This window comes from Coenobita brevimanus, chromosome 76, assembly GCF_032717465.1.
Source record: "Coenobita brevimanus isolate Jiangsu-jjx chromosome 76, ASM3271746v2, whole genome shotgun sequence".
In the NCBI taxonomy this organism is placed as follows: domain Eukaryota; kingdom Metazoa; phylum Arthropoda; class Malacostraca; order Decapoda; family Coenobitidae; genus Coenobita; species Coenobita brevimanus.
This window is the reverse complement of record NC_137029.1, coordinates 6,442,751-6,586,929: the sequence shown is the minus strand read 5'-3', so window position 1 is coordinate 6,586,929 and position 144,179 is coordinate 6,442,751. Positions and strand designations below refer to the sequence as shown.

Below are 144,179 nucleotides of genomic sequence, written 5' to 3'. Positions count from 1 at the left end.
TTTAGGAAACGCCTCTCCTAGTTGGGGGTTTGAAGGGTATCCTCATTAAACTCATCAGGAAAAATACTGTATGTGTTATCTGATTTCTACTACACGACACGCCTATGCGAGTGTTAATAAGAATATAATAAAAACTTCGTTGATTTTATTCGCTGAGGTTTGATCAGGTTAGACAGATCCTAGTGCTGATGCTGGCAGTGGTGTTGACGGGACTGCCTTACTGAATATTCAGTTAACCTGGTGACATAGAGAGGAACACACACACACACACACACACACACACACACACACACACACACACACACACACACACACACACACACACACACACACACACACACACACACACACACACACATAATGCTAGATAGAGGAGTGCGTTAATTCTACGTCATCCAGTGTAACATTCATGTAACTGTCCTCGGATGCACTGTGTAAATCCGCATGTGCTGGCATCATAACAACACCGAACAGACAAGCAGTTGATAGACAACATACAAAGCGGTAGAAGTTGTATGTATAAAAAAATAGAGAAAAATGAAGAAATAAAGAACTTGACGAAAGAGTGGAAGGTGTGTGAGTCCTCCCAGTAGAATTATATGTCTTATCAGTTTTAAAATGGAGGGGCCAACACCACCCTAGACTAGCCAGTAAAAATGGGAGTTTGTTTATTCATTGAGATTTTCGCAGGGACAATAAATATTTTGTCATATTATCGTGGTCATGGTAAGTTATGCAATACCTCTGTGTTTACAATGTGGCCACAGACAAATCGCCTCCTTGTCGCCCTGTCTCTTATCATTTCACTGCCTATTTCACTTCATAGTAAAATTCCCTTTTGTCTTTTTAAAATCGAAGATGCATAATGAAAATACCAGTTCATATTAGTGTGACATATACAGAAATAAACTAATAAGAAAGATGCGCCGGGGAACCTCCAAAGTCCACGAGAATACGCCCTATAAAAATGGTAAAAAAATGGATGGTTCAAAACAGACCCGAACAGAGAGGGAACATGTACAATTGAGTGCCGCGTGAGAATAATAAAAACTGTCAGGTCCAGGCTCAACAACACCACCCTTGTAACGGAGAAGCGTAAGATTAAAAACGAAAATGAAAAGGATTACTCTGTTGGGTACCATGACTTTTTCTTTTATTTTTGTTGCCGCGGGACGAGAGGGCTGGGTAAATAAAGGAGGCGGATGAAGAAGAAGGGTTTAATTTTGTATCTTTTTACTGAGCCAGAGTCATTAATTAGATAATCGGTTTTTGGTCCCATATTCCTCAAAGGGACGCCACCCATTAGTCATATTCATACTCGGGGTCCCGATTTTAATGGGATAAATATGGTGAAGAGGGAGGCAGTCAATGTCCACCACTCTTAACAATCGGAGAAATAAAGTCTGATTCTTTCAACTGACGGATCAGAGCGAGGGAAACCATTATAAGTGATGCAACAGAAGACCCGTAACACTAGTGTACATATACTTCAATGACACCCTAATTATGATATTAAATTAATGCCCATCATCGCCTTAGGAAAGCCAGCACAATCCTCTTTCATCACTTAAACACTACAGTTGATTGCTGTTTCAAAAGTATGAGTCCTTCAACTTCAGGGTGACCTAATAAACTCTTTACTGTATTCGTCATCTCTATATTTTGTTTCAAGATTTAATACACAACTCAAAAACTGATGGTGAAGAACACGACATAGCTGTACAGTCAACTTCACATAATGGTACACGACAAATTTATATAAAAATGTTGCTGTTAAATTCTCTTTCTCACGCAAACTAAATATATCCCAGATAGAACTTTGTTGTAAGTTTGAGAAAAAAAAGGGAAGGGGGCCCAAAACTTCAGGCTCGGAACGATTAATTGATTTCTCAGCACGACACATTTTCTTTGTAAAATGTCAGCAAAATCCTTGTTTAAATATTTATAGGAACTTGGAAGAACGCCATCACCTGCGAATTTCTCCATCACCACAGAACTATTAGACCCTCCCTCACCCCTGCACCATCACCGCACTCAGCACCAGCACACCACCACCAGACATACTCCACCACATCACCACACAACCACGTCACCACAAAACCACGAGATCTAGTTCACTTCATCATTACCATACCCAGAACCGCTGTACTTTCGTCAAACCTGTAATACACCACACAATTATCATCATACCACCACCACACCACTAGACCTCCAGCACATCATCACAACACCTTAAGGTACACTCGTAGACCACACTCTCATCACTTCAACAGCAGACTTCCACCACACCACCACCACAGCCCCTTCAAACCTCTAGTACACCACCATTAGATCCTCTTCGCCACACTATCATCATAACACAATCATACCACTAAGCAGATCTCCACTCCACTATCACACGATCAAACCAACATCAGACTACCACACCATCATCACACCACTGGACTCCCATACACCACCACAACCCCATCATTCACCTACCACACTCCATCGTGTCCCCACCAGAAGTTCACCCCCACACCACCATCATCAGGTCTCATCGCATCACCACCAAACCTCTAGCACCACAACAGACTACAACCACATCATAACCACACGGCCACTAGACCCCCACCACCACATTAGCAGACCTTCACCACATCACCACCACATCACCATAACATCACCACCACCACCAGAAAAACAGACCACAGCCACATCACCATCACACCACCATCAAACCTCCACCACCACATTAGCAGACCTCCCCACATAACGACCGTACCCCACCGGACCTCCACCACATCACCACCACATTAGCAACACACCTCCTCCACCACACCGGTTGACTTCCACCCCTACCAAATCACCGCCAGACCGCCGCCACCACAAGAACAGACCACAACCACATCATCACATCAACAAACCTCCACCACACAACCACAGGACCTTCACCACATCACCTGCTGATATGTTGCCCGGAAGAATGCTACATCGATCCTAGTTAGGGGTAGGAAAAGTTTAATTATTTGAGATGATTTAAAACATAATTTACGGATCCCCTGCAAGAACCACCGACATGCCACACACACACACACACACACACACACACACACACACACACACACACACACACTCTCTCTCTCTCTCTCTCTCTCTCTCTCTCTCCGCTGGACCTCAGGGAACAGGATGCCATCTGTTTTAGATTTTATTTTTACTACCCCAGACAGTTTTATGGTTTCAGGGGTTCAAATAAGGGGTTCAAAAGTACTAAAAGCCGAAAACGATTAACTGGTTCATTGTCGAGAAAACTGCTCAATTCCAAATAAAACCATATTATTTAATCCACTTGAGAATGATTCATAGGAACCTGAGTGCTAAAACTATCATCAAAATTCCTTAATCAGAACCACTCCAGTATTCCAGCTAAGGCCAGACGATTTATTTCAGAGGGTGGGCATAGGAACTGGGAGCGTTGATAGAGGCTGGAGTGTAAAAATGGGAGAGTTGATAGAGGCTGGAGTAAAAATCAGAGAACAACCACAAGCAGGGCGTGTCGAGCGAGGTAGGGCACAGGAAAGAAAGCCGGACTGACAGTGGAGTAGGGAGCCGCAACACGCCCAACAAGAGTAATGCTGCCATACAAAATCCTAGGCAGCGAGGGGTAATTGGATTAGTGGATTCCTTGATGTGATTCCCAACACTCTCCTGCTCCCCTACGGACTCTCCTCGTCAGAAAAGAAAAGAAAAAGTTACACGTACAGAGTTATATCACACCCTGTAGCTAGAGAGAGAGAGAGAGAGAGAGAGAGAGAGAGAGAGGACTCAGCTTCAATCTTCACCCCACCCCCTCTTGTTGCAGCTGAGACAGTCTGAGACAAAAGTTCACATGCTGTTCCACCCCATTTACTTGTCATTCGTCACTGCAGGTTTACAATCCGAGAATGAGAGAGTCTTGGTAGGTTTCTCTGTCTGTAGATCATTTTCCTCGATATGATACGTCTGGGGAAAAAATAAAAATGTCCCAGACTTTAATAATGTTAGTAAGGTCACTATTAATTCATTGGAGGATGATGGTGTTGCTTTATTCCTCTTCCAGCGCTAAGAGGGATTTCACGGACAGAAAATTCTAATTCCAATTTCTATATTCTGAAAATACTGTTAATCTTGTTTTTGTAACCAAGTCAGATTTGCATATAAATGACAGTCATTAAAAATAAAAGCTATTGTTTCGTCGAACCAGAACCTAGTATTTACTGGCATAGTTTTTACTTAAAAACAGACACAGAAGGCAACAAATTATATTCATTTCATTTTGTCCACTCTCTCTCTCTCTCTCTCTCTCTCTCTCTCTCTCACACACACACACACACACACACACACACACACACACACACACACACACACACACACACACACACATTCCAGGGCGATGGCGCCTGAGAGCAAGAGAAAACAACCTTTATTCAATTACATTCACTCTCTCGCCTGTGACTGTCTTGCGTAATGGCCATCGCAACGCTAATTACTCTAGTCACTTCATTTTTTTAGCACAGTCAGTCATTCCCCAGTAAAGTGCTTCATTCCAGTGTTTTCCCGTACCTTACACGCCTCTCACCTTCGTGGATGCTGAGACTTCTATGATTCAGACCCTCTTTCACACCATCTTTCCACCACCAACCTCATCCTCACTTTCTGTACTTTCGATATGAATGTTTTCTTTATTTTTCATCACTCATTTCTATCTATCTATCTGTCTATCCATTTACTTACTTATGTCTATATATCTATTTATCTATCTATCTATCTATCTACATGTGCGTGTGTGTGTGTGTGTGTAAAGTTATAGCTTCACGTTTTTGTAACCTACTCGCTGCTCTTTATATTCAAGAAATGCTACCCGTATGAAAGTATATTTTCTTCGTGCTCGGAAAACAAAACTAAATGCTGGAGACAAAAACCTGTTGTGACGGGCAGGAAGCAAAAATGTCAAGGACCGTGATCTGAGCAGCGAGGCAAAGGAAGAAGGAGCACGGAGGCTGGGAAAAATGTGTAAGTAAAGGAAAGGGACTGGAAGGTAGTGGCTGCACACGCACGCACGCAAGTAGGAAGAAGGGAGGGGAGCCGAGGAATATGGAACAGAGGTAACTGGTGGAGAGAATGATTGGAGAAGAGGATGGGAAGATATATAGATAAAACATGGAAGCGTTAATAATTGTTGAGTGCTGTGGGAAAGGTGTAAGGAAGAATTACTGAAATAAAGGTAAAGAATACTTGTATATTAGACTGCCGGGTACGTGAGGAAGGAGGTGGGTTTACACGTTCAGTACATAATAGAATGATTGTTGAGAGAAACGGTTACTCTTTGCGTGATGTACCGCTGAATAGAGTGGACCAAATTGGTGATGTAGCTTGGTTAATTCTGTGCAGGAATAATAAAGAGAAGTAAACATGCACGAAATGTGGAAGGAACAGTGTCAAAGTGAAGGAAGGTGGCTGGTAGTATGAAGGCCTTGATGCTAAACTGAGGTCTGAGTGTGAAGGCTTCAGGAGGGTTTCATGAGGTGTTCTACACTGGGTTTATTCTAAGTTGATCCTAATTTTCATCCTTTTGTAGCTTATTTCGCGTAGCTCAGTGGCAGACTAGGACAATACTACGGTTTTACACACTTTTCATTGCACTTCTTTGCGATTAGCAGCATATTCTAGTGTTATTCTGTTATTACAGCTCAGCATTCAGGGTGGAGAGAAAAGTTTAGGCCAAGTTAGAGTAAAAAAAGAGTATAACGACCAAATTATTTCACGGTATGGCAGTAGGACAAAAAGTCAAGAGGAGGGACAGAGGAAATGAAATTATTGAGGAATGTACATGGATGTATAAATGATAAAAAAATAATGCGATTAATGAGATATTACAGTAGGTCCTGTTGATAATAAGATTCAAAGACAGTGTGCTTCGATGATATGATCACAGGGAGGGAAAGGGTGTAAGTAGGGTGACGAAAAGAGTGTATGGAAGTGAATTTGTAAAAACACAGTAAGGCAAGAGAATGGTAGGTAAATATTCAAAATGACTGTGAAAGGAAGTGCATCATAGAAACTGATGAGGCTATGGAAGTAAGAGGGAAGGGTTCGAGTTGACTGGATGAATTATATACGGAGAAGGATGTAAAAAGGGTTTGGTACTCTTGACTTGATAATTGAAGGATTGTCTCTGGCCGGTAACGTGAAATGCGTCTGTAAAGAAAACATACAAAATTTATGTAAATGCTTAGGTCTGCGTTGTAGGGCCAGGACTGCAGGGTTTTCGCCTACTTTTTCGCTCCTTGTTTGTGGAACATTATCCCATCGCATCCTTATATGAGAAATATAAGTCAGAATTCTAATGAAGGTGATGATGATGGCCACGATGAAGATGATGATGATGATGATAGGATAATGATAATGCTGATGATGATGTTATACCATAATGTCTCTTCCCCGACATTTCTATAATTTCTGTCAGTGGCCTTCGTTTTCTCTGACTGTTGGTTCTCCGACATGTGTTGCTCTTCCGTCTTCGCCCGCCTCCGCCACCTGCGACAATAAATCTTTATTATATAGCCGAAGTTTGCACTAACTTCTTGGTTTTGATAAGTGGGCCACTATTTCCTGGTTGCATTTATTTACCTTCTCCAGGCGCTTCTTCCAATAGACAACTTAAGTTCGCAAAATAAGATGCATTGGTTCACAAAGTTAAGGACCCCTGCGGATGTGTCGTTTGTCTTTGTAAATTTTTCTCTCATAAATCAAGTCTTGCTGCTGACTTACAGCAGCTGGCCCTCTGGCGTCTCTGCCTCTTCCACAGTGTTACTCGACTGATTTTCTGTTTGTTAGTTCAGCGAAACAAAGGATGGGATACAGTATGTTACAACCTTCGCTTTTATCCATAAGTAAACGTGATGAATCGTGCTGCTCGATACGAATATGTGATCTAGCGGAGGCAGCGCTAGCCACATTTCTCTCTCTCTCTCCCTCTCTCTCTCTCTCTCTCTCTATCTGAGTGTGTGTGTGTGTGTGTGTGTGTGTGTGTGTGTGTGTGTGTGTGTGTGTGTGTGTGTGTGTGTGCGTGTGTACGTGTGTGTGCGTGCATGCGTGTGTGTGTGTGTGTGTGTGTGTGTGTGTGTGTGTGTGTGTGTGTGTGACCCATTGTGACAGGTGGAAAGGTTGGGTGGGAGAGAGACACAAGGTAGAGCTTGAAGTCTTTATTTTCTCAAACGTTTGGGGCTACACAGAACCCACCATCACAGAGTCCGACCAAGAAGTGACAGAACTGAGATAGTTATACCCCTGGGAATTCCCTCTTTCTTCTTGTGTCGCGGCCTGAATGACTACTTCAAGGAAAATTTCGTCCTCCTACCCCGCCCCTGATAGCGACATTAGTGCTGGCCTTGCTGTATACCTGTATGGAATGAAAAAATAACCATAGGGAAGGAGGGAGATAATTTTCAGTCATTATAATGCGTGTTTGAGTGTTTGTGTTTGTGTGTGTGTGTGTGTGTGTGTGTGTGTGTGTGTGTGTGTGTGTCGTTTTTCTTTTCTTCCTTTATTTTTCTGGTGCCAACCCGAGAAGGTTAGTTATCACAAACCTAAGGTGCACAGCTCCCTCGGGCACAGACCCTTGCTACACACACACACACACACACACACACACACACACACACACACACACACACACACACACACACACACACACACACACACACACACACACACAGAAACACACACCACCTCCAGTATCAGCCACTAAGTATGATTCACCGTCCACCCTTCCATTCCCTTCGTTTTGGTGTTCACTGATGTGGTGGGAGCTGGTGGGGTATTGGTCAGCACATTTAGCTCACTACTAGAAAAACTCGAGTCTGATTTTTAGGTCACTCAGACTCTTGTACGAAGTTTATTTTCATCCTTGATTTTATAGTAATGTAATTGGGGACCTAGATGTAACTTCGACTACTGTGGGATTTATTCAGAGAGGAGATTGGGACTTTGGTAAAATATTGTCTGCCTTAATTATTTTCGTGCTATCGCAGTACATGTATCAAAATCCTAAGCCTTCATCTCAGTGCTGTGGGCTCAACACGATTTATTGTTCAGGGTAATATCAGACGATTTTGTTTAGATGCGTGAAAATCTAGAAATCAGAGAATGTTTTGATTAAGCATGAGAGAAGAAAGACAGAAATGCCTGGAGGTTCCTTTGCTGAAGCCACCAGCACAGAATGAAACGTTACGCAATAGACAGACCGACAGATATATAGATAGAAAGATACATGGATAGACAGATAGATAGATACATACAATGACTAAGTTTATGCCCAGGAGGAAGTATCTCTCCCAGTGGAAAATCTGAGGACTTTCTGTGATGGTGTTCTGAGCGAAGTTGGGGTGAGTCACATCAAACTCCAGCTACATCTTCCCCACTGATGTCTCATGTGGCCGCTCAAACCCCAAGGGCGACACTCACTGCTATATCAACTTCACTACCACACCAACATCACTGCCACATCAATCTCACTGCCACATCATCCTTAGTGCCACACCAAATTTCAACATTATCTTCCTCTGCCATAACAAAATCACTTCCATATAAAATACACTGCCACATCAACGCCATTGCCACGTCCTTCTCACTCCAATATCTTCACTGCCACATCCACCTCACTGCCACGTCAACCGCACTACCACATCAGCCTCACTGTCACATCAGTCTCACTGCTACATCAATCTCACTGCCATCTCAGTCTCATTCCCTCATTAATTTCCAGCACCATCTTCCCACCGATAACTCTCTTGTGGCCTTTCTTACCCCAGGGGGTTGGTATGTGGGGGTCTACTGCCACACTTCACTCCCTGCAAATTTCTATCTATCTATCTTTCTATATTCTGTATATATATATATATATATATATATATATATATATATATATATATATATATATATATATATATATATATATATATAGTACACACTTTTCACTCCTAGGCACTTTCTGCATCCGCCCTTCTTCAGATACAAGTAAGAATCTCATCATCCTCCCTTCAAGAACGACTCAGCTACTTTCTATATCCTTCCATTCCTGATAACATTGCAAAATATAAGTCCTCGTTTTCCTTCCACTCACAGACACTTTTTATCCTCTCACTCATCTATCGATGCAACACAATGTTCTCTGTATCCAGCCAGCTTCGAGGAAACACACATTTCACCATCGATTCGTGCATATTTTGTGTATTCATCAATCAACAAAAACAGCTCATCTGTTTTCTAGATCCATCGTAAAAGAGAACTCAAATACATTTTTACCTACTGGTCTTCTAAAACTCTACAAACACCTATCTTGGAGCACGTACCTGTCTACAGATACTCACCCTTCTTCAAAAGAGAGCAGATTTTTAAAGTAACACAAATACTTTCCCAGTACTGCCTCCAAAAACTGCATATATACTCTACATTCTGCATCCTTCATCAAAATTAATCCTTTCTGTATCTACCCTTCTTTCGAAAACTATGCAAATTATAATACCCTTCGCTAACAAGATACCTGAAACTTCATATAAAAGCGCCAGTGAAAATTACGCTTTTAAAGACTGAAATCACACACACACACACACACACACACACACACACACACACACACACACACACACACACACACACACACACACACACACACACACAAACAGTACGGTACTTTCGCACACGCACTCAGTCCCCATCATGAACCATCCCACAAACGAGCTCGACCACACATGCCCGCCTCACACGCAAACATTCAGCACACACACACACACACACACACACACACACACACACACACACACACACACACACACACACACACACACACACACACACACACACACACACACGGTTGTATATAGAAGTCTGACTGGGACACGTGGAGAAAGTGCTGCTGGGTGGAAATTCTTATATAACTGAGGGGGTAGGAGCAAAATATCTTGAGTTTTAGGCAATTTTCTGTGGATCATGACTGGACACAGGATTGAAATAGGAATGTAGATGTAACTACAACTGATACAGTGTAACTATTATCTGCTTTATTTATGAACTTAGGTAAGTAACTATAAAATTCCAATGTGATACCGAGCCTAGGAAAGAATAATCTCAGTTTTCCATAACAGTAAACTTTAGACTCAGTAGCTTGAGACTCATCTTTAAGCATCAGTAACTTGTTCACATTTGTACAAACGGCAAGAGAGAGAGAGAGAGAGAGAGAGAGAGAGAGAGAGAGAGAGAGAGAGAGAGAGAGAGAGAGAGAGAGAGAGAGAGAGAGAGAGAGAGAGAGAGAGAGAGAGAGAGAGAGAGAGAGAGAGAGGATTATTTGAAGTGGGGTTATCAGGAGGAAAGGGATAGGCTCTCAAAGGGTGATAATTCCCAGCAGTGATGTATGTGATTTAATAGTGGCCTTTTGTACAGGTACTCATAGTTAAAGTAAAAAAATTAAGAAAGTACTGTGCTGACAATATTATAAGAAATGTGACTGTAAGAATAAGAGATAAGTATTAAATTATAGTGAAGACCCGTCAGTTTGTCGTATAAAAGCATCAGTAGAGAGATATGGACAAAAATTCCAATCATTCTGAACAAAAATAGGGCTGTCACATCTACTGCAATAGGCCGCCACTAAAAGCAAAATAGCTATCAGAATAAACGCTGATAAATTTATATGGCTAATTATGTTTACCGAATACATTAAAAGACGACGTTCAAATTGTATGTATCTTTTATTTTCATCCTGGACTCTCCTTCCGTTGAAAATTTAGTATCATGCGGTAAACCTGAAACTTAAATAAAAATAATGACAAGTAAGCATTCAACATAAACAGCAAACAGAGATATAAATTAGTTATGTGAGTTTCTAGCGTTATTTCTTCATGAATGATATGCATAACAGCTGTAATTATTAAAGGTTCAGTATATTCGTTCACAGCTACCGTCTACAGAGAAAACAGACGTAGACAATTAGTTGATCCCGTATCATATATTCCTTCAGCCGTAAGACGTCCATTAATTTAGTGGAGTGTGATTAATGCCAGACGCTTTTTATTGAAATCAGGGCAGATCACACGAGATGAAAAGGTTAATACGAGTCAGAGCTAATGAGCAAACATATTTAATCTCTGGCCAACATTTGTAATAATAATGATAATAGTAATAATAATAATAATAATAATAATAATAACAATAATAAGAGTAAACTTGAACCTTGTCTGGACATGTGATTATATACAAATTGCTGACTTAATCTAAACGATCACAGGTTAAATTCTTCATGAAATACTGTAGTTCCTCCCTCTCTCTCTCCCAAACCCCCTCCCTCCCTCTCTCTCTCTCTCTCTCTCTCTCTCTCTCTCTCTCTGATCCAGTATTAATAATGATGAAAGGAGGAACTCATTAACTTCTCCTAATCACTCAGGCAAATCTCCACGGACGTGAAAAAAGAAGAAAATTCTTTGATGATAATGATGATCAGAAGGGGTGGTGTGTTTACACGGAAAATGCCATCCTGTAAATGTGTGTGTGTGTGTGTGTGTGTGTGTGTGTGTGTGTGTGTGTGTGTGTGTGTGTGTGTGTGTGTGTGTGTGTGTGTGTGTGTGTGTGTGTGTGTGTGTGTGTGTGTGTGTGTGTGTGTGTGTGTGTGTGTGAACGCTATTATGATCGGGACAGCTCTAGTTTTCTTATTCCAGGTGACTCCAGACGATTTTTTTCCAGCTGAGAATGAGTCTGGAAATATTAATAAGCCAGGTATTTCTATTTAGCTGAGAGAGAGAGAGAGAGAGAGAGAGAGAGAGAGAGAGAGAGAGAGAGAGAGAGAGAGAGAGAGAGAGAGAGAGAGTCCTGAGAGCTTGAGTGTTCAGTGTACAATGCATTTACACTTACACATAACGCCACTACAACAACAATTACCACTACCACCACCACCACCACCACAGTTACCATGTCTGTAGCTAACATGACGATCACTAATACTTCCATGACTACAGGGTATTGTGTCGCAGCCAATACAGCTACTGCCAAAACCATCACCACCATCACCACTACCATCACCACCATCACCACTACCATAACCATCACCACCATTATCACTACCATAACCATCACTACCACTACTACAACCATAACCACCACCACTACTACAACCATTACCACCACCACTTCCACAATCATCACCACAGCCACTACTATAACCATCACCACCATCACCACTCTCGCTACAAATATCACAACTATCATCACTTCTGTCACAACCACCACCACTACCACAACCTTCACCACAACCACCACAAATATTGCAACTATCACTACCTCCATCACAACCATCACCACCACCGCCATTACCCTATCCAGCATCATCACCACCACTACCATCACTCTCACCATTCTCACCACAAATATTACGGATGTCACCTCTTCTACCACCACCACCACCACCACCACTACTACTACCACCACCACCACCACCACCACACCTACCATATAAACATCCTTCACTGATGCATTGTTATGGTATCAATAGTCAATACTGTTGCAAAGAAAGATTCACGATCAACTATTAAATTGATAAAGATGAATTTTTACTGAGAGAGGACAACATTAACCCTTTTTAGCTCGAGGACACCTTCTTCTTCCTCCTCCTCCTTCTCTTCCTCCTCCTCCTCCTCTTCTTCTTCTTCTTCTCCTCTTTTCATTATCCTGTTATGTTCTCACTATTAAATTCGACTGTGGATTGAGTTTTCGGACTGAAGAGGTTTGATACGGTATAGCCTTCATTAACACTTCCATTGTAAAAGATCTCTAAACTGAATACAATCATTTAAGGATAGAAAAATAAAAGTAATAATAATAATAATAATAATAATAATAATAATAATAAATACATTCAGTAATAAAATTCACCTGAAACAATTAGGTTACAGAGAGCATCAGTGACTCTAAATTTAGTGGGTAGGCAGATTGTGTCACTCTAAACTTTTTACTCTGACTTGGTCCAAATTTGCCATCTCTCCACCTTCCAGCCTGAGTTTTAACAAGAGATTACCACTAGAATATAATGAAAGAGACGAAGAAGCTATGGAAATAATGTAAAGCCGTATTATTGTTTTGTTCTGTCAGTGAGTCACGTGGAAGAAGCTGCAAAAGGGCAAAAATATGGACCAAGTTAAGGTAAAAGGACTATAACCTTATCCTTATGGTTGGTTCCTTTGGGTAGTTAAATTCAGGCAAACACCAGAAAAAAAATTGTTACAGAGAGAAATCTTTGGAACAGAAGGCAGCAAAATGTATGTAAATTAACCACTCTCTCTCTCTCTCTCTGCTACTGCCACACTAGGTTCTATTCAGGCAAACACCAGACGATTCCTTTCAGTCGAGATAATGTAACATAAAATTAACAGTGGAATATGTTGCTAGTCGTGAAGAAGTGCTATGGAAAGGATGTAGAACCGTAGTATTGCTTTATTTTGCCACTGAGCCGTAGCGAAAGACAAGAATATGATGCTAGTCGCGAAGAAGTGCTGTGAAATGAAATGAGGATTGCAGTTGGAGAAACAATCTATGGTCAAAATCCTTCCAACCAGATGAGGCCTTTTATATACTTTTTCCTTGCTTAGTCGTGATGATAATATTAAATTTTGGAGAGACATTTCAAGCTGGAGGGTTCATAGAGAGCCTTCATGAACCTCTTCCACTGATAAGAACCACTGATGTGATAACTACAATAGCCTGATAGTAGCCGCGTGAAGTTAAAAGCCGCCATAGACCTGAAATGGCTAAGCTTGTTTCTAGACTGAGTTGTGTCGATGTGGAACTCTCAGACGTATCTACTCTCGATTCCCCGTCGTTGCTTGGGTATGGTTTGACAGGTAGACAGAGACAAGAGAAGATTTTGTACACCTTTCCCTAATCTTCCCGCCGAAAACAGTTCTGACCCGCTGTAACTTTCACAACGTAACTTAGCTCTATTTGTGAAGCTAGAAAAATAGACAGAGGAAGATTCGACAGCCCCCTTTTTGCCCTTCCTGCAAATCAAAACCAGAGTTATGACAGGGGGTTGATCGTAAGTGTATATGTGTATCCCGGTTCAGATATTATAGAGATTCCTTTCGGTTGCGTGAGGGGGAATGAAAGGTGAAATGCTGCTAATATTCTGCCTCTAGTTTCCTATTTGTGCTCGTTGTTTGAACACTAATTGCTTCAACTGTGTAATTAATATACCCTGATAGACAAGATAATGGCATGAGAGGCTTCGTGATATATTTTCTTTAGCTGTTTATTCTGCATGTTAATGTCAGTTTGTATGTTATTGATGCAAACTATGTCGAAATCAGTACGAAGTAAATAACGTACAAGAGAATGTCATGGTGTAATAAGCAGAATAAATCGCTTATTAAGAGGTACCACGAAGCCTCTTACTCCATTCAGAATACGACTCGATATGCATACAAAGGAAGAACATTTGCAGGGCGGATCCAGCGTTTGTTGAGAGAGAGAGAGAGAGAGAGAGAGAGAGAGAGAGAGAGAGAGAGAGAGAGAGAGAGAGAGAGAGAGAGAGGGGGAGGGGGAGTCAATATAACCCATCGACCGCATTCATCCCGTTAAGATTTACTGTAAGAGAAAAACAATTTACTTGACAGCTATAAAGTAAAAACCTTCAGTAACAGAGTTTAATTAATGCGATACAAATTTTTCTAGCCTGTATTGTCCTCTTTCCATTTAATAATTCTGTATTACATGTTGCAGGAAAAATTTGGCCCTCTAATGAGAAAGGAGAGAGGGGTGAAGTCTCCCTCGACCTCTCCCCTCCTCCAGATCCACCCCTGAATATAGTACTAAAACGCATATTAATTTTACTGATAAAGATTGAGAAGTACAAGTGAATTATGTACGCTTAATGAAAAAAAAAAAAAAAAAGTAATTCACCGTTTCAGATATTTTTGAGCAGTCGACATTGGATTTTTATTGACATAGATAGATATAATTTTTGTCTACTCTGGAGCCGTATTTCATATGGATGACTAATAGTATGAATTTTTGCTCTCTCTCTCTCTCTGTCTCTCTGGTACAACAGTTATGCCCAAAATGAACTGAGTATTTGCATGTCCCAGTAAGATAGTCAGTGATGGATCTCCTCTAACTTTGTCCCCTGAGTGTTAAGCAGAAAATTACAATGTGCTAGGGTCCTCCCCCACCCACCTAATGCCGTTGGATAGGAAGCCCTTGCGTGGAAAACTCTAATTTGGTGGGGAAAATTCAGAAAAAAAGAGAGAGAGGAAAAAAAGTAATATATTGAGGCTCTTAACATTTTTACCACAGGGACTTTTTTTTTATATTTATTTTTTATCAGGTGATTATATGAACCCATTAAGTTTCGGACCGTTCTTTTTTTTATTTATTCTTGCTATCTCCATTTTTTTTAAATTTAAGTATACATAGATTTTTATAAACTAGAGGTAAGTCTTAATTAACCTCTTCAGTACGAGTTCTTTCCTAAAATCAGTGGAATCGTATGGTAGTAATAAGAGCAAGTCGTATAAGACGCCATCCGATTCAAGGGGTTTTATTTAGGAAGCATCTCGATTATATTTCTTTTACACTAACTTGTCTTAGATTTTCGTCCTTTTGCAGCTTATATCACGTAGCTCACTAGCAGAGAGAGACGATACTACAGCTCTACGTCCTTTTCATGGCACTTCTTTGTGATTGGCACCATATTCTAGTGTCTATGTATTGTTACAACTTAACTTTTCAGATGGAAAGATGCCAACTTTAGGCCGAGCTAGAGTAAAAGGAGGATAGTGAAGTTGTTAATGAAAGCTGTATCCTACTTCCTTCCGGCTCGTTATGTCTCGCCGAAAGGGAATACAAGTCGTCTGGATATGGCAAGAAGAATGTAGACGTCCTCACAAACTGCAGGATAAACAGACACAGTGACTTTAGGAAAAAATTTGCCCAGTTTCCACATATTTTAGGTTTTCGGCATTTTTTTCATGTAGGACAGCATTGAATCCCAGAGTGATTACTAAAACGTGAAAGATGTAAAGTTGGTAGGTCTCGGTACTGGCACTTCCATTACATAAAAACAGCTTCCAACTCCATGCTTCCGGTGACCTCCATTTTAGTCTATTTTTTTTTTTTTTTTAAGATAGTTTTATTCAAGTTTGGATCACCTTTTTCTAACTGGATGTGTTAGATAATACCTTCATTGACCTCTGAAGTTAATGAAGTTGCCTTTCTACTGTACATCCCGATTATCTAGATGCCACTGAGTAAACTCGTCCCTCATTAGCATTAAGTAAATAAAAGAAAATGCGGCAAATCAATAACCTTTCTTTTATTCTCTTTCTCTCAGTGAAACTATTAAGACTAAAGCTATCCCAGAGATTATTAGTTAAGTAAATATTGTGTGCATAAGAAATTACATTATTTTTATCAGTATTTTGAGCCATACATGTCACTCTGCGCCAGTTTCAGCTCCAACTTGAGGGGAGGATACAGGCAACTCCACCGCCAATTCTGTTTGTCATTTAATTGCCTTTATGAACTCACTGACCCTTCCATTTGCTAGCTGTATGTGCTAACCAATGTACTATCAGCTCACCCAGGAGCAATGTGATAATGCTTGTGGTCAGAGGAAGGGAAGGCAACACAACTCTCTCACCTCCATTTCACTCCGACCCTCTCTCCCTCACGCCTCCACCCCTCCCACCCTTCCACAGTACCCTCGCCCTCCTTCTCAGCCCTGACTTTCCCTCTCTTCCATCCGACCCTATCTCTCTACAACCCATCCTTTCCCTTCCTTCCACCCCGACCCTCCTTCTCTTCCACCCAACCCTCTCCCTCCCTTCCACGCCGACCCACCCTTTAATCCTCTTCCTCCCCTCCATTCAACCCCCTGCCTCCTTGTCATCCCACTCTTTCTCCTTCTCTTCACCCCTTCCCTTCCTCTCCGTCACGCTCCTCTCACCATTTCCTTCCCTTTCATCACGACCACTCTTCTCTTCCATCCCATCCCATCCCTCCCTTCCATCCAGCTTTTCTCCCTGCCACCCCACTCTCTCTTCCTCTCCACTCCGTCCCCTCCTCTCCACCACACTCCTCCCTCCCTCTCCATCACCTCACACAATGGGATCACAATCCACTCCGTCTCCCCACAAGCCAATACCACTGAGCCTGATACAATGACGAGTGAGCAATAGCGTGTTATGTAGTGGGTGTTGGAACCATATATCATCCCACAATTCCCCCGCCACATAATGTTATCACTCGTTCACAAACTTTTTTTTTTTCCCTCACTGGCCTCTCTTGGTATGTTTTCTGTTACAATTATTGAGAGACAAGAAAATGAAACAGGTAGCTCTCACACCTGTTGTTACGTCCGACACCCATGCAAGCGTTCTATATACATCGTTGCTTGTCCACACACACACACACACACACACACACACACACACACACACACACACACACACACACACACACACACACACACACACACACACACACACACACACACACACACACACACACACACACTGCATATAATACAAGAAGAAACTCTACATGTGTTATGTTGATTGTTTCTAATCGATCCCCTTGCTACATAGTATTTCCGTTTCTATTACTGACATACACTAGTGAAGGGAAGAGAAAAATGGCAAAATTCAACATAAAACTAAGAGGAAGAGAAACAACTTCTAAGCAAGCCTGGAGGACTTCACGTGTCCAGGTGCCTTGAAGAGTCAAAACTGGACAAGGTGAGAGGTATGTACTTATAACGTCCAAGCTATACCCTTTTCGCTGTAGTTTGACCTAAAATTGGCATCTCTCCATCTTGCATAGTGAATTGTAGCAAGAGATTAACAATAGAATATGATGCTAGTCGTGAAGATTGGCTATGGAGACGATGTTGAGCCACAGTATTGTCTTGTTCCACCTTTCAGCTACGTGGAATAAACTGCAAAAGGAAATACAATAATCTAGGGCAAGTTAGGGTAAAAGGACCATAGTAAATGCATAATATTCCCAAGCCTGTGTTTCCATAGTGCTCTGTTTATGCACCTGTCATGATAAACCCATCCAGGTGATAGCATAAATTACTGTGATGGTGGAGGCGACACTGATAAGATTAACACTGTGTCTCGTTGTCTAGTCGTCCGTAAACTGAATTAGCCTAAACTTTAGATAGTATTGAACATTATACGGACGCCCGTGCCAGATGGAGTCTTTATTCTGATGTTGATAATGGTGCAATCTAATGTTTTTTTTTTTCTCTTTAGTCTTTGTGTGTGTGTGTGTGTGTGTGTGTGTGTGTGTGTGTGTGTGTGTGTGTGTTTTGATACTCTCTACTTATATATTGTGTTTTTATGTTTGGTCTTTGTGTTTTTTTTTTTCATATAATCTTCTTTAATGTGATTGCAGGTTTTTATACAACACTGCCTTTAAAAGCAGGGGGCGTTGGAGCAGACAAGTGCCTTATCATGGGCTGAGGCAGTAATGTATATTCTTAGATTTCTCCTGCAGAGGCGATGAAGGATGTGCCACTGGTAATATCGTGGGACCTCCCGCTTCACGTGCAATCACCATAACCACCAGAAAAAGAAGTAAATAAAGAAAAAAGAAAATTGAAAGAAAAAACTGACCATAACCATTAGGAAAAGAAGAAAAAGAAACAAAAATTGGCCATAACCACCACAAAGAACAAAAAGAAAATTGAAAAGAAAAGACCATAACAACCACAAACAAGAAAAAAAAAAATGACAAGAAAAAAATTGTCTTCATCCTCACTAGTAGCACCACAAATAGATAGCATTTTTTTGTGATGGAGTTTAATTCTGGGAACTTTTTTCGGTATACCTGTACAATTAGTTGATGATATACATGCATACGATTGCTGTGGGCTGGGAGGGAAATGGGGACTTAAACATCAAATTATCAACACGATTATCACCAAATACTCACCACTCAGGATGATATCTCTTGGTCTTCACTATGACTTGCCCAGATGTCAGGAAGGCCGTGAAATGAGCTCTGTCAGGCAAATTCTAAGGTTCGTGATGGTCTCTAGGTTGTATGTCGTATAATGCACTGCCTCAGGAAAACACACACACACACACACACACACACACACACACACACACACACACACACACACACACACACAATGAAACTAAGCATAATTATCTCAGCTGACCTTGACTAAATCTCACGCTGGGCATCTAATAAGGACGACAGGAGGTGAGTAATGACAAAGGAGAGGAGAGATGGTGGATATTAGCATCGCAATGTGGAGATGGTAGAATGGGTGTGAGGAGGTGTGTGTAAGTTTAAGGATGGGAGAGTGTGTGTGAGAGAAAGTGTGAAAGTGGGGTTGGTAGGGTGTGTGTGTGAGTGAGTGTGTGTGAGTGAGTGTGTGTGTGTGTGTGTGTGTGTGTGTGTGTGTGTGTGTGTGTGTGTGTGTGTGTGTGTGTGTGTGTGTGTGTGAGAGAGAGAGAGAGAGAGAGAGAGAGAGAGAGAGAGAGAGAGAGAGAGAGAGAGAGAGAGAGAGACAGACAGACAGACAGACAGACAGAAAGACAGAGATAGAGACAGAAAGAGGGACAGAGACAGAGACAGAGACAGAGAGAAAGAGACACCCAAACAGAGACAGACAAAGACAGAGAGTAATGAGGCAAGAAAATGTTAAAAAAGAACTGGAGGATTGAGGCGACAATGGGTGGGAAACACAAGAAGGCCGGACAGACACAACACTCATGATTTCCCCTATTTTACTCTTACGTTTAACCCACGAAAATCCTCCTGTAATTAAGGAGAAAGGACACAGGAAGAGGAAGAGACATTAATACCATTGCGTGTAAGTCAGGAAGGAATCAATTAAATCCACTTTCATCAGAGAGAGGGCAGGTGCAGTAGTAGTTTTTTTTTATATGTTTTAAGTTACCTTCAGAACACCTTCAGTAACTCATCCTCGCTGATTCCAGACGATTTTGTCAACAGTAAGGGAGGAGCTTAGTACTAAAGGAGTTAATGAGGACTGCATCGGCTCCCTCCAGTTAAAGTCATGAATCAGTTGAATAAAATCGTCTGGAGAGATAGAAATGGATAAAAGAGACGACGTCGTACTGAATGTGTTAAAGACTCATTTTATTATTATTATTGTTATTATTATTATTATTATTATTACTATTATTATCATTATTATTCTTAGTAGTAATAGTAATAATAACGATAATAATAATAGCAGTTGTAGTAGTAGTAATAGCAGTAGCAGTAGCATTTTTTTTTTTGCTGAGCTTGCTTATCTATTGGTACTCCTGAAACGTAGAATAGATATCTATCTTGACTTATCAGGAACGTGAACTAATTAAATGGAGGAATTACTCTCTCTCTCTCTCTCTCTCTCTGTATCCATCCGTCTCTGTATGTGTGTAGTTTGTATGTATGTATATATATATGTATGTATGTACGATGTATGTATGTGTGTTGTATGTACGTATATAAGTATGTATATATGTACGTATCTTTCTATCTCTGTCTGTCTCTGTCTTTCCATTCATCCATCCATCCTTCCATCCATCCATCTCCCTATCCGTCCTTCCATCTGTCTGTCTATCTATTTATTTACTTATCTCTGTAACTGTCTCTATCAGTCTGTTTCTTTATCTATCAGTCTACCTACCTATTTATGTCTATCTCTCTGTCCACTTTCCTTACACCTTACCCCGCTGCTTCCGCCCTTCCTTCCTCCTCCGCACCTTCCCTACCTTTCTTCTCACACTCTGCCTCACATCCTTATACAGTAAAACTCCACTTACCTCTTCATTCATACCTAAAGAGGGTCCAAGTCGGGCCAAATCCGTTGCATCTCCTGAATAAATAACGTTTCCATATAAGGGTATATTTTTTTCAGCTAGATTGACTTATTTTATTGGTACACAGTAAAGCTCGTTCTTATCATCGGTCACTATAGCACATTCATTTTAACTTGGCCCAAATTTTCGTCCTTTTGTAGCTCGTTTCATGTAGTTCAGTGGTAAAAAAATTAAAATGCTAAGGATTTTTCATCACTTTTCATACACTTCATCGTGACTAGCATCGCATTTTAGTGTTCATCTACCGTTATAACTCAGCACTCAGTATGGAGGGATGATAATTTTGGGGCAAGGTAAAGTGAACAGAGTATAGTGGCAATTGAGTCTAAGAGGGGTAGAGTGATGCATGGAAGGGGACCAGCAAGTATCCCGCTTTTTACATACAGGGCAGTGAGGCAGGTATGAATCTCTACGGATCCTTTTAAGTAATTGCTTGGATGTGTGTGTGTGTGTGTGTGTGTGTGTGTGTGTGTGTGAACAGATAATATGATAAGGATATAAAACAGAGGACGAGAATGAAGATAACTAATTAAATCGTATGACACTAGAAGGAAAATATTCTAAAAACCCTTCCTCAGGCAAAGGGTTAATACTCGGGCCGCTATGGCTCACTTTAAGCTGAATAAAATCGTTCGGCGTTAACTAGCATCGAGTGAAGAGTTGTTCCGACCGTGAGAGGGTTAGAGAGGTGGGTTGTCACGGTCAGACCTCACTAGGGACCGCGGATGAATAATGAATATCCTGTAATGTGCCAGAGAATTTATAACATGAATATCACAATGTATAATTTTCTAAAGTGCGATCCCCTGTTTACGATCAATGCCCCGTAGTAACTAAGATAATTTTTTACAGGAAGGACTAGACCACGGAAGATTTTTGCACTCCTCTCCTTGATCTTCCTGCAGAGAGAAATTACAACCTACTGTTATTTCCGTGTCATAACTTTAGATTAATTTATGAAGTTAGAACAAGACAGAGAGGAAAATTCTACAGCCTCCTTGTTCCTCCTGCATATAAAAACCTTACTTACGACAGGTAATTGGTCGTAAATGCGTTTTTGTATCCCGATCCAGGGAATTTGCCGAAAGTACTATAATATTTCCGTGTCATTCTGGTCTGTTATTACAGTCTGTTTTCTTCGCTTAGTTTTCTTTAAGCTTTGGCCATGTGGAGAGGAAGGAGAGCGAGAGACCAACGAGGAGAGTATATGTGAGTGAGGTGGAGAGGGGAAGAGGAATGGGGAGACCGATGATGAGATGAAGGGATGGAGTGGAGAGTTATATGAGAAAGGGGTGTGTGAGCTGGAAGGAGAGCAGTGAAATGACAGGGGATTGGGCGACCTGGAGGCATTTTGTTTGTGGGATTAGGGTGTCTGGCAGTAGATAAAAAAAAAAGAAAAGAAAAAAAGAAAACGGTATGTAGCATGCTCAGTTGACAATTGGCTACACTGATATTTTACACTAAATAAACGGTAAACTAACAGCTATTACTAACCATCATGTGTTATTTAGCTGATGTAACCCTTGACTTTTAAAACAGAAAAAATATGCACATAATTTATACTCACATTTTATATTAGGAAGCTTTACAACATTCTGTATTAGATGAATGTATGGATATTGGCCAGGTAGAAAAAAATACATGATAATTTTACTCAGCACTCACTAAAAGAAAGCTGGAAAAAATAAAAATAAAAATACTCCGAGTAAGTCAAAACACAGGAAAGGTTTACTGGGATTGTTTTATATAGTTTGGCTGCTAGGATTTCCCTCAGCTACATACAATCACTTGAACTCGTATTCTCGTCGGTTAAGGAAACTCCCTAAAACCTCTTTCTTAGCGATTTATTTTTGGATATGGATGGTTAATATCTTTTTAAAGGTTGTTTATGCAGCGTATGCCGATATTGGAAGGATTTATGTAATTGATGGGTACAGTAACGTGTAATAAATAAATTGCTTAGGAAAAGCTGTCACGTAGCTTCCTCAGCGCACGAGAATATGGGCCTTGGTGTTAGCGAGAATAGAATGCTAGAGCTATTCCGACCGTGAAAGAGTTAAGCAATATAGACTAGAAAAATGATTGGCAAGATGGGTGGTTCGAAGGGCGTTAATGTGGATGTGTACGTCTGTGAGGTGATATTAAAATTCCGAGGGCTTGAGTAGTGAGTGAATGAAAGTGTGGCCCATTCAGCTTGACAGCGTTTGGTAAGTTTCTCCATTTTTTATTTTTTATTTTCTATCTTTTTTTTCTTTCACTGTTTTTCCCCTGGCTATCTGAACCGTACCTCACCCCATCTACGAGTGGAAAAAGAGTTTGAATGGTGGTGATGATGATGATGATGATGATACAGCGGTTTCAGCCCTACTTCGACCCTCTCCAGGCATGTGGGTATAATTCCTCCACTTGAAAACTTATAAAATCAAGACACCTTAAGCAATACATTCTCTTTTCTTTCGTTTCAGATCGCCCTCGCCGCAACGACAGAGGGCGGGGGTGAAGCAGTGGACAGCGTTGACACACCTGGTAGTGGTCACCTTCGCAGCACTGTTTATAGCATTAACAGCGGCGAGGAGACCAGGTATAATCATCAGCCAAGGTTTATGCACTGCTCAGTCCTCTCAAACAAGTACTGGCACTCATAAATGTGTGTGTGTGTGTGTGTGTGTGTGTGTGTGTGTGTGTGTGTGTGTGTGTGTGTGTGTGTGTGAGTCCAGTACTCGCCACTTTCTAAAAGGCGAATCTGTGCATAGCAACGTGACGACACACACACACACACACACACACACACACATAAACACACACGGCAGAACTGTTCATGTGTGCACTGTCCTGTACGAAGAGACCCGTCGTCCATAAAAGGTGGAGACTGGATTCATTCACACCCACACAGACCCTCATTAACTTTTCTGTGTACCAATACATTCGTGCGACATACAGTAGTTTCAGGTCTTCACTCATAACATACGAGTACAATCAGGGACAAAGGTTTGGCTCTTACTACTAAGCGTCTACGTAACACTTGGGAATTTTCGTCACTCTCCTCCCCGACGCATCACGTAAGGAGAAAATCATTTATAAGCATATCAGGCCTTTCTGTCTGTCTGTCTCTCTCTCAAATAAATAAATTAACAAAAAATAAATAAATAAAGGAGTACTAGCCATCAGAAGAAAGGGAGAAGCAAATGTAGTGGAATATTAGAAAACTTTTGTCCCAGCCTGTACACTCGTGGTTTTTAGTTTCCAATCTTCACCCACCTGACAACTAGTTACTGTCACTGTCAAAAGTTAGCCCACGATCCTCTGTCAACATTGTTTCTTCCCTCCCTCACTTCTCATTCCTCCCGAAGGCTATAGAGTTCCCCTTCTTCTCATATTATTAATGTTGTGTGCTTTATATTTCTATCACGTAAGAAATTCATGAGGTACAATTGACAGCAGAAGTTGGTCCTTTTCATCCAGCGTGATAGAAGTGAGCTGGTTGATCTGGTAAAACTGTGGATGAAAGAACTGTCTGGTATGGTTCAAATGGCTATTGTATATTATATTATTGGAGAAAAATAAATAACATATGAAAGATCTTATTAATGTGCAGCAGGTGGAGTGCTAATATTACAAAGGTATGCATGATAATGGTGCAGGATAACTACTGAGTAGAGACCTTGACACACAGATTATTTCTGTAATGAAGTTGCAAGCGAGTGTTATTTAAAACATTACTGAATCCATATATCACAAGGCACAAGGTTACAAGAAAACTTTGATAGTAGTTCATGTCCCAAATTAATTATTACTAAGTAGCTCATATCGACACATCTGTTAAGGATTTCAGGTATAGAATGTCTCACGATATATTTTCTCAGTAGTAATTTTGTAATGTCCACTTCACGTCCAGTAACTTGCAAGGCAGCGGGGGAAAATGTGTGTGTGTGTGTGTGTGTGTGTGTGTGTGTGTGTGTGTGTGTGTGTGTGTGTGTGTGTGCGTGTAGGGGCGTGACAGGAGTACAAAGATAGGAATACTGTGGGTAAGGGAATGAGGTAGAGATGTTAGGACCTGCTATTGTGAAAAACATGATATAAAGTAAGAAATATACTGTGCAAGGAAGACTGGTGTAGAGACGATTAAGGAAGAAGAAGGCTTAGGATTAACGTCTACTGTCTGCACCAGTCATAAGTGTGTGATAAAAGAGTAATTATAATATATGTATAAATGTTATGGTAGTGTGTGTGTGTAATGGCGCCAGCAGTATTCGGGGGTGAGAGTTAGAACCTAATAAGTAACACTGGATTACGTTGGTTTATAAGTATGATGACAGAGTGTGAAGTGTATATGTCTTTTACTGTGCTGATTTACTGTGCTGAGTGATACAGGTCTGAGTTTCGTATAAAGTTCTGTCTGCTGCTGCCCGTGAGAGAGGCAATATATAGCTCAGAGGAGGCCAAGTTTAAATATTCTGATCTAGCCACAACAGGGCTGCACTGTGCATTCCTACATCACACAACTAGCTATACACTAACGTATATACATTATACTTGCGTTTGAAACATAATAATTTAAAAGTCAGTTACATGGGGGAAATTCCGCCACGTAGCAGCCAGTGACGCCCAGGAACGTGTTACAATTTGCTTGGTTTTGACAGTGGACATAATGAACATGTCGTGTGATAATTCCCTTGTATCATAACACAATATACCCTTTGTAATCTGACATTTCAATCATCCTGTTGTGTTAATAATAGAACGATTCGAGTATTGTGCGGGTTAATACAATGCCATCATAATGATGACCTTACTTCCAGTCATTAACAATATTGCATAGACTTCACGAGTAACCAGTTGTATTGGGGTAGATAAAGCATGCAAGGGAATAAAACAAAACAGGGAGGTGGGAGTAGGATGGGATGAGATAGGGGAAAGCTGGAGAGAGAGCGTGTGGTGGAGACAGGGGGGAAAGGTGAGGGGCGAGAAGGAGGGGGAGGGACAAAACGGGGCTGGAGAGGGAGAGGACATGGAGCACTGATGTAGTGTTGGTTAAATAAATGTTGCCATATATAAATGATAATGCGTCATGTCTCTTCACCGACACAATGACGACTAGCCTAATTACTATCAGTGACAAAGATATTCATGAATAACCACATATTTTGAAGCAGACAAAACGAAACTCATGTAACAGCTTTAGTCTACCTTCCATGCCAAACACTGAGACAAGCACTTTTTAACATTAACATTATATACGTAGATGACGACAGAGAGTGACGGAGAAGAAGAGAGATAGAAGAATAGAAAATAAGAGGATACTAGATATAAGAGAGACAAAACTATAATCGCTAACCATGAACTGTCAATATTTATTTATTTATTTATTTCTTAGTGCATGACTGCCATCGAAATCAACACCGTCTTGTAACTTCATCTTTCAGAGGTGTGAAGGTTCTATAATATCTCCTATAATATTCGTTAGCAACATCCTAGAAATAATCCCGTGTGTCCAAATCTTGACTCAAGAGTCTTCATATACCAGAGCCTGACGAGTACAGTTCTTAACATTATCCCACCGGCTGCTCATAAATAATATTTTAGAACTGATTGGATGATGGATGGATGGATGGATGGGGTATACGAATAAATGTTTCTATTGAAGGTACTATGTTTTCTATGTTAAGTTTCACTGGCGTTATAATTATATATGTAGCACCTCCGTTCTTTATGTAACGTCTCATGTATGGCAGTCGAGCTTACCGCTTGTTAGTTACAATGAGTTACAATGACGACACAGTAGAGAGCTACAGTATACACTGGATTACTGAAATTAGGTTCCCCTTTGAGTGTGCTAACTGTAATTGATGAGTTACAGTTCATGCTGACTTACAGTGCTGCAGACAAACGCGCACCAGTCATATAAATCATTTTTGTCAGAACACGCGTGCACGACATGCTTCATTATTCCACGAAAGACTCTCCTTCTTAAACTGGTGATAACAGACATTTATCATATTTTCTGAAGGTGGTTTTCTGTGGTATGTAGCTGTAAATTGTCTTCAGCTCTGATTAATGGACTTAAAGTAGTTTCAGTAAAGCAATGAACCACCCATTGAAATGTCTTCACCTGTTGCATCATTGTACTGTAACTGACAGACACATTCATTGTCTGCCATATGTGAACAGTGTTGTGATTCTTTACAAACCCATCCCCATCAGGAGCCGAAAGAGCCACAACAGCTTCCTGGCGCGGCGGGAGAAAGTGCGACACCCAGGCGACGACCACTGCCTCCTGGCTCACCTGCACCACGGTCGCCATAGACCCTACAAACCAGACCCTAGGCGTCGCAAAAGAGGAAGGAGATCCCACAGGTGTTCTCCGGTACTGCAGGAGAGTCGACTGGGAGACGCTAACGGTGAGAGGGACACTAGGACACAGCTAGAGGAGGTCACCCAGAGGACAACAGATAGCTTGGACGCACTAGATCCAAGCAGAGGAGGGGGCACGGTGATTTCTCGAGTGTCAGATGGTATAGAGGGGATGGAGAGAGGGGGAAGACTCTACACGCCAGAGTTTAGGCATCGCAACAGAGGTAGGAGGTCACATAGACGCTCCTCGGTGCTGGTGGAGGACGCAAGGCACGAGACTCAATTCGACAAGACCGAGGGTGATAAGGACGATTTGACACAACACGAGGTCTTCACCCAGAGTTCCACAAGACCAGCAGAGGGAGCAGACGCGCCAAACCCAACCCCTGGAGGCGACGTAGGGATGTCCGTGGAGGCGGGAGACGCGGAGGGGATGGAGAGAAACGGGGAGAGTGAGACTAATACCGTGCCTCCAATCCTAAATGCGGAGGACCTAGCGAAAGCCGGCCAGCCTCTGTGTCGAACAGTTGTGAGTATTCGTGAGTTTGTTTAGGACTTAGGACGGTATACTGGTGTGGTTAGGAAGCTTACTGACACCTCTTCCCTACCGATTTATTTCTGATTCTTCTCCATTATTGTATTCTTGTGTGTTATTCATTCAATCTCTGTCGATATTGAAGCCATGAGAAGCAAACCAGAAGATATTAATGAGTAGGTAGTGAGACCCTAACGAGGAGAGTGTATGTGAGTGAGGTGGAGGGTAGAAGAGAGAAAGGGAGACAGAGGATGAGGTGGAGGGATGGAGTGGAGAGGTATATGTGAGAGTGGTGTGAGAGTTTGGGGAAGGATAACGTAATGGCAGGGGACAAAGTGACATGGAGACGATTTGTCTGTGGCTAGCCCTTACGGGATTAAGGCGTCTTATTACGGATACATACAGTAGATAGATAGCTTGGAAAATAAATCGCTAAGGATGAGGTGTTAGAGAGGCTCCTTAACCGACGAGAATACGGGCCTGTGTCTTGTACGTTTAATCTTTTCAGCTCAATGACATAGTCTTGATTTTAACCTCAATGTCTTCAGACGATTTTATTCAGTTTAGGAAAGACTTTTGGGCCCGTATTCTCGTCGGTTAAGGGAGCTTCCTAACACTTTTTCCTAAGAGATTTATTTTGTGGAGCGGGCTGGAATGGCTGTGGGAGGTAAGGTAGGCGGGCTGAGTATTTCGAATGAAGATGGGCGTTGTAGGTTGGATCATAAAGGCGGCAGGAGTGGTGAAGATTAATTCGGTTTCTTCCTAAGCGGAGCATCAACATCAATAATAACCTCGGAGTAAGCATATGCCATTATGCCACTCTCATATACTCAGCTTCTCCCGACGCAGGTGACAATTCTTTACTTGCATTTGTAATATTTCTTTTCACTATGTTGGATTTTGTTAGCATGCTTTTCATAGTTCTCCATTTTTGTAGTTCCTCCTTAATTGTTTCTGTATCATATATATCTCTAGCCTATTTTTTTTTTTTTATCATAAACTCTCGTCGAAAAAAAGGTCATGATGATGATGATGCTAATGATGCTAATGATGATAAATTGATAATGATGTTGGTGGTGGTGGTAACTGTATGTGACAATGACAATATGAAAAAGATACTGATGATGATAAGTCCACCAGCTTTTCACCCACACAGGTCAGTCCAAAGTCCGATGATAAATAACAGGTGTTTAGTCATCTCAATTTAATACAGAACTTGCCCCTGTCAGGTTCACCTCCAGACTGAAAGCATGAAGGAGGAGCGTGAAAAAGCAGTCAGCTAGCCTTCTCTCTAGACATTACCTAGTCAGCTGTGAACACTAACGCCTGATGACTATAGCAGAAAATGGCACACAAACTAGGAACATATACACACTTACAATTTACATACTACTACTACATATACACTCATGTATATTGACAGCAGTCTGGAGTCTAGTTTGTAGGAATAATCATGGTAACATAAAGACTGTTGATGATGATGAGGGTAGTGTGACAACGATAAGATGAAGAATATACTGATGATGATACGGAAATTTGATAAGGGTGATGAGCACAACGACCAATGTGACTGTTTTTGGTGACCGGGCAGCGCTGGAAAATGAAAAGCTGTCCGGTCAGATATGGAATGCGATGGTGCCCAATTCACCTCGTTAACTCCATCGGGGACCGGGAAATACGATTAACGAAGCAAAACGTGAATCATATCATTCGTTAATCGTAACTGTATTAAAGATTTATTTCCATTTGCCAGGAGATGCTTCTTTTTCTTTTCTCCAATATTTAACTCTCTCATGGTCGGATCTTTTAAAAATTCATTCCACCTGACGTCAGACGATTTTATTAAGCTGAGTAAATCATAGGAGCCTGAGTGTCCATACTGGTACCATTAACCGTCTTAAGAATGGAATAACTCTAGTATTCTCTTCCACCTGACATCAGACGATTTTATTAAGCTGAAAGTAAATCAAAGGAGCCTGAATGTCCATACTGGTATCATTAACCGTCTTAAGAATGGAATAACTCTAGTACTCTCTTCCATCTAACATCAGACGATTTTATTAAGCTGAGTAAATCATAGGAGCCTGAGTGTCCATACTGGTACCATTAACCGTCTTAAGAATGGAATAACTCTAGTATTCTCTTCCACCTGACATCAGACGATTTTATTAAGCTGAAAGTAAATCAAAGGAGCCTGAATGTCCATACTGGTATCATTAACCGTCTTAAGAATGGAATAACTCTAGTACTCTCTTCCATCTAACATCAGACGATTTTATTAAGCTGAAAGTAAATCATAGGAGGCTGAGTGTCCATACTGGTACCATTAACCGTCTTAAGAATGGAATAATGCTAGTACTCCCTTCCACCTAACATCAGACGATTATATTCAGCTAATAGTGAGACTGTTCAGCTGTTTTTGTCCAACGAAACACTAAAAGGAAGGCATTGACCGGGGAACTGACTAGGCGGTTATGGACATGGTCATGCAATTAGCAAAGTAATAACTTCTTCCTAAATGTATATAATCCAGAACTCCAGTAACATTCCAACTCATTTAAAATCACAACACCTGCAGCTGACAGGCAACAAAAAAGTTTACATTAAATATAATTATGTGCCTCTGAATTCTGGTATCATGCGTGCGTGATTAGTTGGTCTCTGTTTCTATCATTTTTTTTTTTCCTCTCGCTCTCTGGCCCTTACCTCACCCCATCCTAGGGCGGGAAAAAAAACTTTGGTGATGATGATGAATTATTGTAACAGCGTTTAATTTCACACACACACACACACACACACACACACACACACACACACACACACACACACACACACACACACACACACACACACACACACACACACACACACACACAGGCAAAAAAAAAAAAACAACAGGCACAATTATTTCAGAATGACATTCACGCTCAGTTTTAAATACATCACCTTTTTTGTTTGTTTTACTTTTAATAAATGTGTCATCTTAAATAATTTTCTCTGTCTCAGTCTGTCTGTCTGTCTCTCTCTCTCTCAGGAGGCCAAGAAACTACCTAAAATATCGAACACAATGCACTTACTAGTTCATCTTCCAGAATCATACCATCGAGGTAAGATCAGGCATTCAGCTATAATTACGGCATAGAAGAGACCTTAATCGGAACTCGCTGAGATTTGTGGATCCAAACACCTTCAGCTTATAGTACTACAAAAAGTACTGTCATTCTGCTCGTATTTCAAGTGTCTCAATAATCGCCTCATCGCACGAAAACTATTGTTTTACTCGTACTTATAACTTACCCGTTTCATTGATTAGCAGATACACAGCGTTTTTTTTTATTTATATTTTATTTCATTTATTTATTTATTTTTGCATCATCGTGCAGTGTAATGGCATAAACGTCATGCCTAATATGACGCTAAAGTTGCAACGACCTGTAATTAACAAGTAACCGAAAAGCTTATTGCCGAAGTGCAGCGTCTGCAGTGTTGACATGAAGCTTTCGTCAAATGGTCAGAAAGGTACTACTATCAATCACAGATCACCGTTTGAAGTTGAAGGAAGTCTGGCGTTTCTTCCGCTGGAAAAGATTTTTTTTTTTTTACACCGTGGATAAACAGACCAATAATCAATCTTATAATGACATACGTTAGTAAAGGTATCGTAAAAACATCAGAAATATATACACAGTGACATATGAGGGTTAAATGATTTTAAAAACTTCTGAAAAATATACATCACAGTATATTAATTTACCTAAATCGGGATTGCCACACATTTCTGTACACTGGCTACTTTGTGTCATTGGCCTTTGGGTTGCCCATCCTGGCTAAAAGGGAGCCAGAGTAAAGAAACATTCTTTTAATGTGACGCCTGTAGACCCAAGAAGATGCTTAATGTTTTATAACTCTTTCAGATGTACTGCGATATTATCATTATGCAGGATACGAATTTGCGCGAGCCTTTAGGTGTTTCGCGTTTTATTGATGAAAATAACCGGTGTTTCATTGTTTCTGAGGAAGTAATTTATTTTATAAACGACTTCTTAGTGTCTCTTCTTATTAGCAAAAAGTAACAAGATTTTATTGATTAATGTGATATATCTTTGTGTCGCTGCAGTCTTCCATACGTCAGCTCAACCTTGCCCTTACCGGTACCAGGTTTTGTTAACACAGATACTGAACAAAGAATCATGGTGAGATTTGCTTATATGACTTAACAATGATACGTACTAGATTTTCTTTTCTAATTTTGCATTGTATTATTGCTTTCTGCTTGCGATAGCCTGTGTTGCATAAATCAGAATTCAACAAATATTTTTACAAATATTCAATCACCGCTGGGTACAAGTTCCAGGACTCCGGAGAAATGTTCATGAATGTCATTTTTAGAAGGCACAGAATAACAACTGTATGAATGCATGGAAATAGTACATATACAAAGTTGCAAAAGACGAAAAAAATGAAAATGGGTGAAATACAGTTTCTATCAGGGCACTGTTAAATCTTGGGCTGAGAAAACCAGCAAGGAGGATGAGAAAATCCCCAGAGAGATAGATGGCAGATAAAATATTGACACAAATTGGCACATCAGAGGTAAAAAAGGCCAAGAGTGTGCGATGGCTGGACGGATAAAGATTTGTTAGGAGAGGTGGGAGGATGAGAGCCTGGTGGATACAGGGAAGAGAGAGGGAGAGGCAGGGGATGAGGGAACTTGCTGGGTGTAAGGAGAATAGAGGAGAGGAGGGAGAGTGACGCAGCTTGTCGGATGTAAGGATGAGATGGGGGTGGGTGGGAAAGGGATAGAGCTTGGTGGGTATAGGGAAGAGAGGGATGGAGATGGGGGAGTGATAGGGCTTGATGAGTGTAAGGAAGAGAGGGGGAGACGTGGAAGAGTGGTAGAACTTGGTGGGTGTAGAGAAGAGAGGGTGTGTGAGTGGGAGAGCGATAGAGTTTGCTGGGTGTAAGGAAAGAGAGGGGGAGAATTGGAGAGGTGGAAGGGTGACAGAGTCTGGTGGAGACAGGGGGAAAGAGGACTAGAGGTGGGGGTGTGGTAGAGCTTGCTGCGTGTAGGGAAGAGAGGGGGAAAGGTTTGAGCATGATAGATTTACTGGGTATAAGGAAGAGAGAGAGAGAGAGAGAGAGAGAGAGAGAGAGAGAGAGAGAGAGAGAGAGAAGCAGGAAGCAACTGGAAGAGATTGAAGTGGAGAGAGGAGAAAAGAGGCTTGGACTAACTGAGAGGAGACCGAGAAGAGAAGGAAAGAGAAGGAAGAGAGAAGGAGAGGCAGGAGGAGATGGATGAGAGGAGAGAGTGGAAAGAGGAAAAATGTTTCGTAAAAGAGGAAAAAGGAGAAACAAATAAAGGGTGAATGGAGAGAGAGAGAGAGAGAGAGAGAGAGAGAGAGAGAGAGAGAGGTGGAATAGTAATAGAGCCTGTTGGGGATAGTGAAGAGAGAGGGAGAGGTGGGGATAATAAAGCCTTCTGGGTATTGGGATGAGAGGGCTGTAGGTGAGATAATGATGGAACCTGGTGGGCGTAGGGAAGAGAGGAGAGGTGGGAGAATGACAGAGCCTGGTGAATGAAGGGATGAGAGGGGCAGAAGTGGGAGAGTGACAGACCTTGCTGAGAGTAGGAGAGAGAGAGGGATAGGCAGGAGATGATAGACTTGCCGGGTGTAAGGGATGAGAGGGAGAGAGGTGAGGGAATGATAGAGCTTGTTGGGTGTAGGAAAGACGGTAGGAGAGGCCTGGGAATGATAGAGCCTCCTGGATGTAGGGAGGATAGGGGTAGAGAAGGGAGAGTAATAGAGCTTGCTGAGCGTAGGGAAGAGAGAGGGAAAGGTAGGAGAATGATTGATTTTCTGGGAGCAGGAAAGAGAGAGGAAAATGGAGGAGGGAGGGAAAGAAAGGGGAGGAGGATAGGTGGGCACGTAACAGCGCTTGTTGGATATAGGGATGAGAGGGAGAGAGGTGAGAGTGTGACAGAGTTTCCTGGGTGTACTGCAAGGAAGAGAAGGTACGAGGTGGTAATGTGACAGAGATTGCTTGGTGAAGGGACTGTCGAGTGTCAGACAGTTTCCCTAAAAACAGGTAACTATTTCCTGTCCGTTTCTTCCCCTGGTGGTGGTCTGAGAGCCCGAATCGGAGAGCTGGCCGTGCGCAGGTTAAATCCCTTGAGGCGCTGGGGGTATTTTCATTATGTTATATCAGCAGGAGGACTTTGCTGGTCATCTACCCTTAAATGTACTGGAGTATGGCAGCCTATCCTTGGCCACCTACTCCTCGAGGAGGGGGGGGGAGTGGGAGTGACTGATACCATTTTTTCGCATCCCCGACGTTTCCTGGTAATCGCCTAGCCATTATTTCGTCTATCTTTTTAACCTTGCCATCATCAGTCGATTTTATTCAGTGCAGAGATCTCATGTAGTGACTGGGTTACTGGAGACTGTTTTGAACTCTTCCCTAAAGAAAAAACTTGATAATTCAATCAGCTATATTCATTGGTAGGGAAATAATAGATTTAGTCATTAATCCTGATTAACTTTTCACAGTGAGGAACATGAACTTTCACTCACCCACTAATGAACAAGTAGCGAGCGCTGTAAACAAACCATTTGACCTGCACATACTATTACTACTGTTACTGCTACTTCCACGATACTACTACTATTGCTGCAGCTACTTCTGCTGTTACTTTTATTACTACTACTGTTACTATCACGACTACTACTACCACGACACCCCCTCATGCCCTCGACCAGTACTGCCACTACCATTATCACCATCCCCCTCCTACAGATGCACCGCTACCTGCCCCCACGTCTTTTCACCCTGGACGCCTGTGCCCTCTGCTACTACTACATGCAGAACGAGGACCTTTTTCTCACCAAGTGGCGGAGGGAGCCTGCCATCAGTAGGGACGACGAGGGACCACTTGGACGCCACTTCACGATATTTGTTCTGGCCGACCCAAACACCACGCAGACGGTGATGGTGAGTGTTGCTGTGTGTGTGTGTGTGTGTGTGTGTGTGTGTGTGTGGTATTCCTGACAGTTCACACCACTATATAAATGAACTATCCTATTCCTTACCTCACCTTCCCCATCTTCTCTCTCTCTCTCTCTCTCTCTCTCTCTCCTGTCCTGACCACCACACTGTAGCCTACTCATGATGTGACTGCGTGTACCATACCTTTGTCTAAGAAAGCATATTTCAGGACAGAGTTTTAAGATCAGCTCTCTGTTTTCTGTTATTGGAAAATAAAAAAAATAAAAGGTATTTTTGCTTTCTACTGAAAGGAAGGCAACGCAAGAACCAGTAAACTCATGTAATTGTTTTGATTCTTTCACATCATGGACGTAAAATGTAAAGATAATATTCGTTTATTTACTAAAGCATCAAGAGGCCTCCCTTGGAGAGGCCTTGGCCTCGGCCTCGGGGTCTTTTTAAAAAGATCTACCGTGACCTGAGCCTCGGCCTCTATGTTTTCTGAAAGTCACGGCCTCGGGCTTGAGGCCTATGTCAAGACCTCGCACCCATGTCTGGACTGGAAATATTGCGTATATTACTCAGTGATTTATGGTGGAAAAAGTGAATGGCTATTCTTTTTCTTTCTTAACTTGACCTTATATTGACATATTGTCAGCGTGATTGTTCAGGCGAAACAAGATTCTATCGCTAGAATATGATGCTTGTCATGAAAAACAGTGTTATGGGGAAGATGTAGAATCCCTTGAATTATCTTAATTTGCCACTGATCTGCGGTTGGAAAAGGTGCAAAATGTTGAATACCTCAGTCAAGTTAAGGTAAAGGAACTAAAGTGATAGTTAGTGACGCAAGATAGCTGGATTACGGACAGCAGGACGCGAGGGAGTGAGTGGTGAGTGGTGATGCTTGTTGTGCATAAATTTAGGCCGATTCTGAGTGTGTGGCAAGTGAAACTTTCGCCAGAACAAGTTCTGATTGCTGGACAATGGAGCTCTTTTTATTCTGCTTTTGTGCCGAGTCCTCCCGAAAACACAGACACACAGTTAGCCTTCTAGTCGTCATGTGCTTCACGACGAGAGGTCAAGTGTAAATAGAATAGCGTCTGGGGAAGCAAAAATAAAAGTATAGGCCTATGTGTAGAAATGTTCGTCTGAGTCAGATGAAAAATTGAAACATCCAACATATGAAAACATGCACATAAAATTTACTGCTCTCTCTCTCTCTCTCTCTCTCTCTCTCTCTCTCTGATGTCTTGCAGTACAGGTTATAAAAAAATCTAAGAGTAGTTGAGGGTCACTATTTACTGCACGGCGCATTTTTCTTTTTACCCTTTACTTAACGAAAACAGGCCAACACGAGAAATCAACAACTTATCAGACCATTTTTAACCATTATCAATCAGTGACCTGTATTAGGGCACAGACACTGGTTAGCTGACAATGACCGTTTTATTTTTACCTTAAACAATCTGGTGCATTATGGCTAGAATAATTAATGTTTACTCCTACTACATGTGAAATAATGAATGTTTGCTCCTACTACATGTGAAATAATGAATGTTTACTCCTACTGAGAGTGAAATAATGAATGTTTACTCCTGCTACAAGTAAAATGATTAATGTTTACTCTTACTGAGAGTGAAATAATGAATGTTTACTCCCATTACAAGTGAAATAATAAATGTTTACTCCTACTACAAGTGAAATAATGAATGTTTACTCCTACTGAGAGTGAAATAATGAATGTTTACTCCTACTACAAGGGAAATAATGAATGTTTGCTCCTACTACAAGTGAAGTAAGGGATGTTTACTCTTGCTACAAGTAAAATAATGAATGTTTACTCCTATTAGTGAAATAATGAAAGCTTTCTCCTACTACAAGTGAAATTTATGAGTGTTTACTCCTGCTACAAGTGAAGTAACGAATGTTTACTCTTACTAATAGTGAAATAATGAATGTTTCCTCATATCAATAGTGAAATAATGAATGTTTGCTCATACTAAGTGTGAAATAATGAATGTTTACCCCTATTACAAGTGAAATAATTAATGTTTGTTCTTACTAATAGTGAAATAAGGAATGCTTGCTTCTGCTACTAGTGAAATAATGAATGTTTACTCCTGCTAGTAGGGAAATAGAATGTTAACCCTTACTACTAGTGAAATAAGGAGTCTTTACTCATACTAATAGTGAAATAAGGAATGTTTACTCATACTAATAGTGAAATAATAAATGTTTGCTCCTATTAATAGTGAAATAATGAATGTTTATTTCTACTGATAGTGAAATAAGAAATATTTACTCCTGCTATTAGTGGAAAAAGGAATGTTTACTACTAACGGTGACAAGAAAATTAGTTCATGGCCCATACTCTCCTCGGTTACGGAAGCTCCCTAACAACTCTTCCTAAGCTATTTATTTTGCTTATTACACCTTATTGCCCTCTTCTGTGTTACATAAAACCTTTCAGTATCGCCGTACAAAAGATATTAACCAGCCATATCTAAAAACAAATCGCTAAGGAAGAGGTGTTAGGGAGCCTCCGAGGTTGCGACGCTTTCCTCGCAATGCAGGGGACCATTATCAAGGAGCGTCGCCCTCTGTCCCCTGAATCACTGCTAACTCTAATTGGATTGAAAGGTCAGGGAAGAGTAAGAAGAATGGGCCGGGAAAGGCGAAGATTGTGGAAGGAGGAAGTGAGTTGGAAATACGAGTTTGGAGAGAGAAGGACGATGTGTTCCGTTTTACTCTGATTTACGGGCTTTAGTAATACCTCTTCCTCATTAACCACTTCCCTGTTAGATGATGCCGCAATAGTTTGAACAAAATCAGGGTGTGCTAAGAAAAAAATTGAATTATTCGTCACCGTACTAAAGGGTTAATATACTTAGATAACAAACATGAGAATGATACGAACAAAATAATGTTAAGTATATAGATTATAAGTAATATGTTATAGATAAAAAATGATAATATTGGCAATAGCTATACACCATAAACTCAATTTCCGTTTAAATATCATGCAAAAATGGGCCCTGTTTATTTACGGTTGGATTGCAATTGGCTATAATTTTGGGTTGCATAATTGATGATGGGGTGAATGAGTGTTAATTAAGTCTCATTGCACAACGGGACTCTCTGCCACATTAGCATATATAACTCCGTACATTTTTATGCAACTGTAGTTAATCATTTTAGCATAAATTTTTTCGTCCTTTTGCAGTTTATTTGTTATAGTTTAATGATACAATAAGGCAGTCTGATAATTCAACATCCTTTCCATACAGCTTCTTCTTGGATACCATCGTATTCTAGCTTTCTTTTTTAACAACAGAACATTCCAGATGAATAGATAGCAATTTAACGCCAAGCTAAAGTGAACAGAGTGTTATAGATATACAGGATATGAAGAACTGTGGTTTGTTATTGTTCATGATGTTGGCTTGTGGAATTCAATGTAGATCGTAATAAAATCCCTTTGACTCACATTATTACAGTTTCCTACATTGCTTTGATATGTTCAGTGATCAGTGTAGCTCTTTTAATTAGGCCTAGGTAATCCAGGTGAGTTATTTCCACTCTCGATTTGGCCCTATATCATAAATTATTGCACTTAGTATACCGTAAGCCTAGGTATTCAAGTAGTCTTTATAGGCTTATGTAAGACCGTGTAGTCGTTCTTGATCTCTGTCTAGGTCTAGGGAACTGTCTACCACTTTCTCAGTTTCATACAGTATTCTCTAACTTGGTATAAGTAGACATCAGTGGTCATTTTGTTCTTTGCAGACGTCATACCTTCATCTTGCTTTGTTTTTGCATTCCCTTTCGACCTGACCATAGGGAGGTCACTAATGCATAATCTTTTTAATGTGTAAGGTTTGAAGTAGCTAAGAAATCGCTTGGCATTAGGGAGAGTATAACCCCTACGTCTATTCATGTGACATTGTAATACACGAGGTAGCAAAACTAGTCAGGCTTAGACTTTGACTTTTACCTGTTGTATTCCTCATCCACCATTCCCCTACCTCCGACTATCACATTGTGAACCTTGCATTGTTTTTGAGCCCTTTTGCCTATAGGATTTCTCCCAAGTAAATAAAAGTCACTGGGATTTAGCTACAGTAATATATCGTACACAATTTCACTGAGAAGCTTGACGTAATCAATGTTGAAGCCATGAGTGAAAATGTATTAACTCAGTGGTTGATTAAGTGATAGGTTCATTGACTGATTAATTGAATGATTTTGTGTGTGTGTGTGTGTGTGTGTGTGTGTGTGTAAGAGAGAGAGAGAGAGAGAGAGAGAGAGAGAGAGAGAGAGAGAGAGAGAGAGAGAGAGGAAGGGTGGAAGGGAAATGGTAGCAATGGAAGGAAGAGGAAAGTGGATGACGGGGATGGAGCTGGAGACGAGCAAAATGAAGTGGGAGAAAGAAGAAAGAGGGTGATGGGGTGCGGTAATATGGGGAAGAGAAAGGAGGAAGGATGGAAGTAAATTAGGATAGTTCAAGAGGGAATGTGAGGGAGAATGAGAGGAAAGAAGAACGGGGAGGATGAAATGAGAGAAAGTGAAGTGCGGGAGAGGATGAAGAGGGGAAGGGGGAAGTGGAGGAGAGATAGAGGGGAGAAGAGGTATTTAATGTAATAGACTGTAGACTTATCCAGCACCACTACTGCCTCCACACGAGCTGAAACCTTTGTCCACCATATGGCGTGCATCTCATCCTTTTTATCAGGCAGTAAAGAGCAGCTGATACTAGATTTTGCGATTCCAGTTATACAAACAAGTCCTTACTCTTCTTTATTAATACTGTTCCAGACAGAAAATATATCAATTGACAATCGACATGGGTATATATGAAGCAAATCCAAACAAATTCTCATTAGGCTTTGTTGTTTTGGTCACAGGCAGAATGAATATTATTAGAGGAACGAAACGGTTATGTACATACTATAGATTAGCTTGAGGGAAGACGGAGGCATTGAAGGCGAAAAATGTGGTTGGATATGGTAAGTGACTGAGCAGTAGCAGTGATAATAATTGCAACCTCATGATGCTCATCTGAAAGTGAACCCAGTCGACTGCAGGCCAAAATTACCCTTCCTCCGTTGTCCACCATAGGAAACTGACTGAGGGACGTTTGGATAAAGGGACAGCTCCAGCACCTAGTCATATCGGTACCACCACATGAAGGCGTCCCTCTCCAGTATTAAGTGAATGAGTGAATATTGGTAGGTAGAGAAGATGACGAAGCAAAAAAAAAAAAGAAAATGAAAGCTAAAAAGGGATCAATGACGTATGAATGGAAATGCACATGACAAGGATTGCCCAAATTTTGTAATATGGCAACTGATTGAAATATTTCCTTCATTCCTAAGTTATCAATCACATGTTTGTATGGACTGTTTGGTCTATAACACTGGGCAAAGAGTCTGAGAGGAGTGAAGTGTGGATGTATGGTCCAATGTACATTAATTGACATTCTGTTCATAGTTCTCCTTTTGTGCTTGCCTTTCCCTGTTTCTAAGGCCAGAATTCTCGTCGGGAAAGAAGGCGACCAAACACCTCTTCTTTAACGATTTATTCTCCAAATGGCCCACTAATATCTCCTGGTTTGCTTCTTATGTCTTATCAGTATCGACATATATTGCATGAATAAAACACAAGAATGCAGTAACGGAGCAAAATCAGAAATAAATCTATAAGGAAGATTTGATAGTAAGCATCCTAACCGAACTGGAATACCGTCCCAAGTCTTTTCATTTCCACTATGTGTTAGTGGGAAACAGGGGAAGGATGGTTATGATAATGATAATAATGATGATGGTGATGATAATGATGAAAGAATTCATTGACTCTCTGAATGCGAATGATTCTTTTCAGTAGAATAAAATAGTCTAATGGATACCCGATAAAAGTACCCAAGCCAATCGTGAAAGCTAAAAAATCAATTAACTTTTCTCCCCTCACCTTCCGACGCTTAACGAGTTTTGCGAACCAGGATCAGCGTAAAATCAGACTAACTTTGTCTCCAGCACCCTCCCGCCTACACAATTTCCCCTGCACGTGACTTGAGTTGTGCAGCGTCGCTTAAGTCCTGGCCCGTGAGAAAGCCTACTGTTTGGCCAGACCCCTCTTCGCATTTGCTAAGCTCTTGAACCTGTGTGTGTGTGTGCTGGGGGTTGTCTCTTGCTTATCATGTGTTGTTGTCACGTCATCCTCAAACCTCCTTTCCCTGTCCTTCATATGTGGCAGTGTTCGTCATGCCTGTCAATCCTCAAGATAGGCGATGCACTGTAGGCTCATCCGATTCTTTTCCTCGGCTAATACCGATTTACGATGACGTTTCTGTAAGTGCAGACATTTATATATTTAAAATCGATGTTGGAATCATGAATAATGCATCCCCCTTATATTAGTATGCTTCCCTATGACTATTTACCTGTCTGTCTGTGTTTATCTGCCTATCCAAACAGAAACAGACAGATAGATAGATAGGTAGAGAGATTGATTGATTCATACATACATTAAAACTAAGCTTGCATGAAACAAATCTGCTCGAGTTTATGTATCAGTTTATGTTTAGGGCAACTGCCAGAGCGCATCAACTGACCTACCTTAGTAATAATACTGCCACGTCCACAGCCGCCATTAAAGACTCCCGACGCTCATGTAAGGCCATTCAATTTCACACCAGTTTCAACAACGAAATACGTAGACATTTCTGTGATACTGAGTACATAAGAGCATAAGACGAGAGGAAAACTGCAGTAGTCCAGTTGGCCCATGCTAGGCAGCTCCTACATGGCTGACTAAACTAACAGAATAAGGCAAAGATAGCAATGAAGAAGGCTTATAGAATCTTCACAAATGTAATCAACAATTGATTAGATTTATCCACACTAAGAGACAGCAAATGGAGGAGATTCTTTTCTTTATTATCGTGATAAAACAAAGAGGAGGTATTCATGGTATACGTGATCATCTTTCATCATAACGATCAAAATATCAAATTATGAAATCCCCAATAAGGATTGCAAAATCAAACCATCTGTTGATGCATGAGATAGGTTTGTAAAAAAAAAATGTACTTCCCGCTTGAGGATAAGTCCGTCAGTAAATCTTCCACTGTAAGAGGTGTAAAAATGAAGGTGCTTGAAGAGTAGGCAAGTGCAAAAATAACTGTTTATCTCATATTTCTAAAAATCTGTAACTGTTGTGCCTTACCACACTCTTAAACTCAGCTCACATCCTCCCTACCTACCCCACCACATTCTATACTTACCTACCTCTATTCTCTCCCTCCCTGTCTCGTTCCTAACCCCCCCCCTCCATCTGGCTGCCCCATCTCCAGCTTTTCCCTACCTTACCCTACCCAACACTCTCCCCACCTCACTACGCCCCTACCCTCTGCTTGCTTCATCAAATCCTCTCAATATACATACCCACCTTACCCGACCCCACTGCACACCCTTCCTTCCCCACCCCAACCCACATCCTTCCTACCTCACCCCACCCCACACCCTCCCTACCTCACCCCAACACACACCCTGCCTTCCTCTCCCCGCCTCACATCCTCCCTTCCTCACTCTACCCCATACCCTCTCCACTTTACCTCACCCCACATACTCCTTTTCGCACCCCACCTAAAACACTCTCTACCTCACCCCACCCCACACCACCTCACTCGACCCCCACACCCTGTCTAGCTCACCCCACTCGACATTCATCCCACACTACACCCTCCCCGTCTCACCCAACTCCGCACCGTCCCCACCCATCCCCATCCCACACCCTTCCTATCTCATTGCAATTCACATCCTCTCCACCTCGACCCACCCCACATCCCTCCCCACTTCGCCTCACCCACAAATACCTCAATTCACAGAGGTTCTCGTGGTTTACTGCCCCTTAAACCCAGTCTACGTCTTACATCTTCGTCCTATGAACCCCACTAGAGATGCAGCGAAAGAAAATACAAGTTTAGTGCCTCTACGTTCCCTGATGCCTGGTGACTTATGCTGATTACTTGGATCTTCGTGTGGCTGCGTACGGCTTTAGTTCTGTGGTTGGTTCCTCATTTTGTAGGTCTTTAGGAGAGTGTTGGTGTCTAGAAACTAATGTACTGACGGAAACTCTTAAATCATTCGTCTTCGTCTCTCATTTTGTAGGTTTTCTTGTTGATCTCCCATTTTGTAAGCTGTCAAACTGATCCCAGGTGTTTTCAAGTGTTTTCTAACGGTTGGTGATGCATACAACTTTCCTGCTCGTAACTTTTCGGCGGTGTCACATGCCTCTGTTCAGTATATATACAAAGATTATAATTTCTGTTACATATTGTTGACGTTTCTTTTGTGGGTTATCATCCATTTCCTTTCTTGTGCATCATGGTAACCTTCTCTGTATATTTGTCTCACGGTTTGTCCATGTATCAGTATGGGTAGTGGATTTTGCTCCAGGATAAGCTCTTGATGGGTGGAGTCCAAATATGACAGTATGATGGCAGCCAAACAAACCCTAACACAGCTTTCCATTTATAAGTTAGGTAGGTTAGGAACTGATGAGATGGCAGGAACAGGAAGGATTAACACAGCTTTCCAGTTATAAGTCAGGTTTTAATCCTCTGACTTTAGGAACTAATGAGACGGCTGGGGCAGGAGGGGTTAATACAACTTCCCTCTTATTAGTGAGGGTTTAGTCCTCTGAGGTTAGAAACTGATAAGATGGCTGGGACAGGAAGGATTATCATCGACAAAAACGGTTATATGATAAACCAGAATCTTCCACGTCCACACCAACGTCGCGTAATAAAGATAATTAATGAGGTTGCAATGACACGAGATGAAAAAAAAATCTGTTTGTCCATCTAATCGCAAATCTCAGTTATTCTCTAATGTTATATGGGCATATGACAATGAAATTTGCTAAAACCTTAAGCTCTACTGTATTTTAAACTCGGTCATTATACAGTACTATACTTACTGCCTAGCAAAAAAAGTAAATAAATAGCAGATCAGTTTTTATTCCTTGTGAAAATAATTAATTTCAATTTGAAGGAAATCTTTGTTATTGTTTTTATTCGCCAATAATAATGGAATAAAACAAATTTAACACGAGCGAGGTGTCAGGGATTGCCAGTCCTTGGTTAATCACGTAACTACTGTATTCTATAAACCTGATTATGATGTGTGTGTGTGTGTGTGTGTGTGTGTGTGTGTGTGTGTGTGTGTGTGTGTGTGTGCGAGCGTGCGTGCGTGCGTGCGTACTGCAAAGGTTAATGGAAATTCTTCCTCTTCTTCTTTCTCCCTCTCTCTCTCTCTCTCTCTCTCTCTCTCTCTCTCTCCAATATGTATATCTATCTATCTATTTATCTATTTATATCTATCTGTCCATCTGTCTATCTATATCTGCAGAAATAGATAAATAGATACAGGAGAGAGAGAGAGAGAGAGAGAGAGAGAGAGAGGGGGGGGGGTTGCACCTCTAAATTCCGATCTCAATTACTTCATTGATGCTAGGAACAGACGATTATTTTTTTTACGGATAAGAATGGTAGCTGTGATTGTGGTGGTGGTAGTTGCGATAGTTGTGGTGATGGTGGTGGTAGCTGTTCAGGAATAGCCCTCATATGAACAAGTGTCGAGGACCGTGAGGCGCTTGTTATATAATACTTGCAGTCTTTTTGCTACCTTCAAACACTTTTATTTAGTTTAGGGTTTTCGAACAAGAGTTAGATTCCAGTATTACTTCCATTAACCCAGTCAACACGACAGCCTTTTCTGGGTTAAAAAAAAAAAAAACATCTGATGGTTGTGAGAATACTGTAACTACAAAATGCGTCTCCAGATTCAAGGGTTAAGAATATCTAGTTTGCTTGATGGGCTCACTTGAACTAATATCAACAGTTGTGCCGCTCAATTAACTGTCATGATCGGAACAACTCTAGTGTTCTATTCCAAAAAAACGTCAGACGATATTATTCAGCTGAGAGTTAAATTCTGAAATTCCACCGATGCCCTTCCAGCAGTTAATTTTTGTTTTTTTGTTGATGGCAACTGAACAAACAAGAGACACAAGCCACGCCCTTGAACAAACTCACCCACTGAAAGAGTCATGCATACTCACTCATGTGTGTGTGTGTGGACAGTGACGTCACTCCTAGCCCTCTCGACCCTTTAGCAAATTTCCAAACTATAGTCAATTTGGTCTCTCTCTCTCTCTCTCTCTCTCTCTCTCAGGAAGGTCTAGGGTAGTTTAGGCTGGTCTGCTAGGTCCACATCAACTACTTTATTCCTATGACGTATATCCACTCAGACGAAGCAAGTGAAGTTAACGCCTTCAGCACGACGGCACCTTTCGTTTTTAATTTCGCTTTTGCCAGGGGATTATGTTTACTTAATAGAGGGGCCTCCAAAAACAAGGAAATTAATGGTTTGTTTTCGATCCATTCACTACCTGCCTTTCTCTTTAGCCAAATGAAATCGTCTGGTGAGAGCAAAAAAAAAAAAAAATAAAATAAAATAAATAAGAGATGCCATCCTACTGAAGATCTAGTCGTGAATTTGAGAGACGGGATTCGCATTTATGAAGAATCTTAACTTATTTGCTAGATAAACTAGACTCCACAGATCTCTCTGTTACCAGATATAGCTTTGTTCTTCGTAGGTATTCACGTATTATCCCTCCACCCACCAGGGAGGAGGAGGCATTAAGTGACTGGTCTGTGGGTCCGTGGGTGTGTGGGTGCGTCCATAATACTTTTCTGGACGCGATATCTCCTGAATCCGTCGAAGGATTTCCACCAAACTTTTGTCAGTTAGGTCAAGGGGTTACAGGTCAAGTTCATATGGCGTCGACTTACTTTATCCTTGTGTACGCGATATCTCTGAACCCCTGGACGGATTTAAGCCAAACTTTTGTCAGTGGTACAGTATGAAGGGACGATGAGCTGATTACATCAGCAAGGTCAAGGAGGTCAAAGGTCAAGGTCATAAATTATGGCTTCGACTTATTTTGTGGGCATCATTTCTAATGAACCTCTTGATGGACTTCGACCAAACTTTGTCTGTGATACAGTACGAAGGGACGATGAACTGAATAGGTCAACAAGGTCAAGGGTCAAAGATCAAGGTCATATGGGTGTGGGCGCGATATCTCCTTAGTTCATTGACGGATTTCGACCAAATTTTTATCAGTTATACGGTATGAAGGGACACCAGTTACGTCAGCAAGGTCAAGTGGTCAAAGGTAAAGGCCATATGGATGTGGGCGCGATATTACCTGAACCCCTCGAGGGATTTCGACGAAACTATTGTCAGAGATACAGTATGAAGGGACGATGAATTGATCAGGTCAGCAAGATCAGGGGGTCAAAGGAGAGAATCATATGGGGTCTACCTAGTTTATCTTTAGTCTCACTTCAACCCACGATGAACCCTGTCATGGAGGTTGTATGTTGGGTTCGTGCACACGGCTTGGCAGTGGCATACCGAGCGACACTGAGCGTCAACAGCTCGGGACCTGAGTTCTCGGCGTTTCATTCATTCTAGCTATGTTATGAAGTGAGTGGCATCTATATGAGTGAGGACAAATTTATAGACATGCTATACTTAAGGCCAAGAAAGTTTGTATTTATGGATCCTAAGAGCCAACAGAGATCCATTCTTTTCTCCACTAATTTCTTTCGCCACAAAGAGGTTACCTGAAGTGAGTTTCTCCCTGAAGTGTAAGTTCTGCCTGAAGCAACTGCCTGAAGCGAGTGTCCCGCCTGAAGTGAGTGTCCTACCTGAAATGAGATGCCTGAAGTGCGTGTCCATCCTGAAGTGAGTGTCCTGCCTGAAGTGAGTGTCCTGCCTGAAGTGAGAGTCCATCGTGAAGTGTGTGTCCTGCCTAAAGTGAGAGTCCATCGTGAAGTGTGTGTCCTGCCTAAAGTGAGAGTCCATCGTGAAGTGTGTGTCCTGCCTGAAATAAGTGTCCTACGTGAAGTGAAATGCCTGAAGTGCGTGTCCCTCCTGAAGTAAGCGTCCGTCCTGAAGTGAGTGTCCTACCTGAAGTGAGTGTCCTACCTGAAGTGAGTGTCCTGCCTGAAGTGAGTGTCTGCCTGAAGTGAATGTCCTTCCTGAAGTGAGTGTCCTACCTGAAGTGAGTGTCCTGCCTGAAGTAAGTGACCCCTTGGAGTATTCCTCTTAATGTCTTCACCACAAGGACTTATTTCTAATCTTTATTCTTTCTCCCTCCAGACGACTATATTAATCTTAGAAGAACCACAAGATACTGACGGATTTACTAAGGTTCTAACTCTTGCAGTACGAAAGGTCTCCCCTAAAATGAATGTAATCTTCGAGAGCGAGCAAAAATATAAATAGGAGAATAAAGACGACGTCCTCAGATTGATGGACTTAAAGTGAAATTCTCTCTCTCTCTCTCTCTCTCTCTCTCTCTCTCTGTGGCCGTTTTGCTAGCTAGAACGGGTTATAAGCTGGCGATATCAAGCCATTTGTGACCTTGCCATTGCCCACCTACCCACTTGTACTGGAAAGCTGGCCCCTGAAAGAAAATGCCGGTGTATACAGTACATGAAAGTAACAGTAGTAGTAGTAGTAGTAGTAGTAGTAGTAGTAGTAGTTGTAGTAGTAGTAGTAGTAGTATTTGTAGTAGTAGTAGTAGTAGTAATAATAATAATAATAATCTATCTATCTATTGCCAGACGCCATAATCCCGTAAGGGGTGGTCATTTGATAATAATAGTAATAATAATAATTTGTGGTAGGTGAGGGCGCTCACCATCCACTCACTCAGTGTAGTGCTGCTGTCAGGTCTCTGCCTGTTCCTCTCCTTCATCCTTCTTTCCTTCCATCCTCTTTTGTCTTTCTTTCCTTAATTTTTCCTTGTTCTTCTGCCTACGGGTGACTTTACACTCCCTCTTCTGTCTTTTTTTCCTCCATTCTCTCCTCTTCCTTCTGCCTGTGGGTGACTCTACATTGACTAACAAGCCAAATGGTTTCCTGTACACCAGGAAACAATTTACTACGCTGGGTGGTAACCATACAACCAAATCTTGGCGCCTGGTGGTTTAGTGGGTATTTATTGCACTCCAATCGGATTGAGCCGGTGAAGGATTCTATCCAAGGTGTGGTTGGGGGTGATTGCTCATGTAATGCCACTCAGGGATGAGTGAGGCTGGTCACTCTCATCTTAAATGTCGGGACAAACTGCCTAGCCCCGGGCTCCTACACTCCTCATGGGGCGATGTAGGATTGGATGATAGATTGATGGATGGATAATAATAATAATAATAATAATAATAATAATAATACCAATGATAATAACGATAGCTTGAAATCTGTAATTGTCTTGCCGACAGTCACTAGTCTCTACCTACAATTTCTTACAATGACCTCGACCCCATTGGGAAGATTTGGATTTTTTTTCTCTCAGCAATGGCCAATACCAGGACACACAACCTGGGCAATTCAGATTCTTTGTGCAGGTCCTATCGAAATCTCCAGTAGACACACAAAAAAACTTATCTCATTCACAACATAATACTGAAATAACACTTTTTGACATGTCCTCCCACTCCTACCCAAAATATTGTATGCACCTCGAAGTCTTCTCCGTCGTAAGGCCAGCCAGAAGTTACACCCATACTTGAACCTCGGCGAAGATCAGATAGTCATTACTACAGCCAAAAGTTACACCCACAACTAAAAGTTACACCAGCAGCCAGAAATTACACTCGCAGAGAAAACTTACACCCACACTCGTATTTCAGCTAAGGTCACAATAACTACTAAAGCTGTGCGAAGAAAAGAACTGCCGGAGGTCAAAGTTTTCTGATTAAAACCACAAATTAACTTTAAATTGTCTCCACTGGCACTCGAGGAAGTTGAGGCACAGAACAGCAGTAGGGCGGGATTTATGAGTTAACTCCTTCACTGCGATGACGGATTTTTCATTTTATCTACGTATCTCCAGACGGATTTATTCAGCTAAGGAAATGCTTATCTAATTGCAGGGGTTTGGATAAAGCCTTCATTATTCCTACATACATAAGAGTGAGAGACTGACTAGGAGAGTGTATGAGAACGAGATGGCTGGGAGGAGAAGGAGAGAAACGAAAACGGGAGATAAGGTATGAGGGTATGTGAGGGAAGGTGGTGTGTTGTGAGGATAGAGATCATTGATGAGTAGGGATGAAAACACTTAGAGGTTCTTTTTGTCAAGGCCACTCCTCAGAGGATGTACGTTGAGGCAATAGGCTATGGTCCTTTTACACCAACTTGGCCCTTATTTTCTTAGATTTGCACCTTGTTCCACGTGGCTCAGTGGCAGAAAAAGAATGCTGCGGCTCTACAACCTATTCATAGCACTTATCCTTGACTGGAGCTGTATTTTAATTTAGTGTTACAGCTCAGCACTGGAAATGGAGAGATGACAATTTTAGACCAAGGTTGGGCAAAAGGGGTATAGTACAGATTATGGCTCTTCATAACGGGCCCTCTGAATCAATGCCATATTGTCCTTTTTGAGGCTATGAGAGTGGCTACCTTATCTGGAACCGATTCATGGACTGGAGAGACCAGATGTATAGTGAATATCTTTGTTGTCTTTGGAAGTGGATTTATTTTATTTTTTTCCAGTTAGTGCTTTGTTCTCATCATCTTCTACATCGTTATTATAGCTTTAACCTTTCTTTGTTGCGCCATGCTTATTCTTGCTGAATGTTTCATCTGTACTCATGTATACCTTTCTTTCGCTCTCTGGTCTGGAAAAAAAAATAAAACAACTGAACCATAGACTGAGGATCGTATTCCGATCGGTCAAGGAAGGTCCCTAACACTTCCTTCTTTGCGATTTACTTTTGGACGTGGCTGGTTAATATCCTCTTGCAGATTATTTACCCACAATATGAACATATTACAATGATTTATGTAACACAGTAGAGGATAGTAAAGTGTAATGACTAAAGTAAATCGCCAAGGAAAATGTATTAGGGAGCTTCCTCAACCAACGTAAATACCGGACTGAGAGAAACCATTTTCTGTCAGTGAAGTAAACCACCCATATTCAACGCTGTGTGTGTGTGTGTGTGTGTGTGTGTGTGTGTGTGTGTGTGTGTGTGTGTGTGTGTGTGTGTGTGTGTGTGTGTGTGTGAGAGAGAGAGAGAGAGAGAGAGAGAGAGAGAGATGGAAGACGGAGTGAGTGAGGAGTGAGGTGTGTGCAGTGGACTGGGCGGCATCTTTCTTAACACAATTACAGCGAAAACCACTTGGTCTTAATGGAGGAAGGAATTCAATTGGCGAAAGAGAGTGAGGTTTGAGGGGTGCAACACGGAAGACGGAAAAATCTGAAAGCAAAAATTAAGTATTCATTAAATTGTATGGAATCTTTATGAGAGTCAGAATCTCGTCATGTTTTTTTATTACAGTCACACTTCCCGCATATATTCTTTACTGTAATGAAACAAAAGCAATGGGGAGCCGAATGCTAATTGCTCGCTAAAATATGTTGTTGGCTAAGGTACAAGCTACCTACAGATCAAATTTGAAGAAAAATCGCAAAACTCTACGGAATTCCGTCACCGCATTTGAAAAAATAGCCCACTCTATATTAAAAAATATTGGGCGGCTGCTATTCGGTCGTCTCGGATCAAATCCACACCAAAAATTAATCACTTCTGTCCATCTACATAGTTGCTATATCCTGATGGTTTGATGATAGTTCATCCACAACATTTCGAAATATTTTGGGAACACACACACACACACACACACACACACACACACACACACACACACACGACGACGACGACGAAAACTACATCCCCTCACCGTGCTATAGGCGGGCGATATCTATAAATACATATTCTTAAAACATGAGAAAAATTGTAAGATGTTAGCACATATTCAGATCATTTTTGGAGAGAGAGAGAGAGAGAGAGAGAGAGAGAGAGAGAGAGAGAGAGAGAGAGAGAGAGACGTACTCATTCACTCATTCCTTTGCCAGGCTGAAGTCAACTCCCCAACTCTTCTTGCCAGCTTCAGAGGGGAGGAGGGGCGGAATAAGTGGCGAAGCTGTTGTCAGGCTGCCCACACCTGCTGCCAACACATGCTGCTTCAGAAATGGCCACCAGGTAAGTGTTGTCAGGCTGCTCGTATCTTTTACCAGAGCCACAGCTGGAGTTATGTAAGTGTTGTCAGTGTGCCCGTCCCTTTTACCAACACTTTACAGCTGGTGTAAGTGTTGTCAGTCTGGCCACACCTTTAAGCAACACTACAGATGGTGTTAAGTATGTGTTGTCAATCTGGCCACACATTTCACCAATACAACAGCTGGCGTTGTGATTGTTGTCAGTCTGGCCACACCTTTTACCAACCCTGCAGCTGGTGTTAAGTATGTGTTGTCAGTCTGGTCAGAGCTTTTACCAAACGTGCAGCTGGTGATAAGTGTTGTCATACTGGCCACACCATTGTACCTACACTATTGCATCTATACCAATATTAAGCCTTTCAGTAAGACAATTTTCTATTACACTATTCTTGCAGTGTCCTAATGATTATATTCTGCTATGGAGAAACTTTTCGAGTTGGAGGTTTTCGAAAAAGTCTTCATAAACCCTCTTCAGTGTACCATCTCTCCCCAGTCTGAATGGAATAGTCTGAAGTTAGCAAGAATAGTCAAGAAAAAAGTCTTCGTCGTATTAAAGAGATTAAGAAAGTGTTTTTAGTTTGGTCACACTTGCTGCCAACACTACAGCTTTAGAGTTGGTAGAGATGGGTGTTGTCAGCCTTCCCACACCCTCTGCCAACATTACAGCTTTAGAGTTGGCAGAGGTGGGTGTTGTCAGCCTTCCCAAGTCTCCTGCCAACACGAAAATTTTTGAGTTAAAAGGGGAGGGGTTGTCAGCCTTTCCTCACCCTCTGCCAACACTACAGCTTTAGAGTTGGCAGAAGTGGGTGTTGTCAGCTTCCTCACACCTTCTGCTAACATTACAGCTTTAGACTTGGCAGGAGTGGGTGTTATCAGCCCATCCACACCTTATGCCAACACTACAAATCAAGAGGTGTCACGGGTGGGTGTTGTCAGTCTTCTCACACTCTACCAACAGGACAGAGCTGGCAGAAGTGGGTGTTGTCAGGCCAAAATCACTACACTCCTCAGTGCTGCTTATCGAGAATGCCAACATACAGTAGTATGGGTTTTCGTTGGCTGTTGAAGGAGAATTGTTTATACACTCCAAGGGCCCTCTCATAATAACCCCCTCAGTACGAGGGAGAGAAAGGGAGGGGGAGGCCAAGGATGAGATGGAGGGATGGAGTGGAGAAGTATATGAGGGAGGGGGGTGTGAGCTGGAAGCAGGGCAGTGAAATGGCGGGGGACAGGGCGACGTGGAGGCAATTTGTTTGTGGCCACCCCGTATGGGATTAAGGCACCTGGCAATAGATAGATAGATAGATAGTACGAGCACCTCTTTACGCCCCTTCAGTATGACGACCTATTTAAACCTCTCAGTATTGTAACCTCTTTTTGCCTTCTCAATCCGATGGCGCATTTTTATTATGTTTTTGTCATTTTTCAACAATTTCATTCACCACAGGGCAGACATTTCGAGACACAGCGGTTCATTACGACCTTCATTAACCCTTTCACTAAGAGGCTGCCCTTGACACCCGAACAAAATTATCTGGAGAAAGCAAGGATGGAATAATACGTCCTCGGACTGAAAGAGTTAAAACCTTCTCATTTAACACGTTGACAGTCAAACTTTCTCTCATATATATATATATATATATATATATATATATATATATATATATATATATATATATATATATATATATATATATATATATATTGTTACGGAACAGAGAAAGATATTGTACACTTTAAGTGAGAATACTAAAAATCACTACTGTCCCGTAAAGTTCCAGGTTCAAAACAAAAGAGTTAGGTAAAATTACAAGTTAAAGTTCAATGCTCAAACCAACAACAAAACATTCAGGACTCATAAGGATAATGTAATGGCAAAAACAGGTTAAATATATGGTTAACTGCAATAGCCTCTATTAACACGAAATTAGCAAGTGTAAATTTATCTAAGTCAGCCCTGTTAAAATGAGATACCAGATAATACTCAGTGAATGCCAGATATATTATTACAGATACAAACTATTATTAATTATGGCTGACAATAAGAACCTTTTCATAAATTCCAAAAACCTTACTAGGCCCAAGAATCAACCTCATGCTACACAGTACAAGAAAAAATGCAACAACAGTTATACTCAAATTACACAGCTGCTAGATGGTTGGAGACTTCCTGAGCACTCACAATAATAATAACTGTACAGGGGAGGACAGAGATGTGAGCAAAATGAGGAGTAGATCTAAGTGGCAGTAATGCAGAGACTGAGCTCATTATATAGGGGCCGGCAGAGCTTGATACAACTTGTAAGAAGGACGCGCAAATGAAGCCATGGGGACAAAGAGTTGACAATCCTGCTCTGAACAACAGAAAGGAAGACTTACTCTACTATAACGGTAGAAGGGGGGACTGAGGCAGAACACGCTCGTGATCAAACATGCAGCATACTGTGCGTTAAAATTACACAAAGGATGATGAAATCATAGGCATTGTAACACCTCCCCACAAAGAAAAAGAAATTTACAAAGGAAATTTCTTATTACTCTAAAACAATCTGTCTAAAGTCTAGATAAGCAATCTGCAATAACATTTTCTTTCCCCTTGACATGTTGTATATCTAATGAATACTCCTGAAGAAGTAGACTCCATCTTGTCAATCTCTGATTTTTATCTTTAAACTTACTAAGGAATTTCAGTGGGTTATGATCGGTATAAATGACTATGGGGTCAAAACCAGAACACAAATAAAATGAAAAATGCTGTAAACCCAAAATCAAGGCCAAAAGCTCTTTCTCAATAGTTGAGTAGTTCTTTTGAGGTGGAGTGAACTTCTTACTGTAATAAGATACAGGGTGTTCAATACCCTGATCATCCTCTTGCAGCAAAACAGCCCCAGCTCCTGTATCACTTGCGTCAACAGCCATCTTAAAAGGCTTAGCAAAATTTGGAGTTGCGAGCACTGGCTGACTTAATAGGATAGCTTTAAGTTTGTTGAAAGAGGATTCAGTTATCGGTCCTGACAAATTTAACTCCCTTTTTCAGTAGGTCTGTAAGTGGTGATACAAGAATAGAAAAGTTAAGAACAAATCTCCTGTAATAACCTACCATTCCCAAAAATCTTTGTAGCTCTTTCCTACTTTTAGGTCTGGGAAGATCACTTATAACCTGAACCTTAGCTCCTGGTGGTGCAACATGTCCATCACCAATTACGTACCCAAGGTACTGAACTTTAGCTTGACCAAACTCACACTTTGATAAATTAGCTACAAGATTAGCCTGAACCAAACGCTCAAGAAATTTACTGACATGGCATAGGTGATCTTTCCAGTTGTCACTGAAGATTAATACATCATCAATATAAATAACACACCCTGCCAAACCCTCTGTTACAACATTCATGAGCTTCTGAAATGTGGCTGGTGCATTCTTCATACCATATGGCATTACAGAACATGCAAAAGTCTTTCCTAGTGTTACAAAACATGAGATCTCCCTAGCACGTTCAGTCATAGGTACTTGCCAGTATCCCTTTAACAAATCAAACTTACTTATGTACCTAGCCTTTCCGATCTTGTCTATGCAATCTTCCACGCGAGGGAGAGGGTAAGTGTCTGTTTTGGTTATCTGATTAACACGTCTGTAGTCGATGCAAAGCCGCTGTGACTCACCTGGCTTAGGGACTAGAGTGACAGGAGAACTCCACTCGCTCTGACAGGGCTCAATCATCTTGTGGTCCAACAGGTAGCCAAGCTCCTTCTCGATGAGAGGAACTTTCACTGGGTTCACACAGTAAGGAGGCAGTTTAATTGGCTTTGCGTCTCCAACATCGACATCATGCATCAACACAGTGGTTCTTCCTGGAGTGGCACGGAACACTTGCGGGTACTCCTGCAGTAATGCCGAAAACTCCTGCCTTTCCTCGGGAGGTAGATGAGAAAGCTTAGTCTGGAGATCATTCATGATATCAGGATTCTTCCCCAAACTATCACTCAGGCTCATGCTGCATGGGAGAACTTCTCTTGCAGACTCAGGTGGAACAGCTGCAGTGCAGACTGGATTATTTTCGTCCCGCCTGTGATATAACTTTAGCATGTTGATGTTCTTTCTACGATCTGGTGTGGCGATGACATAGTTGACATCACTGAGTTTCTTCTCCACGAAATAAGGACCACTAAACTTGGCTTGAAGAGGTTGCCCATGAACTGGTAGCAGAATCAAAACCTGATCTCCTGGCTGAAAGTGGCGTAACCTGGACTTCTTATCATACCAAGTCTTCATCTTCTCCTGAGCAGCTCCTAAATTCTCTCTCGCCAGCTGTAAAGCAGTGGACAGCCGTTCTTTGAACTTCATCACATACTCCAGCAGGTTGACGTCATCTTCCTCCGACAGCCAGCATTCCTTGAGTAACTTAAGGGGTCCTCTTACTTCATGGCCAAACAGTAGTTCAAAAGGTGAGAAGCCCAGTGATTCATTTGGAGATTCTCTTGCAGCAAACACAACGAATGGAAGACCTTTATCCCAGTCTTTCTGATGTTCCAAACAGTATTTCTTGAGCATCGATTTGAGTGTTTGATGATATCTCTCCAACGCTCCTAGAGTCTGGGGATGGTAAGCTGAAGACGTGATCTGGGTGATCCCCAACTCTTTCAGAGACTGCTTGAAAACGTTTGACATGAAATTACTTCCCCCGTCTGACTGTACCTCCTTGGGCAGACCAAACTTTGTGAAGAACCCTAGCATTTCCTTAACCTGGTTCTTTGCTGAGATATTTCTAAGTGGAATGGCTTCAGGATAACGAGTAGCCATATCAATCAGGGTCAACACATAAGAAAATCCTGAAGAAGTCTTAGGAAGAGGGCCCACAATATCCACCAACACACGGGTGAATGGCGCCTCAAAAGGAGGAATGGGAACTAGAGGTGCAACCTCTTCGGTCTGATTTCACTTCCCCACAACTTGATAGGTGTGACAAGACTTACAATACCAGGAAACATCCCTGAAGATACCTGGCCAGTAGAAGTGTTTCAAAATGCGTGCCACAGTCTTCCTCACTCCAAGGTGTCCTGCCAAACTGGAATCATGAGCCACTCTAATGATATCCTGCCTACAAACACGAGGGATGACAACTTGATGTACAACCTCCCATTCACAGTCGGCTGATGCTGTTGGGGGTCTCCACTTCCTCATAAGTACTCCTGACTTTATATAATAACAAGTAGAAGCACCAGCTGCCTCTTCCTCACTGCAAGCAGAGTTAGCTAGACCTTTCAACTCAGGGTCAGCAACCTGCAACTCAACCAACTCTTGACGAGACAAATTATCAACACTACGGGGTACTGCCTCATCTGGTGAGTGGTCCAAATTAGCAAGAAAAGTGTCAGCTAGGATAACATCATCATCATCATTATCCTCTAAATCACCAGTAACTTTAGACTTAGCCCTAGTGACAGCACATGCAGGGAACACATCAGGGACATCACAATCCTGGGTCGCAGCCACCGGCTCACCAGACAACTGAGGAGCTGGACACACTTGACTTCCACCAATATCATTTCCAAGTAAGAAAGTTACACCTGACATTGGGAGTGTCTCAACCAACCCAACCATAACGGAACCATTAACAAAACCAGACTCTAAATTCACTCTGCACAGAGGGACAGAGAAGTAATTATTCCCTACACCTTGTAAGATTACAGTTTCATCAGAGGAATTAACATTAGAGCCTAGAACACTGGTCAGCATAAGGGATTGGCAAGCACCTGTATCACGATATATTTTAACTGATTTCCTGTCATTACTGTCCAGAGGACTGACAAAACCATCAGACAGGAAATTAGCACATGAACTCTTGAGAGTGTCACCCACGTTACTGCTCAAAAGAGGAGCTCCATCATGAGAATTTAAGTTACCCCTCAAAGCAGGTTCAGTTAACTCAGTTAAAGAATTATGGGAACTCTCAAGGGTGGACACTAGACCAATTGACTGAATATTTAAAGACTCCTTTTTGTTCACATCACGTTGTCTCCTGAAACATTTCTCCATAGTATGACCAAGCTTACTACAATAAGTACATTTACTTTTCTGAAATCTAGAGGTGAAGCTGGTATTTACTTCCTGAGAAACATCATCTTTATTCTCTTTCCTGTTACCTGTACTCTGAGTAGAGGTAACGCACTTACTCTCAGATATCCCTTTTCTTTAGAATATCTCTTGTGAGAGAGAACATATTCATCAGCTAAAACTGCAGCATCAGACAAATTATCTATTCTTCTCTCATCAAGATATAGGCTTACATCTTTATAAATACACCTCTTGAAGTCCTCCAGCAAAATCATCTGCTTAAATTTACCAAAATCAGAATCCACATTCTTAGAATATAACCACTGCTCTAACAGATCTTTGATTTTTGCATACTCAACATGGGATTGCTTATCTTGCTTATATGTTGTCCTAAATTTTACTCTATAGGCTTCAGGAACAAGCTCATAGGCCTTAAGAATCAAGCTTTTAACTACATCATAATTATCAGATTGATCTTGAGGCAAAGATGCATAAGTTACTTGAGCTTTACCGGTGAGAACAGTTTGAAGGAGTACTGGCCAATACTTTTTGGGCCAATTAAAACCTGTAGCTACCCTCTCAAACAACTGAAAATACTTTGTTAAATCAGATTCATTAAAAGGAGGGACAAGTTTAACATTTTTAGCCACATCAAAATCATCAGAGCTAGATGATCCAGTTCCACCTTGTTTCATGCGATACTCATGGTCTGCCTGAATCCTGGCAAGTTCAACTTGTGCCTGAAACTCAGCCTCCTTAGCACGAGCCTGAAACTCAGCCTCCTTAGCACGAGCCTGAAACTCAGCCTCCTTAGCATTTGCCTGAAATTCAGCCTCCTTAGCACGGGCCTCCTGCAGGGCTAGCTGTAACTTAGCTAATTCAATCTGCGTTTGCTCATTTCGAGGAGTTACATTATACAAGCTTTCATTAATCATGCCAACAATTTGATCTTTAGAATGATGAAAGTGAACTGCAATTCCCAATTGTTGAGCAACAAGCTTAAGTTCATTCTTTGTTCTGTTTTCTACATCACACACTGTTTGCACATTTGACAAAAAATCTTTGGCTTCATCAAGTGTAGTAATAGTAGACATCATGAATAAATCACAGTCACATAATATCAAGCAATATCCTTATGATATTATCCTGAATATCCTGATAAGAGGTCGCCAAATTTATGTTACGGAACAGAGAAAGATAATGTACACTTTAAGTGAGAATACTAAAAATCACTACTGTCCCGTAAAGTTCCAGGTTCAAAACAAAAGAGTTAGGTAAAATTACAAGTTAAAGTTCAATGCTCAAACCAACAACAAAACATTCAGGACTCATAAGGATAATGTAATGACAAAAACAGGTTAAATATATGGTTAACTGCAATAGCCTCTATTAACACGAAATTAGCAAGTGTAAATTTATCTAAGTCAGCCCTGTTAAAATGAGATACCAGATAATACTCAGTGAATGCCAGATATATTATTACAGATACAAACTATTATTAATGATGGCTGACAATAAGAACCTTTACAAAAATTCCAAAAACCTTACTAGGCCCAAGAATCAACCTCACGCTACACAGTACAAGAAAAAATGCAACAACAGTTATACTCAAATTACACACAGCTGCTAGATGGTTGGAGACTTCCTGAGCACTCGCAATAATAATAACTGTACAGGGGAGGACAGAGATGTGAGCAAAATGAGGAGTAGATCTAGGTGGCAATAATGCAGAGACTGAGCTCATTATATAGGGGCCAGCAGAGCTTGATACAACTTGTAAGAAGGACGCGCAAATGAAGCCATGGGGACAAAGAGTTGACAATCCTGCTCTGAACAACAGAAAGGACGACTTACTTTACTATAACGGTAGAAGGGGGGACTGAGGCAGAACACGCTCGTGATCAAACATGCAGCATACTGTGCGTTAAAATTACACAAAGGATGGTGAAATCATAGGCTATGTAACAATATATATATATATATATATATATATATATATATATATATATATATATATATATATATATATATATATATATAAATCAGTCTGGTACATTCCAAAATAAAGATTCTAGAGGTACCAATACCCAGGAAAAGGTTACGAGGGATAGTTTTAAAAGCCATTAACTGCTATAATTCAGTCACTTTAACCTGGCCCAATTTTCATCCCTTAGCAGCTTCTTACACGTAGCTCAGTGGCAGAGAAAGACAATGCTGTGGCTTTACGTTCTTTTTATTACACTTCTTCGTGACTTGCATCGTATTCTAGTGCTAATGTATTGTTATAACTCAACATTCAAGACTGAGGGACGATAATTCAAGGCCAAAGTAAAGTGAAAGGAGTATAGTATATTTCGCACCTGAACTATTTCTTTCTGTGTTAGCTTGAATAAAATTCCCAATCCCAGCAGCAGCAACGAAAATGTTAAAGATGGGAGATGAAAGGAAAGTGCAAAATCTCGTCATGGCCAGTTTTCCACGTGCATAACTACATTTTTGGCACAAGATAAAATTAATCGTATTTTTCTGTAAATCTTTCCCCAGTCTATCTGTCTATCTATCTGTCTATTGCCAGACGCCTTAATCCTGTAAGTGGTCGCAAAGAAATTGCCTCCATGTCGTCCTGTCCCCCGCCATTTAGTCACTGCCCTATTCCCAGCTCACACCCCCCTCTCTCGTATACCTCTTCCCTCCATCCCTCCATCTCATCCTTGGCCTCCCCATCCCTCTCTCCCCCTCCACTTCACTCACATACACTCTCCTCGTCAGTCTCTCGCTCTCCATCCTCTCCACATGGCCAAACCACCTCAATGTGTTTCTCCTAACCCTTCCCCAGTGCTATAGTATTTTAAGAGACTGATCATTATTAACCCTTTTAGTACGAGAGGAACCCATTATGCTAAAAAAAAAGATACATAGGTAAGTAGGTAAATGGATTAATAAGCAAATAATGAAATCGTAATCGCAGCCCAGGTAAAAACAAACCCATCATTATACTGGAAAAGTTAATTGAGAAATATTGTGATATATGAGGTAAATAATATAATCAGTGGGAAAGACTTGTAGATTGCTAAGCTGCAGGCGTGAGTTTTAGAGTAAGCTTTTGTAATTAATGGAAGACACAATCGTTTCTTCTGTGTGTATTTTGGTGCTGTGGTGGTGCTGTGGTGGTGCTGTGGTGATGTTGTGGTGATGGTGTGGTGGCGCTGTGGTGATGGTGTGGTAGCGCTGTGGTGGTGCTGTGGTGGTGCTGTGGTGATGTTGTGGTGATGCTGTGGTGGTGCTGTGGTGATGTTGTAGTGATGCTGTGGTGATGCTGTGGTATTGCTGTGGTGATGTTGTGATGATGCTGTGGTGTTGCTGTGGTGATATTGTGGTGATGCTGTGGTGGTGCTGTGATGATGCTGTGGTGATGTTGTGGTGATGCAGCGGCGATGCTGAGGTGATGCTGTGGTGATGCTCTGGTGGTGCTGTGGTGATGCTGTGGTGATGTTTTAGTGATGTTGTGGTGATGCTGTGGTGGTGGTGTGGTGATGCCGTGGTGGTGGTGTGGTGGTGCTGTGGCGATGCTTTGGCGATGCTGTGGTGGATCTGGTGTGTTCTTAATTCACCCTTTTTATATAACTAAATGTCTACAGGATTCAGCTAAATTACATTCTATTATCTTTCGTTACTTTACCAAACATTTCTTTTAGTTTAGGGATATTTTTAACCTACCTAACTTCCCCTGGGAAATGGAGTTAGGAGCCTATCGCTACCTCCTGGCAAATATTTTTCCCTACATATATATATCAGCTCGTATGTTATTCAATTTCCGGTTGTGATCGACTGCTGGCTGCCGTGTGGTGGTGTGGTGTGGTGTGGTGCCGTACTGCCGTGTGGTGCCGTGCTGCCGTGTGATGCTGGACTGCCGTGTGATGCTGGACTGCTTTGTGGTGATGTGATGCCCTGTGGTGCCTTGCCATGGTGCCGCGTGACTCTCGCTGATGTGTGGTACCGTGTGATGCCGTACCCTGCTGCTGTCTGGTGGTGTGGTGTGGTGTGATGCCTTACCCTGCTGCTGCGTGGTGGTGTGGTGGTGCGGTGGCGTGAAGGCGACTGCCCTAACACGTGGGATGGATGGCAGTGTTGGCCTGCCGCCCCTCCCGACACAGTGGTACATCGACCTTGTCCAGCCTACAGCTACTACGACAAGGAGCCATCATGCACAAGTAGGTTTACAGTTTTTCAAGTAATAACCATCTACCTATCTACCTACCTATCTATTTATCTATCTTGCTATTAATTTATCTATCTGTCTATCTATCTATGTGCATCGTCCCTGCCCCACCTACACCTACTACGACAAGGAATCATGATGCACAGGTATATTTACTTTTTGTCTTTTAATAACCATTTCTCTCTCTCTCTCTCTCTCTCTCTCTCTCTCTCTCTCTCTATGTGCATCATTCCTGCCCCATCTACAGCTGCTACGACAAGGAACCATGATGCACAAGTAGGTTTCACATTTTTTCTAGTAATAACGATCAACCTATCAATCTCTCTCTCTCTCTCTCTCTCTTTGTGCGTCCCCCCTGCCCCGCGTACGGCTACTAAGACAAAGAGCCATCCTGTTCAAGTATTTACATATTCTTAAGTCATGTATTTTAACATTTGTGGTCAATAAATCATGTGTCCATCTATCCATCTATTCATCTATCTCTCTACCAGTCCATTTACCCCATTTCAGTCCGGGTGATGTCCTTGGCAGTTTGTTCTTGCTCATACCAGATACATTTATTCAGTTTCAGAAAGGCCTCTCATCATGAAGGGGTTTATGTAGGCACTGAAATGAATAACCCCTCCAGTATGACAATTCCTTCCTCAGTTAAATAAAATCAGTAAAATAATTAGATGGGAAGAATAATACCAAAAGACGTCCCGGGTTTATCAATCACCATAGTTCTATGTGACCACGTAAATAAGCCCATCAGAGGTTTCACTTGTGCTACATAAAAGGTCTTGATGTTAGCCAGAAATAAATGAAAATAGAGGTTCGCAGGCTAAAAGAGATTCTGGGATATTCAGACAGTGTGATCTTTCGTAAAGAGATTAAAAGAGTCGGGTGTCAGAGAGAGAGAGAGAGAGAGAGAGAGAGAGAGAGAGAGAGAGAGAGAGAGAGAGAGAGAGAGAGAGAGAGAGAGAAATAAAACCTCCTCAGGCTACAGCGGTTAAGCCTATGAAAATACTGATAACTTATTATTCTTAACTTACAGTAAATATAAATCTTGCTGGATCTTGCCGTAGAGCACAATATTAGACTTACAATCATTGTTAAGAGGACACTGTTCATTAAAACTAGTATAAGCTTGCCGGCGGGTAAAGGTCCCAAAACAACTAAACCCTTTTTCCTCTAATTTGGCCTAAAATTCCCATCACTCCATCTTATAAGCTGGGTTGTTACAAGACATTAGCACTGGAATATGATGTCTGTTGCGTAGAAGTGCCATGGAAAGGATACAGAGCCCTAGCATCGACTTCTGCAATTGAGCCACACGAAATAAGCTACAAAAGACGAAAATCTGGGCCAAGTAAAGGTAAAAAGATTATAGTAAAGTTTCCATCCACTCACATCCGTTTTATAATATTTGTGTATCAATGTTAGACGCGTGATCAAACTTAAAATTAAATAGAACGCCGAGACCTCAGACCCCGAACTGTCGGCGCATAGAGTCGCTCGGTGTGCCTCCGTCAAGCCTTGCACACGGACTCGCCATACGACGTCCGTGACCGGGTTCATTGTGGGTTGAAATGAAACTAAAGATGAATTAAGTCGACCCCATATGACCTTGACTTTTGACCCCTTGATCTTGCTGACCTAAACAGTTCATCGTCTCTTTATACTGTATCACTGACGAAAGTTAGGTCAAAATCCGTCAAGGGGCTTAGGAGATATCACCCCTACAAGGTTAACTAAGTCGACACCATATGACCCATGCCTTTGACCCCTTGTTGAAGGTGGTCTAATCAGTTCATCATCTTTTCATGCTGCATCACTGATAAAAGTTTGATGGAAACCCGTCGAAGGGCTCAAGATAAATTGCACCCACAAGAGTGTTTCGGAAGCAAGGACACAAGCACGCACCCACGCACGCACGTACGGACCCATGCACTCACGCACGTACACACCCACCCATGCAAATACTCACTCGCGCAAACACCCACGAGTGCTAGGACGGACAGACCAATCACTTAATGTCTCCTTCACTGTATGTGGGTGGAGACATAACAATCAGATTCCACTAATTGCTCTACGGATTATCCCAACGGCTTTCACAACACGTCGTCCCACTTCGTTCCAATTTCCTATATTTCATTCACATACGTACCGCTCACCGAGATAAACAAACCGTCATGATTCGAAGTCTATGGGAGGTATTCTCGTGTGTTTAGGAAGCTTACCAACACTTTCTCCTTACCGATTTAGTTTTAATTCTGCTCAGTTACTATATTCTTGTGTGCTATTCATGCAATCTATGTCGATGATAAAAAAGAAGTAAAAAATAAGGACATCCATGGGTAGTTTGGAAAATAAATAATCAAGAGGTGTTTGAAAGGCGCATTGACTGATGAGAATACGAGCCTGTCACTCTGTCCTTTCACTATAACGACCTCCTCCCTTCGCTCCCTCTCCAAACAATCCCTGAACCCTCTCTTATCCTCTTTTTTTTATCTTTTTTATCTTGCAATTCCTTTTCTCCATATAATCAAACTGCTCATACTGAAGCACACACTGGTCTGCTCTCTCCCTCTCTCTCTCTCTCTCTCTCTCTCTCTCTCTCTCTCTCTCTCTCTCATACTGTGCCTAGTACCACAGCATTTTCTTCTTTCTTCTCGCTCTTCCTATTCAATACAAGGTGACACCGGGCTGAAATAGTGCCAGGCGTGCGGACACGGTTAGTCTGGGAGTCTGATAATGATTCACGAATTGCTTCATAACAGTGCCTATGTGTTCCGTCCGTGAGACTGAGTTGTGGTTCAAGTGAGTAAGCCTCTCATAATGAGGTGGCCTGTGTGCACTGGCCTGACCCACCTCGAGTAAGAGGGACAAAGAATTTAGAAATCCCGATAGTAGAGTCGGCCAAGCTTCCGAGTTCATTACTTTGCTTTGTATTAAGTTTATGCCGCGGGAAATTCGATACAAAGATTCGAACCAGTCCCAGATGAAGAGGAGTGGGGTGCACTCAAATGACTACTCTCCATTTCAGACCCTATGAGGCATCGTTTTTTGCAAATATGTTCTAAACAAACAGTTTGATCAATATGACATTTTGGCACAGCTTGTTTGACACCGTCCCCTAATTTATGGCACTACAGTGCATTGCCAAGTATGTTTCATTAAGGAGTTTACTCTTGGCTTTGAAGGCGAAGCTGGCAAGAGCCGAGTAGACATTCGGGCAGGGGAAGACGGGAGTGGAAGGCGAGGTGGTGGAATGATACTTGTCACAACTACGTCACGTAAAACCTTCCCCTGTCCAAATGTCTACTCGGCTCTTGTCAGCTTCGCCTTCAAAACCAAGAGTAAACTCCTTAATGAAACATACTTGGCAATGAACTGTAGTGCCATAAATTAGGGGACGGTGTCAAACAAGCTGTGCCAAAATGTCATATTGATCCAACTGTGTCTTTAGAACATATTTACGAAAAACGATGCCTCATAGGGTTTGAAATGGATAGTAACATCCCGCATATACAGTATATCAGTATTATACCAGAAGGCCATGCTGTATTTTGAAATAGTGCCCTTAATTCCAAGGTAACCTCGGTAGGTAGGTTGGTGATATGGTGAGGCTAGAGTCTTCTACTGACCCTGAACACAAGCAAACACTAACATCTCTCTTACACCATACATCAGCACCATACCAGAACACCATATTTTGAAAAGTGTCCTTAATTCTCAGATAACCACTATAAGTAGGCTGGTGATATGGTGAAGCTAGAGTCGTCTATTGACCCTCTCCCTTCCACCCCATGCATAGTTTGACAGTTGATGATGATGATGATGATGATGATGATGATGATGATGATAATAATGATAATGATAATTAGTAGCCCTGAATCGTTGTCCTCCTGCAGAAGAAGCCTCGAAGCGATGTGAGGGTAGTGGGGAGTGGTACCGTCTAACGAGTGGGAAGGAGTGGAGCAACTACTCCTCCTGCAGCATCCACGAGAACATCAGACGCCGCCTCTACGTTCACATCGCTGCCTACAGCGTGTCCGTCGCCGCACTCCTCCCTGCCCTCTGCATCTTCTTCTCGTACAAGTGAGTCTCCAGTTTTGTTTCAGTATTTCATAACTACATTGCCTTGTTCTCCCAGCCCTTAAAGCTTTTAAGAAAACTCGTAATATCCATCCAGTGGCTTTCTCATAATCTTAGCAGTGCAGAGACAGAAGGACAGATACACAAACCGAATCATTCACATAACCGTCCGGCCTATCGCTTGCAGGTATACTTAAAAATCTCTGGCATCTGAGACTCACCCTCAGCTAAATAAAATCGTCTGGTGTAAACTGCAATATAACGCTAGAGGACAGACTACAACGACAGGGTTATTGGAAAAAGTATTACATTCTCTGACATCCATGCCTCACCCTCAATTGAATATAACCTATCTATCTATAGCCAGACTCCATAATCCCGTAAAGGGTGGCCGTTTGTCTTGAGTTAGTTGTTTTATGGAGAGGGGCTCTAACCCTCCGCCAACCCACTTGTTGATACGTAGGGAACACGTATGGTTTGGTTATATCGTTATCACCCGGGGTTATATATGGTTTCCTGGCTTACAGGAAACCATTAGGCTCGTCACTCAATGTAAAGCCACCCGAAAAGGAAAGAAGATCAATAAAATGTGATAGGAAAGAGGGAAGAAATAAGGAGAGAGGAGAGCAGACAGAAAAAGAATGTTAAAGGTGAAGGAAGAAGTAGGCCACACTACATTAAGTAAGTGGATGGTGGTCGCCATCACATAATGATCTGGTGTTAATCGCAGGAAAAGATAAGAGTAGATGCGATCATATGTGTTGATTATGGGTATGTGTACGTCGAAGTTTTGTTTTTCTGTTCGTGTGTGTGTGTGTGTGTGTGTGTGTGTGTGTGTGTGTGTGTGTGTGTGTGTGTGTGTGTGTGTGTGTGTGTGTGTGTATGTGTGTGTGTAATCAGATTAGAGATAAAAACTGATGCAGCGGTTACCTATAATTTTTTAATCAGTTCCCTTTTGGTTAACATCATATCCATCAATAAATATATTGATAAATGAATATACTGAAATATAAATAAATATGATCAGATAATGAGAATATCGGGTTAAGCTGAATCACCTTTTGCAAAGCGGGTTACACATGGACGCATATGGACACACTCTTTCAGCACACACACACACACACACACACACACACACACACACACACACACACACACAGGATCACAGCATATAAAATTCGCGTTAAAAATTAAATCGACAATCACAGAATCCCCTTATCACTTGCCTTCTTTCCATGGCGACCAATACCATACCTATGGTTGTCACTAATTAGACACCACCTGGGGAAGCCGGTGGTACTACAGTCGACAAAAAAAAATAATAATAAATAAATAAAGGTATCGGGCATGTAGGGTACGATGATAGCCGAAATGATCAGTACAGCTCATGAATTCTCAAGGAGATTTATGTATAATTATCTTCATACACCACATACAATAACAATACGGACTAAAAATGCCACAGCCTAGCCATATTATAGTATCATAAAAAAAGCAATTTTATCATCATGGGGGAAAAAAATCATCGTTCAGTTTCCAGTATCCATCATCCGGTGTCTCAAATTGCCTCGTGTCAAGTGTGCACCGGTACGTTTTTGTTTGACTGTACATTGGTTAGCACATCCAGTTCGGAATAGGGAAGGTCTGAGTTCACTCCTTTTACCAGTCAGACTTGTGAATTCAACTTGCTTCTTCCTTGTCCCCGTTCGACTAGCAGTACAATTGGGAAACTGAATTAAAATTGACTATTGGAGGTCTAATTGTTGGGGAAAACTGGAACTTAAAAACAACTGATTATCTGCATTATTGACTCTACTGATGTTGACAGGCATAAATCTAAATCCTCTCCTTCTTCCTTTTCTTCTCTCTTCTTCTTCTACACCAACATTACTTTAGTGACGGTATTGTATGTTTTAAAGTCGACCACTGAACGATATTAAAGTCCAAGGGGAAATGAAGCTGAAATGAAGATAAAAAGATAATCTACCTTGTTGACCTCAAAACTGATAATAACACATTGCTTCAGATTTCCAAGGTTTTGTTTGAAAATATTCTGGTAATCAATAGCTCGCCATAGACTTACGTTTGGGAGTTACAATACTGGAAAGATCGTGAGGATATGTTTGGAACAGATCCTAAAAAAAAAAAAAAAATAGGAAGTATATAATATGTTTTCTAGAGTACAAGGACACACCGATAAAATTTTGCTCCTTCAGTCTTTCTCCAGTATATTCTAGTTGTTTACAAACGAGTGCATTCAGTTTTGGACACTTGGAACTGAAGAGGGTTGGAAATAGGCGTCACTGAATCTTTCACTACTAAGAACTACAATGAATAGAGTCGTCTGGGAGATGGTAAAAATAAAATAAGAGACGTCATCTGGGTGAAACTGTTCAGTACTGTCACATGACGTAGATGCGCGCAAAACTGTACACCCGTCCATACAGTCAGGGAAAATAAAGTTTGTTTACTCCTGCACTGGTTGTGCTTCACATTTTTGCCGTGTCCGCACCAAATGCTTATTGGCATAGATGGTAACTGTGCATAACTGTAACCCATAGAAGTTTTTACCTGCATGTACCCTCGTTCAGTGGGGCCACTTTAAGTAAGTTATAGTGATGCTAAAACCCCGCTCGCGCCCGCTAGCATCAGCAAGCATTTGGTGTGATTTCAGTATAAGGGAATGTCCGTCAATTTCCTTCTTGTCTCAACACACCAGCGTAAATCATCTAAGAGTACAGAAACACAACAAGCCACTGCCCCGTCTTCGAATATGGAGAATCTTCATCACTTCCCATCCTGAAGCATCATATCTATGGGCAGAGAAAAAATAACAAGCCTCACTCAGCTTAGGAATACTAGCCAGTAGAAGAAAACGAGAAAAGGGGTGAAATATTAGGCCAACTCCTATCCACGGCTACGCATCCTATCCACGCACGTGCTGACATACTCCGTACACAGTTTTCCACTCACTTTTCTCTTTGTCCAGCATTACAGTTATTATAAAACACGCGATGACACAACAGTACTCCTTATCTCAAATCCTCTTTTTTCTGTTTGTTCTTAATGCCTCAGAAACCTCAATTCCTCCATTGTCTTTTGTCATCACAGGCTTTCCTCTGTTTATCCCCTCACCTCATATAACTCAATATTCTCGGTATCTCTGTTCCCAAGCAAATTCTTGGGAGAGTCACATTGCGCCCCTTGTTAATCAGTTTCTAAAAGGATGGGTGTCGCACTTGACTCTCTCTTCTTTATATCTGGGCAGTATCTGAATTTGCAACGAACATTTTTACCTCAGTGTAAGTGGCGTCTTGAGTCTTTTATTCTTTTGAGTTACAAACGCTTTAATTCAATTATGGAAATGTACTGCAGCGGTAAGTGAAAGGTATATTTAATAAATTCGGTGCCGAAAATCTGTTCTGAACGTGAATATAATTGCCCTGAGATAGCAAGTTTGCAAGAGAAAGTACATCATCTGACAGAAGGCCCACTGAGTATACGAATGGGGAGGGGAGGAAAGGTGGGGGTCTACACATGTAATGCTTGTCAAGTGAATGAAAAAAATATTGTTCGCATGATTAACTTCTCTCTCTCTCTCTCCCTTTAAATCTTGGCCCAGAAACTACATTCATCCTAGACCCCTAACTTTAAAAACTCAGGATCAAAGTCACAGTTATTGAAAAAGAAAATAAATATCTGTTTCGGGAATATGCGAATAGATTGTCGATATCTGATACACATTTTCTCCCTCCCTCCCTTCCCTTCCCTCAGAGTCGTATTCTTTTTGGCATGGGAGAAATCTTAGCATCTTTTCCTTAGCAATTTGTTCTGTGGTCTACACGTTTGGTTGTATGTTATTTTGTTCATTTAATTTTCACGTTGTATAATAAGTATGTCCTTTAAATATGCACAGTTATATTTTTTCGTATGTTATTTATGCCTTCTTAATATCGACATAGTTTGCATCACTAACAGAGTAATATGCAGAATAAATGGCTGGGAGATAAACTTTAGGAAACCCCCAGATCAGTCAGAATACTTATCTCATCCCTATCTACAGCCTGTCCGCCCCCCACTCAAACGAATGTATATGTAAATGCTTCTAAGCTTCACTTGTTTTTGGACTGCTTGTATATACGATTATCTTCAAACAGTTACAAAGTATTTCATGGTCAAATTAGTGTGAGTATTAGGGTGAATGTATGAAAACAAATGTGTGGAAATTATTAAATATTTTGTTTATTCGTTTGCCGTAAAGCTTGGAAACAACCCTTTGTAAATACATGTAAATTTCACCTGTCCTTTGCGTGCCTTTGTAATTTTTTTTATACAGAAAATGAACAGAGGAAGGAAAAACAAATTTATATAAAAAATCCGTACACCAGATTATACAGTAGGTGTCCTCTGTTCATAAAAATCTAACAGTTGGACATAAATCGCTTGGATGTATGACCAGTTTTCACTCTTCAAGGTGTGAGGATAATACAGAAGTGATAACATGTAGGCTTGAACAAACTTATTATCATTACCGTACGAGGAGAGGAGCGATATGCTGGGGACCATTTTACTGAGACTCTCTTCACAGTTCTTTTCTTATTTTCCCAACTCCCTTTCTGAATTACTTTAAGAATGTGACGATATTGATGACATTAATTTTGCGTCTTCCTCCTGGTGTTGAATCCCATTAATTCAATTTGTTTTAAAGTATATGGATGATGGTGATCATGTTACACTAGCACTCACAACAGCACGAGCAGGGTATTATTTTGCTCGGTATGTGTGTGTGTGTGTGTGTGTGTGTGTGTGTGTGTGTGTGTGTGTGTCCATTTTTGATGGTGTTCTTTATAATACTGCTCATAAGCGTATATGTTCCTGATGACACTATCTTTAACATGCAGGCAGCTCCGCGTCCACCGCATCACCCTACACAAGCACCTGTTTCTGAGCCTGCTACTGGAGGCCGCTGGGAGCATAGCCCAGAGACTCCTCCAGCTGTCACACGACGCCACCATACAGAAGGTCCGCTGATCTCCTTATCTGGATGAAGTGTTATACATTCCACTCTTGCTACCACCAGATGTTGCTGTTCATTACCTACCTGATGCTGACGAGGAGCCTACACGTGTTGAGCTGTGCACACTGGGTGGATCTAAGAAGCTGCGGCATCCACCCGGGAGCCAAACCACCTCATGTTTTCCTGCATCTCGCCGAGGGGATCATGGTCCCGCTGAGGGGAAGCACTGTTTGCTGAAAGAGGCTGCTGGTTTCCTGTACGCTGTAGTTGCTATACTATACCTGTAGGTCGACCCCATAGGAGCAGCTGCTTGCCTGTGGTCGACGAGTCTACATGGCGAGACATACTGGGTTAAGCAAAAACTAAAAAATCTATTTCTTTTCAATAAACCGTATCAGATAATGTACTCAGCAGCCAAAGTAATAGGAACAGAACGCCACTGTAGTGTAAGGGTTAAGTGGTCTTGTCTTACCATGCTACACAAAGAACCTTTTCATTGTCATAATCCCTTGTATCATTATGGGTGCAACGATATCCTTTGTTTTACTTAGCACAAAGGCCCCGCTACCTCCACCACAACGTCTTCGTCTCGTAGGTTGGTAAAATGCTCTCGTGTATTACCTGAGCACACATTATTGACTGGTCACAATGGCATTCTCATCTTAATCAGGCTTTCATCTGATGACTTTCTTCAGGTTAGCACAAATCCTCTCCAACTCTTGCACGCCACAACCATCCAAAGGTAGGTTGGGTGGTTTCCTGTATGGTCTCGGCACGTTCGCTACGATGACGTCTTTCTCATTTTAACTAGGCTGCCAGGAAACGGTTTTATTCAACACAGCTCACAGGCTCCCTCCTTACGGGACAGAACCATCTGTGAAGTATGTAGTGATTTCGTGTTTATTTGGGCACAAGAGTTAGGCAAGAATAAAAATCAAAGTCGACGATTCCGATTCTCATTACCAAGGGAATCGCTGGAATCGATTCCAGAATCGATTCCCTATCGTCATAGAAGGCAAGGTAGCTATGAACTCAATCCTAGACAGCATAGACTCAGTATATTTTACTGTGAAACACTGATAACACAGGAATCTACTGAATGTTGTTTGTTGCCTACTCCTTGAGTAGATAATAGGAAGATTTTCTAATAAGTAGAAGACAGTATTTATTAAAAGTAATAATTTGAACATAAACATTCTTACTGTAATAAATTTTTTTTATTCGATTTTTTTTTCGAACGTATGACTTTCATTTAATAAGCACATCCTCCACAGATGAAAGATACTGTACGCAGAAGTCCATCATAACGAGAAAAGTGCTCTTTGTGAGCGCGTGACGAGCGAGCGAGCTTTTGTACTGTACATACGCCTATCATCATAAGTTCTTCTTTGTGTAAACTTTCATAATTTTTAGCGAGATACTGTAGTTGAAGAAAAACAGAAGAATAATTGAACTAAAATATTTACTGTCTCACTTTTTTTCTCTCTCTCTCACTTTTTTTTTTTTAATCTGTATATAGCGAGGCGCTGTAGCATTTACCACACGCACAATGTTCAGTTCTCTGCTCCAGACTTGCCTTGTCAAAGGACTGCGTCGGTAAACGCTTGGCTATTGATTGCATGATAAAACCCAGCAATGAGGTGATTACCCTTGCTGATTTCACCCTCTAAATATAGAAAAAACGTTTGTGTAAAACTGTAAGTCTAATATCCGATATTTAACTGTTAAAATTCATGGAAGAAAATACTGTTACAAAAAGGAAATCTTTGTTAATTTGATTTCATAGTGGAGCATGTCAATTGAACCCCTCGGCACATTACCTTGGAAAGCTGGGATTCCGAAGGGTTACTTTGGTCTGATGAGTAAATAGACAGCTAAAAGCAAAACTTATTGAATGTATCTACTACCTGTTGAAAGAATCTCCACTCTATCTCACATAGTAGAAAAGTTATTAGCCTCTGAAAACCATTGGGGTCGGGCCGTGTCGTGTCGGGCTGCTCATTTCTAAGCTGAATGTAAATATCGTTTCGCACGCTGTGCTCGCTTGCTCGTAATAATTATAATTCTAGAATCGATTCTTGCATGACGCTCAGTTCTAAGCAGATAGCGCTCCCAGTGTACCAGACTTTGACTCAGCAGACTTGCGTTAGGAGCGCTGTCAAGACGGGACTTACTGCCGCATCCCACCAATGACTCCGACTCGAATTTCTTACCGAATCCAGCAATACGTGATACGCATCAGAGGCCGTGTTTGACAATTCACTTTCTCTCAGAATACCGACAGAATCACTACAATAGAATCAGTTCCCAAGTTTGAGGACCAATTCTGTGATAGCTCATCAGAATCGCGGGAATCGATTCCTACTCAGCCCTTCTGGGCCCACATTTGTTGTCTGAGATGTACTCGTACCTATCAGAGAGAGGTGGGGGGAGGGAGCGGGAGAGGGAAAAGTTAAGCTTGTGGGGGCCCAGCCCTGCACGCGGGCCTGTGTGAGCGTCCCTGTGAGCCTCCAGTACCACTCCACCACACGTTCCTCAACCAGTAAATGATATCTTTATGGGGTGTGGCTGTCATGTTGCTGGAGAGTATGGTGTAAAACTCCAGGATCGCTAATTCGTTGTGTTCTAAGCGCAGTTGTGCATTTGCGTAAATCACTATACTCCATTTCACCAAGTTTGGCACCATCAGTGAAGTTCTCACCATTTATAACATTGATAAAAGTCTTCAGAACTGGATAAACCTTTTTATATTGCCTTTATATTTATATTGGTTTACAAGGTAAAACATAGAGGTCTACCTAGTGCTGAGGATTTATATCAATACTACAGGCGTTGAGGACATCACTGGTGGTGCCAAACTTGTTGAAATGGAGTATAGGTCCTAATTCGAAACTGAAACTATGACATTTCCCTAGTGTGTGTGTGTGTGTATTTTATATATATATATATATATATATATATATATATATATATATATATATATATATATACATAATACATATATATATATATATATATATATATATATATATATATATATATATATATATATATATATATATACACACACACACACACACACACACACACACATATATCAGTTGCCCTGTGTTACATGTAAAGCAAGTCATACGTACTTTTCATTAGTTATAAGTAATAGAAAATTACACAAACTTTACAAAAATGTAGATCAATGCTCTGGGTACAAGACAATGATTAAAGCTGTGTTAAAGAGAACGGCATATTACTTCACATGTACTCAGTATTTCCTACTAAGAATTAAGATATGCTGATATGCGCAGTGAAGGAGAAAGACTGACCTTCATGAAATACATGTGCAATATTTTTTGTATATCAAGATAAATCATCATCATCATCATCATCACCATCACCACCACCTCCATTCTAGATCCCATCAGTAAATGAGATATATATCTGCATTTGTATATGTATCAGTCTATATGATGCCCTCTGGGAAACAGGCCTTCTCCTCGGAGGGGAGAATGATTGCCAGAATATTCACTTCCACATGCTGGCAAAGAACGAACAGAATTGGGTATCTGCAATGAAAGTAGCACGTGTGACAATCAGTGTGTTTTATTGGCTATGTTTGTGTGTGTCACAGTTGTACAGTCAGCCATAAAGTAACGGCCATCTTACATCACCTATCATTTTGAAACAAGGACGAAGCATTGTGGTATATGGGACAACCTGTGGTATGTGCAAATATTGTTTTTGGTAATTATTAAAACGCTAAATCGCATAAAGTATCACAACCTGGGTGATATATTTTCTGTGGCACCGGGTCAATGATGATTCACGTGTGTCTCCAGAACTCGCTCACTTTCACATCAATCGAACCCAAGATGTGTGATACTTTTTGGGTTGACTGTACACGTCATCATATCAGAACCTCCATGATGCGGACGTATTCCAGCATGTGAATGATCCTACAAATAGCACCCACTTTATCATGTCTACCAAGGTTGGAGTCGAGGCTCATTTCGGGGCCCAAACTCGGATCGGGAAACTAACGGCATAATCACTGAGCCTCTAATAAACGGGGGTATGCACATTTATATCGTTCATCTTGATATGGTGATTTTCGTTCTTTTGCAGCATATTTTCAGTAGCTCAGTGACAGAATAACACAATACGACGGCTCTACATCGTTTCCATAGCACTTATTCATAATTAACATCACAATTCAGTACTTAAGATGGAGAGATGGTAATGTTAGGTGAAGTTAAAGCTGATAGTGTATATATCTGTTCCCTTATTGCGAGAATTTATTATTTGTAGTATTATCCTTACCTTTCAGGATTAAATTGTCGTTTAATAATCAGGTTCTTCCTCTTATTCGTGCCTGACTACCCCTTTCAGCTGAGCCTCCAGAGGATTTGTTAATGAAGAATCGTAATCAGTTTTCCACATCAACAAGTCTTCATACCACTCAGCTCTCCCAGACCCTTATACTTCACTCACACCTGAACAAAGCTGGTATTAGCTGGAATAAAGGTGTAGAGTTGTTCCAACCATGAGGCGGCTAATTATTGTAACCAGGAATAATTCTATATTGTCATACTTTTCCTTAGTATTCTAAGTGACTCGAAAAAATTCAGTTCCTTCATGCTGTTCACCTTCATATTCAATCTGTTGTGATTGTGAAGTGTATGGAAGCTGAATGACTGGAGATAAAACAATAGATAAGCAATTGTATACAGTTTCATGTCAAGAACATTAAATTTTATAAGTGCAACCGTTGACAAATTAAGCTCAGCAATAGCCCACCCGCAGAGCCCGAGTTGGTGCGTGATGCTGACCCTGCTAACCAAGTATACCATGCTGAGCACCTACATGTGGTACCTCAACGAAGGTTTCTACTTGCACAAGCTCCTCGCATCAGCCTTTGCAGAGCAGAACAGCCTCCTTATCTTCTACCTAATTGGCTGGGGTGAGTATTGGCTTCCAGGTAAATTCCTTAAGATGGCTTTGTCACCACTTGAAAGTGGACAGGGAGAGTTGACATGCGGTGCAGCATTTCATTTATGACGAAGTTCTCAAACTGGAGTTTGCGAACCCCTAGGGGTATGTAAGAAGGTTTTCAGGAGGTACTGTAATTTAAGAAATTACTTTCCGTAAAACAAACCTATAATTCACACTAACGTACAGTATAATATTGGTTGTCAAGATTAAAATACTGTGTTAACACTGACAGGGAGTTGTAACAATGTGTTAAAATTTGTTTCCTGATGTAAAAGTTTGGAAATTTTACAATAGCTTGTAATAATCATTGTATATTGTAGTGTTAAGTTGTTAAATGGAGGACCATTCTACATTAAATTCCTCAGTAATGGGGACAGAGATTGATGATCTAAATACTGAGGAGATTTGTAACAATGTTTGAGAAAACATGCTTTGTGTGTCTGTAGTAGCTTTATTTTCACCTAACAGATATTCATAACCACATTATCGGCTCAGCTGATGATTGGAGCATTGACTTGGCTGCTAACCAAAGAGACTGATTCGTACCTCATAACCAAGGTTCATTAAATTTCATGCTACCACAACTTGGAATTCAAGTTGTGAAGGTGGCTCAGTTCCATCAGATAACGAGGAACACGCTATAGATATTTATTTTATACTAGTCTAACAAAACCTTGGAAATGAAAGCAGAGGAGCGCTTAGAGAGAGAGAGAGAGAGAGAGAGAGAGAGAAAGAAGCAGACGAAAAGAGAACTTCACTGATATAGGAACGGACTACTCTCGTTTGGCCGTCACATTTAGCATAATGGGTAAGGGCTGGTTCCTTCACTTTCATCTGTTGCTTGTCATCTTGAAGTTAAGGGTTCAGTGGATGAATGGCAATGATAGTATGGGCATTAGTGAACAGTAAATCAAAGACAAGGTGGACTTTGAAAGGCTGATATGTAGTTCGTACTTACCCATTTTGAGGCTTAAGAAGACAAAATTTGAAGTTACAGATAAATAAAAGTTAATTTTTTGTCCTATTGCAGGGTTCCCGCTGGTGCCCCTGACGGCCTATAGCCTAGCAAGAGAGCTGGGCGGTCACCACAACACACACTGCTGGATTATACCGCAGAACCAGCTGGAGTGGATCATCTATACCACTGCCTTATTGTCCTTACTGGTAGGTGTGTGTGTGTCTTTTGTACCACTGCTTTATTGTCTTTACTGATGTGTGTGTGTGTGTGTGTGTGTGATCTATACCACTAGCTGCATTATTGTCTCTACTGGTGTGTGTGTGTGTGTGTGTGTGTGTGTGTGTGTGTGCGCGCCACTGATTTATTGTCTTTACTGATATATGTGTGTGTGTTTGTGTGTGTGTACACCACTGCTTTATCATCTTTACTGGTGTGTGTGTTGTATGTCTACACCACTGCTTTATCGTCTTTATTGGTGTGTGTGCGTGTTTGTGTACTTGGTTGCATATATGCTTGTTTTGTGGAAGCGTTGGTCTGACCACCCAGATGCATGATACACGTAAAAAATATAGAAAATGGAAAAAAAAAAAAAAAAGACAAAACTCTTGAAGTGGTATGAATACGTAAATGATGAAACACGTGTTGAAAATCGCAAATCAGTCATATTACCCTGATCATGGAATATTAAAAAAGATTTACAGTACATTGTTACACGTATCTGATCGAATAAGACTGCATGACCATAACTTCCTTCGGACCTAATTCAAGACGATGACAATGAGCACATATACCGGGCGTCCCACGAATTGACACACAGATTCAGGGCTCTCAGTTCTTGTTCGCGGAATTTCCTTGGAAAGCTGTAAAAATTTCTCTAAATTTGATCATATTTCCTCAGATAGTAAATCGAACGTATAAAATTATTGAGCAGGCCAAAACTCTTAAACAAAGACATAATAACATCACTTTTACTTGCAGACATAAAATAAAATACAATGACCGCACATTCATAAGCTTTGCAGTTAATACATGCAATACAAAATACTGCAAATCGTCCGATTCGATAACTGCCATAACTCACAATCAAATAAAAAATTCCAAATGCATAATAACCAAACTTATAAATCTTAATTGTAAATAATTTTTAATGACATCTTTTTTTCCGCCAACGCGTGGTAGCGAAAAAAAAAGAAAACTCAAAAACATCATATAGCCTCCCCCTGACAGTTTATTGTTAGCTTTTTTTTTTTTTTTTTTGTCCGACTCTGGGCAAAGGCTTCAGGGCCTATATTTCGGGGGCAGTAGCCTGTCCCAGGGCCCAGTAGTCCTCCTACACCTCCTCATGTCACCATTTCCGCGCTAACACCCACCGTCCATATTGAATACATGCTAGGGCTGTCTCATACAGGACTGGTGTATTGGTATTAGCGGGGGTATTTTTACATGTTGGCTGGTCTTCTGATAGATCAGGAAAGTCTGTTTTTTATGAAATTCAAATCCTTAACCTGTTCCCTGCCCCAGCCGGGATTCGAACCTGGGTCCATCAGGACTGTAGGCCGCCTCTCTACCGATTCAGCCACCGCCTACTCTGCTTTTCTCGAAAAATCGTTAAAAATCCTCAGATATTTCAAGTAAATTCCATCAAATTTCTTCAGATTTTCTTTATAATCCCCGTATCCTTAAAAATTTCTTCATATAACCTCAGGTTTCTCAATCTAAGAAAATTTCCTTAAGACTGAGAGCCCTGCACAGATTTCAGAGAGCACCTTGTAAGCATACTCTCAACATTATATGTGAAATCTACGAGAGAGCGGTTTTCACTCTTTACTTATTTATAGCTGGTTACTGATGTCTTTGCGGGTAAAAATGGTCTCGCTTATAATTCACCCATTAAGTCATCAGTAGCAGTTGATGGGTACCGTTTTATATTTGGACTCATATCGATATAGCATTTTTAAAACTCCTAAATTAAGTCACAAATCACCACATGAAGTTTATTTTTAAAGTTCTGGGACTCCCCGTATATAAATCAGTGCAGAACAGAAGAAAATGTGAAGATCTTTGTGATCCGTTGGTGGAAGAGGAAAACGGATGGTGTCAGAGACGAATGAATTGTAAATAAACAATGGATGGTTAATTGATAGGGGATAATGTGTTGCTATTTTTAAGCGTTTGTTTGTGGCCTGTCTAGTCCCTGTACACATCGTTCTCCTCCCTGACACCTCTTCCTTAGCGATTTATTTCTGGATATGGCTGATTAATATCCATTTGTATGTTATTTTTGCAGAGTATGGCGAAATTAAAAGGAGTTATACGACTCGGAATAGGAGAGTAAGGTGCACTAAGCAAAATAGATCGCTTAGGAAAAGGTGCAAGGAAGCTAACTTAACCGATGAGAATACGAGCCTTTGTGTAATTCCCGGCCATCCTCATAATTTTCTTCGCTCCTCTTTCTTTTACTAATGCAATTTAATCCTTTTATCTTCTGCCCTCCTTCTTTCCCACGCTTTTCTTCATTTCTTTCTTCCACATCTTTCCGTCTCTTTTCTTATACTCTTTTTACACTTCATAATTACCTTCACTTTTCCTGCGCTGCAATATTTCCTCGTAGTTTTTTCTTTGTGGCTTCCTTCTGTTCTACGATTTTTTTCTTTTCATTCCTTTTCTTACAACGCTTTCTCACCCATTAACTTTATCCTTTATGCCCCCCCCCCCTCTCACTCTCTCTGTACAATTTCCTTCACGCCTCCTCCACCCACTTCTTTATTCTTCTACTCTTCTTTCACTACATGTATGGGAAAAGATATCGGAATGCTGATGATGGTGATGATATTTTTCGCTCCTCTTGCTTTCTGGACGCATGTTCTGGTGGCATCAGAGATCGAAATGATGTGATGATGATGATAATGGTATTATTCATGACGGTGATTAGTAGTAATAATAATAATAATAATAATAATAATAATAATAGTAGTAGTAGCAGTAGTAGTAGCAGCAGTAGTAGTAATAGCAACAACAACAGTAATAAGAGTAATAGTGAGTGGTACTGGTAACGATAACGATAATGCTGATGAAAATGCTGATGATGCTAATAATAATAACGATAATCACAATAATGTTTATAATTATGATGTTCCTGTCGTCCTTTCATGACGTATCGATGTTCCCCCTACCCCTCATCCAGATCAACATTGTATTCCTGGTCAACATCATCCGGATCCTGGTTAGCAAGGTGCGCGCCAGGCGGGGAGCGGAACCCAGTCAGTACAGGTGAGCCATGTAACTCATTAAAGGTAATTTGGAGGAGTTTGAAGGTCTCTCTCTCTCTCTGTTTATACATCTATCTTTTAACATACTTTGTCTATTTGTCTTACATACCCATATCTATCTACCTATTTCTGTCTGTGTCGCTCTATTTGTCTCTGTCTCTTGCACTTGCCACTCCTTCCTTGTTCGTTCCTTTCCCTGGGTTTCATTTGCCCTTGGTTCTCTCCCAACATTTATCATTTTGGGCTTTCCCTTTGTCTGTTAATGTGGAAATAACCTTTTCTCTCTGTTTCCTATCTACGATCCCTGCTTCCTCCTTCTCTCTCATTACCTTCCAGCCTATTCTCTCTTGTCCCTTTGTACTCAGTATATAATAGGCTTGTGCAGTCTACGTTCATTCCCTTCCCCAGTGATCCTATTATATTAGGATATTATTATCTTCCTCAAGTAGCCTACCTTGAATCCGGTAAGGTATATTCTTTACTTACGTATCCTCTGTTGCCTCTGCTAACATTGAGAGAGCTCTCCATCCTTGTTAAGGAATCTTTGTATGCGGCATGTGTTAGGAGTGTAATGTTTTATGGTAGCGAGACCTGGGCAGTAAGGAAAAAGGATATTCGTAGACTAAAACATACAGAAATGGCAATGATTAGGTGGATGTGCAGTGCGTCCTTGAATGCGAGGCCTGGGTGGGCTAGGCTTACGATGGAAGAATTGAGAGGAAGGACAGGACTGGAGCGTATTAATTTTGTGATGAGGAGGGGTAGATTGAGATGGTTTGGACACACTGAGAGGTTGGAGAATGACAACTGGGTGCGGGAGGTAAGAAGTGTGAACGTCAGAGATAGAGTTGCAAGAGGAAGACCGAAGAAAGACCTGGGGCGAGATCTTAGAGTGTGACCTCAGGGATAAGGGACTGAACAGGGAAGCTTCCAGAGATAGAGCAGCGTGGAGCTTCGCTATGAGGTGACCAAGACCGACGCGTACAAGCATGCTGGAGATTTTCTAAACGATTCGAACGATACGATCTCCAATTAGTTTAATTCGACTTAGCAGAGACTTTCCTTTCGGCATTAGTTAATACGGCCATTTTAACCGCTTGGCGAAAGGCAGCCTATCCTGAGTTAAATAAAATTGTCTCGTGGTAATTAAAATAAAACAATTGTCATCGGAGTGAAAGGATTAAGAAATCCCCCTAACACAGGTTTCTTAACATTATATTTCTCGAATTGCACGTTAATATTCCCTTGTAGTCTAGTTCTGCGTCGATATTAGGAATTAACAGATAGCATTCTAGCGATTATTGAAGGCATAGTAATAAAACTGCGAGGGGGGAAGAGGTGCTACAGACCCTCCTAAGCTGATGAGAATGCTGAGAGTCGCTGCCACCCTTGTCAGACAGCTTGTAACATCATCGCCTCTGCCCATATTTACTGTGCGTGTCTGAGATTGATTGTACTCGTATATACATTTGCCCTCATTCACACAGCTACCCAACACTCCACTTTCAGATTATAGTGTACTCGTATATATATTTGTCTTCATTCACACAGCTACCAACACTCCACTTTCAGATTATAGTGTACTCGTATATACATTTGTCTTCATTCACACAGCTACCCAACACTCCACTTTCAGATTATAGTATACTCGTATATACATTTGTCTTCATTCACACAGCTACCCAACACTTCACTTTCAGATTATAGTGAAGAACATGTGAAAAACCAACCGATATCTGATCATAGTTCATTGCTACGGAGATTTGCATAACCTGAGAATTACTTAGGAATCTTTATAAATAGAAGCATCTGTCACAAAGTCCACGCACACTAAGACCCATATTCTTTTCGGTTAAGGAAGCTTCCTCATACCTCTTCCTTAGTGATTTATTTTCCATACGACGCCTTGTTGCTCTCTTGTATGGTGTTTTCGTCTTTTAAACACCAACATGGAAGGCAAAAATAACAAACAAGGGATTATTAATGAGCTGCGTGTGAATAATAACTGGTAAGGAAAAGGGGATAGGGAGCTTAACTGACGAGAATACGGGTTTAATTCACCTACATCATGTCCTCAGCCAGGTCTTAATTGCCTGCATCGTCGTGGCTCCTTAAACTATCCACATATGAAGAAAGCGTAAACTCCTTCAAACTCCAATAAGTACTTTAATGCACCTACGTCACTCTCTCCCAAAGCCATTCTCAGCTGCTACTCATGTGTACCTATGTTCGTGTCTCGAGTCAGTGGGGGGAGCTTAATTTTGTACCTTTAGTCGACGTCCCCTCACTGTTTTCTGTGTAAGTTCACCTCTCGTTTCTTACAGTAAAATCTTCCGTAAGTCCTTAGACCTTTTCATTCCTCTGCAGTGTTATACAACGTACCACTAGATCCTCATGAACTTTTCTCTCCATGACTAACCCATCTACGACCCTCTTTTCTCGTTAAGGCTTCGCTGTTGGCTTGACCCATTATCAGCCAACAAGAGGCAACATTTTTAGTGGAAAACCGTTACCTTCCTGTCTATTTCAACAGCTATTTTTGCATCTATTGCCCGATTTCACATCATCATTGTGAATTCTTTCTAAACTGTTCCTGTCAAATTCATTTTATAATTATTTCCCGTTGTCATGGTGAACCTACGTATCCAACCTTGGCTGAGTGAAGTGAACTGTCAAACTCCACTTACCATCACAACGCACATCATTTCATTGCAGTCTGCACCAAACCCCACTTAGATTTCCAAGGCCAGGGCGTGACTTTCTTGCCGGAGGCCCAGTGAAAACAGCACGCTTAATCCTCCCATTACTCCTCTTCTTCCTTCAGTCAGTGACAAAAAAATCCTTCTTAATTCTCACTTTTTGTCTTGTATTTATGGCTTCGTAGGGATCTCTCTCCAGGCGTCCACTTTGGTACTACCCAACACATTACAACGAAACTGATTAAATTTATTAAACTTTCCACCATCTGTAGTGCTTTTCACCGTCTAGTAACTTTACCTTGAGCAGCCTAATACAGTGCCATTGACAAAGCTCTAATCCCGTACTGGGTGTCAGCAATAAAACAAATTATAATAGAAGCAATGAACTGCTTCCAGTGATGATTATTTAGTTCTGGAAGTAATTCGGTTACTGTTATGTTAAGGCGTCATTGGCAAAAAATTACCAGTGATATACGACTTACATTAAAGTGTGTGTGTGTGTGTGTGAGAGAGAGAGAGAAAGAGAGAGAGAGAGAGAGAGAGAGAGAGAGAGAGAGAGAGAGAGAGAGAGAGAACTGTGTAACGGCACTAACAGGAACTGCTGTCTACAGTATACAGTATATACCTTAGTCACCTGGAAATGCGTCAGTGTTTATTAGGTCGCCACAAACTCTAGCAACTCTAAGCATTTGTGTCAGTATCAAACTTGAATTTCATTACATTTACAATATATTATGCGAAATTTATCTTAAGCCAGCTGTGACAGTATTTTTTTTTTTTAAATTCTATTTTTCTCTATCATACCACGCAACTTCATGTAGCTCTTTCTGCGCTAATACCCATTGTCCATATTGAGTAAATGCTTGAGCTGTCTCATTCAGAACTGGCGGAATAGAATTGTCGGAAATGTTTTTATGACATGTCTACGAATATTGTGGAAGACCAGAAAAGTCTGTTTTGGCGAAATTCAGATCAACACATTATTCCCTGCTCAAGTCTGGAATCGAACTCGCAGTCTTTCGGATACGGGTAACATCTCTGCCCACCTGACCACCTCCTCCTCTGGCTTAACCCCTTACCAACGAGAGGTCCTTTCTGAGCTTAAAGAGAATCGTCTGTTGATAGGAAGAATAAAGTGGAAAGTTCGATACCGTAGCAAGTGAGTGTGAATAAGGTTGTTTTTAATTCCTCCAGTCCCTTTTGAGTTAAATCGAGCGGAGGAAGCCAGAACAAAAACATGAAAGGTGTCTTTGTACTGAAGAGATCAATGAGAACAAAAAATAAAATTTTTTGTAAACTGGTTGGTACAGTTGAGATTATGAACTCCTGAATGTATCCACTGATGTTAAAACCCTGTTATACCATAATTATTGGCAGGACTCCTCACAGTGGTGAAGACCTACTGTGTTTGCTAGTGTTTTTCCTTTTTTTCCAAGCGGTTTTCAGTCTGGTGTCATTCCTTCATTTCTTCACCAGATCACTTCAAACTTGATACAGTCGTTCTTTGGGCGAATATCGTCATACAGCTCTTTCAATTTTTTTTTTTAGGGCTTTTAAAGGGTTCATTGGGTCTAAGGTAAAAGCCCAAACAAATATACAAGGTTGTGGGATCTTATGTTGCTGTACGTTCGTCAGTCATTATGGTAATTTGCACATAGGTATGTCAGTGTGCTGTGGCTTTGTGGAGACCATCCTGCATTTCCTTGGTAATGTTGGCAATTTGTGTGTGTGTATTTACCTATTTGTATTTACCTATTTGTAGTATACAGGAATTGAGCAATGCTCGTGTTGTCCTGTCTCCATATCCACATTTATCAAGTCTACCTTTACACACATGAATGTTTTTCTCATGCACCACCTCTTTGTCTAAGTCGTTCCAAATATTTAAGAATATACCTAATTGTGATATACACGGAATGTACTATGCTCGTGGGTTTCCGTCGCTGTTTCTCAATAAGTCGAATTTAACTTTAAACTCGTTTAAGTTTTTAGACTGGACGATCTCTTTGTCCAGGCTATTCCATAAGTCTATACTTCTGTAAGGAAAGCTATATTTCTTGATATCCTTCAAGCAGCTTGACTTTTTCAATTTCATTCCATGTCCTCTTGTTGCTCTCTTATCCCATACAAACAGATCTTCTTTGTCAATTTTATCTACTCCCACCATGGTCCTGAACACCGCAATCATGTCTCCCCTCTTTCTCCTTTCCTCTAACGAAGGCAAATCCAGTTTTTCCAGCCTCTCTCTGTATGACAGGTCTGTCAGACTGGGGACCATCTTGGTTGCTGTTCTTTGTATTCTCTCAATCTTGTTTATATCTTTCTTTTTGTGTGGGGACCACACTACCGCTGCATATTCTAACCTGGGGCGGATCATGGCCACTATCAATTTTTTCATCATTTCCTCATCCATATAATGAAATGCTACTCTTATGTTAGTCAAGAGCTTATAAGTCTCTCCAACTATCTTGTTAATGTGCTTTGCTGGTGACAAACTATCTTGGACCAGCACTCCCAAATCTTTCTCTTCTCTCCTTTTTGTGATTAATTCATTACTCAAAAAATAATTCAGTGATGGTCTCCTGCTACTTTTACCCATTTCCAATATTTTACATTTCTTTACATTAAATTTCATTTCCCACGTCCGGCTCCAATTGTGTATCCTATCCAAATCCTCCTGCAGTATTTTACAATCCTCCTCAACCTCTATCTTCCTCAAGATCTTTACATCATCAGCAAACAGACTCGCATAACTGTTCACTCCATCTACCACATCATTTACGTAAATCAGGAACATTACTGGCGCCAAAACTGAGCCTTGAGGGACTCCACTTGTTACTTCCCTCCATCCAGACATCTTTTCCTTTATTACTGTCCTCATTTGTCTGTCTCTCAAAAAGTCTCTCATCCATTCCAGAAGTTTCCCCTTTAGTCCTCCTATATATTCTAGTTTCCACATTAGTCTCTTATGAGGTACCTTGTCAAAGGCCTTCTCTAAGTCTAAGTACACACAATCCACCCAACCATCTCTCTCCTGTACCACATCAATCGCTCTTGAGTAAAAGCTCAACAAGTTTGAAACACATGACCTTCCACTTCTGAATCCAAACTGACATTCAGCCAAAATATTCATCTCTTCCAGATATTTTATCCATCTGTCTTTCAGGATTCTCTCACACAATTTTGCGACCATGCTGGTTAGAGACACTGGTCTATAATTCAGGGGTTCTTCCCTGTTTCCTCCCTTGTAAATTGGTACCACATTTGCCCTCTTCCATTCTTTTGGCACTTTCCCCTCTTCCAGTGAGCATACAATTAAGCTGTGAATTTTATCCGCCAGTTGTTCTCTGCATTCCTTCAGTACCCAATTAGAAATTCCATCAGGTCCTGGGGCTTTCCTTACATCTTGAGTTTCCAGTAATTTATACACTTCCTGCACCTCCACTTTTATATCTTTCATCACCGGAACATTTCTAATCACTCCCTCCCCTTCCACAAGCTCCTTTTCTTTAGTGAAAACTGACTGGAAACGTTTGTTCATTATTTCTGCTTGCATTGCCGCATCCTTAAAGACCTCTCCATCTACTTTCAGCTTGGTGATTCCTTCCTTTTGTTTCAGCTTGCCATTAACAAATCTATAAAACAGTTTGGGTTCATCCTTGCATTTGTCAATTATACCTTTTTCAAAATTCCTTTCTTCTTCCCTACGTATTCTTGTGTATTCGTTTCTTGTTCTTTTATATTCTTCCTTTGTTCTGTCGTTACCTCTCTTTCTCCAATTGTTCCACGCCTTATCTCTCTCTTTTTTTGCTATCATACACCTTCTATTAAACCACTCCTTTTTCCTGTTTTCTTTCCCTCTTACTCTTGGTACAAATTTTTCCACTCCCAAATTATAGAGGTCTAGAAAGATATCCCACTTCCTCTGTATCTCTCTTGTTTCTCTGAATTTTCTCCAATCCGCATTTTCAAAAAAGTATCTCAATCCTGTAAAATTTGCTTTGCCAAAATTGTATCTTCCCTGTCTATGAAGCTCGTCTCTTGGCTCGACGTTTCCTATTAACATCTGGAACTCAATGACCACGTGATCACTTTTTCCCAAAGGACAGAGATATTCCAATGATTCTATTACATCGGGTTCTTTGGTGAACAGTAAATCTAACCTTGCTGGTGTATCCTCACCTCGAAACCGTGTCTCTTCTTTGACCCACTGCGTCATCACATTATTCATTATTATATTTAATAACATAGTACCCCATGAATCCTCGCCGCCTCCCGAGTACCATTCCTCCCAGTTCACCTCTTTACAATTAAAGTCACCCACCAAAATTATATTATTGCTTTTCTCAATTATTTTTTGCAAGTAGCTAGCCATATCTGACAACATCTCATGGTATTCGTCATCCTTCCATGCTCTCGTCTTTGGGGGAACATACACTACCGCCATATCTCTCTTAACATTCTCTCCAGTTTCTAATTTCATATATATCACTTCAGCCCTGCCTTCTCCCATTTCCACAGTATCTACATTTATGTTGTTCTTCACTGCTATCATCACTCCTCCTCCCTTTTTTTCTTTTCTGTCTTTTCTCCACAGTTTGTATTTACCATCTCCCAAATGAACATCAATATCTTCTCTTAATTTGGTCTCTACAAAGCACATGACATCAGGTTCATGTTCTCTCAAGAAATCATTAATTTCGATCCTTGTCGATATGAAACCATCAACATTAGTATATATCACCTTCAAATTATTTTTGACATTATTAATACCCTCTTCTCTCCTACTCTCTGTCCGTACCACTTCCTCAACTTCTGATCTTTCACAACCATCCCCCCTAGTTTCCTTCACTTCTATTTCCTTAAATACCATTTCCTTACTTTCATATCCAATACTCTCCAAAAAAAAGTATTACGTTCTTCCTCTGTCCTCTTATCATGTGTGTGTGTGTGTGTGTGTGTGTGTGTGTGTGTGTGTGTGTGTGTGTGTGTGTAAATTATATAAGTTTGGTCAAATGGTTAATGTTCTTTCATCCTAAATGAAAATAAAAAATCAACAACTTACAATTATATGAATCAGCAGTTGAAATTAAACGAGGATTCTTTCAGAATTTACCCGATTGCTTAAATTAAAACAATGAAATAATTTTAACAATCATCATAGTAATGTTATTACACATTTAAACTATCAGCACCAGTAATAGAGAAGTGGGTTAGGTGTGGGTGAAGAAAAATGCCCCCCAGTATCGGATTCCCCCGTGCCTTATGCTCTTAAGAAATCTTTATCGTTTCAGTACGATGACGCTTTTCCCAGTTTAATTTGCTTTTTCCATATTATTAAGCTTAGGTGAGTCTTTTAGAAATGGAAATAGCCCTCGAACCCCTTACCAGGTAGGGCGTTTTCCTAAGCTGAATAGAATTATATCACAAAAGCAAGAAAAACTAGAAAACACTCAGAGAACGCATACCTCCGTCAATGTCATTATCATTAAAAGGATCCGGATCCGGATCCGTGGATGTACGATCCGAATCCGGATCCAGATCCCCCCCCAAATTTAAACAGTTCTTTCTTGGTCCATGGCCCATCTTTTCACAAAATTTCATTGAAATTCATTGAGAACTTTCGGAGATATTGTGCAGGATACTTCGGATCCGGATCCGGATCCGCCCTAAAATTAAAAATTTCCTTCTTGGCCCATGGCCCACCCATAGACAAAATTTCGTCACAATCCGTTCATAACTTTTTGAGTGATCCTGCTAACAGACAACCAACCAACCAACCAACGTGGGCTAAAACATAACCTCCTTGGCGGAGGTAAGAATCGGTTATCTGCTTGAAAGGGTTTATTAATAATTGTATATATATATATATATATATATATATATATATATATATATATATATATATTGTGTGTGTGTGTGTGTGTGCGTGTGTGTACATTTTACTTTTTTTTATTAATCTTATTTCACTTTTTCATTGTTTCAGACCTTTAACGACTTTTAATTTTTTTTTCTAGTTTACTTGCTTTCACTTTTTTTTTTTTTTCATTATTTATAGTCCAGCAAGGAATCTTTAATTCCTTTTTTTACTTCTTTTTGTACGTATGCCCTGCTTTTATTCTTTAAAATTATCTTAAGATAATATTTACTGCTCCAGTGTCTTCATATGCTCAGGTATCCTCTCTCTCTCTCTCTCTCTCCCTTTTTTTTTAATCTCTCATGCAAGAAAGAAAGGATAAGCTCGAATTATACATATATACATACATACATACACACACATGCACATACAATACATTCATGCATACATATTCGTTTAGAGATTCCAATCAGTTTTATTTTCAAGTCTGTTATGCGAGGTTAATAGTAAAGTTCTTGGTCGCGGTTTGTTGGCTTTCATGCACGAGTAAATTTGATTTCAGATTTCCAGGTGAAATTGACCAAGAGGACGCACTTTGGGGAATTTGCAATCCTTTCACCTACAGAGAGGGAAGTCGTTAGCTGTTGGCCAGTCCGATGGGGGAACATGATTTGCTACCCTTATTAAATTTTTTTCCCTTCAGGTCTTCTCTCCCCTCCTTCAGTCTCTTTATTCCACCATCCACCTTTTTTCTTCGGCTTATTTATTTATTTATTTATTGTAATGCAGTGGAATAACCAGCGGGTGAAAAGCAGCAGAAAGTTGAACAAAAATGAATCAAGCTCGAGATCAATTCAGTCTGAGGTGAATGATCACATTGCGTTTGAAAGACTGGAGTTCATAGGAGGAGGGAAAGTATCGTGGCGGAAGAAAATCCTACATTTCATAAAATCCAAACGTGAAAGGCTTAGAGTACCGGTTTATTCCTACATTAGAGAACTGGACAATGAGGCGATTGCGAGTACTACATGCCCGTCGTGATGGCGTACACAGCAGTTAGAAAGATGATGCCCCAGGTGTGCTTCAGCCTCATCAAATATGCAGCTCATCAACTAGAGTAACCCTGTGAACAAAAGGGAAAAGCAATCCGAAACTGCCACAAGAACTTCGCTAAGATGACCACCAGACCAGTACTGTGTAACCATCGCTACTGATCTTGCTATGGCCGGGCTGCCTCACTTCAGAGAGTACAGCCATGCCGACCCCTCACCCGACCCAGTTCTAGTCCCAATAAAGGCAGCAGGTCGTCCTTCGAGAGGCTTACAACGTTCCAAGTTCCCACTCGAAGATGCCGTCAAAGAAAGACGCTATAAAAGTAAATGGTGCTAGAGAGGAACGCGTTCATACAGTGGCAAAGATATAACTGGGTATCGCTGGCCACATATAAACGTTTTCACCTCCCTCCTTATCCTCTGAAGGGAAGATAGTGAGCTACAGTTCCTGGGATCAAGTCCTTTTGAGCCTGGGGCATCAGCAACAACAACATAGTAAGCAAATGCACTGGGAGTCGGTTCAGCGCATCAGTTCTCTGGGAGGTAGATTGTGTATGAAAATTAATGTGATCTGTGCCACTTGTATCTACCAGCTTCCATTAACATTCATCCATCTGCCATCATCTACCATCTTCCGTGTTAGTTTCTGAATTTCATCAGGGTATCACCCGATGATTTTATTCAGCTTAGCAATTTCCTCTATTAGTACAGAAGTTAATGAAGGCTGTACTGTAATTTAACTCCGTTCATTTTGAAACGCATTCTATGAACTGAATAAAATTGTCTGGAGATGGCAACAGTACACTAAAAAGTAGATAAATAAATAAATAAATAAATTAATAAATAGCAGTAATTGGATTTATCAGTTAACTTTGACTCGTGTTTTAATCATTATTTCTCTCAACCAAGTAACTTTTTTTTCTCTCTCTCTTTTCGGTTCTCATTCCATATATTTTTATCCATATCTTCAGGTCATCTTTCTCTCCTTCATATAACTCCTACTCTCAGTACTTTAACGTTCTCATTACTGTGACACATTTCCACTCCACATCTCGCTAGGAGTGGGCTAGTAACTAGGAGTAGTAGTAGGCATTTGTACAGGTAGATGGTGATGATGATGATGATGATGAGGAGGAGGAGGAGGAAGAGGAGGAAGAAGAGAACGAGAAAGAGGAGGAGGAGGAGGAGGAGGAGGAGGACGGTGAGGAGTTTCTAATGGATAGCATTAAAAAAAAAAAAAAAAAAAAAAAAAACATTGTAGGAATGAAAAATGACTGTAGGACTAGCTATGTTATTGTCACGGAAGCCTTTGTATGGGCAACTTTGGTATGATTTGCACTTGCATTGAGCTGCACGTTACATATTCTTCTGCTGGGGAGCGAGCCTGGACAGTTTTTTCTTTATGTCTGTCATTTTAACCCCTTTCAATACATTATTTACGATTTACTTTGTTCTTGTTGCCACTTGCCTTTATATATATATATATATATATATATATATATATATATATATATATATATATATATATATATATAGTTAAGGATGAATCTCTGGTACTGAAATGGTTAATGAAGGATATATCAAACCTCTTTAATTTAAAATATCCCAATAAGTTGAATAATATAGTCTGAAGGCAGCAAGAATAAAGGGAGAAATATAAGTCATCGGAGCTAAGGAAGATAATCTGACTACCACAGAACGATTTACTCAGCAGAAGAGAGAATGACTGGAATGAGGAAATGAAAAACGCATCTATCGTTAAGTTGACCCCTATTTCAGTATCTGCATCCGTCCGTATAAGGCCCAAATTTTCCTTTTATTCCCCTTGTGACCACCAGGATGTTTTATTTTGTTTAGACCTCATGAACTGAAAAAAATTATAAGCACTCCCCACAGATTCCCTCCGTGCCATGAGGCCTTAAATATTTAATGCTTACTACGGCTGGACAATCTTAGTCATCTCAACGGAAACTCTTAGAGCTTCCCGGGTCAAGGTCTCATCCCCTAGACACGACCATCGTCTCACTCCTTCCTTCCATCCTTCCTCCATTCCTGCTTAGTTTTCTCTTCCTGTTTTTTTTGCCTTTCTTCTTTCATTTTCATTTTCCCTCCATTCCTTTCTTTTCTCCTCCGCTAACACTTACTTCCTTTCTTCTCCTCTCCTTCCATCCACCTTCCTTTCTCCTTTCTCCCTCTCCCCTTCCTGCTTTCCTTCCTTCCATCTCCTGCGTATTTATGTCTTTACTTCCTTGCTTCCTCTTTCCCTCTTTCCTCTCTGTTCTTCTCTCCCCTTCTTTCTTTCCCCTCCTTCCTTCCTTCCCTTCCTTGGTATTTGCTTCCCCTTTCCTCGCTTCTTCCTCTCCCCTTCCTTCCCTCCTCTCCCCCATATTTATGACCCTTCCTTCCTTCCTGTCCCATTCCTTCCTTCTTTCTTTCCTCTCCCACTTGTTTCTTCCATTCCTTAATTTCCTTCCTTCTTTCTTTTTTCCTTCTTCTTGTCCATTTTTTTCTTCCTTCCTTCTTACCTTCCTCCTTTCCCCCATTCCTTTCTTCCTCTCTTCCTTCCTTTCTTTCTTTCCTTCCTTTTTTCCATCCTTTCTTTCTTTTTTTCGCTCTTCCTTCCTTCCTTACCTTCTTTCTTTCTTTCTTCTTCCTGTTCCTTTTCATTCTCCCTTCCTTCCTTTCTTTATTTCTATCCTCCCTCCTTCTTTCCTTGCTTTCTTTCTGCTTCCTTCTTCCATCCATCCTTCCATATTTCCTTCCTGTCTTCCTTTCTTTCTTTCTTCCTTCCTTCCTCCTTTTCTTTCTTTCTTACTTTTTCTTCCTCCCGTCTTTCCTTCCTTTCTTTTTTCTTCCTTCCTTCCTTCCTTTCTTTCTTCTTCGCCCGTTTCTTTCTCCCTTAACTTCTTCCTTCCGTCCTTTCTTGCTTCTTTCCCTCTTTCCTTTCTTCCTTCCTTCCTTCCTTCCTTCTCTTTCCTTCTTCCCGCCCGTCCACCACTTCTTACTGATGCCGTGCTTTCCCCTCCTTAGTATAAAGAAGGGTCGTGTTTTCGTCATTTAAGGAGTCCCCTAACTCCTCCTCCGTACTGATTTATCCTCCATTTTACCTTTTAACATCTTTGTATTTTACTTATAGCATCTTAAATCTCGGAATATCATCTCTAAATATCATATAAAACAATATTTACATCTCATATGCTGGAAAAAAAATGGTGTGATTATTTTCATTTGACAAGAGACCCTAACTCTTTCTGAGCTCAGGCGATGGCCAAGTGTGGTCAGTACTGGAGGACAAATTTGACTAGTAACCAAGGAGACTCATTCCTACATCATAACTGAAACTCAATTTCTCTTCAGTTTAGGAGGCTCTCTAATACTTCTTCCTTACTATATCCAATTTATTTTATCTGATGGAGCTGAACCACTTTCACAACCGTAATGCTAAGCCATGATTACAAGAAAAAAAATCGATGAACCTTCGTTATGAGATAGAAACGAGTCTCCTTGGTTACTAGCACAGTTTATCATCCAGCTAGTCATTAAGTAAGCTGAAAGAGGTTAAAGATCCTTGTCACAACAAAACAAAGTAACAATAGTTTGTTTCTGCATAAGACTCTTTTTACTATACTCCCAAATTATGACAGAATCTACCCAAAATACTTGCTGACATAGGTGGAAGCTTCGCATATAAGTGGCCCTATTGAACGCGAGCGGGTGTAGGCGACAGCTTCCATGGGTTACAGTGATGAAAAACTCCCGCCCGCAACCTCAAGTTTTTGGTGTGGACGAGAATTATGTCGAAATTATAAAGCCATGAAGGACGTAACATAGAAAAGTAAAGTGTAGTCTGTAAAATAGATCGCTAAGGAAAATTTTCAAGACAGCCCTCCGCCCCGAAGCCCACGTAACCCCAAGAGCCACACAGCAGCCCAGCACAATACAATGCTTCATAATGTAAGGGGGAATTAATTTCAGAGGATGGGTACGCATTTCGGCTTTCTCTGTTTTCACCTCTGTTGTTCTCGGTATGTGGGGGTGCAATATCTCCTGGTTCCATATCTACAAACTCTCTTAGCTCTCTTGGGGGTCAGCTGTCAAGATTTACTTATACCGCACTTTTGCCCTCACTCACACAACTACTACACTTCACAACCAATTTAGAGTGAAATATAGCAGTGAAAAATAGGGAAATGCTAAACTATTTCTGATAATGCTGAACTGAGACTTTATTTATCTAAGAAATCAATTAGGGTCCTTGATAAGTACGAGTATGAACCCAGTCTGAATTCTTGCGAGTGGATCCAGTAAAAGGAGTATTGGAACCTGATCGTTTTTAGCTATATTCAGACTTCAGTAGCTCTTAATCCGTTCCATGCAGTGACTTAGTTTGTTGGTTTATTCCAGCAACATCTAGATATTTACTTTAGAGGAGATTTCTAGCTATGATCTGGTTAATGACATGTGTATCCAGCTCGAGAAGCCTCTCAGGAGCTGAATAAAATCTTGCTGAAATGAGGAGAGATGAAATATTAAATACGTCATTGGACTGAAGGAGTTAAGGAGAGGGAGTGGAGTGGGCTGTTTTCCATGACCCCTCACTCACACCACCTATGCCTAGAGACAGACGGACAAACAGACAGTGGATTGGTTAGCATATCCACCTCTCAACTGAAAGAACTCGAGGTCAATTCTCCCGCCGGTCTGACTGCTGGATAAAATTTGTGTCTTTCCTGTCCCTTTTCAGACAGCAGTACAGCTAGGGATGTGGAAGCAAACCGCCTTCAGCTGGTGGATGTTTCAATATTGAGTCCGCCTTAATGACGCCCTTGAAGGAGATACGTGTAAATAGACGCTTTCTCCTTTGTGCCAGAGAGAGAGAGAGAGAGAGAGAGAGAGAGAATGACAGAGCCACGGACTAGATAGAGACAGAGCCACAGACAGACACAGACACAGACAAACACAGAGCATCACCAATCCGTGATTCACTAATGACTTGAAAAATCATATCGTCCTTTACCACGCATTTATTGCACCAGGAATACTGCTGATAGTTCTCCTACTATTGTGTTTTCTGTTTTGGGATCCTATAATGTGCCTCATGTTTTTTAATTGGATAAAAGCTGGAATGAAAATAGCACTTTCCTTTTTTGCTATTCCTGGATTACCTCTCCATAAATGATTATGTTTGGCTCATCTCTGCTACGGTTATTATTTTGACATTTAGTGCTGGGTGGAATAATTCGGTCAGGCTGTTGTATTTAAGTTATGGCCAACGCATTTTTAGACTAGGCTAATAATTATTTTAAGTCTGAATGATGACTTTTTAGGATATGTTGATACGTTTTTAGCTAAAGGTGATACATTTCCAGGATTGGTTATATATTTTAGGTTGGGCTGATACATGTTTAAGCCAGGTTAATGCATTTTAGTTTCCTGATGCGTTTTAAGGTTAGGAAGATGTAAGATTAGGTTACACTGATACATTTTTCGGGTAGGATAACAGGCTACATTTTTAAGTTAGACCTATACACTTTTAGGCTTGGCTGGTGCATTTTTAGGTCAGGCTGACATATATTTATCTCTATAACGCTTCAATAACTTAGTCTCATCTGGTTTGGCCCTACTCTGGTGGGGTTTTCGAGGTAGGATGAGCTAGGATGATGATAATTACCCCTCTCTGATTCCAGGATTCATTGTCTACCGTGGAAATTTGATTAACCTCATCTAGTCTAGGCTTGCCCTGATGAAGCTTTAGTTTGGCTGAAGAAATTAGGTTTGTCTCATCTGGTTTAGGCTTATCCTGGTGAAGTTTTGGTGTGGTTGGAATAATTACTGTGCAGTCGTAAAGTGGCACCAGCGGGCCCTCTGCCTTGTTGCCATTAGTAGTTGAGTTACAGCAGACTCTCACGCACACCCTCCACACTCCCCTTCCCTTCCATCCCTCTCTTCTATTTAATCTCCTTCTATGATTGTCTTTTTACCCCAGTCTTGCCCTCCATCCCCTTGCATTTTTCTCCACTTTCTTCCTTCTACCACCTCTCTCTACTATTTATATCCCCTCCTTCCATCACTGTCTTTTTCCCACACCCCTTCCCTCTGTCCTCTTCAATCCTTCTCCCCCTGCCTTCCACGTCCCTTCCCTTCCATTCTTCTCTCTTATTTAATCTCCTTCTACCACTCTTTTTCCCCACCCCTTCCTTCCATCCTCTTCCATTGTTTTTTTTCTTATCTCCCTTTTTGTTTTGCTTACACCCGTCTACCCTGTTTAATCCCCTCCTTTTATCATTGCTCTTTTTCCCACTCATTCCGTCTCTGTCCTCTTACTTTCCATTTTTTTTCCTTCACTCTTACCTGTTTTATTCTCTTCCTTCTGTCATTTGCCTTTAATCTTCCCTTCGATTCCTCTCCTCTTCCACCCTTTCTCCTTCCCTCTCTCCCCTCCTCTCCTTTCCCTTACATCCCTCTCTTACTTCTCTTCTCGTTCACTTCACCTTAGAGCAATCTCATTTTCCCTTATTCATTTGAAACTCTATCCTCCACTTACCTCCCCATTCATCCTCTCCCCTTACCCTTTCCACTAATCCTCTCCTCTTCTTCTCCTCATATCCTCCTTTTTAATCCTTCCTCTTCCTCTCCCCTACCATCCCTCGCCTTTTACCTTCCCCCTTTTCTACCTTCTCCCTTCTCATTGCTCTCCCCTTCTTCCTCCACATCCATTCCTCTCCCTTTCCCCACTCATCCCAGTTTCTCCTCTTCCTCTCCTCTACCAAATTTCCTCTTACACCTTCCATGTACTTATCTTCCCCTCCTCTTCCACTCTCTCTCTCTTGTCTCCGCTTCAGTCTCTTTCCCCTTCTCCATTCCTCTCCCCTTTTCTTCCCTCCTTCCTCCATCCTTCACTCAGTCTTGATCCGTATACTCTGACGGTGACGCCTACAGGTATTCAGTTCTAACTGACTCCTTGCTATTTTGCCCAGAGGATATTAATTAATCTCAATCAATGGTCCGCGTTCCCGTCGGCTAAGGATGCACCGTAACGCCTCTTCCTTAGTTATTTATTTTTCAGATAACACCTTACCGTCCTCTTCTGTGTTAACTGAATCATTCTAATATCGTCATGCTCTAAATAAACAAAGTAGAAAGCCATATTAGACACCCACATCCAATAGTAAGTAAGGAAGAGGTGTTAGGGTGCTTCCTTAACCACCAAGAAAACGAGCCAAAGAGTTAATACCAATCTTTGTAACTCTTTCACAGAATTGGTATAACTTTAACACTTTATGCTGCTTAACTTTTAAACATTTTATCCCGAAAAGAGGAACCCTAAGTATTTTTAGAGTTATTCCCTTCATTATGGGGACGTCATTCTTATATTTTCATTCGTTAACCTCTTTACTGCGAGGATCTTCTCATAAGGTAAACAAATTTTCCTGGTAGTAGGACAAAAAACGACGTACTTGAGTGAATTAAACCCTACCAGGCGGCCTTCCCTTCTCCTCTCACACTTTTCTTGTCCCCTTTCCCTCAACTCTTTATTTATTGGATCTCTTCTAAGCTGAGTAAAGTCGTCAGGCGGTAGTGGAAATTACACACACACACACACACACACACACACACACACACACACACACACACACACACACACACACACTCGCTGGTGCAGTGGTAACGTTCTCGCTTGCCAACTGGTGGACGGGAGTTCGCGCCTCGCTCAGGTTGCGAAAAGTTTCACTAACGAAGTGGGTGGTTACTGTCCCCCTGGAGCAAGGGGACGGGTGTGGGCGTGTGTGAAGGTCACAGCCTTGCCCTTAGATCGGACTATATGAGCTCTCAGCTCCCTTCCGGGAGGGTAAAAGCTGACGATCACGACCATCAAGTGATCCTGACCGACCCGGTGAATTACACACACACACACACACAACCATCTTATCAAGTGAGTACATGAGGAGTGCTTCTAACCCTTTCACTCAGACGGATCTCTTAAAAGCAAAATAGGGTCGCTTAGTCACAGGTTGGATATAAATATAAAAGCGTTATCATACTAGGGAAGTTGACCGTTCGTCTTTCTTCGTTATTTTAGTTTATGTAATCCTCTCATATACCTTCTCTTCTCCTCCATTCATTTTCCTTCCACTTCCCTCCCCTCTCTCTTCCCTCTTTTTATGCCTTCTCTCCCTCCTCTCTTTATTCTCTTTTCATGCCTCCCCTTACCCTGCTCCATCAGTTTCCCCTTCTCTTATCCTTCTAACCCTCCTTCCTCTTCCTATGCTTCCGCTTCTTCCTCCGTTTCTCCTTCGCGCTACCTCCAGACATATCCATCTTCTCTCTCCCTCTTCCCTCGTCCTTCACATTTCCTGCTTCTTCCTCCCCTCCTCTAGACTCGTCTCATCCGGGTAAGGGTATTTAGAAATCTTATCCCCTTTACTGTATGAAGGGGCGACCACCATCCACTCACTTGATGAAATGTTACTTCTTGATGATTTTGAGGACGTGTTACTAACGCTGCATGCACGAAGCTGTAAGAAAGTCCTAAAATTTTGATCTTCTCTTGTAGGACACCTGTAATTTTTAGATGTAATCCCCCGGTATCCCACATTACAGACAGTAGCAAGTAACGATACAAAAGGGTCTAGTGGGTTAAGATGCTCCAACCAGTTGGGATTCATAAGGGTTCAAGTATGAATAACTCATTTCGATTTTAATTTCATTGCTCATAGATTATAAAAGGAAGTCATTTTTGGGTCAGTACTATAAACACCCACCTACATATCTTACCAACAGCTGAACTATTTAATTATCATTCTAAGATGAGGTTACTGTGAAGGAAGTGGCCATGGTTGAAACATCTAGAGTCCACTGTGACGTAGTTGCCGCCAGCTGCCACCACCTGGGATACTGTGTTTTCTAGAAGGCAGAGGATGTTGTCACTGGGTTAATTAGATCATGGAGGGTGTTGTTACTCTGCTATACGGAGCTTACACTAGATGTTAGAGGGTGTTGTCAGCGCGTTACATAGATCCCAAAGGATATTGTCACTGCCCTGTGTTTTGTCCCTCAGGAAAGCTGTGAGAGCGACCCTGATGGCCATGCTTTTGTATGTAAATAGAAGACTCACACCGTAGCATTGCTTGTGACGGTACACCGAAAGATATTGTACTGCACACTTGAAGACGATGTCCCTGAACTGTACTTCTGTTCCCTCAGGAAGGCGGTATGGGCAACACTGGTGGGTGGCACCTTTAGATGTTCACAGAGAACTGGCGGCTTAACACTGCTAGCGACGGTGCACTAAGAGATATTGTACGGTACGCTTGAAAATGTTGTTCCTAAACTGTGCTTTTGTACCCTCAGGAAGGCGGTACGGGCGACGCTGATGGTGGTGCCGCTGTTCGGGCTGCAGTACGTGGTGACCATCTACCGCCATCAGGAGTTGGGCTGCGACTGGCACGACCTCTACCAGAACTGCAACAACGTCATCGAGGGCAGCAGGGGCGCCGTCGTGGCACTTATATTCTGCTACACTAATGGGGAGGTTGGTCTCTCTCTCTCTCTCTCTCTCTCTCTCTCTCTCTCTCTTTCCTGCTACATAGTGGGGTTTAGTGATGCATTTCGGTAGTGTCTTGCTTTTCCATGAAACCCATCACTATCATATTTTTTTTTCTATCTCATCTTCCCCCTCATTAATGAAGACGTTGGTGCTGCATCTTGGTATACGTGTAGTTTGTTTTCTGTTTTGAATCTTAATCCTGCCAGATGATTTTCTTTGTATTTTTACTTATTTCTTGAGTTGTGGTGCTTCTTAGTATATATTTTTTTTCTTAATTCCTTCAGATGATTTCGTTCTCTCTGTTCTGGTAATCATCTGCTATAGTAATAGCTAGGTCGGTGCCGCTTCATGGTATTGTATTGGTTTAGTCTTGTTGCTTTCAGACGAATTTACGAAATAGGATAAACCTCTCTTACTGGAAGAGTTCATGTAGTCTTTGCCAAACTCCTTCTCATCTATTCTGAATACAATCCTCTTCACATTGCAGAAATAGAATAAGACTGACTAGCACAATAAATATGAAAATCATTTGTAAGCATTCCAGTCAGACATGAACTGGGAAACTTTTAACTGTGTAGAGCCGACAGCTGGGAATAAATATCATCTTACTGTGTGATTCATTTGTAAATATATAGAGGGATTTTTGAAGTGGGAAGGCATTACTTGCATGCTTAAAAATAAACGAAAAAAATGGCCAACAAAGGCTGAGGATGATGTTGACGATGAGTGTGTTGATGATTTAAAACAGGGAAAACAATTTTGTGGTACGATTTGGTACTAAAACTATAGGATGGTGATAAAAGGACCGAGAAATGTACTGGTTTATAAAATGTCAGTGAGACGCAGTTTAGTGAGATGGTACGAAAGAAGAACATATTGGTGCAAGAGAAAAATATATATTAAAGCGTAATCGATGAAAATGGAATATAAATGGAAAATAGGTAACGGAGTAGTAGAATACAGGAGACATATTGAAATTAATGTCGTGCTTGGGAGAGCTAGTGATAGTTGTACACTCGATACTCAGACTGTGGAGGCCTCCGGTGGAACAAGGAGAAGTTTTGGCTTAGTGAAAGGGGGAGTTATTGTTCCATTGTTCCTGAGAAGGGGAGATAACAGAGTCCGATAACCACACAGGAAGTATTAAGTTGCATAGGCCAGTGGAGTTTGAGGAAGACCTGATAGATTTATTTGTTGACCGAGAGGAAATGCTTGGTGAGGGAGGAGTATAGATCAAATTTTTGCTTTGGGAAGACTAGTTGAGATGTACAGAAATGTAAATAAAGGACTGTGCCCTTAACCTCATCGATACATGAGGCCACTGGAGTTTGAGAAGTGAAGTGAAAGTGAAGCGGAGGATTTATTTGTTGAGTGAGAGGAAGTGCTGCGTAAGGAAGGAGTTTATCGAGATCGGTATTATGTTTTGAAGGGACTTAGTAAAGAAAGTACTGAAAGAAAGCTAAAGAGAATGATGACCAGGTGGTTTTAGACTTGGTATGGTATCTGAACGATCTCGACTTCAATTCCAGGTTGAAGCAAGGCCGGAGGGTAGAGTTTGATTAGCCTTTATGTATTTTATTAGACCAGATATTACTGATATCCATGGTTCACTAATGTAATAACAATACTCCGTGAACACCACTGCTCCTGTTCTGAGTGAGACAGTTCTTGAATGTGGAAAATACAAACGATGGTAATAAGCAAGAAAGTGGTGACCTGTACACGTACATTGGATGCAGCAGGCGTTCGGGTTTTAGGGAACGGTCTGTTAAACCTATGTGCAGTGCTGGACACATAAAAACACTATCAATACCCCCCTCAGTCAAACGACTTCTTTTACATTCTTGCTCCCAGCAAGTGGTTTTATTTAGCATAGGAGACTGAACTGCACGTATTGGCCGTGGCTTCGTGGACTCATTGCCACTAAGGTCCTCTCCTTGAGCAGAATGAGATGACTTAGTAACATCAAGATTAAAATGTTTATGGCATCATCAGACTGAGGGCGTTAATTTCCAGACGATATCAATTTCCTTTGCGCATCCCTCTCCTGGCGAAAAATTTACAACCATATCTCCACCACATCCCTTCAGTACCAAGACGAGTAAGATTCAGAAACATCACTAACATCCTTTGACCAAGACGATTGTATATACTTTTTACGTTGCTTTCTTATTGTTTTTATGCTGATTCCATGCTGATTATGTTGACTTTATGCTGATTTTATGTTGTTTTTATGCTACAACGGCCAGACGATTGTATTCAGCTAGGGGTACCTTTCGCAGCGAAGATGTTAATGATATGTTTGGAATTATTCGATTTTTTGTGAGCAGCATCTCTGGACCAAAATACAAAGGGTGTTTTCTGGTAATAGCACGGAATTTCGTGGCACCTCCCCTTCACTGATTTATTCTGCTTCTTTTACGTAAACTGTCTCATGATCAGCACTACTCTATACCCGTTTTACTGTGACTTGATCTAAAATTGTCATCTCTCCATCTTGAATGCTGAGTTGCAACTGTAGAATTAGATTTATGATGCAAGTCACAAAGAAGTGTTATGGAGAGGATGTAGAGCCGTAGCATTGTCTTTTTCTACCACAGGACTATGTGAAGTAAGCAGCAAAAGGACAAAAATCTGGGCCAACTCAGAGTGAAAGGAGTATTGTATTTTCTTCCAGCTAACAATAGATCAATTTATTCAGTTGTGTGATAATGAGTCAGACAGTGAATACCCCTTCAATACGGTGACGTCTTTATTTCACTGTCCTTCAGTACTGTGACGTCTCTATTTCACTCTCCTTCAGTACTGTGACGTCTCTATTTCAATGTCCTTCAGTACGGTGACGTCTCTATTTCAATGTCCTTCAGTACTGTGACGTCTCTATTTCATTGTCCTTCAGTACTGTGACGTCTCTATTTCATTGTCCTTCAGTACTGTGACGTCTCTCCTACTCTAGTCTTGCTTCCTTCAGTCACTCTCACACATTTTAGAAGAGACTTTTCAGGAGACTTCAGTAGCCCTTTCAGCAACTCCTTCAGATCTTCCCTAAGCTGAATATAATCACCAGGAGACAGCAAGAATACATTATAAAAAAAGAGTCGCCATATTGGAAGGGTAAACACTGACATCATTAACTCTCTTATGATCAGGAAATACAGACGAATACATTTAGGAGAGAATGAGTGTTGAAGCCTGAGCGTATTGATAGTCATTTGTAATTATGAAAATGGTTTTAACAGCGACAGTTTCATTCAATAAAATACTCTCTTCCCCAGATTAGTTTCCCCCACACTTCATCCTACTATAGTTCAAGTCCAACTGTTACGGATTTTTTTTTTTTAATTGACAGAGGACACCTGTAATCTGGTGTATGGATTTTTTTCTATTTGTTTTCCCTTCCTCTGTTCATCTTCTGTAAAAAAAAAAAAAAAAAAAAGTTTTGATGCACCACATTGCAGAAAATCATTGGCAAGGAAGATGTGGTGCTAAGGAGCCTGGGAAATTTAGGAGAATCGCTTAATTCTTGTGTTGGCTTGACCTCGTACTGTTAAATACTGTAGCTGAAGAACTTTATTTTTTGTCCTTAGTATGATGTGCAAATGAATGTCTGGCCAAACACATTAATCATGCAGTTGGTAGTTCTCCATTTTTGTGACTTCCCTGTCCTTGTTTTCTTACCTCAGCACATCCCTAGACACGGAAATAGGTTCGAGATGACAATGATGATGACGTAATATACCTGACCTAACCTAATGATTACAAGGAGATTGATAATTTAAGAGTGTATTTTCTGTTGCATTACTGATATACAATGTTCTTTTATGGTGTATTTACAGGTTAGGACACTGGTGCGGCGGTGGTGGGTGCGTCTAGGGGAGCAGCGCGCCCCTCGTGGCAGTGAGACCTGCAGGAGTCGCAGCCTGTCAACCCTGCATACTACTCTGCTGCACCCTGGAACTACCCGTCGCAACTCGTCTATCGTTTCGGTCACGGCTAACCACCTGTTTCGCCGCAGCAACAGCGTGGCCACTGCCAGTCAGCTGCTGCACAGCACTAAGGGCTCCCGGAACAGCATCAACCAAACCATTATAGACTGCAGCGTCACCTCCACCACACACCGTGCCTCGCCAGAGCGCCACGAGGCCAGGCTGGCGAAGGAGGGAGGCGAGTGGCGATCCTCGAGCAGAAGTCTTGGTCACACGCAGGATTCCAGGTCGGCATCCAAGTCGCCAAGCCTGCGGGGTGTGAGCGAAAAAGACGAAATTGCGCCCACAAGCAACACTTGCGATCCCCTGGTGGTGTATAAGGGGGACGGGCCAGAGCCTAGGGTGGAGCTGGCACTAAATGGACAAATTAAAGACATCGCCCCCAGTGACCCTCAGTGAGCCTCACAAAGCAAGGTTGACGCCAAGCAATATGTGGTTTTCTTGATGTGTAAGGCGGATGCAGCATTTGAACGTATATGTGTCTGTAACAAAAGAAAAACAGTTCCTCGTGCGTATGTCTTAATCTGACTAATTATCCAGGCCCATATTCTTCCCAGCTAAAAAAGGCTGCTGACACCTCTTCCCTACTAGGTTATTCCTGTATATTGGACATTAATATTTTCCCTTAGAATATTTATGGAGTGTGTGTTGATATAAAAATACTACTAATACGAAAGAACAAGAAGCTGTCATAAATGTACCGGTAAGAAAGAGGAGGCGTTAAAGAGCCTGCAGAAGCAAACAAAATACGTGCTTCAGCCTGCATCCAGTTACAGGGCAATCAGAGATGTGTGGGTGCGTTCTCTGATAGCCAAAAGAGACTTCCGAGATCGCAGGTGGTACTGGAAAATTATAAACTACAGTAACAATTTACATTAGGCATGGGCCCTATGTACCGGCCTACACCATTTCAAATTATTCTATTTGTTTTAGCCTCCCGATTGCACTGTTAGTAGAAATTACCAGACTTCATGTTATTACCAAAATTATTTTAGCAGACACACGTAAGACGGGCCAACGTTTCAAGGAAAATGTTAACTTCTGAGCCAGTTGATATATCAGTCATTGCTTATTGTTCAGCTTGTTTGTGTTTATGCTGAGTGAAATATACACGACCTCTAACTTAACCTGACCTAAACACGGATAACGTTACAATTATACCAGAGATATGGCAGGCCGTAATATGCAGTTGTAGACAGGATATAAATCAGTTATAAAAATCTGTAAAAGAGCAGATAGAGGTTAAGGTGTAGGTTAGAGTAGTTAGTGGTCTTGAGGTCTGGAAAGGTGCAGGTTAGGTTAGTTATTTGGAAGATGTAGGTTAGACTAGTTAGTGGTCTTGAGGTTTGGGTATTGAGTTTCATCAAAAATTTCAGTGTCCACTCCACTCGGACTCGGTCAGTGTGAGAAATCGAGGTGGTGGAGTGGAGGGAGGAACGGTAAGGTACTTTGAGTAACGTAAAAAAAAAAAAAAAATCGTATTCTAAGTGGCTTCGGGTATTTCGCAGGGCCTCATCCTTAGCGATTTACTCTGCATATTACACTACGGTATTATCTTCCATATTTTTAATGTACACTATATCGATATTAGAATAATACGATTAACACAGAGGAGAACGTTATAGTGTAATATGCAAAATATATTGCTAAAGAACGTGGGCTACGAATCTTCCTATCCCACTCCGATTACGGTCCCAAGTGTCGGCGTATAGGGTTGTTTTTCCATATGGATTCTTGGTCATGTACCGGTAATTCAAATAAAATGGTTATCAGTATTATTTTGATACGTTAAGTGTAATTTTGAGGGTAATTGAATAGTGAAAAGGTGGTTATAATAAGTAAAGTGAACTGCTATTTTAGCGTAACTCATTCTTACGAAGCACAAACACTCAGTCCTTCAGTATCCTTTAGTGGGTCCCAGTGCAGATGGCAGTCATGTTGGACCCCCACACATCAATCAAGATTACAGTATTGTCAGATAAATACAAGAATAAATCAATATTAATAAGAATATAGTGAACAGACATCATACACTGCCAATGGTGCACCAAGAATTTATTGAAGTGGGAAGGAGGGGAGGGGGAAGTACTGCAGTAGGAAGAGAACAAGCCACTAATCTGAAGCTGCAGGTATTGAAAACTTTTAACCAACACTTACATGTAGGCCTACTAGTCACTGTCAGCTGGAAACAGGGAGATATCTTATTCAGTAGCACAAAAAGTTTATGGAACAGTTGTAACAAATATAATAAGTTGGCTGAAGTATACCACCAGCCACCATCCTTGCCAAATTAGATGCAACCGTTTTGCACAGGAAGCACCACTGATTGGCAATGGAGAGACCAGACCACCAGCCCTCCCCCCCCCCCACATAACAGAATGGGATATTATTCACTACATGTGCAATGATATATCTTATAGCTATATTATTATTATTAACAACACTATATTATCTGTTGACATGAATCATTGTCTTTTGCAAAGATGATTAAAAGCAAAGAATTCTATGTAGGCAGTCGTGGAGACTAATTCCCTTCAACCTTTCGGAGAGGTACCCAAATAACCACGCTGGAACTGAAGTGAATTAGCTGTTAACAAGGCGGAAGGCCGAAATTTCCTCCAATGATTCAACATCTACGAGCATGGAATCAGCTAAAGTAAATTGCCAAAAAAAGACCAATGCCTTCTAGTGTGCTAAGTAATTTTACCAAGCAGATGACATTGTTTAGACTAATACAGGGACCCAGAATTTTCTCGAACTACGTTTTGCACTGTGAAACTTTGTTTGAAAATAATTCCAAGCGTCAAAGGAGAGTTGAAAATCAGAATTGTTTATGCCTTCGAGTTATTCTCAATATTTTCAGCTACCAGCGATGATACAAAGATTAAGAAAATAATTTTGATACATGGCTTTTTGGTAACCAACCCAGTCCTACCCATTTCTGGAGGTTTCACATCCGTAGAGATTCAAAGCTTTGTTGGACCAAACGAGGAATAGTTCGCGATGACACTTACTCATGCAGTTTGGGAAAGCTTTGAAGTATCGGTGTGAAGCCCAGATTACAACTTCCTACCAGCCAGGAGTACGGGTAGAGCTGGAGCAGAAACAAGAAGCTATATAAATAAAACAAAATAAAGGTGTGGACAAACTCCCATTTTTTTTTTTTTTTTTTAGTACAGTACTATAGGAGCATGTAAGGACTATAAAACATGTCACATCTGCGCATCATTGCTCAATACACCGTGTAAAGGTGCTTCCACACGATCAGCAGACACCTGTAGTCTCCGTTCAAGCTACTCATCAGTTTTGAAGCACGGTGAAGAAACATGCTATAAACTAAGGAGCAAAAACAGGGATGATGCTTAGTTCATCACGTCTACACGGTCATTTTACAAGCACCTTCTATTACCATACTCCAACACGACAGGCGCCATCTGATCGTTTAGAAGGGCCTCAACATTAACTCGTAGGATTTATGGAAGCACGTTCCTGCACATACTACTGGAAGCTGTTAGCACTGTGACTTGATTCCTCTAGTTAACCCGTGGCGGGTGCGGATCACACTGAACAATTACAAATATTCCAAAAATAAGGCCGTATGGATCTCGGCTGTATTTTGTGGTGAGGCACGAGTGAATAATGTCCCTCTCCACACCCACCACGGGTTAACTAGAAGAATCAAGTCACAGTGCTAACAGCTTCCAGAAGTATGTGCAGGAACGTGCTTCCATAAATCCTACGAGTTAATGTATACAGATATCGCAAAGCATTACTAAGATATTATACATTCAAATGCTCAAATCGTTCTTGCTACTATGCCATTCCCTTAAGGACTTGCAATGATATTACATTCTGTATATAAACGTGATATACAGTAGAGCTCCTTGCTGTTTCAGGGCAGGGATCCTCATGTATATTTACGTTCGATTCTGTCTTAACTTACCATTGACTAAACTGGGAGAGCAGAGACATAGGAAGCTTCTCTCTCCTTATCTAGTCCATCCTGCCATGCAAAATAACTAGCCGTGTTTCTCGTACCAATGATTTTTGTTTTATCAAGAACAAAATGTATGGGAAGATTCTGCACTTTCCTTGGCCTTCCTGAGAAAATTAACAAGTTACAATAGAGCATTTGATTGTAAGTGAGTTTTTGAATCCCTTCCCGGATGTTTAAACACATTTCAGGAGAGCTGGAAGTGAGATAATAATTTAGCTCCTTATCCGTCTCCCAGCTTTCACATGCGTTTGGTTTTCTGCACTGTAGCTTATCTGCAAACAACATATAGTGCTTTAAGGCAGTGGTTCTCAACGTTGGCCATATGGACCCCCAAGGAGCCATTAGGGGGCCACAAGAAAAACTGAAGCATTCGGGGCCACAGTAAGTTTCTGAGGAGGCCACCCAAATTTAACTTCCAGGCTTATGATCAATTTTCATAATCCTCATGTTTCCTTTTCTGTGCATAAATATTGAAAATTACTATCATATACAATGCATATCTCATAAAAAAAACACATTTTGCATTAAATGAAATACTTTATCCATGAGAAACAAACTGTAATGTCATAAACGCTTTGATGTGGCAAAGCCTGGCAACTCTGGCATATTCAAGTGACTTGAAATTGGTCATTAAATGCCTCCAACTTGGAACACTCTTTGTGCATTTGATTACTATTTTCTCCCAACACAAGGTATGATTAGAATGTTTGATCCACATTTCACCATTGTTTATTCAGCTAACAGCAGCAATGACTGGGGCCACAGACGTAAATGTGGATCAGAAGGGGGCCATGAACAAAAGAAAAAAGTTGAGAAATTCTAAGGAATGCCATGTAGTATACCCTTGTTATTGATTTCATTCTCACGCACTAGGCAGCGTTTCTCTGTGACCTGACCAAGCTTCTGTGTGTGGCTTCTGTCCATTAGACTATTCTTATTAATGGAAGTCTTGGCATCCCAGTGCTCCCGTCCCGAGCATTCTTGGCAAAGAGGCTTTATGGGGTGAGGCCTTTTTCCCAGCTATGCTCGTGTGTGTCAAAGATTGTGTGGGCTTTTTCTCTGTCTGTATTTAACCCCGTCAGTCTGGTGATGTACATTTACGTCAGTTCTTACTTCTACCTGATGACATCTAACTTGGTGGAGATATCTAAGGGTTAATGGTAGGTATACCTGTGCCCACACATCGAAATATCTCTCCATAGTTAGATTAAAATCTTACAACAAAAATGTATGTTATCAAACTGGTGGGATTCTGTTTGTGCTGAGTCTCTGTGTGTATCACACTGTGTGAGTCTCGGGCTAAGGCATTTGTGAATGTCTGTTTGTACGGCGGAAAGTAAAACTACAGACGGTAATGAAAGCAAGAAGTACAATATGTGTAGTTGCATCTAACGTTTCACAGACATAGTTATAATGTAATTACAGTTTTGAAAATGAGTGACCTGCTTTTTGATGATCTGATTCAACCAGGTGTGTCAATATATGAATCAACCAACAAGAGCAAAATATTTCATAAACAAACATATATGTACCGTAAACGAAATATGGATGTAAATTTACAGTAACACAAATAATTTATGCATTATACAGTGAACTTCATCCTTGAGGCAAACATTATGACTATAGCAATGGGCATGCAAAGGTTGTTATGTGCTATACTCTGTCTACTTTACCTTGCCCTAAAATTGTCATCTCTCCATCTTGAATGCTGTGCTGTAGCAATAGATTAAGACTAGAATATGGCACTAGGCATGAGGTGTAAGGGAAGTTATGTAGAGCCGTGGTTTTGAGGTGTTTTGCCACTGAGCTATGAAAAAGTAGTTGTAAAAAGACAAAAATCTCAACCAGGCAAAGATGGACGAATTATAGGTGTGTGTGTCATGTGAATTATTACTGTTACAGTTCACTATCAGGAGGACTACTAGGATATTGCATGTACGTGATGAGAATGTATGGTTGTCTGAGATTAAACTGTACACACACACACACACACACACACACACACACACACACACACACACACACACACACACACACACACACACACACACACACACACACACACTTTGGGCCCTGATTCACAAACAAACATATGATCAGTTTTCCTTTCATAGCTCAAGATTATTTCCAAAGAAAGATCAAGAGCCAAGGAAGTTTCTGTACTCTTCTTTCCTTGTCCTTCCTGAAAATGCAAATACAACAGAAAAAAAAAAAAAAAAAAAAGCTTGCGGAAGCTTTATCCACTTATAGCTACGATTTTTTCTTTTTCTTTTTTGGAAGAACAAGAAACATAGGATGACAGTAACAACTTGCTTGTTCTGCGAAAAACAAAACAAATCATCACAGTTACGACAGGGAATTGATCTTGAAGGTCGTATTACAGAATCACAGACTGCGATGGAGAAAGATCCCGATATTTAACATCACTGCTGAAACACATGATAGAAAAAAATAAAAAAAAAGTTTATTTTTTCCCCTTGATTCTCACAGATGTTTAAAAATTGTCTTTCATGAGTTAGTCTTTCCTACACTGTCGCGTACTCAATTTTAAGATACAAAAATAAGTTAGTGAATCAGGGCCCTGAATTCTAACTTCACACCATCAACAAAAGGAGACGATTATATATTAACGAAGCAGCGATTTTAATGTTTCCTATGACCATTTTGTAATTAGTAGCACATAGGCCATGTACAATACGCATAGTTTAAGGGCAGAATACCAAAGATGTAAAACTATATTGTGTCAACCTAATGGGAGCTGTGACGGAGAAAAGTGCTATGTGGTATAATTCAATAAAATTACTGTCATGTACAGAAGATGATGTACTGTGTTTCTTGTTTCATTTTCGTGACGTAGCATAGCAAGGTTTGTGGCCTTGTTCGCTAACTTCATATGAACTGACACTAAGATAATGCTGGTTTTTATGATTCAAGGAGGGATGGGAATCACTCGTGTGTGGATGTGTAGGATATTACGCAGAGAAGGAGAAGGAGTGAAGAAAAAGCTGATAGCTCGAGAGTACCATTATGGTAGAAAATAATCCCAGGTGCCAATGGTATGTGTGGAGCACTGTTTTCAGGCAAAATGGCCAAAAATGGTGCTCCACTACATTTCAGTGCCCCTTCAGCAGGCGGGATGAAGGAAAATGAGAAGTGTTCGGATGTTTGTGCCACTGGCCCTGATAGGAAACTGAACTGACACGGCCCATGTCACAGCTATCGTCACCGTGTCCTGTCCTCCCAGTGGCACAGATATACCCTGGGTTCCCGTTGATGGTCTCAGGGATGTATAGATGAATCAGGTACGCAACGTGGGCTTTTGTGTAGGTTGCCACGTGACGGCAGTTTTGACTGGCTCAGGATATGAGGCTGGCAAACTCACATAAACAAATGATGTCTTATGTCTTTTGCTGCCCAGTCTTATAATGTTTAGAGAAGGTGGAAAAGGAAGAGTTTATGTGCTACAAAAAGTGAGTAAAATAGACTGCATGTTTTCCTGTTGTAGAGTATTCAGATAAACATTGTTTTATGTGTGTATGGTAGCTTAAACACTACTCACGAATACTACACCAAAAAAAAAAAAAAAAATGATTGCACAGATTTAAAAAAAAAAAAATATGAAACATTTGTCGTGCATCGCCTAATGCCAAAAATCACTCAGCATTGGTAGTGTGTCTCCTGTTAAAATTTTGGATGTCATACCTGTAAAAAATACGTTTGAGTATAAACTATATTCTGAATTTTAAGACTTAATTTTAATAGCAATGATAAAAATTAATAATGTGAAGATATGGAACTAGAATTAAATGCCTGGGAGCTAAAACATGATAAGGTGAGAAGAAAAAAGAACATTCATTAATCTGGCAAGAACGTGCACTCCACCTCATTCTCTCCCACCAGAACTAATTGAAGCCTTGAAGCTCCGAATCACGTCAGTCACCCTCTAACTTCAAGTGGGGATGGACGCAGTGGGAGACAGCAAAGTGATAGACTCTTATTAGTGATCTTACGGATAAATACAGCTTTCTTTTCTTGCTAAGATGAAGAAAGGTAAGAAGAGATAATATTCATCAACCCACTAAGTTATGATTTGCCTCTGCTGAACCTAATCATCTATGCTAGTGCAAAAAAATATCGGTTTCTATAGCAGAGGAGTTATGACTGTGTGTGTGTGTGTGTGTGTGTGAGTGTGTGAGTGATAACTGCGTGCCTCAAAAAATGAAGTAAAAAAAATAAAGTGGAGCATTTCCTTACTTGAGTATGCGTACGTAATGACATTCTGTTTTCCGAAATGACTGAGTGAGCATCCAAAATGACTGGAGTGCATTCCCAAAATAATGGCGCAAAATAAATGTGTAATGACTGACAGTGCGTTTCAGTCCGTATGATGTTTGGGTGATTGGAGACGGCCGGGGCATATGACTCTTGGAACGAATTACATATCGGTATTGATGAAGCTGAAGTTAAAAATCACCATCCAAAATGAATGTTCAGGCTGAGGGAAAAAAAACTATAAAATAGGTACTTCTTCTTCCATCCGTCTTGCAGTTTTCTCTGTGAGCAGCTTCAGAGAAAACGATCCTTTGTGGTAAAATTGGCGGGGTAACTAATCTAAATTATTGTTTGCATTAGTCCTTTTCCCCTGCCTGAAAAACATAAATAACGACGCATGACTGAAGATCAAAAGTGATATTGTGGCAGTGTATGTTCTGTTTACCGCCATCATTCGCTAATATTAGGATTACGTAATGTCTGCAATAATAATGTACAGCCCAGTCCGTCCTAAAATTATAGCCACATCCAATATTATCAGGATTGTGGGGAAGACAAAATAGTTTTCACTCAACTTGGGCCCTCCTCAGGAATAAAAGAATAAAAAGAAGGATCATATGCATGTATATATAACGAGGCAAGCAGCGGAGAGAGTGGAAGGGGGGCTTGAAAGGGAGGGGAGAGGGATGGTATGGGAAGGGAAGGAGAGAGAGGGTGAGGTAGAGGAAGGAAGGGAAGAAAGCAGCTAGGGTAAGGTGTAAGAAAAGAGGAAGAGAGAGAGAGAGAGAGAGAGAGAGAGAGAGAGAGAGAGAGAGAGAGAGAGAAGCAAGGAAGATGCTGCAAAAGTGAAGTCCTCCGTCTATGGTACATACTGTATATTCAAGTATTTCACCCCTCTGTCTATCTTACACCCACACAGCTCACTCCTCTATCTATCGTACACCCACTCATATCAACCCTCTATCTTTCGTACACCCACACATTTCAGCCCTCCATTTATCGTACACCCACACATCTCACCCCGCTATCTATCGTACACCCACACATGTCAACCCTCTATCTATCGTACACCTAAGCATCTCACCGCTATTTATCTTAACATTTCTCCATCTATCATTCCCCTCTTCATCCCAATTTTCTATCTATCTCTCACACAGCTCAGCCCTCTGTCTATCGCACCTTATTACTAAAGATTAAGTTCTGTGACGTCTGCTTATATTTTTTTAATTTTATTTAAGTAATGGATATGTAGTAAATCGATTAATGAAGGCTTTGGCCCCTATTCTCGTGGGTTAAGGAAGCTCCCTAGCACCTCTTCCTTAGCGATTTATTTTTGGATATGGCTGATTAATAGCTTTCTGTACTTTATGCAGAATATGGCGGTACTGGAAGGATTTGTGTAGCACAGAAGAGGGCGGACTAGCGTTATAAGCAGAATAAACCGCTCAGGAAAAGGTGTTAGGGAGCTTACTCAACTGAAGGGAATGTGGACCCAGGACTCTTCATGGACTGGGTAGGTTAAATAGAGCCTTTATTAATCCCTCCTACTACAGGAGGATTTTTTTTCAAGTTGGATTAAATAGCTTGGAGGAAGGAAGACAATATCTGTAGAAGAGACTGTGGGTTCAAACACTTTCCACCAGGCAACTTTACCCAGACTAGCAGACGTTGACCCGTGTTCCCGTTGGTTAAGGACGCTACCTAACACCTCTTCCTTAACAATTTATTTTCCAAGACATTCATTAACATCCTCTTCTTTGCGTTTTATATCTTTGTCAAGTCGGCCTTAGATTGCATGAACAACACACAAGAAAACAGCAACGGAGCAGAATCAGAAATTAATCGGTAAAGAAGAAGTGTTAGAAGCTTCCCTAACCACACGAGAATAACTACCTTGAAAATGAAGAGGCCAGCTATAGGTTCGTATTTTTGTCGCATATGGAGGCTTCCCTGACACCTATTCTTAAGCGATTTATTTTTTGTACTACATCTTATTGACCACCTTGCTTGGGGAAAACACTTGCAGAACTAAAATGAAGTACCAGATGGGGGGTTGCTGAATAGGCTAGTTCCTTGTGAAAATCCTTAGGCGTGACTGACTGACTGGGCCGCCCCTAGAGAGGCTCCCCCATCTAAAAATGTAAAAAGGACGTCTTCCAAGGTGACCGAGAAAAACATCCCTGCTATTTTTGTCTCTCTCTCTCTCTCTCTCTCTCTCTCTCTCTCTCTTTTCATGTTGTTTACCCACCTATTGACAAATTTCCCTCCCCGCCTTGAGATCCGCCCCTCAGCCTCCGCAGCTGTTGTGTATCCAGGGAGTTACTATGGCACACACACACACACACACACACACACACACACACAAATCCTCTCTCCTATTTTCATTCACACGCCGTTTCAAAAGCGTACGCTACTCTTTTATCCTCTCTCACAATTCTTAGGAGACAAGTACACCAGATCCTTTCGACATGCAATCTTCTTTTCCTTCACAGACACACACACACACACACACACACACACACACACACACACACACACACACACACACACACACACACACACACACACACACACATCCATACCCAAACCCATACCTACACCCACGCCCAAACACACACACACAAACACACACACACAACAGCTTCCCAGGGAGTCTCTCTCCCAGCTCAGTCCCTCCTTCTCCTCGCTCCTTTATTCTCGATCTCCTGGAAGGCGGAGGAGAGATGCAGTCGAGCGAGGGTGAGCCGTGGGGAGCGTGTTTGTGCGTGTGGGAGTGAGTGAGTGTGTGTGTGTGTGTGTGTGTGTGTGTGTGTGTGTGTGAGAGAGAGAGAGAGAGAGAGAGAGAGAGAGAGAGAGAGAGAGAGAGAGAGAGAGAGAGAGAGAGAGAGAGTTGGTCTTATGGCAGAAGTAGGTTAGCGAACGAAAGCCATGAAAAAGCATATGAAAGTGGACGAAACTAAGTGGCATAGCAGGTGGTGTTTGTGAGTGCGATATGCTGTAAAAACATTGATGATGCGAAGGATGGGATAGGGAGTGGAGTGCTCATTTTAACGCCGAGGCTGTGAGTGCGAAAGTTTAGATGGGTGATGAATTTTGTGTGTGTGTGTGTGTGTGTGTGTGTGTATGCTAGAGAGAGAGAGAGAGAGTTTGGATGGTGAATGTGAAATCTGTACTGTAGTAGGAGCAAAATGGCTGAAAAGTTTGGGTTAAAATTAATCCCCGTCTGAATTCAACCCGTGAAATTATTAGACAGGTATGAGCAAAAAACTCTTGTAAACAAATTATTTAGTGAGCAGAAATTACTGGTATACATATGAGTGATGTGAAGCAGAAGTTAGCCTGCACTGTGTCCTATCCTCCAGATTTCTTAGTCTTCACCAAACAGCAGAGAGCAACCTTCCTTCGCATTCCCTTTTGTTCTGTGCTTCGTATTGCTATCACACAAAAACAGTGATAGCAATGTCAGTATTTGCTGTGTGACTAATGTATTGTGTAGCACTATCCTAACACGAAGCGCATGTGTCCTTTCTAATTTCATTTAGCCTGTGTTTGTGTAGGAGTAGAGCTGGATGGCGTCCGCAGCGAAGTTTAGTTACATCCATCCTGTTCAACACTTACATAGAGTGACGCGGAGGTAATATAACCGTGGGCACCCCTAATGTGATGAAGACTTCTGGCTAAAGATGAATGGACAGGCATTTCCCCTATATACAGTACTTCTGTCCACTCCATATTTGTTTGAGAGTAATGAAGGGTAGAGTCTGCTGGAAACGCTAGACAACATCCACCATGTCCAAAATTTACACGCTGGTAAGTCTGGCAAACATCCACCTTGTCAGACTTTTACACAACGCACATGTACCCCTTATAGTTTCATCCATCCTGTGTTTGTATTTCCCACAGAGGAGTTTAACCACATTCATCCCGTGTGACATTTCAAGTTGTTGTTCCGGGTTGTCTCTGGGCGAGGGTTTTGTTCTGAGGAGGAAGTTACGGCCTACATTGTTAATTACTAGGTTGCTGGTGATGTCAGCCTGGATCTTCTGCATGCTTTTCCTTATAATCCCTGTCTGTGTAACGTTTTCATTAATGGTATGGTAATTAGCAGGGGTTGGTGTTGCTAGTGGTGGTAGTGTTGATAGATAAATTTTTCTTGTACAAGTGGGTGGCTATTTGATTTTGCCTAAAGTGACATTGGTGTACTCTTTTCATTTTAACTTGGTCTAAGAGAGCCATCTTTTCATTTTGTATGTTGAAATATAACATTCGAGTAATGAAAAATGATGCTAGTCACGAAGTAGCGCTATAGAAAGGATGTAGAGCATAGCAATGACTGTTTCTTCCAATAAGGTGCATCAGAATACTCAAAAGGAAGATAATCCAAGCCAAGTTAAGGTGAGAGTTCTATAATGACTTGGGGAAGGGTGTGGCTATGCTTCATTTTCTTAGCATTAAATATCTTGCATTTCGCTGTTTTTCTGCTGCCTCCTATTCTAACAATAAATAAAAAGACGAATACAGAAAACAGTGCGATCGTGAATAGTGCGCTTGTTTCTTGCCGATAAAACCGTCAGCCAACATAACCGTTAACCGAAATAACTGTCTGAAGAACAATAGTCAAAATGTCATATAATTCTCCAGCCTGAACCTTGTAGGAACAAATTGGTCTGGTTAGTTCAGGTCGAATAAATTACCGGTATATCTGTTAATTATTCTATACCGGTACCATCCTTTTTTTCCTCGCAAAAAACTCTAATCTGTTATCAAACAACCCTGAGACCGACTTACTCATTCTTAATAATACTTGGGAAATTATTTGCCTGACATATTTATTAGATTTATAAATCATGTCTTCTATCATATATTAGATATATCTTTCCTCATATATTAGATAAATCATGCCTTCTACATATATTACGTAAATCATGTCTTTCCTCGTATATTAAATAAATCATGTCATTCCTCATATATAATATTAAATAAATCATGTCATTCCTCATATATAAATCATATATTTTCCCCACAAATTAGATAAATCACGTCTTTTCTCATAAATTAGATAAATCATGTCTATTCTCATAAATCAGATGAATCATGTCTTCTCATACATTAGATTAATCATGTCACTTCTCACATATTAGATAAATCATATTTTTTTTTTTATCTCAGTTAAATCATGTCTTTCCTCTATCCTCTATATGCTAAATTTATCATGTCTTTTCTGTATGTACTACATTAATCATGTCTTCTCATATATTAATCATTTCTCTTCTTTATTAATATTAGATAAATCAAATTTATCTCATATATTAAATAAATCATTTCGTTTCTCATATATTAGATCCTCGTTTGCTTAGTCACCCCTTTGGCCTCGAATTCCCCTCCAGCTTAAACAGTTTTCATATCCTCACCCTCAACTTTGATCCTGGGCTCACCTTTAGATTACATTACATTTACATTATCAAAGGCGTTGGCTGTGCTACCCTGTATAATCCTGGGCGCCCTGATGACTGCTCCCCAGGCTAATCTATCTTTTCCATATATTTTTTCTTTTTTAGTACCTTTACCCCGAGGTCTTCACGGTTAAATCTCGTCCCTTGTCTGCTTAAGTCTGCCTCTTAGGTCCGTATTCTCGTCGGTTAAGGAAGCTCCTTAACACCTCTTCCTTAGCAGTTTGTTTTTTGAATATGGCTGGTTAGTATCAACTTGTACGATATTTATGCTGAGTATGGTGGTATTTGAATGATTTGAATGACATAGAACAGAATAGTAAGGAGTATTAAGTAAAATAATCGCTTAGGATGAGGTGTTAGCGAGCTTCCTTAACCGACCAGAATACCGGCCTTGATACTCTGCCATTAATGCCTTCAGTCAGGTAACGTATTTTCGTGTGCGACTCATCCTATCTCCAGACGCCTTTGTACAGCTAAGGATGGGTCTGTAGCAGTGATGGGGCTAAATAAGGCTTCACATATCTCCAGCTTGTATGATCTTTCACAGTTTGAATATAGTTTTCCAGAAATATGTAAGAACAAGTTAAGGAAAAAAAAAAAAATCGGGCTGAGAGAATTAGTCCTCATATTCTCGTAGCAAGTACTTAACCTCTTCAGTGTGATGATGTCTAATAACTGTATTCTTACTGGGCAGTGTAGATCATCTTCCCTCTGAATGAAGACAAAGATGGAAGGAGAGAAACGACGGGACAATCTAAAAACTTTTCGATATATGCTGTACTCGTTCAGAAGTTGTCAGTATGCTTACCGAAATAGCAATGGTTGTAGACTAGACAAATTTATTCGGTTCCGGGGTAACCTAGGAGTGAAGGAATTAGTTCACTGTAGATTATTCAAAATTATTAGATTCGGCAAAAAGGGTTATTATTTCGTGGGAGATAAACCAATCCCTCCTACTCATGCCCATCCCCCCTCCATCCCATCTATCGTGAACCACAAAGCGAGAGACTACGGCAACACACAAAGGATTAAGTGAGAAAGCATCAATACTCAATTACGACGTCAGTGTAAAGCTTGAAATACGAAATGATCCCACAGGCCGGATGACATCATGGCGGAGGGCGGGCCACGGTCCAGCCAGGCCCGGGGCTCTCCGTTACTGTCTTAATTGGCCCGCTAAAGCTATTGATAATTATACCTTAAAACTGAAATTCTTAGCCAGCGTAAAATAAAATGAAACTGAGTCCACCTTAAAAAATGAAATTGTGAGATAATGTAAAGAAAATTAAATCGGGTACGGCTTAAAATTGGATCTTTGAGAAAACATGAGAAAAAAAAAGTCGAGTTCATCTTAAAACATGAAATTGTTAGAAAATGCAAAAAAAAAAAAAAAAAAAAAATACACATAAAGAAATGAAATTGTGACTTAAGACTAAAAAAATAAATCGAGTACACTTTATGAAGATTACATTGTGAGAAAACGCAAAAAAAAAAAAAGAAAAAGAAAAAGAAAGCTTTGAAAATGAATTCGTGAAAAAATGTAGGAAAATAACTCCTAATAAAATGAGATAGAATAATGGGTCTTAGAGCAACATTGTATCAGAAGCTCCCTAACACCTCTTTCTGTGCGATTTGCTTTTGGTTATGGCTAGTTAATATCCTTTTATATGTTATTTATGCAGAGTATGGCACTATTGGAATGATTTATATGACACAGAATACGTAAAATAAATCGGGTAGGGAAAGGTGTTAGGGAGCTTCCTTAACCGACGAGAGTACGGGCCTATGTCTAATCCTTCTATTTCGGAAAATATATACAGGACTGGATATAACTTTCTGGACATGTATCAGTAAGGTCCTTAGACTGAACAGTTTACTCTCCCAGTCTCCTCTAACTCATTCTAAGCTTAACTGCATCATAGGATTTTTACTTATATGCAGGAAAAGACACTAAATGCGAGGATTAATTTTGAGAGTGTTAACATCATATCCGTGTGTTGGTTCGCTAGGATCCCGTAGACGCATTTTCTTACGAACCTTACTGTGTTCTGGGGGTTCTTTAGTATGCGCTCGTCTCAGGTTTTGCAGCAGCTCTGTTAGGCTATAAGAACTTTCCACGCGGGGGTATTAAGCTGCAAGATACTCCTTTAACACAGTAAAAACGATTAACTTCTTCACCAACTACCTACCTCCTTACCCGCTCCCCTCCCTAGGTACTTACTGTTCATCCTACCTCACTTCCCTGTCTACCTCCATGCCCTCTTATATACCTATCTGCTTACTTACCTCCCTGCCTCCCAACCTCTCTATCTACTGTACCTGCCTGTCAACATCTATGCCTACCTCCCTGCCTGCAGCCCTGTCTACCTTCCTGCTTGCTTCCCTGTTTACCTCCCTGCCTACCTCCCTGCCTAATTACCTCCCTGCCTGATTACCACCATGCCTACCTTCACCATAATAAGGTAGCGGTACTGGAGCCTTTTAAAATTTTTTTGAAGTTTGCCACTTGCCACCGGGCTATATCAAAATTATGATGACAGCATAAATTACTGCATTTTGAAATAACCCCCCCCCCAGTGATTCCTCTTTTAGGTTTATACTCGTAACAAAAAATATTTTCTCCACGGCTTTTTTTTTTTTTTTTTACTTAGAACTTGGGGTTGGCCTGGGCATGTCGACCACTGATACGAAAGCAAATTTTCAGCTCGATAGAATTCGGCTGACACCACAATCGTCAAAATCGCCCATAATTCCATCCAGGAGAGAGTGAACAATGGACGAACGAATGAACGAAGGGACGAACGGTTTGGTGAAAAACTAACTCTGGCTCAGTCGTCCCAGAATTCTCGACTTCGTCTTTGGAAATTTTTAGGCTTCTCCTACTCACTAAGCTGAATAAAATCGTCTCCCATTAGCAAGAATAAAATGCTGGAGAGGACATAGCTACAGAACAGTTAAGGATTAATCGGGAAAAGCGAACTTCATTTATATCTTCCCACTTGTGTATAGCCAGATTCTTTTTACCTGACAAAAGATCCATTACCCCTTTCAGTTCCGTTGAGATCCAAGTGTACTCATATTCGATAGTTGTTTTGAATAGTAACCAAGGAGACGCATTCGTACCTAATAACTAATGTCCATTGAATCTCGTGCAGCTACAACACAGAATCCAAGCTCTGGGAGTGGCACAGTTCCGTCAAATGAAAACAAACCGACTCTAGTACTCGTAGTTACATCACCTTTCTAGCACCTCTTCCTTGGTGATATATATTACACATTATAGCCTATTGGTTCCCTGTGTGTTATTTGTGGAAGGTGGGGACGCCCATCACCCAGTCACTCGATGTCGTGCTGACTTCAAGTGACTCTACATAGAGGGACAAGCCTAACAGTTTCCAGTAACCAAAGAAACTGTTTACTTCGTTGGGTGGTAACTATACAACCAAATGGCTTCTGGTGGAATAATGGGCTAAGATATTCGAACAAGGTGGGGCCTGGATGGGTTTCAATCTGAGGAGTGGTTGGGGTTTATGGCTAATATTATGTCATTCAGGGATGAGTGAGGCTGGTCACCCTTGCCTTAAATATCGGGTAGGGTGGCCTATCCTCGGGCCTCGAAACTCATGATGGAAAAAAAAAAAAGGACGATGGATTAATGGATGTTATTTGTCTCATAATGACGTTGATTGAAAAAATACATACATAGCATACATACATGCATACATGCATACATACAAGAGAACATTACTTTACCATACACAAGAATAAACCGGTAACGAAGAGGTGGTAAAAAGCCTCCTTAGTCGACGAGAACACGGGCGCAGGAGGAGACCAGAGATTTTTTGATCCTACCTGGCCTAAAATTGACCATCTCTTCACCTTTAATGATAGGTTTCGACAAAATATTATCGCTGGAATAAGGTGCTAGTCACGAACAAATGCCATGGAAAGAATGTAAAGCTGTAATGTCATCTTTTACAACACTCTGGTACATTATTGACATATGGACTCTTGCAGCTGAAATATATGATCTGGCATCAGGAGAGGTAAAGTGGAGCTGAGAAAGTAAATAAAACTAAATTTTTAGTCGAAAAATTATTACACTCATGAAATATTCTGAATTTTCTGCTGGGCTTCGAAACGCCTATTAGATATTTTGTAAAACTTTTTGGGTTCTAAAGGTTGCACAACTGAGTTTCAAAAGCCATTGTTCATTGTCTCTGGTCTGTGTTCTTGGTGACCCTTCTAAGCGCCTCATCCTTAGCGGTTTATTTTACATATCACAAGCTAGTACTCAGTTCTATCTATCTGTCTATTGCCAGACGCCTTAATCCCACAAGGGGTGGCCACAAATAAATTGCCTCCATGTCGCTCTGTCCCCCGCCATTTCACTGCCCTGCTCCCAGCTCACGTCCCGCCTCTGTTGTATGCTATAATAATATCGACAGAGTTTACATAAAGCACGCGCGCGCGCGCACACACACACACACACACACACACACACACACACACACACACACACACACACACACACACACACACACACACACACACACGAGTATAAGACACGATGTATATAATGAATTGGTAATGATGTGTATCGTTATTTATGTCCACAGCTGTACTTATGTTCAGTCTTCCCAAAGAAAGGACTGTGCAGGTAGAATTTACCCTCTATACTCTGTTCATTTTAACTAGGCATAGAATTGTTATATCTCCGTCTTGAATACTGAACTGTAGCAAGACACTGACACCAGAATACGGGTGCTAGTCAAGAGGAAGTGCTATGGGAACGATGTAGAACCGTAGTATTGTCTAATTCAGCCAATAAGCTATGGGATGTGAGCTGCAAAGGGAAGAAAATCTCGGCCAAGTTAAGGTCAATGAACTCTACTAGTTAGCTGAAGAGGTGGTGCTGGAGTTGACAGAGGGGTGGTCTGGGAACTGTGTGGTGACGAGTTCGATCCTGTGTGTTTCTGGCTATGAGTTTGGTATCATCTTGCCCATTGCTTTTCCATACGGGTTTTACGATACCCCTCAAAATATTCCCACTAACACCAGATCTAAAGGTGATATCTCTACCGTATCACTGAAGAGATGGAGGTTATTATACTATTTTCACACTAACTTGGCCTAGAATCGCATTCTCTCCATCTTGAATTCTGAGGTGCAGCGATAGATTAATACTACAGCATGGAGCCAGTGAAGAAGAGGTGCTATGGAATAAAATTAGAGCCGTAGTATTTTCTTCTTCTACCGCAGAGCCACCGGAAATAAGCTGCAAAAACGAGAAAAATCAGGGGCAGGTTAAGGTGAAAAAACTATAGTGTCCAAATCCTAGATGACATATGTCGGCTGTAGAGGAATAACCTTATGTTGGTATGTCGTAGGTGGACTTCTGTACCTCGGGAACGGGTTTATTATGTCCAGAGACAGATGCATATAAAAAGGATACTCTCTAATGAATAAAGGAAAGTCTGGCATATCTGAGCATAAAAAAAAAGGGAGGGATGTTCTCAGGTGCATAACGTTGTCTGTAAGAACAATAATAAAATGTTTGTGTCCATGGAAAAGAAGCGATAACTAAGAACTGGTCCCGTTAAAGCCTATTAAGATGGGCATAACCAGGTGACTATTTGCAGAGGGTGAGAGGGAAGAGCCGGATCAATACGCAATTTCCTGCCCTGCCACAGAAAGCAAACCACCTCTCAGATCCAGCCATAGCGAGGAGGACTGGGGGAGGGGAGGCAGGGGGAGAGGAAGAGTATGTGAGGGAAGAGGGGAAGAGTATGTGAGGGAAGAGGAGAGGGGTATATGAGGGGAGAGGAAGGGATATATGAGAGGAGAGAGGGGAGGGACAGAGGGAATGAGGAGAGGGAGAGACAAGATAGAGTAAAGGAAATGAAGATTGGAAGAGATAGGGGAGACGCAGCTTGGAGGAGGTATGGAGGAATCGGGGTCAGGGAGGGAAGACGGAATGATGTAGAGGAAAGGGAGTCAGGAAGGGAAGGGGATGGGAGGCAAGAGGAATGAAAACAGGGATGGGCAATGAAGATCAGGGACGGACAGGGGATGCAGGAAAAGGCATAGGCAAGGTCAGAGGAGGCAACAAAAAGGGAATCTGGGAGGGGAAAAGGTAAGGACACGGAGAGGAGAAGAAAGGGAAGAGGCAAGAGAATGGTAAACAGGTGCAATACAAGTTAAACCAGGGAAAGGGAGAGGGAGCAAGAGAGGTAGGGATAAGCAAGGAAGGTCAGACAGGAATGTGGGTTAAAAACAAGTGGGACTAAGAAAAGGGCAAGAAAGTTCAGGCAAAGAGAAGAGGGGAAGAGTTTGGGGGGGTAAGCAAGGCTGGGAGTATCAGGCAAGGGGGGAGGGGGAACAAGAGGTTGGGAGAAAGGGGCTAAGAGACTGGGTAAGTAGGGGAGGGAAACAGAAGAGAGGGAGGGAGAGGCAAGGAAAGTCAGGCATGGAAACAGGGGAAGGAGAAGTAAGGGTGGGGGGGAAGGAAGGTCAGAATGGGATGAGAGGAAGGAGAAATAAGAGGGAGAGAGGAAGGGAAGAAGGGAGAGGGGACGGAAGGAAGGTCAGGGAAGGAGCAGAGAGGAGGGGAAGCAGGAGCTGGGGTAGGGAGGGACAGAGATCAAAACACCTCGATCTCTCCCAGTGAATGAAGCCCCAGGGAGCGAGCGTGTGTGTGTGGCGGCCTCTTTTAACCAAGGCCGGGCGGAGGTGTTTCATTTTACATTATTCTTACTACTTTCAGACGATTTCCTTCAGCAAGAGAGGGAGCATTAGTAGCATAGACGTTAGTACAGGCAAAATCTAACCCTTCCATGTCGAAAAATCAATAAATACAAAAAAAACTCACCCGTAGATAGCAGGAATTAAAAATCAGCTTGGGAGGCGAGGAGGGGATACAGAGAGAGAGAGAGAGAGAGAGAGAGAGAGAGAGAGAGAAAACACGGAGCATCATTTCGTACTCTCCTTTTCATTATCTTCAAGTAATCTTCTTAGCTGAGGTCGTTTCTTATTCTTAGGTTCGTCTTTTCAGCGGTTAAGGAAACTCCCTAGCAGTTTTTCCTAAGCTATTCAGTTTGCATATTAAACCTTACTGTCCTCGTCTGAGTTACGTAAATCCTTCCAATATCGCCATTCCCCGCTCAAATAACACACAAAAGGATATTAACCAGCCATATCTAAAAATAAGTCGCTAAAAAGGAGGTGTTAGGGAGCTTCCTTAGCTGACGAGAATATCAGCTTTACACTTACTTACAGACTTTTAAAATAAAGCTCAGTTTAGGAAAATAATTAAGCGATCATGTAAGAGTAGCTGGTAGCTATTTATGTCCGTATTCTGAGTGTCACAGGATCCTTCGTAACGCCTTTTCTTTTGCTGCTTATTTCGGGTAATACATTTTGTCGTTCTTTTTAACATTGCTTTAAACTGGTTTGATACCTGCATGGCTTTCATCAATGCCATACAAGAGGAAATAGAGATGTAACGTGGAGAATAAGTCGCTGTGGAAGAGGCGCTACGAAATCTTCAAAGCCATTCACAACACGACTAAACACAAAGAGCAGGACGCAAGTTACAATAGATATTTTTTCGGGCTACCGAGGGAGATTTATTTATCTATATATCTATTTATTCATTTATCTATGTATCTATCTATCTGTCTGTCTATCTATCTATCTACCAATCTATCTATCTATTTGTAACTAATGCCGACCTTTGACAACTGAAGAATTATTCGGCAGACAACGGAGAATCTTTAAGACATTGGGCCGTATTCTAGTTGGCACAGGCGACCTTGTAGTTCCTGTTCCTTAGCGATTTATAATCCATCTTGCACTTTAGTTTGTCCTGTAAGTTATGTTTATCTTTCTGCTGTTTAACTATTTTGTATTAGTAATAGGCAAAGGACTGTTAGAGTGTGATGAGCAGAGTACAGAGGTCCGTTTTTTATGCGTCCGAAGTGCACTCTCGTCAGGGGAAACTGCTTTAGCGTACGTAAGAAGATTTTTATTCAGTTTCTACTGGTCCTAGGAACCTGAGGGTGTTAATACTGTGCCCACTAGCCTTCTCATGGTTGGGATAGCTCTAGTGCTCAATTCCAGCCCTCACCAGACGATTTTCTGAAGCTGTAAGTTAATCCGAGGTGCCTCAGTGTTAACGCCTTGAGTCTGTGGATATTTTCTTTAATTCTTGCTATTTTCTCAAGGTTTTATTGAACTTAGGATTATTTAGATTCGTACAAGCTTAGTACAGACTTAATAACTCCTATCATTGCGAGAAATCTTTGTCAGTAGAAGAAAAATTGCCAAAGAAAAAAATGGGAGAGAGAGAGAGAGAGAGAGAGAGAGAGAGAGAGAGAGAGAGAGAGAGAGAGAGAGAGAGAGAGAGAGAGAGAGAGAGAACAGTAACAAGAGCACCTGAAATCAAACACACAAGGGCTGGAGGGGGAGACTCCGTTCCTTTTTGCAAAACAGCCATTAACTCGTTGGAACTTCCCCAGTTTAAAATTTCTCGAACAAATCCGGGAACTCAAAATGCACCAATGTGTATTTCGAATTTGCAGGCAATTACCAGACTTCAGAGGAAAAGGCAACAGACAGCCAGAGAGAACAGTGATTCAGTTTACGGATCAAAAAATTTAAAAACTAAAAATAAAGACTCTTGGACAGGAAATGCAGCTAATGTTATGAATACTAATCTCAACCTGCCGTACGGTCGGCATTCAAAAGTTACATCTCCAATCCTGCTTCTGGGAACTTGGATTTTCATAATTTATTTTGGTGAATTTGCATCAATCGGGACGGATGACGGCTTATCTGTGACTGTAGTTGCTTTACTATAACTTGGCCTAGATTTTCGTCCTTTTGCATCTACTCTCACACAAGTCAATGGCAAAAAGTGACAACGCTACAGTTCTACATTCTTTCCACGGCACCTCTTTGCGACTAGCATCACATTCTAGTGTTGAGCTTTTGTTATAACTCGGCATTAAAGATGGAGAGATGGCAATTTTAGGCCAAGTCAGAGTGAAAAGGGTATAGTCAGAATCATTAATGTCAGTTGCTGAGTTGTTGTGGATTCACCAAACTGATCCTGAAAGATGACAGAGAAAGAAGCAGGGCAGGCGACGGGACTTCTGATGTCGATTGTACGTGGTTAATCGCGGTGACGTCTTGTTTAGCTCATTCCTCTTACAGTCAGATGATTTTAGTCACCTCAGGAAAAGCCTCTTATGTAGAAAGACTTTACAAAGGCTGTGAATATTCCCTGCAGTTAATATAAAAAGTATATATCTTGCTAAATAAAAATTGTTAAGAGAAGACAAGAATTAGATGCAGAAGACGTGCCCGGGTTCAATAAATTCCTGTGCTGCGGTGGTGTTAATGGAATCTACTCAGCCTGTAATCGAGAGGTCCCCGGTTCGATTGGCTGGCCACCACAAGACCTTTGGGCCAGGTCTTTTTATATATACCCTCTTCCCATCTAGAACTGAAACTGGGATTTGGATTGTAACTTGAACTAATGTGTGTCGGACTGTGTGTAATGTATGGGTGTCTTTTAATGCCTATCGTTGCCCAGGAGTAAGACTGTGGGACGTTTTAATATTTATGTCAACAAAGGAGGAAAGATTTAAGTTCAAACCTAAGAACTTCTCGACTCGTAAGGCGGTGGCAGAAAGGTTGTACGCTATATTCCATCCCCGAAAAATCCTACTTAGGGCAACCTAGGGCTCTGGGTTAGAAAAAGAAAAAAATGGGAGGGGACAGGGGAAGAATGCTACTTGGAGACAGAGTTTCACCTCGCATCACATAATTTTATACTAAGAAGCTTGTGTCGGGCCAGGAACCCGAGCCAATCCCAGCCTCTCTTACACCAGCCAGCAATATCATCTGCATAATACATTTAGGAATTTAATTGCTTCGCGGATGAGGGCGAGTGAGCAAATTCCGCCTTGGTTCGCAGAAGCTCAATCTCCTTAAGTTATTCCGGGGCCCAGCGTGCATTTTGTGAGCAACGACACTACTGATTTACATGGAAAGTGGAGTAAAATTATGCCTATTAGTTGAATTTTTAAGCACCTTTATTTAGTGTACCTTTAATCACTTCACTCCTATGATGTACAATTGGCAACACATGAACCTTGGACAGCGGAGGTCTAGCTACAATTTCGGACGTTCGTGCATCATAGTTACTTGGTCATTTCATCTAGTATGTGACACCGCCGTTCATTTATATCAGTGCCACTAACAAACATGTGATTATATCAAGGTTGTCAAGTGCACCAAATGCCAGACCTCTCCTACACACTGATGCTGTCCCAGGTTCATATGCAGCCAACCGTACTTTCCTTCCTGCATTCAATTGAATATAATTAGCTTAGGAGAGATTTTTCGAATATAAGAGTGAGATACAGCTTACATTCATCTCTCACTTTTGCAGATATCTCCTGAAGTTGAATAAAATCGTCTGATGCTGCAAGAACTAAACAGAAAATGCTTCACCGGGTTGAGGATAATAACAGTTGAAAATTAATTCTCATAGGTTAGCTGTGCAATTGGCGAACTAGGAATTCAAAAAGCTTGGTATGACAGATTTCTGATTGACGCCCGTATTACTAAAGCCAAGCTTGAGTTGATATAAGAAACCTCCTGATTTTTGGCGACCATTAATGGAGTGTCTGTAAATTTTTGGTGTACTTAGCCTGCATCCCACATTACAGAGAGCAGCCAGCAGCGATACAGAAAGGTCAGGCGTGTTCTATTATCATAACATGCTGCAGAAATCCTCAGAAACTGGGGCCTGTCAACTGATTCGCTGTCCCAGTTTTGATAATTCTGACCGCTGCACTACGGCTATTGTCATCCCGGCGCGGTTAGTGTGTCTGGTTCTGAAGTACAAGTCTACATAGTTCCTTAATGATGTTTTTGAGCCCTTCCTTTTTTCTTTTTTCAAACCAGTGACGTACTTTTGAGAAGTAATTATCTGACCTCAAGTGATTTCATTTATTCTGGTATACACTTTTTTTGAGCATGAAGGGTTAAATATAGCCTTCACTAACCTCTTCACTGCAAGACGTCTACTATGAGCTGCACAAATTAGACTGGTTGTACTAGGAATAAGACACAAAAAGCTCTCGGAATGAAGGGGTTAACATCTACAGATTCTAAGGGCACCTGTCACATGCTATGATCATTGTGTTTTTATACAATATGGTTAAAATACTCTGATATATATTTTTTTTTACAACATGTACAGTACCTAAAAAGAAATACACAATTCATAAATTTTGTGCTGTTTGTATTTTATTTATTTATTTATTTATTTATTCTGGTTAACATTTAGAGCCCGTTTCCTGAGCCCTATCAGTCCTCCTAGATCCACCACATGGTAACACAAACGACCCTTCCCTCCCTCCCCATCCCCAGACAGGAGAATGGTGGAACATACGAGAAATACAACTTTATCCTGCAGTCCACTGGCTTACGTCCAGATGAGCCTAGGATTATATTCATAAGAGCTACTTTTTACTGTTGGTCCATGAAAATAATTGCAAAATGGAAAAGCGAAAAAAGTATAGGCCTAATAAAGTGCATATGCATAGGCTCGTGGTTACTAATACTTCAAGAACAACAAAATGAAAAGACAAGTTAACAGTAAAACCCAGACTCTCTCTCTCTCTCTCTCTCTCTCTCTCTCTCTCTCTCTCTCTCTCTCTTTCCTCCCGTGACACAGTAAAGGCGAACAACTTACATAAAACCTCTACTCAGCCAAGCACATACGACCAAAACTTTCCTTGTAATTCACTTAAACCACTTGAACGGGAAAAAATGAAGAGACGGGTAACTTACTTGCTTCCTTGTGGTGGAGAGAGAGAGAGAGAGAGAGAGAGAGAGGGGGGGGGAGAGAAAGATTGTTACACACGACATCTGAAAGACTGTATGTGCAAGAATGACGAGCCCTTCTTGCGTCTGGATTATATTTTGTTCTGAAGTTTTCTTGATATTAGGCCAAGAAAAAAATTTGCACATCTTCTTTACTACTGATATATTTTCATTCAAAGAGTTAAAATAAAGATATATACTTACGAGTTGGAGTAGTGAAGCAAGTCTCTTTACTTGTAAGAACTACTGTAGGATCCTAATTGCTTACTTCAGTCATTATAGGGACTTTGTTGAGGACGTAACTATAAATGAATGGTAAAGTTTATTTTGCCAGTCTAAGACCCATATCAACGGTTATGATAGCTCACTAACACCTCTTCTTTAGCGATTTATTTTGCTTATTACATCTTGCCGTCTTCAGAGTTACTTAAATCATTCTGATATCACCATACTTTGCCTAAAAACCGTTCAAAATGATATTACCCAGTCGTACCCAAATATAAATCGGTAAGGAAGAGGTGTTAGGGAGCTTCCTTAACCGCCCGAGAATACAAGCCTAAGAGTGGAGACTATCAGAATCTATATTTTTGCTTTCTGGGGTTAATATTCTCCACATAAAGCCTGATAAATGTTTGGCTATTTGGTTTTAGAAAAGGTTTATGCCGTTCCTTTAAACCATGGTATTTAGGTTACCAATTCTCTCGTTTATCATTAGTTTAGAATTATTAAGACCATATCGGTGGGTGAGAATATTTGTGTAATGAATAGCCTTTTGAGACATTTAGCACTAACAGTCGTCCATTCTGTCAAAACATGGATAGGGAGCTCATGGACGGTTTTGCTTTTTTCTTCATTGTGTCTTGTTATGGAGAGAAGCAATCATTTAAGCCTCTCTTCTCTCTTCTCTCTCTCTCTCTCTCTCTCTCTCTCTCTCTCTCTCTCTCTCTCAAATTAGCTCATCCTTCCTTGTTGATATGAATGGTCAAAAACATCTGCATATACTCAAGGCACGACATATATCAAGTGGCATGATACTCTCTTTGCATTTCAATCAGGTACTAATACTAAAGAAACCTAATTTCTAGTTAGCATATTTAGCAGTTATCTTGCTGTGAAAAGTTTAAGTTCCCTTAGATAGCAACTCTTGAGACACACACACACACACACACACACACACACACACACACACACACACACACACACACACACACACACACACACACACACACACACACACACACACACACACACACACACACAGGTCACTGATGAGGAAATAAGCAAAGGACACTCATCAGAGAACTTATAGAGGAAAGAGTCACTAACTTCAGATTGTAAACTGTGATGAGGCAGAACAGAGAATGGTGAAAGGAAGGATGAGCTAACTGGAGAGAGAGAGAGAGAGAGAGAGAGAGAGAGAGAGAGAGAGAGAGAGAGAGAGAGAGCCAGGTGGTGAAAATAAGAACTCCCAAGGTGAAAACTTTACCCAGGAAGTCTCCAGTCGCTCGTGCACCTCCGCCCAGAGAAATCGCTTATTCGTTTGGCTACAATTTTAGAGCCAGAAAGAGAGAGAGAGAGAGAGAGAGAGAGAGAGAGAGAGAGAGAGAGAGAGAGAGAGAGAAGATATAACGTTTGACACCAGAGAATTAGGTCTTAAATAAAAAAAAAAGTATAATCTTAGCTTACCGTATGCTCTACAGGGTTACAGTAGGTCTTAAAAAGAAAAAGAAAAAAACTACTTGCCGTGCTCTCCAGTTGCAGTGAGAGAGAGAGAGAGAGAGGGGGGGGGGTCGGGAAGGAAGGAAGAGATAGTTACGTACCAAAGATAATTCCCCAGGGATTGAAAATTCGTATAAAACCCACTAAAATAAGGTCTCACATTTCAGGTACAAAAAAAATATGCACGAGTCGGGGGAAATACTGTGAAAAAAGTGGAAATGATAAGGCTCCACACTGGGGTTACTTTAATTGAGTCTCCTCCCTCGGGAAAGTGATACCTGCGAATCTTACTTTCTGGTGAGCAGGTGAGATTAGGTGAGGTGACAGGAGGTGTGGTGAAGTTAGGGAAGGTGAGGTTAGATTATGTTAGGTGAGGTGAGATAAGGTGTGATTGGGGTTAGAAAAGGTGATGTTAGATTAGGCGAGGTGAGGTGATGGGGAGATGTGATGTGCAAAGGTTAGTGAAAGTTGGGTTAGATTAGGTTAGGTGCGGTGAGATGTGGTATAATGAGGTTAGTTGAGGTGAGGTTAGGATAGGTTAGGTGTGGTGAGGTTAAATTAGGTTAGGTGACGTGAGATTTGATGTGGTGAAGTTAGGAAAGGTGAGATGAGGCGGTGTGATGGGGTTAAGGAAGGTGATGTTAGATTAGATTGGATGGAGTGAGATGGAGTGTGTTGAAGTTAGGGAAGGTGAAGATAGATTTAGCTTAGGTGAGTAGAGGTGATAGATGAAGTTTGGTTAGGTGATATTAGGTGAGGCTGGGTCAATTTACGTGTGATCTGAATTGAGCTTAGGTGGAGCTAGGTTTGATGAGGACTGGTGAGATAAGGGGAAGTGAGTAAACATAAGACCTTGTTTTTTAAGATTAAGTAGGTGAACTGAAGTTAGGCTAGACTAAGTAAGGATAGGTGGTGAGATTAGAACAGGCGAGTTAAGGTTAGGTAAATTGAGGTAAGGCAGCTGAAGTTAGAGGAGTTAGAGCGAGCACTCGACACGATGGCTAAAGTTCGGTTAAATTAGGTTAGTTGAAGTTAGGTTAGGTTAGGTGAAGTAGGGTTAGGTCAAGATTCGTATTCTCGTTGAGTGAGAAGGTTTCCTAACACCTCTTCCTTACCTATGTATTTTTGGACACGGCTGGTTAATATCCTTTTGTACGTAATTTATGCAGAGTCTGCCGATATTGGAAGGATTTATGTAACACAGAAGAGGACAGTAAGGTGTAATAAACAAAATAAATCACTTGGGAAAAGGTGTTAGTGGGTTCAGATCACGCGGCACACTACCCTTCAGGAGCAGCCCTTCAGCACTCACGGGCCAGCATTCCCGAGAGGCCACAAACTACAGGATTTGCAGCGTAACTCAGCAAGAGGCTTAGGTGCGGCCGAGAAAACGGTGATTGTTTATAACTTCGTAATTCTGAAGTTCTTCCTGACAAAATTCGAAAGTCGTATGCATTCTTTTAGGACTGAGTTTCTTTTAAGGAAATAGAATATAAGCGTTTCCGATCAGTAAGGTTACCGAGAGTGCCAGAGTTCCAGTAAATAATTTTGATTATGTCAGCAAGTTAGAAGACGAAGTAGAAATCTGATTGGTGCTTTTAATGCGGAGAAAATATACTTTGGCTGATAATTAGAAGGTTAATAAAACGTATCAATGTTAGAAATATATCATTGCCTTTAAAAAGCCATAATCTTTGTTACATTCGCACATCCCATTGGGCAAAAAGCAGAAATTATTAAATACGCACACCATTAGCCCCTAAGTTTCTCTCTCTCTCTCTCTCTCTCTCCATCTTGTTTTGTCTACAGCTTTACGGTATATTCAGCTTAGGCATTGCGTTATTCCTCCACATGAGCTTATAATACACATTATTTTATATCACTCCACATTTAAGAGATTCGTAAAGAACCTCTCAAGACGCTAGGGAATACCTTGAACTAAAAGATTTTATTCGGTACAAATATTCCTCAGGTCCCGCTCCAACTTTCACATTTCCTCCCACACAAGCATTAACCTCCGGAAACAGATGGCTTCCTATTTTTTTGGCATGTTCCTTGCTATTTTTAGACTTTCTTTTCATATTCATGCTAGTTTTCTCTTTTTCTTTTACATACAGATTACCGAGGCGATCTCTTCTTATCCCCACTTTTCCACAATCCGTTATAGAAATACCATAAAATGAGGGCATCAAGTTACGGCAACGTGCCCACAGTCCTCTTTAGCCAACCAAACGTGTTCCCAATTACATTCCTTCTACCTCCAGATGATATTATTCAACACAGATTACCGACGTCCCACCGTCACTCTTACATAAACACCCAATTAGAGAAGACGCAAGGCAGTAGCAATTCTAGTAGCTTATAAGTATTCCTCCCACATGTCTCTAATCACATTATTTTGCCTCCAGACGATTTTTATTCAGCATAGAAATTACCCAGGTCCCACCCTCATTCTTATACAAACACGAAATTAAAAAGACGCAAGGGAAGCAGCAAGTTTCAGAAGTCAAGGTTCCCATCTCTTTGACTTCACATGTTTCTTATCACACTTTTGCTACTTCCAGACGATTTCTTTCAGCTCAAACATTTCCCCAGGTCTCATCCCCATATTTACACAAGCATAAGATTAGCGTCTTAACCCCAGAGACTTTTTTAAAGCATATTCTAGCTACCTACAGACTGATTGGTTAAGCTAGGCGGGGACTTTTTTTTTGTTTTATTCTGTGTGTTAAGTACAGCCCTCAGTAACTGGTCGAAGGCTTTCTTAAGCTGTACTCGTATTACCACATTTGATGGCTAATAAACGCAGTGCAGAGAGAGACTTTGCCATATTGAAAGACAAACACACGAACTGTAGCACACATACACATTCAAAGACACAAGCTCAAACACACATTTTCTCTCTCTCTCTCTCTCTCTCTCACACACACACACACACACACACACACACACACACACACACACACACACACACACACACACACACACACACACACACACACACACACACACACACACACATCCTTCCGCCCCTTCCCCAGTCCTACACACACACTCTCCAAATTAAGAAGAAGGAAAGCCAGCATCAACACATTTCAGTAATCATCTCGCATTTCCCTTCCCCTGATCCGCAACTCGAGAAACAAGGGCTAATGGCGGCAACTTCCCCTGTGGTAGTGAATTTCAGAGGCAAAACCCGGATTAGGGCAGAAGTTGGAGGAGGACGAGGAAAGAAGGAGAAAGGAAGATGGAGAAAGGAGGAAGGAAGAGGATGAGAAAGAAGGAGAAGAAGTTTTGAGAGGAATGTAAAGGGAGAATGGTGAAATGAGAGAGAGAAAAGGAGAGAGAGAGAGAGAGAGAGAGAGAGAGAGAGAGAGAGAGAGAGAGAGAGAGAGAGAGATGTGAGTATTTTGAGAAGCCCGGGATCAATTTTTTAAATCCAATCACATTTTTTGAGTTTATTCTTGCTGCCTTCTGATGATTTTATTCAGCATAGGAGAGACTTTTCCAGCTGGAGGGGTTAGATAAAGCCTTCATTAACCCTCTTAGTTCTAGTGGTCTCTCCTAAGTTACTGAAATCTTGCTAGTTCTAGAGTGACAATATTAAGCTCATAGAGGAGCGATTTTTTCTTTTAATGGGGTGAGTTAGACACAGCCTTCATTAACCCCTTCACTACAAGACGTATTTTCTGAGCTGTATAAACTCGTCTGAAAGTAGCAAGAAGAGAAACTGAAATGAACTAAGGGTGTATAATTCGTATGATTCGTCTGCCTTTGACTTGGCGGAGATTTTCGTCCTTTTGCAGCTTATTTCCTGTAGCTCAGTGGCAGAATAGGACAATACTACGGCTCTTCATCCTTTCCATGGCACTTCTTCGTGATTATCACCGTACTGGAGTGTTCATTTCTTGCTGCAGCCTATCATTCAAGTTGGAAAGATGGCAATTTTGGGCCAAGTTTAAGTGCAAATGCACAATAATGAAAGGAGCTTAGTGGTAATGAGGTCTGCTAACGAAGAGCAGAAAAACAGAAGAGGAATGGAAGAATGACGAGGGGAAAGGAGGGATGAGGAGTGATGGAGGGTGAGTGGGAGGTGTGGAATGAGAGATGAGGGAGAAGTGAAGGAGGAAGCATGGAAAGTGAGGGAGGAGAGAGAGATGAGGGAGGAGAGAGAGGTAAGGAAGTATAGAGAGAGATGAGGGAGGAGAGAGACGCGCGGGAGGAGGGAGAAGCAAGGAAAAACTGAGGTGAGGGAGGCATAAAGTGAGGGAGAACTGAGAGAGGGAGAAAAGATAGGTGAGGGAGGAGTGAGAAGTAAGGGATCAGGGAGTAGAGGGAGAAATTAGAGAGACGTGAGGGAGGAATGAGGTGAGGGTAAAGTGAGGTGAGTGAGAGATGAGGTGAAGGAGGATCGGGAGGTGAGTGAGGAATAAGACGCTGGAGAAGAGAAATTGGAGAGGGGGTGTGGTAATGTCATGCAAGGTGACCCCTGAACTGATGTCCTGTCCAACTTGCCTGAATATTCCGCTGCCTGAATTATCTGAGGGCGAAAATAACGCCTACACACACACACACACACACACACACACACACACACACACACACACACACACACACACACACACACACACACACGCACGGAGGGAGGAAGGGAGAGAGGCACCTATAAAACAGGGCGGTGGATCTTTCCAGCTATGCAAACATCCCTCAGCTCCCTATCCGCCGAAAGAAGGATTGTATATAGGAGAAAAGGGCCACTTAGCCTGCAGGCCATTAGGTTTACGCGCAGATGAAGCTGAGACTCCAACACTAACGATTTATTCATGTGATCTCCGCGTTTTTATTCAGCTCAGAGGAGACATTATGACTGCAAGGAATACGTCAGAAAATAGGGGAAACAGTCAGTAATACAGTAATCCTTTGACTGCTAGCGTTGTGCCTAATGAACTCACACTTTGGCTGATAGGAATATGTTTAGCTCCTTTAGTTCTCGGATGTCATTTTTATTATGTTATCTTAGCTGTTATCATACAATTTTTTTCTTCTCTCGTGATTGGCTGTGAACATGAAGAAATAGATTTAACCTTCTTTAACCCCTTGACCATTGCTGGTATGGGACTCTTTCATGTAGTGGCATTGATATAACTTAGAGGGACGGAATAACTCACACCCTATCCCGTGAAAGGAGGGCAGTGAACTGCAGAAAAAGAAAAACCTGCAGTCCACCATGTTCAGTTGAGCCTGGGGACAAAAAAGAAACTCCCTGGCCATTGCACAACTCTTTTAGATTAATACAATCGCCTGAAAATGAAGAGAATATGATAAATATGGAGTTCGGACTTAAAGGGTAACTTTAGAACGATTATTTAGCGTGGCGTAAGAGGCTGTTACCTAAAAGCATAGCTCACTTCAACCAGAAACCTCCAACGCTAAGTTTATCACAGTAAATAAGATATACTTGACTAAAGACTGTATTCAAGTCGGGAAAAGCATGACATTTTTAATGTGTTTAATGTGAGCCACTACGGTACACTATACTACCTGTTTATGTGGTTGGCATACACTGAGCTTGGTCATTCATGCCTTATTTCATGGACAATCCTTGAGTACTAGTGAGTCAAATCCAACCTTGGGGAGTAAAGCAGGTGTATTTTTACCACTATGCATTAACTCCGTAGGCTGATCTGGCCTGTAGTTGACTAATGACAAAAAAGTTGCGGACCTTTTGAACTATAAATGTTGTTTTATTTCATGGCTCATAGCCGTCAGGCCAAGGTTTTACACACGATATTTTCAAGTATACATACTGTGTTTTAACATCTGGGTCATGACCAGAAGTTGACATACATGATGCTGATTTTGATTTAAAAGTTTAAATAGTATGTGTTTACTGTCTATCGAATAACTGAGTTGTGACTACTTCTACTGTAGAGAAGCACAAAAGTTACGGTATGTACTCTATGTACTTTCATATTATTTGGCCAATGACAAAGACGTTACTTACTTTGAAATATTAATGTGTCTTGATAACATTTTAATATATAAAGTTATAGTGAAGTTATGCTTCTTAAAAAACCTAAAGGAATTCTGATATTTCGATGTAGTTTAATATATTAATATACTAATTTTATAACGTATCAGCATTTTCCACGTTAGTTAAACAAAATTAGATGTACAATTGACGACCAAATTTAGCACTAAATTCCCCAAAGTCCGAGAAAACTTGTGATATTTAAGCTGTGCGTATTTTTTTATATTACATCCATTTTACTTTTGATTGCTTGAAATATATGAAAATAATTTGAGTTCTTGGCAACAGGTTTTGTACCATCGGAAGTGAACATTAAGTCATACCATTAATGGAACACCGCCAGTGTACTGTACGCTGCGTATGTGTGCTTGTGATCAGTCTACCGCCCGGTATGTAGGTTCCTACCTGTCCGCCACAGCTCCTTGACAGAAGGCTGCTGTCTGAGAATTGTTTTTGTGTTGACTTTCATTCTGACCAATGAATAGTATTATCGAAATATTCCTTATGTTTTAGTTCAATCATTTTACCTTTTAAGACAGTGAATAGGATGTGGTATATGGCCGTATTTTTGGAAAATAATTATCATTACAGCCTTAGTTCACACCTAAAACGGTGGAGAAACGAGTGCTAGAAGACTTATAATAATCTTGGGTCACTGAAAAAAAAAAAAATCCTTTTTCACCGTCACTCAGTCGATTCGATATGATACCGATTTTCCGATATTTCTTTTTCCATTCCGATACAGACACCGATATACATCGGCTTTTGTCTGCTGAGTTACTGCAGTAGAGGTAAGTCAGTATTCCATACTGTATATTTACTGAGTTGAAAGAGAAAAGCTAGGAAGAAGAGGAGAAGGATGAGGATGATGATGATGATGATGATGAGGAGGAGGAGAAAAGGAAGAAGAAGAAAAAGAAGATGAAGAAGAAACATAGAGGCAGAAAATGATGAATAAAAGGAAACGAGACACAGGTGATGAAGAGTTAGTCAAAATTAAGATTAGCAGAGATAATGAAATGAACGGTGAAAGGAGAATAAGGAGAGATGATGAATCACACGAGCACAGAAACGAAAAATAAGAGAAGATGAAATAAAAGGAGGAGAAAGCAATATTAAGCAGCAAGATGAGGTGAAATACAAGAGCACAGATATGTAAATGAGAGGAGACGAGAAAAGAGCTTGAATCCAGAGGAAAATGTGGAGATTATGAAACAAGAAAGAAGGCGATGAAGAAGAGAGGAAACGGGGCCGAAAAACAGGAAACAAGACAGATGCAAAGAATATGAGTAAAAAAAATAGCACCTGAAAGGCAGTGAACAGAGAGAGAGAGAGAGAGAGAGACGAATGTGTAGGCACCCTGAACGATCGATAGCTCCAGAAAGAACCCCAGGGAAATGAGGCCAAAGAAGCGGAAAAAGCTAGTCAAAGTTGCCGCACACTTTTCAGGCATCGTATTCCTTAACATTCTTGGGTTGAGGGCATGAGAGGCTTCGTAGCAGCTCTTCCTTACTGACTTATTTAGCATAGTGCACTTAAAATCTTTCTTCTCAGTTATGTAGTCCTAATAGCGACGTAGTTTTGTATTAGTAACATACGAGAGGGTATTAAAGTGTGATGTGCAGAAGAAATCGTTAATGAAATGTTGTTACGATGTCTCCAAACCCACTTACAATACGGCTCAGTTACACATAACTCCCTTCACAGCGATGACAGTTCTTTATCTTTTATATTTCTGCCACCTCTCGATAGACGTAGTGCTGCCTTCAGGTGACGCTACGCTGAGTGAAAAGGCAACTGTTTCCTGTAAGTCAGAGACACATTTATTACGTTCACTGGAAACATCACAGGAAATTGACGCCTGGCGGGAATAATGGGTTAACGTGCTCCAGTTGGATGGGATCCTTAATGATTTCCGAAAACAGGGTACAATTGGACTGTTTTGCTCATATATTGCCACTCAGGGGCGAGCGATGCTTATCAACCATACATTAAGTGCCGGGACTGAGAGAGAGAGAGAGAGAGAGAGAGAGAGAGAGAGAGAGAGAGAGAAATGGTGATGTTCCGTTAAGCTTTGAAGGCACTATAGTATGATACCAGTCATGAAGAAATGCTGTAAAGAGGATATAGAACCTTAGTATTGTCTTCGTCGAGCACAGACGTACATGATATAAACTGCAAAAGGACGAACATTTGGGCCAAGTTAAGGGGAAAAGGGTATTGGTATTTTCTCTCTAAAAGTTAAAGGAGAACCACTAACAATTGACGTCACCGTAGTGAAGACGTTAAGGGCGCGGGACAAAGGGAAAAGGGAACTTGTCTCTCAGCGAGGACGTGTGAGACTTGCCTGAGAAGAGTAAGTTTGTGATAACTCTGCCAATTTCATTTACACACACACACACACACACACACACACACACACACACACACACACACACACACACACACACACACACACACACACACACACACACACACACACACACACACACACACACACACACATACACAGGGAAGGGGAGAATAGATAGATCTGTGTGGAAAGAAGGAAACAAGAACGTCAAGTTACAACTGCCTCAGTGAACTCCATCGTTGTCTCGGCGGTGCTAATGATCACGTAGCTATCGATACACTCAATCCTCTAATCAATGCCCTAATTAGCCAGCCAAGGACGTCTCCAATCACCATTGACGATGCTGGGACTTATGAGGGCTCGCTTCACTAACTATGATCGTTTTAGCTTATCTTGGCCCAAGTATTCGTTCTGTTGCAGCTTCCTTCACATAGCTTAGTGACAGAAAAAGACAATACTGTCGCTGTACATCCTTTCCACGGCACTTCTTCATGGCTTGCATCATATTCTAATGCTAATACTCGTAACTCGGCATTCAGGATGGAGAGATGGAGATATTAAGCTAAGAGTAAAACGGGTATACCAACGATTCCTCTCCCCCCCCCCCCCCCGAACAACGATGAAAACTCCGGCAGTCACCTCTGAGTCTGTCACAGGCCACGACTTTCAAATTAATCCCTTAAGTGCTCTCGTAGCCAGGATCCAAGTAAGTGCAAGTGGCAAGTGTTACTTACTACCTTGAATGGACGGAGCCAGAGAGTGACCCTATATGCTGTACGCAGTTGGCTTAGTTCACCCACTGACGAGAAAGTCTCACATGTAACTTAAAATAGTCGAATAGTTTTGTTAATCATAAAAGAGTCAAAATTTCTGTACTCGTCAAAAGGGTGATGGAGATAGCTGTTTGACGCACCACATTAGTGTACCGGGATATTTGTATTGTGATCCACATTCATTCGAAAACAGGAAATAGTAATGTCAGTCTAAAAATCAGGCAAATTTAAAGCCTTATAGCATTTGTATGGGGGTATACTGTGATTGCCGTGTTCTGTTAAGCATTTCTGCATCTGATCATGGCGACAAAGGCAATTATTCACTGATATTCTTCTCTGTGTAATATCAGACGGATCGTACCATAAAACGTTGGCTCAGTAACTTGCCACTTTGACCGGATTTTAAAGAAGAGTACTGAACCGTTCGAGTGTATTCTGTCAGTGCATTGCCGTCTTCAACAACATACCCTTGTGAAAAAAGCTTTACAACATTAATATTTATCATAAACAGCAAAATACTTAAGGTCTAAAACTTTGGCTGATTTCCAAAGACTCAAACACGCCAAATATTTATGGACAGATTGCCCAGTACATGCCATACAGTTATTATCCAACAGAGATAAGCCAGGTAATCAAACAGACAAAGACAGAATAAGTAAACAGATAAACAGAGGGGTTATAAAGAAACAGAGATATACTGGTATAAGCAAATAAAGAGGCAGGAAAAATAGACGATGGCGTTAAGTAATAAGAATGAACTCTACTTGGTATGGTAAGAGAGAGAGAGAGAGAGAGAGAGAGAGAGAGAGAGAGAGAGAGAGAGAGAGAGAGAGAGAGAGAGAGAGAGAGAGAGGGTACTAATGAATGACATAGACTGATAGAGTAGGCAGAGATAGAGCACACACACACACACACACACACACACACACACACACACACACACACACACACACACACACACACACACACACACACACACACAGGGGGCAGCAACAGAGCAAATAAACAGAGTAAAAAACAAAAAAGCACACAAACAGAAAGACACAGTAAGCTGACAGAGAGAGAAAGTAAGCAGACAGGGACAGAGTAAGCAGAGAGACAGAGTAAGCAGACAGGGAAACAGAGCAAACAGACAGAGACAGTAAGCAGACAGACAGACATTCATCCCAACATGGAGGAGGGTGACAGAGGCAGGAAGTGTATTAAAAAAGTCACACATTGCTAGACTAAATAAACAGACACGGAGGAAAGAATAAGCAAACAGAGAAACAGTGAAGGAAAATTAAGAGAGTAATCAAACAGACTGACCCTTTCATCTTGTCGTAAAGAGAGAGAGAGAGAGAGAGAGAGAGAGAGAGAGAGAGAGAGAGAGAGAGAGAGAGAGAATTTTCTTCGTCTAATTCGGTGCATTCTCTCAAAAGAAAAACATTATTTCAGTTATTTTCTTTTTCTGCTTCTGAAAATTGTTGATAAAAATGAGAGAGAGAGAGAGAGAGAGAGAGAGAGAGAGAGAGAGAGAGAGAGAGAGAGAGAGAGAGAGAGAGGAGAGGGAAGGCAATAAAGAAGGTCCCAAACACCCCGAAAATGGCTGGCCGGTCAATGGGAGAATTCGCATCACACCGTAAAATTCCCCAGCCGGCAAGATACTCATCAGCCTCTTTGTTTGTCAGTGTAGGTGAGACTTAATTTTTTCCTCTAGGGTTTTCCTTTTTTGTCTGTGCTTTCTTTTGACAGTGTATGTGAGCTGTTTTTCTTCTGTTGTTGTTGTTTTTGCTCGAACTTTATTCGTGTTTTGTTTGTGGTTGTGAGTCTTAGTTCTTCTCCTACGGTCGTTCTTTGTTTGTTTTGTTTGTGGATGTATGTGAGTCTTCGTTCTTTTCCCTGTTTCAATGTTTTTGCTTTTGTTTTGTTTGTGAATGTATGTGAGCCTTAATATTTCTCCTAGGGTCATTGTTTTTGCTTCTGTTTTGTTTGCAGATACAAAAGTCTCCTAGTTTTCCCCTACGGTTCCTGTTTTTGTTTATGCTTTTTTTGTGAGTGTATGTGAGCTTTAGTTCTTTTCCTTTGGTCATTTATGTGCTTTGTTTTTTTGTATATGCGAGCCTCAGTTCTTTCTCTATGATCCTAGTTTTTTGTCTGTGCTTCTTACGTTTTCTCTACAATCGATCTTTTTGTGCTAGTTCTTTTAAAGTGACTTTTCCCCCAAGTAATTTTTCCCACTGCCGTCGTTAAGTCCTTTAGCCCGACCACTTATTCGTCGTGTTATTAGTGGTGTACACGGATAATATACAGCTTAGGAGAGGCTATTTGAAGAGAGAGAGAGAGAGAGAGAGAGAGAGAGAGAGAGAGAGAGAGAGAGAGAGAGAGAGAGAGAGAGAGAGTCCTCATTGGGATAACTAAACCTTTTGGTGAGAGCAGGATAGAAAATATTTAGTACTGGACGGGTTAACATTTATCAAAATTGCTTTTGAATGACGGGCGTATCACATCCATAAATGCCTGTAACATCCCTGACGCGCATACTCTCTGTAAAAAACGTCAGCATCCAAGACTCAGAGAAGCTAGGCTAGGGTGCAGACACACTTGCCCGAAACATATGATCAACAAGGGGAAACGAGACTTAGGGTTCCTTTCAAAATTCCGACACTGTTAGTGAAGCAACTATGACCTTGAGCTTCGTATCCTCTTGTGAATCTGCGTTTCGAGCAAGTGTCCGCCTGCTGACATCTTTTATTATTAGGATGCCTGCGAAGCCAACAAGCCATGTTTTGACAACGTCGCCTATAATGTCTCTGACGTCATTCATCGTCCTCATTACGTAGTGAAACGTCATGAGGTTTAAGTAACAGCTTAGTCGTTCATTATTATGTCTCGACTTCTCCTAGACCAGTCATGCAGTTTTTATGGGAAAGTTATATTAACCACAGACGTCTGGTAACCTTATAGCCAATTCCTCCATCCCTTCCCCACATCCCCCCAACGCCTCGGGAATCAGTCAAACTTTTACGTGGAGAGAAAAAGAGTGCCGAGGATTTTTTTTTTTTCTCTCATTTAGTCTTCGAATATTCTATCTCATTAAGATTTCAAATATTCTATCCATCAGTAATGAAGTGTTTGTTCATCGTACAGACAGTGATCAAAATATTTTTCGGATGTCACTAGAGGACTATGATACTGACTGCTGCCCTGCAAGTGTTGACTGCGGAAGTGAGCGTAGCATAATGACGTGACTCCTCCTCGTCTGCTTAGGAGTGGATTACATATCTCTAGACTAGGACGACACAAGATCATCGTTTTTTGCAAGAAGTTATCGCAGCTAAGAAGGTAAATAAATAAAACATTATTCTGTAACTTTTACTGCACTGCCGCATTCATAAGCTACTTAAGGAATAATATTTTAGAATGATATAATACTGTATAAGAATGTATCACTACATAACCAGGTAGTTTGGTAGTATTTCCTAAAAAGAGACAGGCCAGAGAAAGGGATGGGGGATGGAGTTATCCCCGTACCCTGAAGATTGGGTCTATGAATGTGCGTGGATGTAGTACGATTGAGGCTAAAAGGGAGGAGACTGGGAGAATGTTTGTGAGAAGAAAGTTGGCTGTGTTAGCTTTGAGTGAAACGAAGATGAAAGGGAAGGGTGAGTCTACGTTTGGAAGTGTGAATGGAAGATTGTCAGGTGTTGATAGGGGAAGGGCAAGAGAAGGTGTGGCCTTGTTAGTGAGTCCGGAAGTACAGCAGTGTGTGATTGAATGGAAGGAGGTGTCATCGAGACTGATGTGGGTGAAAGCGAAATTTGAAAGTGAGTTGTGGGTGTTTGTGAGTGCATATGGGCCTGGTAGTGAAAGGGATGAAGAAGAGAGTGAGTCTTTTTGGAATGATGTTGATGAGTGTCTGCAGTGTTTTGGAGCGAATGTGAATGTGGTAATGATGGGAGATCTGAATGCTAGAGTGAGAAATGTAGCAGTTGAAGGTGTAGTTAGTATGCATGGTGTGCCTGGAAGAAATGAAAATGGGGAACGAATGATAGCGATGTCTGTTGAACGAGAGATGGTGATTGGAAATACGCTGTTTGAGAAGAATGATATTTATAAGTATACATGGGTGAGACAGGAGGGTGGAAGGGTTGTTGATAGAGCTTTGATGGACTATGTGGTTGTGTCTAGGAATGTAATAGGAAGATTGTTGGATGTGAGAGTTCTGAGAGGGGAGGGTGGAGGTATGTCTGACCTCTACCTGGTGGAGGGAAAGTTAAGAGTAGGTAAGAGATGGGTGAGAGCTAGGAGGGTTAGGTGTGGCTGGGAGGTTTTGAAAGTGAGTGAGTTGGATAAAAGATAGAAAAAGAGAGTATCAGGAGAAATTGAAAGATGAGTGGAACGCAGTGAAAGATCGGGAAAATGGCAGTGTGGAGGAGGAATGTCAGTTGTTTCAGAGTGCTGTGGTGGGGCATGCAGAAGAGGTGTGTGGTGTGAGATGTGTGGGTGGTGGTGTAAGAAAAGGAAGTGAATGGTGGTGCGAGGAAGTATGGCTGTGGCTGAGAAGAGACATGCATATGAAGTGTGGCTGCAGAGGAAGGATGAGATGTCATATGAAAGGTATAAGGAAAAGAGGAATAGGGCGAGAAGGGCTGTGCGTGATGCTAAAGTGGCAGCAGATGAGAGGTGGGGTAGGCGGCTGACAGAGAATTTTCAACAGAATAAGAAAATGTTTTGGAAGGAGGTGAAAAGGGTGCGAAAGTGAGAGTTTGGGAAGGAAGAACGAGTAAAAGCAGAGGATGGAAGGATGTTAATTGAGATGGATGCAGTAAGGAAGAGATGGGCAGAGTATTTTGAAAGATTGTTAAATGTAGAGGAGGAAAGGGTGGCTGAGATTGTGGCAGATGGAAGGGTGCAAGGAATAAATGTGTTGGGAGAGTTGAATGATTCTTTGATTACGAAGGAGGAAGTGGAGAAGGCAGTAAAGGAGATGAAAACAGGGAAAGCTGCGGGTATGGATGGGTGTGCTGTGGAATGCCTGAAGG

General features: G+C 41.1%; 1 protein-coding gene across 1 annotated transcript; it reads left to right on the top strand.

Moving 5' to 3' along the window:
- The first annotated feature begins 22,987 nt into the window (after nucleotides 1–22,987).
- On the top strand, nucleotides 22,988–103,055 carry LOC145408267 (uncharacterized). The gene is made up of 13 exons (XM_080279035.1): nucleotides 22,988–23,044; nucleotides 23,375–23,490; nucleotides 27,111–27,786; nucleotides 34,591–34,785; nucleotides 50,788–50,914; nucleotides 61,081–61,197; nucleotides 65,102–65,288; nucleotides 70,187–70,307; nucleotides 75,100–75,256; nucleotides 76,319–76,452; nucleotides 79,431–79,516; nucleotides 98,475–98,655; nucleotides 102,507–103,055. Exons 1-13 carry the CDS (start codon nucleotides 22,988–22,990, stop codon nucleotides 103,053–103,055), a joined length of 2,703 nt encoding a protein of 900 aa, XP_080135161.1.
- Nucleotides 103,056–144,179: the final 41,124 nt, after the last annotated feature.

Bases quoted from the DNA above. Each gene is read 5' to 3' on its own strand.
- LOC145408267 (XM_080279035.1), top strand. From the start codon at position 22,988: ATGATTGGCAAGATGGGTGGTTCGAAGGGCGTTAATGTGGATGTGTAC. The intron at 50,915-61,080 runs GTAAGTGTTGTC...GGTGGCGTGAAG, and splicing joins GCTTCAGAAATGGCCACCAG to GCGACTGCCCTAACACGTGG. The intron at 79,517-98,474 runs GTGAGCCATGTA...TTGTACCCTCAG, and splicing joins GCGGAACCCAGTCAGTACAG to GAAGGCGGTACGGGCGACGC.